At 40.4% G+C, this 103,082-nt stretch overlaps 2 protein-coding genes across 9 annotated transcripts; both read left to right on the forward strand.

The window, feature by feature from the left end:
- Window positions 1-10,728: 10,728 nt before the first annotated feature.
- On the forward strand, window positions 10,729-15,394 carry smim32 (small integral membrane protein 32). 4 transcript variants are annotated; one of them, XM_088392814.1, is made up of 3 exons: window positions 10,798-11,199; window positions 11,260-11,409; window positions 14,129-15,394. In XM_088392814.1, the coding sequence occupies exon 3, from the start codon at window positions 14,153-14,155 to the stop codon at window positions 14,504-14,506; it is 354 nt and encodes a 117-aa protein (XP_088248940.1). In that variant the 5' UTR covers window positions 10,798-11,199; window positions 11,260-11,409; window positions 14,129-14,152; the 3' UTR covers window positions 14,507-15,394. The 4 variants fall into 4 exon arrangements, with proteins under 4 accessions (XP_088248968.1, XP_088248940.1, XP_088248959.1 ...); XM_088392833.1 differs by having other exon boundaries at window positions 10,798-10,995; XM_088392823.1 differs by having other exon boundaries at window positions 10,798-10,964.
- A 4,390-nt stretch (window positions 15,395-19,784) lies between these two features.
- diaph1 (diaphanous related formin 1) lies at window positions 19,785-94,172 on the forward strand. 5 transcript variants are annotated; one of them, XM_088380395.1, is made up of 28 exons: window positions 19,785-19,930; window positions 20,278-20,676; window positions 29,312-29,338; window positions 29,922-30,086; window positions 30,248-30,349; window positions 31,534-31,664; window positions 31,855-31,938; window positions 32,013-32,076; window positions 32,783-32,922; window positions 33,000-33,105; window positions 33,237-33,347; window positions 33,637-33,755; window positions 34,519-34,635; window positions 36,805-36,920; window positions 38,809-38,873; window positions 39,704-39,883; window positions 42,644-43,252; window positions 45,160-45,274; window positions 80,222-80,320; window positions 80,434-80,528; window positions 80,863-80,964; window positions 81,227-81,466; window positions 81,989-82,118; window positions 82,240-82,364; window positions 82,477-82,641; window positions 82,896-83,028; window positions 86,394-86,483; window positions 92,432-94,172. In XM_088380395.1, exons 2-28 carry the CDS (start codon window positions 20,578-20,580, stop codon window positions 92,617-92,619), a joined length of 3,717 nt encoding a protein of 1,238 aa, XP_088236521.1. In that variant the 5' UTR covers window positions 19,785-19,930; window positions 20,278-20,577; the 3' UTR covers window positions 92,620-94,172. The 5 variants fall into 5 exon arrangements, with proteins under 5 accessions (XP_088236521.1, XP_088236539.1, XP_088236557.1 ...); XM_088380413.1 differs by having other exon boundaries at window positions 19,786-19,930; window positions 20,550-20,676; XM_088380403.1 differs by having other exon boundaries at window positions 19,845-20,482; window positions 20,550-20,676.
- Window positions 94,173-103,082: the final 8,910 nt, after the last annotated feature.

Here is a 103,082-nt window from a genome sequence, read left to right on the forward strand (position 1 = left end):
GTATTTGTGTGTGTGTGTGTGTGCGTGCGCGCATGCATGCGTGCGCGCGTGCAGACTGTCTAACTGACATCCTCCTCACTGGTATAATTTGCCCTAGAAGCCCAATACCAGAGCTTTGCCCACCCCCCACCAGCTCAGCAAGGCATTCCCTCCACCTAGTCTCTCTACTCTTCATCCTCCCTCTCATTCTGTTCTCTGTCCATCTCAACCACTCCATATACCTTCCATCTCAGAACAACATGACCTCTGACGAGACAAGGATTCCGAGTATTTGGATGCTTCCTCTGAAGCCTTCCTCTTCCCAGCTGCCTGCCTCGGGAGGGAAGCAGACGTGTGTGCGTGTGTGAGTGTGTGTGTGTGTGTGCGTGCGTGCGTGTGTGTGTGTGTGTGTGTGTGTGTGTGTGTGTGTGTGTGTGTGTGTGTGTGTGTGTGTGTGCGTGCGTGCGTGCGTGCGTGCGTGTGTGCGCGCGTGCATGCGTGTGGGGGTGTGTGGATGTGTGTGGGTGTGTGTGGGTGTGTGGGTGTGTATAGTGTATATGTATTAGAACTGTTCATGGATGGGTGATAATTTGTTCACTTTTACAATTGGGCATGGCAAATTAATAATAGAATAATTATTTCTATTCGTAGATGAGATGGTGTGATGTCATTGGTGTTGAGTCACCGAGGTGGTTTAAAGGCTCCTTGGTGGCTGAAACGGCCAGTGAGGTGTAGCATGGCGACCAAATTTAAAAACGCGCCGAACTAAACCACTGCCGCTGCACAAAAATGACGATGAGCGAGGGAGGGAGGGTGTTTTCTTCCTGAAGATGCATTGCCAGGTCTTCCTTTGTATCACCGTTATTTGCTTGTTTGTGGACCTACAATTTTGTCTGACTCTTCACTCAGTAAAATGCATTCCTTATAAGCTCAGGCTTAAACTTTTCCTGGGCCAGAGAACATGCAGTATTCCATTTAACAGCCTGTAATTATCACCTCTCAATACATCGTCTTACTTGTATCAGCAGTCATGTGAGGCCCTCTACATCAGTAGAGTGAAACTCTTTTCATGAGTAGCCACACATAACGCCACTGTGTTTGACTGATGATGTGGTTTGCTTTGATTTGATTTGTATATTTTGGCAAGTACATAATCATCACTTCTTTCATCTTTGTTTGACATGACTTGTTGAAAATGGAGGCGTGTTGCAGCAATTTTGTTTATCAGAAAATTGACACAGGATAACATTTGATTTGAATACTGCAATGACAGGTTAACCGGAAGTTTGATAACCGTTTGATAAAGCTTTGATTTAGATACAGCAATGACAAGTTAACTAAGTTATAACAGATCTCAACAGTTTAATTTGAATACAACAGTACCAATTGAATAAATTTTGAGAGATTTGGAGTCACAATCTCGTAGGCACCCCGGCCACCGTCCCCAGCACCATGCAGCACTTGCACTTTGGATTATGCTCTGAATCTTTTCTCATCCATATAATTTTCCTCCCATCATTTGGAGTCAAGATGACATCACTTTCGTCAATTAAAATAAGATGATTCCAACCCTCTTTTAATGTTTTCTGGCAATAGATTATTTGGTTATGTGGTTTATTGTCAACACTGCATTTACAATAATGACGTCGTCTTTGATTGTTAACATTCATTTCTTGACTTCCTTGCAATGGAAAAGTGTCATTAAAACAGCAAAGCCAGTGGCGACGTGCCAACATTTTTCTTTATATCTAATACATCAATCACTCCTTTAAGCCATCAGTTTCTCATCATAGCTTCTCGTTAGAGAAAAACACCCCGAAGACCTAATTCCATCAGAACAAAATGGAATTCTCATAAAGCTTTTTCTAACTTACAGTTCAATCAAAGCGTGGTCTTTATCTTTTATAAGTATATATTTTTGGTTGTTAATAGTCAGAGCATGTACGTATGCCAAAATGATTACGCAATACATAACACTGAGACTTTTCAATTTTGCGACTTGAAATGATTGGTGAAATGTCAAAATCTCATATGTGGAGCCGGCCCATCAATGATAAAGTTGGTTAAGAAGGTTCTACCAGGCTGCTGTCGGATGAAAAATAAAAGACCTGTCAACTGTTTACCAATTTTGCTGGAATGAAGGCATGGCTTCTTGATAGATGTAGGGACAGACACAAAAAGCCCTCCAGGCAACTTGCTCCATCCTCGAGGTGTGTAACTAGTGCCGAGATGTTTAAGGCCACTCTTGTACACACACAATATGTACATAGTATACAGAAAAATAAAACTTCTCTCTGTAAATATTAACTGATGTCATCATATTGTCATCACAAAAAAAACACTGAGTGCAAGAACAAGGTTTTATTTCCCAAAAATAATAATCAATATTATTGTAGGCCACTGTAACATTATTAGAACATTAACTGTTCGCTGCATGTAAAAGTTGGAGATTAAGTTAAAACGTTGTTTATGGATCAACGTTTTAAAAGAACAAAAAAAGCCCTAAAGATTCAATATAAATGTACTGAACTTAAAAGTAAATTACAACTGAAATGTACGGAGGCATGGAGGCTGCATACCACTTGTGACACTGACAATCTACCTCTCCCTAATATTCCATAGAGAAAACAACCCAAGTCTTATGCGCAAAACCTTTTAAATATGACTTTTAGATATGAGCTGATCACACCATTTGCGATGGTACTGACCTCATTACTCTTCACAACTTCAGAGCAACAAACAGAGTAGTATGTTTAACATCTGCCACATATTGCGCATATGTGCTAATAAGGCCAGCGTGACAGCCTGCAACACTCAGAACCAATTATAGTTTCCCGGATGACAATGATTTTCAGAAATGTCACAGGGATCATGCAATCGTCGCTCCTGTTGTTTAATTTGTTCAACATCACAGCAAGAGTGTTGTTAAAATAACAAACAACTCGCAGTTGCACATTTTGAATGTTCACATCAAGCCAACTCCTGACATATTAGTGCTAGGTAGTTGGCTCCAACAGTGTATTCAAATGTTTTATTTCTTAATTAAAGTCAAAACATAATGCACCCTTAACACTGTTTTCAAGCTAATCTGCCGGCTGAAATGTGATTATTGTCAAAAATCTCATTAGTTGATTTTGCATGCATGCTGATGGGCAAAGATGCATTTAATCAGGGTATGTAAACAGTTGCAAGGGGGAAAAAACATTTTTAGCCAATACTGTATCTTATCTTACACTTATTCAGCATATCAGCACACATATATACTTTTTTTTTTAAGTTATTGCCATTTAGGTGTTTTGGTCAAACAGTCTCAGGTTTGGAAATAGACCTTTTTAAATGTAGAGCTTGCACTTACTTTCTGTCATGGTCTATGTTAAAATGGTCGAGTTGATGCCCTCTCGTGTTTTATGTGATTGTACATTCCAAAAAGTACGACATACAACATTTTGTTTTGGGAAATATTTCATTTTTAACAAGTTATGCTAGCAATGGAGCTGCTTCAACATGACGCCTTGCCCACACATTATTAACCTGGTGCCATTTTTTTGGGCAGATTGATCTGATAGTTTGATTCTCTGAGAGTAACAAGTGGTTAGCACATCTGTTCCGCATGTGAATCTCGGCTCTGGCCCTCCTGTGTGCTGTTTGATTGTTCTTGTGTGGGTTTTCCCCAGGTGCTTTGACTTCCTCCCACATTCCAAAAGCATATAAGTGAACTGAAGACTCAGAATTTTCCATTGGTGTGAATGGTTGTTTGTCAATATGCATCTTGAGATTGGCTGGCGACCTGTCCAGGGTGTACCTTGCCTCTTGCCCAGAGTCAGCTGGAATAGGCTAGAAATATTCCGTAATAGTACAACAGTGGCTGATGAAGCGAACTACTGGAACATTTTTTTGTATGATCAAATACTGCCTGCCTATTTTGAGTGCCTGTGCAATGATTGGGGCAGCAAGTGGTAGTTGCGTTTATTGCAATAGCACAGCCATTGCTCATAATGTACAGCAACAATGTGCTTCAGTATATTTATGTTGCTACAACATACTTTACCTTTTATGGGGTGTGAGCAACACTTTTCATCTTCCGATTTGCTTTACTTGTGTTGCTTCTGTGTCATTCGTCATCCTCCTTTACGCACTCATTCTGTTGCACTTTTTAGATCTGTAACAGAAGTGTTTTATGTGGAACAAATAATCGGGTAGCAAACAACATAATGCAGTAGTCTGCAGTTCCATCTGATGTTCTCTTCAAACTGCAAAGTTATGAATAACACAAATCCCATAAAAGAATTGTTAACTCTGGTAGAAACAGCAACAAACAGAATATAATTGTTTTGTTCCCTGCCCTGCCCATGAAACATGTCCGCATGGTCACTTGATGCTCGGCAGATTTCCGATTTCAGTTTTGGTGCTGCAGTGTTAAAATGACACATAAGTTCTAAGTGAGCTCATGGCTGCACAAGATGGTTCATGGGGCTTCATCTAGGTTAAGGGAAGTTGGGACGTACCTATTTCATATACTCCTGTTGCGAAAGATCACCCAATTGCTCAAAGGAAAAATCCAATCGTGTTTTACCAGGTAATTGAAAACATTTCCCACTTTTTACTTCATCCATTCATTTTGGAGGAATAATGAAATAACTACTGCCTTGAAAAATGCCCACTTTTAATGACGAATATTGCCACCTTCCCTCAATGTCGTGGTCACGGGACAGACCGATCACACTGCCCACTTAAAATAACTGTAAATACATCGCTAACAATGTTAAAATAACAGGGATCAACCAGCCCCAAAATGTATTTCATTTCTACTTAGGCCCACTTCAATTTCTGAAAACTTCATAAAACAATTCACCTTTCCATGGCTGACTTAAAAGAGCAAGAAATGAGCAGCCTTCGTGTAGCTGAGGTGCCGTTTCTGTCACTTCTGAATGTTTTCGTTGCTAAGTCACCAAGATACGTGACAAAACAAGCCAGGAAACAATATGCATTACACTGCCTGTCTTCTGTGACTTAGACAGGCTTAGAAGAAAAAAAAAAAAAAAAAAAAGGAAGTTGAGCTCCAAAAGTGAGTGGGCCAATTTGTAATAAATCTCATCCCAACGAAGCCTTTAAATCACTGCAGAATCTTTTGGTGGTGTGCGTTTTTGTGCTGACATAATTTACAACGCTTACAAATAGACCTATTATTTAAATGTTCAGCCCACTGGAGTGTCCTTTTAAATGTTGAGAGGTTTTCAAAATGGAGCAATTATTGTCTGGTTGTTGTTTTTTTTATTGATTGTCAGTAGATTGTGTACTAAATCTTGTGGTCAGTGAGTGTGCGCACATTGAATCGATTTTAACTTTACCATATCTATTTGTTTGATGACTATCCCGTCTTTCCATTCAGTGAGTCTGCTACCACATCATCAACATATCGTTGATTTTAGTGAGAAGGTATTTCAGCTCATATTCACAACTCACAAAACATTAAGGATTTTTCGGGTGAGATTTTACTTTCAACCTAAAATGCACTCTGACCTCAACAGGAGACCTTAATTTGACATTTAAACATGTCCAACTGTTTAGTAGGCTACCTTGTACAACTTGTTCTTGAACAAGAGATAGAGCAGCAAAAATTACAATAGGTCTTTGATCTGCAATCAACCACTGAATTTCCTGGTTCAAATAGAATTGGTATTTTAACAGTTTGAGACCATTACTTCACCGAATGAAGCGCCACTGTTACATGAATGTATGTGCACATTAATGTATGAGCATGCAAAGAGGTACATGTGTCCCGACTCCCTCGCTAATACCTTTTCCATAAAAAGTAAAAATAACACCTTCATACAGAAACATTTTCCAGTTTTCTTACTTCTGTGCTTTGCTTTTAACTTAAGATCTTGTTTCTCTGTGTATTAGATCATTTGTTGTTTAATTACGTCTTGCATGGCTGGATTTCTTCAATATGGTTCTTTAGTTGGGCTATCATTGATCCTTCTTTAATTGTGGTTTATTTATTCTTGTTGTTTATTCTTGTCAAGCTCGTGTTGTTCTCTGCATGCTCATTTATAACAGAGAGATGCCACATATGATGAGGCAGCATGGTGCCACAGGACATCCAGACTAATGAAAATGCAAAAAAATAATTTCAGTAAAAGTACAAATGGAACACTATTGTGGGTGCATATTTATTTCTTTGTCATTTCCAGAAAATTACGCTAAGGCCATTCTCTGTTAGCTGTAGTGGATCGACACAGAAAATGTATCGGAATCAATTAAAACTCCACATTCCTCATGAGGCAGCAAATTATTTGCGCTACTTACACAAGGGTAAACTAAATTCCTCACCATATTTTCTGCATGTGTGACTTGTAAATTAAAATATAAAATATAATATTAGCTGAGGGCAGCTCAGTGGTACACTGTTGCCTCACAGTTATGAGGATGCGGGTTCGATTCCACCTCCGGCCCTCCCTGTGTGGAGTTTGCATGTTCTCCCGATGCCCGCGTGGGTTTTCTCCGGGCACTCCGGTTTCCTCCCACATCCCAAAAACATGCTTGGTAGGTTGATTGAGCACTCCAAATTGCCCCTAGGTATAAGTGCGAGTGCGAATGGTTGTTTGTCTCTGTGTGCCCTGCGATTGGCTGGCAACCGGTCCAGGGTGTCCCCCGCCTACTGCCTGATGACTGCTGGGATAGGCTCCAGCACGCCCGCGACCCCTGTGGGGGGCAAGCGGTATAGAAAATGGATGGATGGATGGATGGATGGATGGATGGATGGATGGATGGATGGATGGATGGATGGATGGATGGATGGATGGATGGATGGATGGATGGATGGATGGATGGATGGATGGATGGATGGATGGATGGATGGATGGATGGATGGATGGATGGATGGATGGATGGATGGATGGATATTAGCTGAGTCATCAATCATACTTGTAACCCAATATGAATAAGAAGATATATTGAGCCTGTCTTTTCAAATGATTCTGTTCAGATTACAGACTATTTAGTGTGAAACATTTTGATTGGCCCGATGTCTTGCCCATGTACACTATAATTAGAAATGTGCCTGAGTATCTTGTTCTGTGGTGGTCCTAATCATATGTGTGTGTGGGAGGGGTAAGGCCTGCACCACAGCTCCTAATCAGCTAGTTTTACAGGGGTGCTAATTTTAATGGACGCGGTGGTGAGATAATCAAGTGACTAATTGCACTGTGTGTGAGATGCACCACTGGGGGTGACTGCGAAACTGTATATACACATTTCTTCATTGGTTTCCTAGTTAATCAAGCTGTGTTTTTGAATTAGACCAGCAATATCCAGCAGATAGAGCTGCCGTCATAACTTCTTTCTTTTGTCCAGTATGTAATTTAAAGAGGTTTTTTTTTATTTGTATTTCAAAATTCAGTCATTCATTGTTGTATGGGTGTGGATGGAAACTCTACAGAGTTCATTCAAGGTCATAAATCTTCGCTACGTGGTCGCCAACCTTTGTAGGGATTTTTCTTCTCACCAAGAAATTTTGAATCAAAATTCCCTTGTGACAAACAAAAATCACTACAACCGTTGTCAAACATCTGGCGTACGTTTTGCGAACACTTGTGACCTTTAACGAACCCTGATGAATTCTGACGTAAAAGCAAAATTTGCTTCCTTCGAAAACCCTCACAATTGTTAGCCGCTCAGTGAGAGAGGGGTTTCAGCATACCACAAACTTGAAGCAGAGTCCAAAGAGTTGATCCTAAATCTACTAAACATTGACCCTTTTCGACAACTAAAAGCCACGACACATGACGAAAAACACAGACATGTTATTAAGACACCTACAAATTGTTTTAAAAGCACAAATTTGTATAATAGCTACAGTACAATGCATCACATTTTGCCTCAGCGTGTTTTTGCAGTTTGGGCAAGTACACACACTCTGCTGACTTTCAAGGAACGTTCTTTAACTTGTTTCTTTTTTCAACACTATTAAAGTCAGAAGAATAATTGGAGCTTTCTTGTTCATCTTTATTTTGTTTATCTCCAATTTGAAGCTTGGAGTGTAGTTCATGGTTCAGTTGTCCCCCCCACCACCACCACCACATCCCCTTACTATTTTCTTTGTCATGGATTAAGTGGATTAGGAATCAGAAAGAGAGGGAATGATGGCCAGAGAGGGAATCAAGCACAAGGGAGATAATGAAGAAAACATGGAGGACAGATAAAAGGCAACAAGACTGGAAAACGAAGCATGGTCCCTGACATGTACAATCATGCCCACCCAGTGTCATAGCATGTGTGCGTGTGTGTGCGAGAGAGCGAGAGAAGAGAGAGAGAGAGAGAGAGAGAGAGAGAGAGAGAGAGAGAGAGAGAGAGAGAGAGAGAGAGAGAGAGAGAGAGAGAGAGAGAGAGAGAGAGAGAGAGAGAGAGAGAGAGAGAGAGAGAGAGAGATAGCAGTCTTTAAATTTGTATTTTCTTTTTTACCACAAATTCATTAGAGGCCTTTAATGGAGGCTGCACATCTATGTAGAATTACGATTGACCTTTATTTAATCAAAATTCCATATTGGTGGGAAGTAGTGGTTATTGTTTGATAAGCCTCATAACTAGCTCAATTTGTCGCACACCCACTGGCCACAAAATTAGGTACATATTCACAGTGTGACGAAATCAGTAAGATGATGCTAAAGATACAATCGGGAATTTAAAAAATTGTCTCGGATTATGTTTCAGTGCAGTTTCACCAGTGTCAACGAAAATGATATTAATAATCATATCACTGAATGAAAAGGTCTCGGTGAGTCAATAAAAACGTAACTCTTTGCAGCTCCCCGCAACATGATCCCATCTTCTGTTAAAAATAATTTCATCTTGTGAACACTCCTTGCTAATACTGGCGACACTGATAGCAACTTGAGGGTATTTTCATTAATGTTTAGCTTTTTTTCACAGCTCCCCCTCAATGTATTTTTAGATCAGCCTTGCGGATAGTAGATGCTGATGAGGAGGAGAGTAGCGAGCCTGCAGCCATGCAGGGAATGTGTGTAATAAACCGAAATTACCAGTGCACTCGTCAGATGTGTAAACAAAGCTTTGGGCTGTGATTAAATTTCCCATGTGAAAAGCACACTGTTCCAAAAAAAAAATCTGCCATTTTGTAATTGTGCTGAATATTTGCATGTGGATTTTAAATGGGCTACTAAATGAGATGTCTGTTATTTGTTGTCTATAACCTTTTGTTTGTCTCGAGCATTGCATCTTATTCTGTAACAATCAGCAGATTTTTGTTTCTTTTTTTTTTTGCACCCTACATGTCTGTGGAAAATGTGAGGGTCATTACAGAGTGTCTGCTCACCCTTCTGTTGTGACAGAACAGGTGCAAATGAATATGAAACAGACCACTGGAGCTTTTAAGGTGGGCGCCTTTTATGTTAGAAGCGTCATGGAAGAAGAGTATGCCTGGCTTCTTTGTGTCAATTAGCACTCATGTCAAATCAAATACACAGAAAGAGAGGGACAATATCACAGTATGATGGAACCACAAAATTGCAACACTTAAGAGGCCTTCGGTTTGTGGTTTTAAATTGGACCAGCAAATTATTGCTATTGTCAAGTCCAGTTTTTTTTTCGGCAGTTGAGTAAGATGAAGAGTCCTTTTTTCCCTACAACATTTAGAAACGGTAATTCATGCCTTCATTACATCTCAGATGGATTACTGTAATGCACTTCATTTTGGAGCCAGCCAGTCCTCCCTCAAGTGTCTCCAGTTGATTAATTCGGTGCTGCTCGCCTCCTAACTAGACCTCGTTGGACGGGATAGATAACGTAAATTTTGGCCTCGCTTCACTAGCTCAAAGTACATTTAAGAGTTCATTATAAGGTTGTATTATTTGGGTCTTAAAATATCTTAAAATGCTCTTGCCCCACCTTACCTGTCTAAGCTCATCCACTCCTCTGCCTCGGGTCAGCGCACCAGATGAAGGTACCGAACATTTGGCTCAGCAGGAGACTCCGTTGTTTTAGTGTTTTATGTTATAATTTTTTTAACAGTCTGCTTTTGTAAGTCTATTTTTTAATATAAGTACAGCACTTTGTATGAAGCAATGGTTGGTTTTAAAAGTCCCCAATAAATAAAGTTGAATTGAATTGAGGTTTCCAGCTGCCACTGTGTGAATGGTTGTTGACTATCTTGTATGTGCCCTGCGGCTGACTGGGACCTGTGCATGATGTACCCCAGGGGTGTCCAAACTCGGCCCTGGGTTGCTGTCCTGCCTGTTTTGCACGTCTCCCCACTGCAACAGACCTGATTCAAATGATCATATCGTTATCAAGCTTCTTCACAGCTCGCTCTGGTTTTCAATGCCTGAAATTGATCAGGATCGTTATCAATCTTATTCAGAGCTTGCTCTGATTTGCAATGCCTGAAATGCATGGGCGACTCTGGGGGCGGGGGGGTTACTGAAGAAAGAATGCTGGGAAATAATTTAAGCATATATTTTTGAAGAGTAAATAAAACGCTCGGTGGAGCTATACAGATTTCCGACAGGGCTATCCCTGCTGAAACGCGAGCCACGGCTCTCTCTCTCTTTCTCACCCTGTCAGATTTGTTTTTCAGCTGTTTTTTTTTTTTTTTTTTTTTTTGGGTAAACCGGAATACAAATTCCACAATCACTGGACACGAAACCTTTCAGAATTTAGACTTCCTACTCCGTCTTATCATTCCAGCGAGAGGCATTCCCCTCCATGGCCCCGCCACGAATAGCTCTCTCAGCATCCTCTTGTTACTTTGGAGAGAGAGCACTGGAGAGAGCAAGATTTATGTCTACTTTGTGACTTTACTGTTGCACATCCCTGTCAGGTGACACGCCCCCCTGTGACACAGACATACAGAACAGGGCGAAGACAAGAGCAGTCGACCTGCTCTCCTCATTCTAACCTAAGCGGAGCACTAATTGCATCCACGTCCCCGTAGTTGTGCTGCCGTCACTGGAGGAGCTTGGAGAGAGGCAAGATTGGCGTGTCCTTCCTTCGCGCTCCGTATGTTGCGCGCATAAGCGCATGCTGACTTGTTGTGATGCACGCTACGACGCACAAGAAGCAATGCGCGCGATCGCTCACCGAAGGAGCCTCAAGTCGGTTCAAGATCACTACTACAATTTTTAGTAACCGCGATTTCTACATACTGGTCGGATTCTTTGGTGGATAATTGTTGCTCCTGAACCCGGATCAAAGTCCAGTTTGGTAGGTGTTTCTGCGTTTTTTTCCCTTTTAATCCGACCCAGATACAAATGGACTGTGCAGGGCGCAGCGTGCAAGCAGTCGCACAGCTGCTTCTTCTCAACGTGTCCTCGGCGTGGCTTGTCGGCACCCTACAGAAAATCGACAGGAATGCTGAGCCCGCATTTGTCTTATCCAGTATCACCTGTGACACTCCCAGCAGTGCGCAACCACGTAAGTCTTTCTCGTGACTATGGTCACTATTATTTTCGTTGTCATTTAGGTTTTGGTAAGGTAACATTTCATGAAGACACATAAAAATCTAGGGCAAGGTCCTACTGAAGCAAACCTAACATTTGATTTCAGAGCCATGTGTGAACATTTTTGTACATAATCGTCATGAAGTTAACACTGACCTTGAAAAACACTTTGTTGTTTTATTTAATTTTATTGTAAGATACTTTTAAAATTGTCGTTTTTTTGAGGATGTATTAATTGGTTTAAAGAAAATATATATATATATTATACAACTTTAAAATACTGGGTTTAAAACAACCCAATTTGAGTTAAACGTTGGACCGATTCAGGATGTTGGGTCAATTTGACCCTAGTTCCTGGGTTGTTTTGCCCAAAACAACCCAAAAATTGTGTGTGCGTTTTTTTTTTTTTTTTAAAAACAACTCAAAGTTGGGCCAAATTCACCCAACTTCCTGGGTCTGTCCAATTTCTAATCCGACAGTTTTAAAGGTGTGTTGTGTTTTGCCCAAAACAACCATTTTTTTGTACAAAACATCCCAACTTTTTTTTTTTTTTTTTTGCATAACAACCCAAAGTTAGGTCAAATTGACACAATTTCCTAGGTCGGTCCAATTTTTAACCCAGCAGTTTTAAGTGTACTACAGAACCACTTGAGTGCTCCCTGTCAATCTGGGTTCAAAATTAATGATGTCTTAAAAAACTGAAAACATAACCAACAAATTGGACCAGAAAGGGCGCTAGAATGGGCTTGGAAGGTATCAGAAATCTGTGTTGCTCAATTAAGCCTGTGCATCATTTATTTATTTATTTTGCATCTTGATGTAGTAGTTATTAGCTTATCTGCCTCACAGTTTTGAGGTATTGGCACTGAATCTTGTCTGGATTTTGCATGTTCTCCTAGTGCTTGAGTGGGCTTTGTCAGGGTATACTTAGCCTGGCAATCCATACGCACTAAGAAAGTGGGTTTAAAGACCAAGCCCTTCACGGCAATTCAAAACAAACCAGCCAATCAAATTTGTTAATTAGCTGTGACATATCCTTCATGTGCAATGTCACTCTTGAAAATGTGCTTGATCAGACTACCAACCAGACTCAATCGCTGGGACAACGATAAATTGGAATTTCCAAGCTAGGATATACAGGCTTCCTCCCACATTCCAAAAAAACATGAATACTGTGTTCATTGAAGACTCTAATTTAGATATTATTTAGGTGGTGCTAGGCCTACACCTAGTGGTATGTGAGCTCCCTCTAGTGGTATACAAAGAATCGCTGAATTAAATGTTGAAACTGTGCGTAATACAGTATCGCAATGCTTTCTGAATCAATTACAGCACTGTTTTGTTTAACTTCATTCATTTTTAACCTTTTAGAAATGTTTAATTGGCACCTGGTGAATACATTTAATTGAATCATTATTTAAGTTCAGCTTTTATTTTTAGTCTCTTGAATTGTGGTGCACAATGTTGCAGTGGCTTACATTAATGTTAAATAGACTTGCTAGGAATAAAACCTTCCTTGTGTTTGATGAACACTTGGGCCTAATACACTAATGTATTTTCATGTTGGCCATGAGGATGGTACTTGGATAGCTAGGCAGTATTTTGAGGTGGTTCTTGGTGTAAAAGGTCTTTGTCAACCACTGCTCTAAATGATCCATTATTGTGAATGTGAGCATAAATGGTTCTTTATTTGTACTGCCCTTCCATTAGCAAGTGGTCATATAAGGTGTATCATGCCTCTCAGTTTGCTTTGGATCAAATTCACATGAGCTGTAGCCTAATGAACGCAAGCATTATAGAAAGTCGAGTAGATGGACAATTATAGTAGTTATAGTGAATATAAAATGGGTTGGCTTTAATAACCAAGTATTGTACTTTTTAAAATACCTATTAAACATATCAAAACCGTGAGCAAGATTTGAATATTTCCTCACTTCACTAATCCCTTGAGTCTCTGACCAAAGCCACACCCTTCATGTACATGTACGAGCGCGATCCTCAAACATGACCAATAATGATGGCATGCAATTTTGAGAGAGTATAGTCTTGATAGGGTTCGGTGTGAAGGGTTTAGGGTTCGGCCTTTTGACAAACATTTGCGACCTTGATCGAACCATTCGCTGCCTTCGAAAATACTTGTGATTTTTCGCCCCTCAGTAAGATTGGAGCTTAAAACTGTTGTCAAATGTCTGGCAGACATCTTTGTGACTGTGAACTTGAACAAACCTTGAAGAAAAAATAACATTTACTTACAATCGCCAACAGTAGCGAACCTTTGCCGCTCAGTGGGCTTAAATGTATGTGGGTTGAAGTCAAATGCTTTTGTAATGTACAATGATAAAACTTAGGTGTAAAAATTTAAAAGGTGATAAAACTTAGGTGTCGACAAGAAATGTTACTAATTCTGTACCTGTGACTCCTCTCGGGTCTCTGCTTCTGTATGTCTTATGCCCAGTTGTTTGGAAACAAGGGATTTACTTTTGTTTTTTAAAAACATTCCACAATATGTTTGCTCAAGTGAACAAATGAGTCTCATTGGTCATTATATGCTTTCACGCTATGCTTCTGCAAGTCTTGACCTGGCAGTTTCGAAAAGTTCCAATGACTGGACCAAAACGCATCCTTAAGCAAGCAATAAACTTTACAGAGAATTTCTAAAAAGCACTCTGTGTGTTGTTTCCTCTCACCCCCAGTCAGCCGGTGAGGCCACATAGGACATGCTGAGACAGGTCCTCCTCAATTCCACCAATACGCCACACCTTGACCTGGTGCTCATGGCCCAGTCTTCTACAAGCACCGCCACCTCTGTAAACGTATCTCATGGGGGCTTGGTGAGCGTGGCCGCCCTACTGAGACCAACTGCGAGCCGTGGGGGAGGAGGAGGAGGAGGAGGGCTTCGAGATGGCGAGCTCCACAAACCGGACCTGCTCACCTACATAGTCATGTGCCTCCTGTTGTTCCTGCTGGTGCTGATCATTGTGTTCTTCATTAACTGTCAGCTGCGGAACTCTTTCTTTGCTTCTATGCCGTATGACAGGTCATTGAGAGAGGCCCGGACGTCGTACAAGTAGCCCGGAAGCGTGAGAACTTGGATCTTTATTGGGCCATGGACTCCCTCTTCATTTCATTTCATGTGAACACTGGACTGTGTGGATAAAAATCCAAAATATCAGCACACACAAGATCAGCGAGGGTAATTTTAAGTCAAAAGATGCAATGGTTCTCTCTTTCTGTCATTGAGCAGACGTTGGTATGTAATATTTGAAGAGTGGGCTCACTGCGGGAGTAAACCCAATTATCGATATAATCTCGAATTTCCTACTGGGTAATGTTGCATCTCTGAAAGCTGAAAAGCACTTTGTTTGCAACTTTGCTTTTATCATTTTCTTTTGACACATTTGCCTGTTTTATTCAAGTCTTCTGAGAAGTCAGAAATAACTCTCAACAACATTGTGGGCGACCTTGATGAGCTAGTATTTGTTTTGTTTGTGAATCCACAAATGAAACTGAATATTTTTGTGAGCCTTGATGGTATTTCACACAGAGGTCGGCACATATGTAGATAATTATGCTATACACTAGTTTTCATGCAAAGCCAATTGGGTTAACAGTGACATTTTATATAATCAATTATATTATTATTATATGACTAATCATAATTTCAACAGTTGTGGGTGATGTCAAATTAGTACATCTCGATGAATTCAGGGTACAGTTAACCTCCCCTAATTCGTGAATTTGTAGTCTAAGAAAATTTCTGACTTGCCAGATTTCTAAAATTCAGCATTAATAGTGTTTTAGCATTGCCTTGAACATTCTGTTTTGCAGTATAGAAATGTCTGTCTTGTGCAGTGTTGCGACCAAGTCACATTTTGCCATCCTTCTGTCGATTGTACAATCGTGATGAAATGGCAGACTGCAAAACTACCCCAAGACATAAAGATTTTGAAAACCTCTTAGCAGTAAAGTCTTTGTGTCGTCTGATGAATGAATGCCAGTGTTTTTGTTAGAGAGGTCACTGCTGTGATTTAATACAGCCTCATAGGGCATCTTCTGAAAGCCATCTGGCTGCCGGCTGTACCATTTTTCACTTTTAATTAACCTTTCCCCAATTCGTAGTGTCAATGTCCTGAGGAAGTAAGGCTTTGAGGCTGAAGTACAAGACAACTTGTGCGCAATAAACCAAACTGCTGCGCTGTCAGCTTCATTGCCACCAGACATGCTCAAATCCTCTTCAGACTTGTTGTTGGAAACATCTTTCACATACCATGTCGGATAAACGTGTCTATCGGCATAATCCGGCGCAGACTGGTGTGTGTGTGTTTTTCAGAGGTAAGGCACGTTTGTATTTGACTCTGGGGTTTACAGAAAAACAAGAGTAATGGGCTTGCCGGCTTTCAACATGTATCCATTGTGCATTATCTTAAAGTGAATTTCACCAAAGTGGAATTAAACATGTTGGTTATTTTTCGTGGTGTAGAACTAGAACATTCACTGGACTTTATTGGAAAAGTACAACAAAACACAATACAGCATATGTGACCTCATCTGAGAGCTGGATCTAAAATGACCACCAAACATGATTAGTTTGGAAAACCAGTTGGGTAAAACATCTCAGTCCACCCACAGTACCACACAAACTAAAAAAAACAATTCACTATGTAAATAAACAACATATTGGGCCTATTACTTCTCGCTCCAATTATATTTCACAGTTAGGGTGCCACAAACAATTTTGAAACATCTCAATCGTAAAAATGAGAGAAACCCCCACGTATATTGAAATCAATTGTGCTAGTAGCACCAGTCGGCTGGCTGTTAGCTTATATGGTAACTACATTGCTGTGGTAAACTCTTCTTGTCATTCTCAATGTGGTGAATGTAGTGTGAGACAAACGTTCAACCTAATGATGACATATTTGTGACCATTTGTGAACCTGAACGTTTGTGAGCAGTTGCTCTTTGATTTTGTTGGCCTAATTAGAATTGTTGCCTACGTCATCTATGAACCTTCAAATCGCTTCTTAATTGGATAGCAATACTGTTTCATGTTACAATCACAGAGTCTGTGGCTCGGACAAACTTGATGTTGACCCTGACTACAAATGACAGACTGCGCCATCGTAAATAATGAAAAGAAACATTTATGATTGTTGGGCCTGACCATTTTGCCAACAGATCAGGGGAAAAAAACTCAGGATGAGCTTAGTAGATAACCAAGAATTGGGTTTTTGCTGTCCTTGACGATGACAGCAATGATATATCTGGACCGGCCTTGACAGGCTGTGCAGTCTACTATTTAACCACCTGGTGGAGGCTCAGGTCTTTTTGTTGATTGCCTTGTGTACAAATAGACTTCTGGATAAAACCTGCGCACGAATTCATTTTAGGTGCCAATGTAATAGTTATTATTTGCATTGACCTATACACACTTGCAATTTCAAGACAGCCTTTACCAAGATAAAAAAAAATTCTCACTTTCATTTGACACTGTCAGATTCAGAGACCCCTTTAATATTTTGCTGATTGTCGTGGATGCGATTTACATAATAAGAGCTATTTGTATCCTGGTTACATCATTTATCAAAATGACGCTAAGAGACTAGTATGATGTCCGTCTATACTATTTCAAACAATATTAAATACTGCTACCCCATGAAAATTGAGTACTATAATATTTGGAAATGTTAGTTGATATGATGGACGGTACATCGATTACCTAGAGACAGAATTACAACTACATCGGATAGAAAGAGCGATAGAACCACAGTGGCAAAAAAAGAAACTATGCATGGTGATATATGTAAAGCAAACAAACAAACAAAAAAGCTTTTTTCGAGATTAGTTTAGTCCAATTAAATGTAGTCGCAGTTGCTAAAGAGAAGCGCAATGTGCACTTTATACTGATAATTCATATTACAGGAGCACTTTTAAACACCAAATAATACTTGTGCATACAGTTGTTGAATACGGAATATTGTTCTCCCCGTCACTGTAAATCGCAGGCATTGTTTCAAAAGATACATTCTTGATAGGTTTGTTGCAAATCAATGCTAATTTCAGACCGTTCAAGTGAAATTGGATATTCGACACACCACTACACGTTAGTGTGCTGCACGTAGCACTTGTGCTGGAGCATTTGATGTTAAATTATAACTCATTTGGTATTTATTTAACTAATCTTCAATGGAAACGTTAACTGCAGGGTTTCACGAAAGAAATCGTCCAGGGGGCGTGGTTTTAGCGTTTTGAATTTTGCAAAAGTTAACACTTAAAAGTAGTCAAAATGATTGCTGGTTGCTTTGAGGAGCCAATCGTTTCTCTGTATGTGGTCTGAAATAGTGTTGGCTCGTGAGTGAACGATTCGTTCAAAAGAACAAATTCTTTTTCAGTGAACGAGAGTGAACGAATCACTTCCTGAAGTGATTGGTTCTTTTTTCAGTTCATATGACTTCAACCAGTAGGTGTCGGTAATGGACATTGAAGCTGGTGCCACCTCGCCGTAAAATTAAACGAAGAAGAAAATGACGTAACTTCCCGTTCACGAAGAGTCAGGAATTGCATATCCCGTTCACCAACTAAACGGATCTGTGAGTGAACGAGTCAGTGAGTGATTTACATTTCCAGTTCATCGCGAGAACGGGTCAGTGAGGGAACGAATCCTGACTTTCCCGTTCGTGAACGAGTTAATGGGTGAACTGCCTTCCCGTGCATCAACGATCAGTCAGTGAACGTGTGGGGTCTCCTGGCGTGAACTATGTAAGCCAGAATGTCGATTTAAGATTTGCCAAGGAAAGGAAGAACCACTCACTGAAACACACTTCTTTTATGCACGTTTTCTAACGGCTAACTTTATTGCATGAAGGGATGTGCCATTATGCAACAACGGGGAGATTATGCTTCTCGTTGGGTAATCTTGATTTTATAACACTTATAGTAGTTTTTAAATAACGTGTATGCATATATACGCCTAAATATTGTTATCCAATATATCTACTGCAATTTCACATTAGATTGCTGGTTTGAAATTTACTTTTAATATTATTATATCTATTTTCAAATAAACATTTATGTTAAAACTTGTCTGGTGTTTTATTCCTTGTTTTTATAGTCGCCAATTTAAACATAAAAATCAGACATTTGGTTAACTGCTTTATATGACAATATGTGTAGGTACACCTCGTGGACACTTCAATAGGTACACGACGCTCTCAATGGTACCGTGGCACCATTGAGAGCGTCCTCACCAGTTGCATCGCTGTCTGGGGTGGTAATTGCACTGAACAGAATTTGAAGGCCCTGCAGCGCATAGTGAATACGGCTGGTAAGATTATTGGTGCTTCGCTTCCCTCCCTGAAGGACATTTACACCTCCCATCTCGCCCGCAAGGCAACCTCGATTGCCAGAGATGTGAGTCACCCGGCTCACTCCTTGTTTGACCTTCTGCCCTCTGGGAAGAGGTACAGGAGCCTGCGCTCCCGCACCACCAGACTCGCCAACAGCTTCTTTCTCCAGGCTGTTAGGGCCCTGAACTCGCTACCCCCTTCTGCGTAGCGTGCGGCACTGTTGCGCTATTTTCGGGAATGTCTGCTGTACGCGTTTTTACGCTCCTCTTAATTAATTATTTATTTATTTATTGTTGTGTTATTTATTCATTATTTATTCAGCACGTTTTTGTTATACTTGTTTACTGTTTGTCTGTTGTGAGCCATGTCTTGTCACCGTGGGATAGGGGGGAACGAAATTTCGGTTTCTTTGGCATGTGGAGAAATTGACAATAAAGCTGACTTTGACTTTTGACACAAGGTAAAAAAAAAAAAGCATAAATAAATAAAGGGTTAATTGCACAATAAAAGCACATATAGATATATTCTCGTACCTGGGATTGAACCAAGTTCTTTCCTAGCAAGAGACCATGACACTAAACCGTCAGCTATTTCAACTTGCCAGCATATGCTTGTCTGCACTGTTTTGTACTAGTGATGTGCATTACAGTTCTCTAGTGAACTGAATCACACGAACACTCCATTAGGTACACCCCCATTTTCAAGTGTACCTAATATTAGGCCACTTTATTAGGGAAATATCATGGTCAAAGGTCACAGGTGTCAAGTTCTAGTCCTTGGGGCCGCATTCCAACATGTTTTCCAAGATTCCCTCGTTAAGTGTACCTGTGTGAAAAGTTTTAGCTCCTGCAGAACGTGAAATGTGAACAAAATCTTTTCACGCAGGTGTGTTTAATGAGGGTAACTTGGAAAACATATTGGAACGAATATTCGTTGAACTTTTGAGTGAACCTATCCTAAAGATTCAGTTCACTCAAAATAACTGGAATGCACATCACTAGTCTGAAAGTTGCAAGATTCAATCAAAAGTTCGAGTTCAAGCAGCACAACCAGGAAGCAGTTCAGGTGAAATTGTCTGACGCTGCCTCCGCCCCCCCAAACGCCTCAGGCGGACTGTCAGAAGAAAAGTTCAGGAAGACGACTGGCTCGGTATTCAAAGTTATCTCTTTACAGCTGTCATGCAGGAATTGAAAAATTGATAGTTACAGGCATGAAAAGTCAAGTGGACGCCTCGGTGGTGCCAGGGCAACACTGACGAGGCACTCCCATTGCCAATTTATGGACTTTTTAGTCGGTTATTACACATAGTGTAGCCGGCAAAGGTAGCCTAGCTCACGCTAACGCTAGCTGTGTTCGCTCTGAACTTTGGTGAATTAACTTATTTCCTAACTAACTTGTGTTTACGTTACACTCTGTTGCCGGTGGGACAACTGAAGTGGTGTTCTGTATATATATATATATTTTTCTAAATATGTCGGAATGCTTCTTCTGTGCAGTCCCCGACGACGATCTGCAGTACTTTGAATTTCCCTCCTTCTGGAAGACAGGCAGGCAGGCGGCTTAGCAAGGAGTTCGCTCGGTGATTTTGGCTCGGGACCAGATCATTAGCAACTCTGTGCTAATTGTGGCTAGTTAGCCGATTCGCCAACCCAGGCCCAACGAGATTATTATCATTATTATGACTTGGCCTCTATTATCTAGGTAGTTCGCCAGATCAGTCATTTGCTTTGAGTGAGTGTCTCCACGCTGAGACTATTTTGACTCCCAGTTGAAGGAAAAGGATTAACTCCACAACTATGGATCCATCCACGGGATACGCCGCCTCTGCTCCTGGTCCCAAGAAAGACAAGAAGTCAAAGAAGAGCTACGAGGATGGAGAGGGCAAAAAGAAATTTGTGAGTATTCAATTAGCGTTACTAGCTGGCAAAATACATTTAGTTTGGGCTCATGATTTCGCCGCTCATGTCGCTTGTTGTTTTAAATTCGCGTTTTAAATGAGACTACAAAGCCACCAAGCTGCTGTTTTGAACGTTAACACCAGCTCTGTTTGTACATATTATTATATTTATCATATAGAAGAGGAAGTTTCAAAATAAAAGGAAGTACCTGCCCCCTTCGCACTTTGTACCCAGGGATCCTATACTTTATGAATGTCAGTTTTTGTAAGTTTTGTTTGGAGATGTGTGTGTGTCAAAATATACAAATGCATTATTATAAACTTGAGATAGTTTCATTGTGTTTAATCACTCAATAATCAATGTCACAGTGTGAAATGGACTTATATTGGCAAGGTTAAATCATTTGACTTTTCTTCATTACCTCGGGTGGAGTGAGCATGCATGTCAGTCACCTGAGGTGTCAACATAGAAGCACTAGTGCCTTTACCTGGCAAGGATCACTTGTGTTGTAACTCATAAGTCATATCTAGCAACAGGTGGAAAGTGATAGCACACACACACTGACAATCAGTAACCATAGAGAGGGGACACATGATCGCAAAGTAAACAGTCGTACCAAATATGCATTTTGGACTGAACAACACCACTCATCCTGCTGAAGAGTCACCTTTTATTGTGTCTTTGGTAAATGCTCCATTGTAGGAAGATTTTTTACTCTGTGTTTCCATTACAAAATAAGCTAAAGCTACAGACATCACAGAATGTTTCAGGAATGCCAACATGCGCATATTTTTGATAGAAGTACGAGTAAACATGAGTCATAGACACAAAATCTGTTGTGCCCAAAGCTAACACTGTGTACACCAGTTTGTGTTTGCATGACTATGGTGCCCTCCACAGACTTGAGTAATGTCCTTGATACTGACACACTGATGTTTGAATCTGCTCTGGTAGAATTTTTATTATGCAGCATGCACGCGTGCATACAACCGCACGCACGGACACACACACACGCACACACACACACATTGCACTGTCTTACTTTATGTAAAATTTTAACATTCATAACTGTTCCCATTTCTCTTGAAAGCGACGGCCCTCAATGTCAACTTTCCTCGTTTTCTTTGCAGTCGCCCTGGCAGAAATGAGCAGAGAGGGCTGGTGATTCCACCTTTTGGTAATAGGAGGAATTACAGTTTCAAGTTTCATGATTTTTTATTTATTTTTTATTCAGTTTGACAGTGCAGGCGCGCCATGAATAATATATTATAAGACCGAAGCTGTGGGCCGTATGAAATATGACCGGGGGCCGGATTTGGCCCGCGGGCCGGACTTTGGACATGGCTGACATACATGGTAGATTTTCAAACACTTTGGAAAATTGAGCATATAACATTTAATATATTACTGATATTTCTATTTATTTCCACGACTTAACAATGTCTTAGGGTACCAAATAATATGTTTGGGCAGTTTAAAATCTCATTGAATATTTACATTTGAGATCACAACCACTAGACTGAAAGATGCAAGCCTAGTTATATGCTTTGGGTTTTTAACATACGTCATTAGATGGACCATTGATTGTAATTCAGTAAAATAGCAAGGTCTCATCATCTCTGATATTTGTGAGCTTTTAAAGATTTCACCAGATTTCACGTTCTGCCTTCTGTGTGCAGTCCGACCCCAGTGCGCGCACTGTCGAGCACTTGCTACACTTTACATTTGCCATGTCTTGGCCATTGTGTGCTGGAGCATCGAGCCATAGTACTGTACAAAGTGTGATACTACCGGGCAAAGCAGCCAACAAGTTTCTATATGAAATGTGCATTCAAAAGTACTTCTCAATATGCCTGTGTTGTTTTTTTCCAAACATGGAGCATGTGGTTCAACTCCACAATGATTGCACCCTCTTGTCAAGCATAAAATCTTGCCAGAATGTGCCTTTGTGCAACAGTGCATCCATTTCCTGAGGGACCCACCTCAGCAAAAGCCCAATTTAACATAATGACTCAACAAGTTTCAGTGAGGAGGCCTAGATAAAATGTAAATACTGTACATGTAAGGCTGAACACTTGCAGGAAATGATTGAATATTAATTTTTCCGACAGATTTATGAGTTTCTTCAAACCAAGCTCAAGTACAACATGTACAGTAACATATTTCCATACAATTGAAACATTACTTTAATACTGCTAATCATACTAAAAAGGCAATGTGAGGGAGGCGGTACTTTTTCATGGTTTTGAAAATAGTTTGATAAAGCAAGACCTACTGTGCTTCAGTTTACGTGTCAAAATTGCACTTTACGCCTCATTAAAACGCATTAAATCACATTAAATATCAAAACTTAGACCACAGATTTGAAAGTTTTTTTCACCAAGATCGGAGTCTCCGCTAGGCTGGATGCATACACGTTAATGTGGTGCAATGTGCTTACATCACCTACACTGGGATGTCAGAGGTCGGTGCTACTTAAGCCACACTAGCTATCAATGAGCTTCAGCGAGCTAGATAGTCAGCTTGACACCTGGAGTTGCTTCTAAATCCGTAATGATCACCTCTTTGGTGAAGAATAAGCTACACTTCTGACTGTATGACTGCTTCTGAAGTATTCTCATGAAGGAATGACAAGATTAACTATGTTTACATTCAGTCAATATTCAGATTAAGGTCAGAAGAAGATGGATGGATTTTTGAAAATTAGCAAGGGTGCCCGAACTTTTTGGACCGAAATGATGCGCTACTAACATCTTAACACTATAAGTAGTATCTTTTAACATACTAATTGTAGAATTTCTGCTCCCTCGTCTGACTTTATTAGTTGCAGAATAGGGTGCATAATATGCGTCATCATTAGTGTGACTTATTAGGCTGCTGAGGTTGCAGCAGCATCTAAGGGTGGAATAGATAAATATGGAATGGCCTTTAATGTTTTAATTAGGTCTGCCTTCTTCCTGCATTATATTTTAACAAAGGTGAAAAAGCTGGAAAAAGGGCATTTGCTCTGTTCTGGCCATGTCTACCTTATGTATGTCGTCTTATCTTTAGATGTAAATGTTACACTGAACAAAAGAAGAAAAGTGGTTAGGTGCCAGACTCAAAATGAAAAGTAGTAAAGAAGCTCATTATTTGTCCTTGCACTTTAATTCTTTTTCATTTGTTAAGATTCTAGTTAGTTTTTGTGAGATGTTTGTTTATATTTTGAAGTTATTTAATGTGATTTCTATCAAATTATAAACAGGGATCAGGGTTCTCACAGGACACTCAGACTTGATTTAGAATTCATGAAAAGCCACTGTATTGAAATTAGATGATCTGTCTTTTGTTTTCAACTGAAAGTCGACTACAAAGCTGTGACAAAACGAACCAAAACCCCTGTGGTGATCTCACTTGTGCTGCACTTCAAATATATGCATAGTCCTTCCCTTCCGCCTTAGGGATTTCTTTGTGCTCTAGGGTTGGAAATTATTGCGGTAATACTGGTGTTCTGCTGTGTCTAAAAATAGCATTGATGTCATTTTCAATTCCACGAGAAAAAAACAAACAGAAAAATAAACTGCAGCCCATGATGACCGAATAATATGAATTCATATTTTTGATCGCATATAAATGTGTAGTTGTGTTTTCAACTTCAAGCTGGGAGATAATTCAATAACAATATGAGTCGTGTTGTACACGTGATCGATGCCTTCGACGTAATGTTTGCTATATAAAAAGAAAATTCAAGCGCAAGCCCCGACTGCAGCATTATGTTTTTTAGTCAGCGCGAAGCTGCCTGCCTCCAAACACGAAGCAGCTAAACCAACAAAAAAAATGCAGCAGTTTTTTAAAAAAGTGCCCTTCATTCTCTCATTCCAACTCTTCTTGTACTTTTAATAAACGTAATGTAACCTTGTAACATGCTATCTGCGTGTATCTACTGTGTACACAGTGGTTCCATCCGCATAGTGAGGAATGTTTAGTATTCTGTGCTTATGAATGATGGCAGAGGCCTGTTTGGATTTCTCTAGTGCTTGTTCTGACTGGATGTGAGAGCAGTGTTGCGTAATGAAGGTGCTGTTGACCAATTTGTTTGAGGCATGCGCTCCAAGGAATGCAGTCAAGTATCTTTACTTTGTACTCTGCTTTACCTGGTTTATTCTTTCGATCACTTCCGTAATCTCCTCAGGTAAATATAGTTTAAAGTAGCGGCTTGATGTTTGTCTCTTTGAATGCTTAGTGTTGAGAAAATCCACCACCAAACATTTAGTAATTCTCACTCCCACACTTCTAAACAAAATTCAGTTGAATTGTTTTCATATATCTTAATTAGTTCTTTTTAGGCTAGCATATGCAAATGAGACATTTTAAATGTGTTTTCATTTTGCCAGCATGCGTTTACTGTAAATTTGCTGACAAAACATGTTCAGACTGCATAGTTATATATCCAAATGATTTCGTTTATAGTTACTTTTGAAAACCAGCACACTTGCATCAGAAATGTTTGAAACTGAATCTGCATGTTGTGGAGAGGCGTTAACGACTGTTGGCACAGTAAACAATATTTGTAATATACTGTAATACACATACTTTCTAAAATGTCGCATGGCCACAATGATACAGTCAGAATTCAACTGAGCATGTCTTTGTTAGTCAAGAAAAAACATTACACCCATGCAAACTGTAGCGAATGTTCTCTTATTTATCTATTATATATATATATCTATTAAACCCACAACTTGTTAATGCTACCGGTGTTGAGACTACTTGTGTGCGTTGTGCACACAAGATTACACAGGCGCATGCGATATGACTGTGTTTTGGAAGGCTGTGTCAGGAAGTTGTGCAAAAATAGCAAACAGGATACATTCTTATTCTTCCCCATTATTGAATACTCTTATCGCTCTCCACTTACCCGTCCCTTGTGCAAGGAGGTACTAGCAGGCAGCTAATAAATATGCTTACACTCGTTCTCTAAACTCTGGGGGTCAGAATGCTTGATGTTATGAATGGATAATGTTAAAAACGTAGTGGATAGTTTTAGTACTTGACCTAGCGCAGGTTTGGAACTTTGAGGATCATGCTCCTTAACAGTATTACTTTAATTGAAACGTTTTTTTTTTTTAATGCAAAATGCAGTTATACTTTCTCTGCGACACACAGCATAAGTCCAATACTATCTAACTGAACAGAATTTTAAAATTGCGATAAGAACATTTAAACATGTTTCACTGCACAAAAAGTAATTTTGTAAAGCAAAGTACAAACCAGGGTGTTCAAACTTGTATAAGAATAAGGCTTTTAAAAGGTTAAAGAACGCTGTGATACCATGACACCATGGTTTACCAACAAACTGCACAGAAAACCCTCACTATCCTCTTTGTCGTTTTGTGTTAGTATGTGTGTGTGTTGCTTGTGAAAGTTAGAATCCATTAAGTAAAGTTTGGCAAAACTATTGAATGACTCTATTCAACTGACACGTCATAGATAATGATGAAATAAAAGTTTGCTACAAATTTTTGTTTCATTACGGTCCATGCTCATTTTGGCACCCACTGGTTTACATTCTTTTTTTTTTTTTTTTAAATCTTGTTTTATCTTTTGTTCTTCCCCCCATTCCCCGTTATTCTTGGAAAATGCAAATTGAATGTTCATCAGCAATTTAAAGAGTGAAGAGAAAATCTCCCAGTGCATTTCAATTCAGTTATATGGGCCGGTTCGCTCGTTACCCCTGTGAATAGTGGGGGTCAACTCTCACCTCTGCACGAGTATCACCAACGTTCGAAGGGCTCAAATCAGTCAGGCCCTAATTACCTGTTGATCATCTGTTAATTCCGACCACTGCAACTAGTGATCCAAACCTTTTGATATTTTCTACACTGTTCAACGTGAACTCCCAAATGGGGCATCGCTTGGCTATCAAAAATACTTTTTGCTTTCTTAATATGTACAACTAAATTACTAAAGACTTAATTTATTGCATACAATTATGTATGGTGTATTGTGCATAAACATTCAACTGGATCGACTGAGCCTTACTGATAATGTGTTTGTTGTGTAACCAAGGGAGGTTTTAGGTGAGTTTCAGTCTCCGTTGGCCAGATTACTGCTAATCTGACACTGTTGTTTGTAACAACACTAAGCCTATCTACCACACTCACCCCATTTTAGCCCGTTTATATTTGAAGGGAGGGAAACTAGTTTCAGTTAACATAATTTCCCTTTCTCAGCTCCATGTCTGTCTTGGTGTTTTTGATTGCCACTGAGGAAAATCACATCAACGCATAGACGAACGAACAGACAGACACAGGCAGACACAGGCAGACACAGACAGACACAGACAGACAGACAGGCAGACAGACAGACAGACAGACAGACAAAAAAACTTATTATAAATCTTTATAATCTGGGCTGTGCAGTTTGTTGCTGAGAGTGTGGTGCTGTGTGTTGATCGTATGTCAAATACAGGGACTGTAGTTATCTTCAAGCTTGTGTTGAATTGCTAGGCAAAGCCTATTTTATTCTGACTGAATCACTCGCGAAGGCTGTTGTCACAAGGCCAGTGAGCCTAATGATTTCCACTAAAGTGTCATTTCGACAAAATCCAATAAAGTCTGCAAACATTTGCTCTATTGGGTGTTTGTTTTGCTATATTATTATTTCTTATGTCCTGGTAATTTTAGTAATTTATATTTTATTTCATAACTATGCTCTTATATCTTTAACTATTAACGCTTTTAATTGTTATATTTTTAATTATGCAAAGCACAAGTTTGATGAACTGTGCAATAAAAAGATGCCTTACCTTCCCCGGTTTATGGGTTATGAATCAACATTTTTAAAGAGAGGCACATTAAAAAAATGTTTAACACAAAATAGAAGTGCGCACAGAAGTGTGTCATTTCCTGCTGTTCGGTTTGTTGAGGTGTGGCTGCGTCAAACCGTTTCCCTTTGTGTGATGTAATTCAGCTCGCAGTGTTGCCATGGGAACATGGTAAGCAAACGAAACCCACATGGTTAGCTTGATGGCACAGTGAATCACCACCAGTCCACCACCATCTTATTCTCAGCCACAATGTTATTCTCAGCCTCCATCTCTGTTTAGAGTAGTCACGCCTTCAGAACCAGCTGGCAATCTTGTGTTCCTTAAAGCTTCTCGTATTTATTTTAATTCTTTGCACTTGACTTCATTGCACTGACTAAAAAGTTATAGATATAATGCCCTCCATAATTATTGGCACACCGGGTAAGATGTGTTAAAAGGCTTAAAATTCAATAGTCATTTTGTTTAATTTTGTTTGCAGAAGCATTCTCGAATACTGAACATTATACGTTATACGTGGTTTAGCAGACACAGAACCAAGCTCCTCCCATGGCGTGCTCAGTCCCCAGACGCAACCCCAGTGAAAGTCTGTCAAGTGAGCTAAGAAAGCGATTGCAGAAGAGAGGACCCAGGTCACTAGGTGATTTCAAGATATGTTCAAAAATCCCTCTTTCTATATGCTTCCATTTTGTCAAGCAATAGAAAATTAGGTACTGTTTTGTTGGCAGAAGAATGTTTTTACAAAGTATTAACATCCATTAAATCTTTATTAATAATTATTATTAATATTTAATTATTTCTCTATGACAGACTTCCCCCACCCCAACTGAATAAATGCACTTGAAGTAAAGGTTGAAATTTCCTCTTAAATTATAGTCCGATAGCGTTTAAAAAAAAAAAAAAAACTCCCTGAATTTATTAGAAGCTCCAGAACCTTTCTTAACCAGGTGTGTCAAAAATAATGAAGAACAATGTATTTCCAATGGTATTTCTTTGGCCATTGGATATTTGTTTTATTTTATTTTCTTAAAGTAATTTTTCCTCATTATGTGTGTGTGATTTCCAAATAAACGCAAACCGGATCTTAGTTGACATTAATTTCATGTTATTGTAAGGAAAAATGCTTTATTGGGATATATTGATTTTAATGTTGTATACACATCCGCACACGCACACACTTGTCCATATCGAACACCTCTAAAAGATAATACAGTATACATATATTTTGGTCATGTGGTTTGCAAAGTCAAGCAGTGCTGGTCTACATTTGTATGTAAATTTCTTGATTTAGGGTTTGAGTAAATTTCCACAATCAAATTTACTAATCAATTCAAATTGGGGACATTTGAGGTAAATGTCTGCCTTGAGGGAAACGTTTGTGACGTCAATGAGGCGCAGTCCAGATGAACATTTGTATGTGTAGCCTGACACCCTGTGGACATGATTGGTTATTACGCACACACAAAATGGCCCTAATATTAATTACCATAAGACACTCGGAGATCACTCTTGTGTGCATAATTGCCATTTTTAAGATTCTTTATTGTGATTTCAATGTATTACTTTCTACTTATGACTGTTTTCATTAGATTTAACACTAGTGTAACCCTGTCACAAAGCCTCCACCCTTCAATCACTGAATGACTTAAGATATGAGTGTTTTCTGTATTCTTTCCTCGACAACAATGAATTCTGTCTAATTGAAATTTTCTCCTTCTCTCACTCAATATGCCTCCCTTGTTGTCATGGTTTCCTTCTGACCTGTTTTATCTTTCATATCTCTTTTTATGGTGATTTCCTCCCTTTTGCCCCATTCCTCGTCCTTAGACACTGAAACGCCTGATTCCAGATGAGGTAGGTTTTCTAACTATCTGGCACCGACACCAGTGTGCTTGCGTCATTCATCTTGTCGTCTGTGAATAAACAATCTCATCTTGCCACTGTTTGTTTGCCACAATCTAATCCACAATGTATTAACACGTGTTCATCAACATACCTGTTGTCGAGTGTGCTCATTTTGGGTGTGCATGCTTTTGAACGTGCACTTTAACTACTGGCAAGTTGATACAACTAATTTCCCAGCAGTCAACGATGCATACACTGTGTGCACGCAAGGGAAATTAGTACTTGTGTTTATTAACAATTGCTCTGCACTTGCATGTTCTATCAGCATATTGATTTTATTTGGCAGTTTGACGTGGTCAATGTTATAATCCCTAATCAATTTACTGAAGTTATTGAAATAAGATCATAGTTGACGCACAAAACATCCAGAAAATTATTTTAACAAACTATGTATATTTTTTTAAATTTATATTTACTGACATAAAGTCAGTTGTGACATCATAAAACCACAAGTTGATTAGGGATTGTTTGATGGCAGCTTTTCATTCCCAACTCCCCAATGTAACTTGTGCTATGTTGCCTGCCAATGTAGTTGGAACGCTTCACCAGCATGAGGATGAAGAAGGACAAGGAGAAGCTGAGCCATGTACCAGGTCAGCGTCATTCCGCAGCCGCCAACTATGAAATCCACGCTCCCAGCGCCATGCTGCACGACCACACGGATGAATATGTCCTGGAACTTTTTGAACAGATGCTGGTGAGAAAGCGTGCCTCAATGATAAGTGTACAAAAGCAGCATATGGTGTCATGAACTCTAGTTTGGTTTATCTTTTGTGTCTACTATCTTTTAATGTCTTTTATGCTAAAATGTGACACCACAGTGTCATGTGATTGATCAATCTTGTTTATGTTGTTTAGGTGGACATGAACCTGAATGAGGAGAAGCAGCAGCCTCTCAGGGAAAAAAGCATTGCAATTAAACGTGAAATGGTCTCCCAGTACCTGCACACCTCTAAAGCGGTCAGTAAACAAACAAACAAAAAAAATCAATTTTAAGTCAATTAATTAAATCAGCAGCTCTTGATCATTAAAATTCAATACAACTCTCAAAGTTCATCCTTTTCAATTTTCAACTTTTAAAATTGGCCACACCTAATTTTATTTTAGTGATTTCCCACTATTATGCAAATGATTGTGTTACAGTGAGCATTATTCCTCATTAACAGTAAATAGAGCGCAATATGTTTATCAGAACAAGAACTGGCTTCCACTACTGCACGTCTCCGGTAAAGTAAACATTGTTGGTTAACTAAATAGACTGCCACTGTTAGTTAGAATAAATTGTCATACACATCCCAGAAGTAGTCAATGACAGTCATAGCCGCTGTCGCGCTTCAATGAACCAACAGCAACCAAATAAACATTGCACAAGCTTGTTCATGGATGAGCTGAGCAGACAGCTGCCAAGGCTGTGTGCTCTTTGACTCACAGGTCACACAACACGTCAAGCTCCTCCTCACTCATATTCAAAGTTACTAACAACAGTTTAGAATACGACAATCGCGACCTCATGTGGACAAAAGGCATACTTGCACCTCAAACACATTTTGTATTTCCATTATGTATGTAAAATCCATGCTTATGCATTTAGTCTAGAATTGATGGGATGATCACTATAAAATCAACCCTAAAAGTATTCATTACCTAATAGAAAATGTATACTCTTTAAGAGTATGGGAAACGAACAAGTGAGCGTGGCGATGGTCATAAAGCATTGAAATAAGTTATTCAGTAAATAATAAAAAAATGTCCCGGTACCGTTTCTGAGGTGTTCGTCTGTTGCGGGGAAAGGGGGTTTAGAAGATAACCCCTGCGATGATTGCATGACTGTCAGGCAAAAAAAAAAAAGCTACTAAATTGATGGAATTACAAACTTACACAGATCAATTAAGTACACTATGGAATACATGATTGGTTTAGCCATTGTAGTTGTGTAATACACTCTCTGCTGAGCTATAGAAGGACTTGCAGATCCAAATGATGCTTATGAAATAGCTCGTCTAGTCTTATTAACATCATAAGAAAGAACTTGCATGTCATTTATAGCTATACTTCAAATGACTCCGTTATTTGTGAAAAATGCAAAGTTAGAACATTTGAATACACTGGTCTCACTGTCTCTTTTCTTGCCGTTTGTTCATCAGGGCCAAGACCAGAAGGAAAGCTCCAAGTCAGCCATGATGTATATACAGGAGTTGAGGTCAGACTACCGGGACTCACAGTTGCTGAGTTGTCTGGAATCTCTGCGGGTCTCGCTCAATAATAACCCTGTCAGGTGATGCACCTATCTATACTTTTTGTGTCCGGATGAATTTGGTGTTTTTAACTACAATATAAATAATTGGACAAATTGGTTGGCATGTGGAGAAATTGACAATAAAGCTGACTTTGACTTTTTTTTTTGCCTTTGAAATACACAGCGTATGAAATAAATGTTGCGAATCAAGTGGTATTGTGTCCTGTAGTTGGGTGCAGAATTTTGGAAATGAAGGCCTGGCGCTTCTGTTAAATCTGCTCAGAAGACTGCAAGAGGAGAAGGACGATAACTCGTAAGATTCACAAATCTCAGTGAGTTGCAAGTGTTTATGCAAACGTTGTATGGATTAATATGTCATCCTCCTAGATCGATGGGAGTGAAATCTCAACATGAGATCATACGCTGTCTCAAAGCCTTCATGAACAATAAGGTAAGACTTGTTGTAGTAGGGTTGGCCTTTAAACAAATAGAAGTTTGCCTTGCAATGAAAACATGATGGGATAAATAACGGTTGTTCTCTCAGAGGTGTTGTTTGGCATTTCCTCCACTGGAAGGTGCGATTATTCCAAATATAAAAGCAAAAATGTATTCAACATGTTCTCAAACGTTAAAAAAATATTTGACTTTCATGGTACCATCTTAATAGAAAGACCATATAAAACGAGTCAAAGATTTGATTCCTGTATTGTTTAACAATTATTAGTGTAACATGTTGCACCGTTTGAACATTTACACTGCGCAAATAGGAAGAAAAAACGCACTTAATGCTTGATTCTTTTTGTTCCCACGAGAGGGAGACTGCGTACCAATTGAGAATCACTACATCAATTGAAATATCAATTTGGTTGATTTAATTTTTTTTTTTCTTCACTTGAGCTATACTATTGGTCAATCTGCACATATAGGTGTTTTTTCTTTTCTCCTTCCCTTACAATTATTGACTTGCATAATGTGTCAATAATGCCTTGCTCTCTTGGACAATGCAATGTTAATGGTTGAACAAACATGCCGATTTGGTGAACTCTTGAACAGTGATGATTTTGTGGTTACAGGGATTCCACCCAACACCAGTGATATGCAAATCTATTGATTTCACAACTATTCAGCTATCTCATTTGTTGTCTCCTTCTCTTTAGTACGGTTTAAAATCCATGCTGGAGTCAGACGAGGGCATTCCTCTGCTGGTCAGAGCCATTAATCCCAGTTTGCCTCATATGATGGTGGATGCTGTCAAGCTGCTCTCTGCCATCTCCATATTGGAACACTCTGATAATCTGTAAGAAGTTTGTATAGTACAGTATACGCATATAACCACAGATAGGAGCAAAATGTTTAATGTTTATTTTTCTGCAGTCATGAGCGTGTTCTCGAGGCCATCACAGAGGAGGCAGAGAAACAGGACATTGAGAGATTCCAGCTTCTTTTGGCTGGCATGAACAGTTCCAGCATTGCCCTGAAGGTAGAAAAGTCAGACTTGCTTGATAGATAGCAATACGCCACATCATAATGCATCTGCTACGTTGTGCGTGTGTGTGTTTTTGAAAGGGTTATTGACGCTTCATCTCATTGTGTATTTTTTTTTTCTCCCAGGGTGGATGCATGCAGCTAATCAATGCACTGATCAGTCGAGGAGAGGAGTTGGACTTTAGGATCCATATTCGCTCTGAACTTCTAAGATTAGGACTCAGAGAGTGTCTAAAGGTACAAAAAGTTCTCTTTCTCTCTCTGTCTCTCTCTGTCTCTCTGTCTCTGTCTCTGTCTCTGTCTCTCTCTCTCTCTCTCTGTCTCTCTCTCTCTCTCTCTGTCTCTCTCTCTCTCTCTCTCTCTCTCTCTGTCTCTCTCTCTCTCTCTCTCTCTCTCTCTCTCTCTCTCTCTCTCTCTCTCTCTCTCTCTCGCTCAATGCATTTTAAGCAAAAGTTCAGTTTTGGTAAACACATAATGAAATAAAATAAAATTTTTCATTTGACTTCTTTCACCTCTGCTTTTACAGGAGGTGCGAACAATAGAAAATGAAGAGCTGAAGGTCCAACTGACAGTCTTTGATGAGCAGGCCGAAGACGACTCAGAGGACCTTAAAGCACGCCTCGATGACATCCGCATTGAGATGGAATATCCTTTTAGGTCCAAGTGGCGTCAGGGCCTAGTATTGACTTTGCTAACAAAAGAGAGATTATTTAATGCATGCGATAACTGTACTTGTCCTTACTTTTTCAAACTGACTGTTCTATTCATGGACCAATGCTTATAGGAGTCATACTTGCTATAATTAGTCTAGCATGCTTTTTTACATTTAAATTGAGTCATGACATTTGCCATCCTGCAGGCATGCATTAGTCATGCAGCTGACCTGAAAGCTCACTGCCTCAAAAGTGTTAATCTGAAATCACTTCAATTACTCTTATTCTAGAAAGTATTCTCTTGAATTATTTCAAATGGATACTCTGCTAAAAAATGCAGTCAAATCATGCTTGTGCACGTAAATATTTTTTGTTGATGGCGTTTGCTACAACTTGCAGTTACAGTTTTCAACACCAGGTGTCTCAAATTTTCCCTTTATGATTTTAACATTTTTATTATTGTTACTTATCGGACTGATTATAATCCCTAAATCTGTAATTCAGTTTACAGTGCTGTATTTTTTGTTGCACTCCAGACACAATGAATCACGTGATAAATACAAATTTAACTAAGAAGATGTGTGTGTGTGTGTGTGTGAATGTGTGCGTGTGTGCTTGTGTGTGAGAGAGAGAGAGGCGAGAGACATAGATTGGATGAAAGCTCGAGTTTACTTTTCATAAATTTATTGTGAGTAGATCCATTTGCAGAATGAGCGTCTGACGTGACAATGTAGCCTTAACTGGATTTGTTTTAGTGATGTGAGGGAAGTGTTTGACATTTTGGTCAACACAGTGAAGGACTCCAAAGCTGAAAACAACTTCCTGTCCCTGATGCAGCACCTCCTGCTGATCCGCAATGATTATTTGGCCAGGTAGTGCACACGTATACACACACATTTCACGGTCATGCTCTCCTTATTCATAATAAGGTTCACCCATCTACATATTAAAACTGTAATATTGTCTTTGTGGTCATTTTTTTTTAAGCAAAAAGCCAGCTTTTGAAATTTCAGTTTGAGTACTTACTTCACTGGTTTCTTTTATATCAAACAAATTGTTTTAGGTTCTTTACATGACATGTTTCGGCGGTTTCTTCCGCCTTCATCAGAGTGTGATGAAGGCGGAAGAAACCGCCGAAATATGTCAGGTAAAGAACCTAAAACAATTTGTTTGATATAAAAGAAACCAGTGAAGTGATTAAAAAAAAGGAAAAACAAGATGAACTTAGTACAATTATTACGAAGAAGTGACTCTGATGAAGGCGGAAGAAACCGCCGAAACATGTCAGGTAAAGAATCTAAAACAATTTGTTTGATATAAAAGAAACCAGTGAAGTGATTAAAAAAAGGAAAAACAAGATGAACTTAGTACAATTATTCAGTTTGAGTAGTTTTTTTTTTTTTAAGGACGTGGCATATCAAGAGATCTGATATGAAACGTGGAATAGTGTTGTCGTATTGAGCTGAGTGTGATTGCTGTGAAATAAACAGGAAGATCACGGCAGAAGCAACAGATCATAATCTTTGCACCTGCCAACTACCTGCGGCTACATATTTTTTCTTCCCCTTTGTGCTGTTCCATCTAATACTACTCATGACCAAGTGGTCTTGTTTGCTTTTGTTATTGCTAGCAGACTATGGTGTTTATGTATTTATTTATAATCCATTTTAAATGAATACATGTCCCAAGAGGTTCAAATGTTTATTAGTAGTTTACTTCTAAACTAATTTATGACGCAATTTGTTTTATAAATTAGTTCATGAATTGCACACAAGAATCAGACCACACCCATGCAAGCAAGAACATTCCTTTAAACATTCCTTCCCCCCCCCCCCCCCCCCCCCCCCCCCAAAAAAAAACTATTCGAACTTCATATCCTTCACTGGCTCATCACAAAGAATGTAACAATAATTAAAAAAAAAAAAAAACAACACCAAAGGTTGTAGCGTGAGAAAAATAATTGGAATTTGAAGAGAAAAAAAATAAAAAATTTGGCCGTTATTCTAAGCGTATGAAATTATATTCCAATTCCATTATAATGCCAATGAGCACCTATCAACCCCCAAAATACTAATGCTGTTCTCTCTTTTTCCGAAGCTGTTGCAATAAAAAGGTAGGGCAAAGCAAGATATAATTATTGATTGACACAGCAGATGTAGATGTTTTATTGCTGCATGCATGAGTGAATTACCAACACAAACAATTAAATACTGTGATTGAAATATTGCCTTCCAGGTGGCTCAGTGGAATGTAGCACAGGTGGGCTATATATGCGCCTCAAAAGACGGGGATTCAGGCTTGCGGGTAGCAGCTGCTAGTGTTAGTTTGTGGGAAATATACACTTCTTAATTACATTGATGAAAACAAAGTGCAGGTGGAGTGGAAGTACACTGTCAGGCAGACCCTTGGGGAGGAATGTCGAGACAGATGTCATATTAGTGTGATTCTGATTCTAACTACAGTTTTCAAAAAATGACACTAGGTGTCTCTCTCGCTCCACGCTTAAATCTGTAGTTTTGCAGAAAACACACATACATCCACACTGAAGTATAGCCATGGAGTGGAGAATATGTCTTGCTAAGACCGAGTCAGTAAGAAAGGTAGGCAGACACAATAAATAACATATGGCTGCATGTAATGGGGTCAAGGAATAAGGCACTTCCAAAATGGAGTGTTGAAGTTGAGCTGAGTTGATGAGACGCAGTGCCAGCAAACACACCGTCAAAAAGTATACATAAAGTGAAACTGTTGTATGGTGGCACATTTCAATTCACATTTGAGGACAAAAAACAAACTGACACCTACGTTTCGCAAATGTTTGTACTTGCTCCTTCCAAGTCTGCTCTCAATTTCTATTGTTTGTCTCCATGCAGTAACTAACTAGGCCATACTGGGCTTATGAAAACCATCAATTCCAATAATTGTCATGAGATGTAGCAGAATCATGTCCAATTGCCAGACACTTTTCTACCTTCCCCCCCTTTAGAGTCTTTCCGTTTCTTCTAATCATTGCTTTGTCAATCTGTCATTCTTTCCCTCAGGCCCCAGTACTACAAGTTAATAGACGAGTGTATTGCTCAGATCGTGCTTCACAGGAATGGAGCAGACCCAGACTTTAAGTGCCGCAATATCAGGCTCAACATTGAAACCTTAATTGGTAAGTTGTGAGAAAATGCACCACAAAACCTGCTTCTTCCAAATACATTTCTTGGGATAGTAATTTGATGTTGATGAAATGGACCTAGAACTTCATTGGAATGTGTTGACTGGCATTTATGCGTTTTTCACTTGCACAGTCAGATGTGAAATAACTCAAGGTTTAGAGAAACCTCATCAATCTTGAATTCAAGGCCGATTTGCTCACTCCAACTGTGGTGTCACTGTGTGAACTGTGCAGCAGCTCAGACACACCACACGGTGGCACCAGAGAGAACATTCTGCCACCGCACCGCTTCATGTACACTACAGGGAAAAGTCAGTGTTACACTAAAATATAGTATCACTTGGTGTCTTGCAGTATTACATCTGCGACACACCTGGGTAATTGCAACAAAGTTGTTATTGTTTTTTTTAAACATTTCTTGTAAAATTCTTCTCGCAGATGACATGATCTCTCATGTATTTTTTCTGAAAGAACAACTCCACACTCAATCGCTGGAGCTGACCGATGTACTGCTATATTTATTTTTTACAATACGTGGCACAGAGTTTTCTTTGTGTTTGCGGCAGTGGTATCATTATCACAGTATTGGGAGAAAACACATGCAAGCACAGGGAGACCATGAATGCCTCACATTGGGAATCCAAAGCCTTAGGACTGTGAAGCAGACAGCCCAGCTAATATTACAACTAAAAAAATGGAGTGTCATTATTAGCACTAATTGAGTGTGTGATTGCCGTTTTTCTTAAATTATAATTTATAAATGAAGTATGCAAATATTTTCTGTCATATTGCCTTTGTGACCGTTTCAGGTGGGAAAATAGCACCTTTTAAACATGGCTCCTCAATATGCCGTCGAGGGAGGGAAACTGTCATAGTCAACAAAATAAGTGCAGCAGTGGAGAAGGCGATGTCTCCAGAGTTCAATAGTCCTTTATGAGCAGGTCTCAGTTGTTCACTGGAAGAGGGTCTAATTGCACTGCGTCTAAATGCGTACACACACACACACACACGCATACACACAGAGCCTGTCTGGCCTCCTTTAAGGCTGCCACAGTTATTATCAGTGGAAAGCAGCCCAATTCTGCCCCGCATGCATTATTTAGTGTTTTTCTTTGAACTCTGAAACTCAGCACAGTTTCCCTCCCTACATTCTATCTCCCCCAGTGCTCTCTATTCGAAGTTTGTCCCATTTAGCCTTGCCACCATGACAGAAGAATCCCTCCTCCATTATATATCCAATAACCATGAAAAAAGCGTGACACAAATGCGCAATCTGTTTGTGGGTTGTTAAATTATTGTGATATTCTGACAAAATGTGTTTCCCATTTTGCTCTACCTTACTTGCACCCGATTAACTTGCACAGTTTCGTTTTACCCGGAAGCCATTGTGTCATTGCAGAAACGCTCCCACATTATGCACTCCCCATTCTGCATGCTTCATTTTTTTGTGCATTTATATAATTTTCCTCTCCATTTGAAGTTTTTACAGCGTGTCTGTCATTACTATCGGATTCATCCAGCTGTCTTTGATCCGGCCCCTCTAGGGCATTCATTATTCATATTAATTAGCCCTTTTACGGAACTTGTTCAATAAGTCCTTGAGCACTGAACCACCTGTAGACCCTGCAATTTATTCTTAGATGACCCTGCAATTTATTCTTAGAGGACCCTGCTAGTCACCCAGTGTCCTTCTCACCTCACTCTATAATTTATTTATCTTTTTAGATCAATCATTACTTTGACTCATCCACATTTATGTTGTCAGTTTAGTTTACGGTAAAAAAAAAATCAGTTTTATGAATATTAACTGTATAGTCTCTAAATGACCACATATTTTGTTGGTATTTTGCCTCTCTCACCTCCCCCTTCTGTTTATTTACAGACAACATGGTCGACCAAACCAAAGTGGAAACCAGTGAGGCCAAAGCTATTGAGCTCGAGAAAAAGGTGCAATGCACACGCATCAATTCGCATCGCGTACAAGCAGAAGAAAATAGATTTCCTCCTCACCAATATTGTATAGCAGGATTTAATAACATTCTGTGCGGCTAGTATTGACTGACATCGTCTGACAAATAAGGGGGTGGGGGGGCAGAAGATGATAAAAGGAATGGAGTGTGTGCTCGTGCACGCATGCATGCACGCTTGACAGCAATTAGACACAAAAATACACCTAAAGACTAACATCACACACACCCTCGCATAAGGGGCTAAATGCTTTAATTGCGGTGTGCTGCTACGCTAATGTTTCCGTCCCAGTGACGGGATAATTGCAGAGGGAGCTGAAACTAGCCCTCATTCAGACTGTCACACACTGGATCATATGCATTGTACAAATCCACACACACACAGCACACATTTTTGTCAGTGGCCACCCACACATATTAGCTCTAAGTTGCGTGTATGTGATGGGTAATTGCAGACGGTCTTTGGCAGGAATTAGGCATGAGGCTGTCAGGAAACTGACGGCCGGCCTAAAGGATCTGCTGCCTGCAAATTGAACAGCCTAAGAGTTCTAATATTTTCATGTTTTTCCGTCGGTATTGTATGAACAGTGTCCTAGGAGTTAATATAAACACGGATTCTTCAATGTTTACAATATTAACAATTATATTTATTGGTAAAATTATTCTGGTTGTATCTCTGTATGTTTCTGCTGAAGCCTCCAAAGTCATTATGACAGGACCTGGAACAAACTGCAGCAATCAAAGTGCATTTCTGCCATAACACGAGGCCTAAAGACTGTCCTTATCATTGCCTTTTGTCATGTGCATTAGCTGGATGCAGAGTTGACCGCACGCCACGAGTTGCAAGTGGAAATGAAGAAACTCGAGGGCGACTATGAACAGAAGCTGCAAGAGCTGAGTCAAGAAAAGGAACAGTTGGCGTCTTCCAAGGATGAGCGGGAAAAGGAGAACAAGGGTCTGCAGCTACAGCTAAGCAGTCTGCAGCAGCAGGTACACGAGGGCTCAATGACCTTTGTTATCTTGGAGTGACAGTGATGAAAACGACATTGGTTTGGGATTTTAAAAATATTTATGCCAAAATTTATTTGTCATTTCCTCTCAGTTATGTTTCCTCTCAGTCGTCCTTTGTCATGTCTCGGTTCACTTTTTTTGGTCGAGCTCAGTGGTTCTTAACCTGGGTTCGATCGAACCCTAGGGGTTCGGTGAGTCGGTCTCAGGGGTTCAGCAGAACCTCCACTGCGGAGGTTCGAACACACCTGATTTATCGTGTAAATTCGTGATGACTGGTCTCGCAAAGGCAACAGCAGAAGTCACACTGATTTGCAGGTATGTCATTTGTTGTTGTGAGTTCAGGCATTGTGTTGGTTTTGTTCTTTGAACAAGGTGATGTTCATGCACGGCTCATTTTGTGCACCAGGAAAAAAAAAACACCTATATCTTGAATTTGAGAAAAAAACGTTTTTAATTTTTCACTAAAGAGGGGTTCGGTGAATGCTCATATGAAACTGGTGGGGTTTGGTACCTCCAACAAGGTTAAGAACCACTGCTCTAGCTGAAAGGTGGATTTTAAATTTAGAGTCACAGAAGTCTGGCTGTAAATGCATTACAGTGGAGAGTAACCAACTACGATCAGCAAATCAGTTTGCAAATTAATCATTGTGGCCTGCGTGGCAGCAAATAAGCTACCGTACATTTCTGAAAAGTATCATACAAAGGGAAGATGAGAAAAGATGGAGAAGCCATGCTATAAATTGTAAGATAACCTAAAATTGCTATGGCTAGGTCGCTTAACAGCGCAATAAGTATTCGGGTCATTTAGAATACTTCTTAGATGTCTGACTGGAACGGCGATAAAGCATCCAACTTTGAAGAGCAAACCAGGTAAATTAAGAAGATTATGTTAAATAAGGGACGACTGCGCAGGTTCCAGGAATAGTTTGCCTACGTCAAAATGCTGCAAGTTTCTTATGCCACTGAGGATAGTGGAATAGGTCTTTGCAAGCGGAAGCCAAGTCAATGTTCTCCACTTAAATGACTTTAACCCCTAAATTGTGAAGGCCATGTTTTTGTGAAACCTCTTAAGTCGAGGCTGAAATTCTACAATTCTGTTGCATGTTGCTGATGTTATTTCAAGTGCATTGTGGTTGGGCAAGATAAATAATTAACATTTCTTCCTGTCTTCATTACTCATAAATAATGCTACATTTGTGATTGTAAAAATCGAGATAAAATCAAAAGTAATGCAGAACACTTACTGTGAAGTACATAATTTCAAACAAGGCCCTTTTGAGCTTAAGTATACGTACACCACCAACCAATGGTTAATTTGCAAAAATTGACACATTTTTGTGCTCAGACAGAAATAATGTTGTCGAGCTGTACTATCTGCCAAATGAACGAATGAACCCACCTAAGGAACGAGCGTCCCTGCGGTTTTAAATGATTTACTCAACGATGACAAGTTTCTCTTGAAGAGCGGGGGCCACAGTGAGAGGATGTTGTGAAGAGAGCTAAATCCAGCTAATTACAAGTGATACCCATGGGACAAAAAATACTTTTCAATATCCATCTGATATCCCATTTAATCTTCCATTGTGGTTATGAGAGTTCTACTCACACCAACTATTAGTGCGGCATGACATGTAACTACTGTTGGGCTGCAAAATGGCACTTATTACTGGACAATGTGTGAAAACTTTTTTTTTCTGGCTGTCACTACCCCACTGCTAGACCAGCTGTATTCTGCTGCACTCTGATACCCAATCTGGAATTCACTAACATTGCCAGTGACCCAGAACAATTTGATGCCATGCTTGTGTGTGTCACCACATAATTTTCTTCCAGTGTGTCATGCCTTTGTGAGCCTTTTTATTTGGACTACAAAATGAGTCCAAAATGAGATTTATCCAAGTTTTCAGAGCCAGCAGAATCATCATCATGCCACTCAAAAGCCCAAACACGTGCACATGCTCACAGAGTTGTCCAACACATCAACATCAAACAGGCTTCTCAAACTAAGATGGCTCCCTTTTATTCCTGTTTGAGACACTGCCCACCAAAGATTTCTTCATATTCAGACATCCCTCTGTTTGATGCGACGCCCAACTCTTCATCTGCCGCTTCATTATGGAAGCTTGCCTCAGAGGCTCTTAAAGTCTGTTACTGTCATCTATTCAAAGTCTGATGAAACAACACTCTTCATCAAGCTGCATACATTTTGACATGCCTCACATTCTGACATGTAAATAAACGTAGTATCATGACTTTCAGAAATACACACTTGATTTGTTTTAACCTTCATTTTATCATAACCACACATGACATGCATATGAAATCATCATTGTTTAGAATATGTATTGAGTTTGTTTTTATCAGGTATGTTAGCATATTAGGCAAAAAGGGTTATTATTTATTATCAATTTATATTTGTTTGCCACCACCCCTCCAACTCTTCATACTTTCTTTGAGGATTTAATCCCTAGCGGTTTTCTATGCCTGTCCTCCATTCTCCTCTCATCTCTCTCGACACCCCGTTCTTCCTAGACTTTAATCCCTTTACATGTCAACTCTGTTTCTTTCTTTTGTGCCGCTTAATCTAATCACTATATTGGCATGCCCATCACTTGAACGCAGCAGAATTTGCCAGGAATAAAGATTTAATGGACTATAAAGCAGACAAGTGATTATTAAACATAATAATACATGTCTTAATAATAGTATTCATGATGGAGCATTCTTCCTTTCCTTCAGATTGAATCACTCTCCAAAGATCTAGAAGAGGCGAAGAACAAAGTTGTCACAGTTACAGTTCCTGTGCCAACTCCACCACCTGTGCCTGCCCAGATAGGGGGTATGCCTCCACCACCTCCTGCCCCACCCTTGCCAGGCCATGCAATCATGTCACCACCGCCACCTCCACCTCCTCTACCGGGACAAATCGGCAGGCCTCCTCCTCCGCCTCCTTTACCAGGCATGCCAGGGCCTCCACCACCGCCACCCTTACCAGGCATGCCAGGCCCCCCTCCACCACCACCCTTGCCAGGCATGCCAGGCCCCCCTCCACCACCACCCTTACCAGGCATGCCAGGACCCCCACCACCCCCACCCTTACCAGGCATGCCAGGACCACCAGGGCCGCCACCTCCTCCACCCTTGCCTGGGATGGGACCTCCCCCACCACCTCCGCCACCAGGTGGTCCTGGTATCCCTCCACCACCTCCAGGTCCTGGTATGCCTCCACCTCCACCATTTGGCATGGGAGCCTGGGGAGCCCCTGCACCAGTTCAACTGCCATTTGGCCTTCAGCCTAAGAAGGACTACAAGCCTGAAGTGCAACTGAAGAGAGCCAACTGGAGCAAGGTCATATTTAAGTCATTTATGCAATATTTATACACTACAAGTGTGCTTCCAATTAATAATATAATTCAAGAAGACACTCTCACAGGGCAGTTTTGTAATGTTATTAAAATGAATGTCAAATTTACTAACAACACTATGCTCGTAATAAAAGGGGCAATGCAAGTTAAAAGTTGAACAATCACTGGTTAGATGGTTATTGTCATATTTATTTACTCACGGGAAGCATGTTCAAGTAAATGAATTCAATCCAGACTTAAATTAATTCCATCACAACATTCCAAATTATGATAAAATTATAAAGAAAAATTGAACAATATACTATGTAGAGTAATACAACTGAATTGAGCTACATTCTGCATTCGGGTTTGAATTACTGATTTTTGTTATGGTCAATGCTATCGTGATGATAGTAATTGCTGCTATTGATAGATATGTCTTTCGTGTTGTCAATTTACTGTGTGCATTTTCGCCCTGAAAATCATCTTGCTCACTCTTTTTTTCCAGCCGCCCTCAATTGCACTGGTTCTACCCATACACTCCTTCACCCAGTTATATTTGAATATTTTCATGTCCTCGCAGACAGTCAGCATTCACTTAACAATTGAAGGGTTGCTACTCTCTTCCATCATATAATAGTAGTACTGCCAGAAATTCTAGAGAACAACTCATTTTCACATTTTCCTAAAAAGTCATCCAAAATTGTATTGTACATATGTACGTTTAGGGGTAAAATGAAAATTGCTCACATTGTATGGACATCAGGGTTGTAGAAAAAGATGTACTAGTTACAAATAGAGCTAAGGACTAATTAGTATGTTCCGCACATGTTTTTGGTAGGGCTGATTGACACTACTTTTTCCTCAACTTCTGTTTTTTTTAACCTCATGCAGGTAAAGCATGTACTTTGAAACATTAACATTGAGCATTAACAATGAGCTTGAAGAGTGCACAGCCTTGCATACTTGTTGTATCTATCTCATGACTATACTTCATGCTCTGCACCCCCCTCTCATCTGTGATGGTTAAAACATCAAAATGGCCCTCTGTCTTCCTTTTAGCCTCAAGCTACTGTTTAATGGCTTCAGCAGACTTCATCAATGTTTAGCTTCCCTCTCTCTCCCCCTCGCCGCAGCTTGCTCAGTCTGGCGAGTGTTTGACGAGGATGTCACAGAAATTGCTTTTTAATAAGCCTTCTTCTTGTAACTGCTTCACTGAAAGATAATTAAATCGCAGCTAGAAAGGACCGTATTCTTTTGTAATTTAAATTAACTTTTTTTTATGACTCAACCTGCTTCTTGTGTGCTCTGTTGCTTTTTTGTGAGATCCTTTTGCTCATCCCTGTATTACTTTCTCTCCCCACCATTTGACCTTTTCCATCCTACTACACCCCCTTTCCCTAAGGCTCTGTCCATAATGAAACGCCTGATATCTGCAAATTTACTACCCGTGCTTTCACTCGCGTATTTTCGTTAAAGAGAACACTGAGAAAGCGATGGAACCACATACAAAGTTAATTGTAAATGGTGACCAGAATAGAAAATGAAAAACAGAGGGGGTGGAGGAAAAAAAGTGCAGCCCTCTTTATTTCTTTAGACTTGCAAGTGAAGCTCTGAAGTTAAAGCTGCTTTGTGGTGCAGACAGTGTGCAGATTAGAGAAAATGAGTGCTTGTTTCCTCTCTTCCTCCTCCTTTCAGTCTTCATTCCTCTGTACTTTCAACCCCCACCCCCCTTACTACAATGCCCTTGCCTCCTCTTTGTTATAGCCTCACTGTTTCCAACTCACAACTTGGCAGGTGCTCACATAAAAACTATTGTGGAATGGGTTTCTGAAAAATTAATGTTATTTGCATGTGGTGTCCCATCTGTCTGTCTCATATTAGTGTCTTAACATCGGTTTCTCCTTTTAGATTGGACCCGAAGACCTTACTGAGAACAGCTTTTGGACCAGTGCCAAAGAGGAAAAATATGAAAACAATGAGCTCTTTGCCAAACTCACCTTGGCCTTCTCATCACAGACTAAGAGTGAGTGTGTGTGACTAATTTACATATTTGCTGTCATCATTTATGTGTAATCAGCGACAGCAGTGTTTTTTTCCCTGCTTCTCACTTCTCCCGCATTGTCCTCTCTTTTGTCCTCCCTGACACAATGCGTCCATTTGAATCCTCCTGCTGCTCTTCTTTCATCAGCTACTAAAGGTAAGAATAGTCGGAACCAGGTGCTCATTTCATTTCCAACCTCATTCTCAGCCTATCTCACTATTCTCCTCTGCTTAGAGGACACACAACACACATTTGCATAGGTCTTGAACAGCCTGTCAAAACAATACCCCGCATTAGTTCATATAAAAGTCACACGCAACGTGCCTGCTTATGGGATCATCCTCTCAATGACTTGTGATAGATCAGATACATTTGGAATTCAGGGGAAAGATGGACTCTGGACTGAAGGTGAAATGAGAGATGAGGAGAAGGTCGCTGATGCCCTTCATGCCACCTGCTGTCCTGGCGCAAAGCGCTGACACAGGGCTCCCCACTCACACAAGCACACCTGTCTAATAGCATCACCTTGTCACAGTGTCACTTAGCCTTCTGCTCTAACTACTCCATATTCATATCATAATGAAAACACTATCAGCTCACGGCCACTGCGTGTACGTGATGCTGTTTTTGTTGGCATTCATCTGACCTTCATCTACTATAGACACACACACAGACACACACACATCATGAATAAACAAATGGACACCTGCACACATGGCCAATCGTATCACCTAATGTCAGTTAAAATGTCACAATTGGCAGCTGTCCAAACTACATTCACCTGTACGGCAACTCGTAACGTTCCCCTGTCGCACCTTAATTTGATAATACCGCCCACTCCCATTTCCATGACCCACATAGCACCACTTCCATTTTTATAGGCCAAGACAGCCGCCTATTCCAGATGATGTCTAATAACCTTTTCTGAGAGCTGACTATAAAGACACTGTGCCCTTTTCATAAGCCCCCACCTGCCTGTCTTTGTGCGCGTGTGCACAGTGTTGGCATTCTACGGTCTAAGACAGGGGTGGGCAAACTTTTTGACTGGCGGGCCGAATTTGGTTCTAAATTTTGATCGGGGAGCCGAACCAGGAGCAGATGGATGTAGTGTTTTTGTGAAGTAATAGAAATGACATGTAAAGGTCATTGCATAAAAGGTTTATACTTTTAGTAGGTAGTAAAGCATGGATATTCAAAAAAAGCTTTTTGAAAACAAATGCATTTATTAACAGCATTAAAAAAATATTTCACCAAAAAACTACTATCAATGATTCTCATTAAATACAACACTGTTATTATGAATAATAGTTTACATCACTTCAGCGCCTGCAGGTCAGATTTATGAAATATGTTTATCTAATGAGGCGAAATCACATCAAACGGCAAACATTCCGACCAAATACATCATCTTGAAGAATCAGTGAAAGAATACTTCTAAATAAGGTAATAAAGAAATCAATAGTATTGTTGGTCTCCCTTTTTTGCTAGTGCATCATGGTCTGGAGTAAAATTTGTTGTGGTTATTCTTAGGATAGAGCCGAGGTGTCGGTCCGTTAACCTAGAGCTGTGACGGGCGTTGTTGACGTTCATGTGGCGGAACGTCTGCTCACACACGTAGGTCGAGCCAAATTGTCCTCTCTTTTTTTTTTTTTTTTTAAACACTCGGCACTCGGTGTCCACCTTTCTTTTCCTCGGGCCATGCATTTTAGTGGAAGGATTCCAGGGGAATGTTTGTGGGTGGCATTAACGTAAAACTGTATCTGAAAGATCAGCGCGCGAATTACGAGAATAATGACGTCACAGCCCACACTCGAAATTTGGCACTGATGGAAATAGAGCGCGGAGTGCGCCGGGTCCGTATTACTTAGTACGTACACGCACTTGAGTGTGCACCGAGCTTTCTGACACGGCTTCCGGGAGTAATTGCGCGGGCGGGCGCTTCCCCATCTATTGGGGAAACATACTAATTGCAGGGAAAATGACCCAAAAAAAAGTTAATTAATACAATTTATTCAGGTTTGGCGGGCCGGATTAAACGGCCCCGTGGGCCGGATGTGGCCCGCGGGCTGTAGTTTGCCCATGTCTGGTCTAAGAGGTCAGAAAACTGGAACGTTTGTTGGAACCAAGAATCTTATAATACTTACGGATGGGTTCAGGATGCGTTCAGTCAGTTTGTTGTTTCCCCAGGGAATGTCAATGTCAACAGTGCCACATTTGAATGCTCTTGCAATAGAAGGAGGGGAAAAAAAAGTCTGTTATGAACAGGAGAAATGCGCACAAGCTTTGTATCTGTCCTTTTGCCTTATTACTTTCTGAATTTGTGTGTCTGCCTTTGAAAATGTCTGGAGGTTTTATTGAAGCGATTGTGTAAACATCTTTATGTAGAATGTGCTTTGAGTGCAAATGGATTTCAACCCACACATTTTATTGGTGTACATGTTTGTGTGGCCCTATAAGCAAAGAGCTCCAGTTATGCAGAGTGACCCTTAACCCCCCCATCTATCCTTCTCTTACTTAAATGTACATTCCAAGGTTTAATGCATTCTACCTCGACCTGCTTATTCTCTGTATCCCTCACCTTTGGGAACCCAGCTTCATTCCTCTTGATCCCTTCCTTGGTGCCCTTTCTCCTGCTCTCGCGCTTCCCTTTCCTCATTATGCCGCAAAGGCAGACAGACACTACACCAAGCCATCACTCACCTTTCCCGACCCTTCGTTCTTTCCATCACCAGGCGAACAGCTCACTCTCCCACGCAGACAACATGCATGCTGGGGAATACTGTGCTCGGTGCAGGGTTATGACTTATGGACTTTAAACCTTTTGGAAGGGCAGCGATGGGATGGTGACAGTCATGTCCACCACCTGAAGAGGTCTTGATAGACATACAGTGCTATACCACATAGGATGTACATGTATATGCTCAATGTATTTGGAGTACCAACAAGTATGTTGGAAAAGGGCCAAGAATATATACATTTCTGCTCTGTTAGATCCAAATTATCATACTATTACCAGACACACACACACACACACACACTTGACAAGAGCAAAATGTTGACAACCTCTTAGGTCTGGTTTGCAACACTTAAACTCCTCAGAGGCACAGAGCATCCATTATATGGTGCGTGTGTAATTATTCTCTGAGCATCTAGAGAGAATCCATCATCAAGCACTTCCTAAACGTTGCGCAAGTTATGTGCGGTATTATGTTGGTTTAATTCTTCATTTAAATTCTATTAATATGCCTGATCTCATTAAGATGCCACTGTTGACTTTACACATGCACACACTCTCACAGATCATCTCCCGGTGTTTTCCGCTCATTCAAGGATGGCGCTCAGGCATTATTAGCAATATGTGTTTTGTTCTTTGTCATTAAACTGAGTGAGGTTTGGGGAAATAACAAACGCAAACGACTATGCTCTTCATCGGGTGGTCTCGAACATTCTCAGACATAATTGCAGACTTCATGCAGGTTGCTTCTTTGTACATGTACTTTGTGTGACTTTGGTAAACAATATTTTCCTCTACGCTTTGTGGGTGTTTTGGCCTGTAATCAGACACCTGGTGTGATTCTATGTAATGATAAACAGCCCAGCTCACATTAGTACATGTGGCTGCGAGGTTGGAGTAAACTATTATGTATCGAAAACCTTGAATTAAAATCCCTATGTTTGGGATTTTTGTCGTTTTCTAATTTTCTATTCTACTCTATGTTCCCCGCCTTTTATAATGACAGTTATAGTACCTTTTGAAGTCTGGACCTCAGCCATCACTCTTACCAACAGAACATGCGCAAAAGAAAGTGGTAGAAAAGCAAAACACTGAACAAGACGATGGCTGGGCTGCAGAAATGTTGGTGATTAATTTGACTCGGGAGACAAAAGCAGAGAAAAGGGCCAGGAGCATGTTAGAGATTATTAATCCTCATAATGGGAGGATCATTTTCATATCCCAATTCTCCAGCCTGTACGCTCTTTTCTTTCTCGTTGTCTCTGTCTTAATTACTACATTTCTGTGGTCTGTTGCAGTAAGGTGACCTAATTTTTCTTCACTGGCATAATATCGTAACTCGAACGAGGTTTTATACTATATGGTTTCACGTGCAATGACAGCGTCCTACTGTGTAATGTATAATCCTGTAATATACTGTTCCCCTTTGCAACCCAAATGGGTTTATTACAGAAGAATGCAATGGTTATCGTGGAGGGGGTCCGCATGTTTGTGTGCTTTGTTCAACAGAGTAGGCGGCTCAGCTAAGCCACATTTGCAAAACAATTATAATAAGCCTTTTGATCTCCCCGTGTCCCAAAATAAAAAAAAAAGACCCTCAAATTCCTGGTTTTGTGTTTCGTGTAGCCTACTTGGTTTTCCTTTCAAGTCTGCCTGATTCATTTTTCACATCGAGGCAGTAATTGATAAATAAGGGCCCTTGTCTGATTGCAGGTGCACATGTTTGCCTTTGGCTTATTGGGGGCTTTCGACCAATCAGTTAAGGGGATGAGAGATGCAGCATATTAAAGGTCAAGGCGGTATGGACAATTATAGCCTGGTGGTGTTGATTAGATCATTACAGCATCTTCTTAAAATAATTAGCATTTGTAGACTCTGAACTGTTAGTGGGCTGAAGGGTATTCTTGGTCAAAGAAGATCACTGCTAATTAAAGACGTTAAGCAAACTCCATTCCTTCTTGATGGTCTTTTTAAGTGCAACAAATGCAATGTGCGATTCATACTGAAACATCACCCGGGGAGGGATCTTTGGTCAGTTTGATTGCCAAATAATGTTTTCCATTTGTTTTAGTCCTGACATATTTATGTATTTTAAATAACTGAAATGTCACAAAATGTGCTAATCCCCGGCGTTTAATTTTCCTCAATCTCGATCACGATAGTACCTGGATCAGAAGATAAAGAATTTGCTGGGGGGAGACATGATGGTGTTCGGCAGTCGTCAAGCGTCAAATCATAATGGTCGAGGGGGGCGTGTTCGGTAATTGTCAACAAGCGTGGGATGAAGGGGGGTGGTGGCAGCAGTTGATGGCTGTGTCACGCTCAAAGATAATAGTCGACTGGGGAAGGGGTGTGGCCATCAGGACCTGAATTTGCCACCTCTGCTAAAATGTCATCAGTTATCTTTGACTAAAACTAGACTAAAATAGTCATCGACAATTCTAACTTTAATTGAAATAAGAGTAAAATGCTCAGACTTTTATTTGACTAAAACCTGACTAGACTCAAACGAGTATGAAACTAAAATAAAAGCTTGTGAGACTAAATCAAACCGCCAAAAACAACATTAAGTGGAAGACCTTGTGAATAAATCATGAGGCATTCAGGCTGTAACAGAAGAAAGAAACAGGTTAATTCAAAGGTCACAAATGCAATAGCTGGGAAAATATACTGCACTTGACTTTCTCTGTGATCTTTTTTTGCTCATCCCCTTAGTTTGCATAGCATTTCTTATTCTCTAACACTACCATTGTTGATGTTGAAGCAGTGCTGTGCTCTGAGAATTCACAAATGGTTTAAAAATCTTCCTTGACCTTTTTTTATTCTTTATTGTTATTGTACCTTTATTCTGAACTCTTCCAACACAGGAACAACATATCAACACCCTAAGAAAAAAAAAAAAAAACACAACATCTTCCATTTTGTGTCCTCCCCCATTTAATCATAGTTCGTGCATCCATCGCCTAAAAGTATGAAAGTCAGAGTTTGCTATTCCTTAGCATTGTTCACTCTCCTTAAGCAAAATCAGTCATACCAATTCATTATTGGAATGAAATCATATTTATTTTAGCTGATCCGTTTTGGCATTTCTACTTGGAAATTCATGGGTGCTGGTATCTGCAATGACGACAGTATTTCCAACAACTGGATTTTCAGTTGAAGGTGTTGGGATAGTGATGAAAGGTTTGTGGTTCATCAGGCGCTTTATGGGTTTGTGTACCCATCGAGGTGTTTGTGTGTGCGCTAGTGCTCAAGTTTAAATCCCAAGTATACTGCTTAAGCCCCCTGATCAGTAGTGGTGCATTATTAGATTGGCTTTGCCCGATCTCTAAGCCTCTGTGTATTCTTGGTGTCGCAATTGTGAGCGCTCTCCTGTTCACCATCTCGTTATGATTGAGGAAGAACCACAAAGCGCTGCTCATTCATCAGGCCTTATCAGGTTGAAACACATCTGTGTGCCCACACAGTCACCCGCTCACACGCATGTGCATACACATATAAGCACATACAGATACCCACACGGACAAACAAGCAATTTTTGTCCCAGTCGTTCTCTTGACACCCTCGTTGCATCTCGACTGCTTTACATGCAGTCAAACAAAGTTTGCTCCTGCTGCAGCATCACCGCTTTGTTCCTAATCCCCCTGCTGTTTTTGTTCCTCCTCCTTAGAGATTATGTTTTTGAATTAGAAGAGACTTTCTTCTCTTCACTACTCTTTCTCTTCTACAGTAGACAGCCGGTCAGTCAGCCAACTGGTTTTCAAATCTGCAACATCCATTAGCATTAAATGTATTCCACAACATGACAGTTTAACTGCAGTTAAGAGCGCATGTGTCTATGTATTTTGTAATCTGCATGTATGCGTTACATTGAGGCAATGAGTGCTAAGCACAAAATCTTGTTACCGATGCTAAATATCTGACTTGTTTGCTGTTCTGTGTCTTCAATCGTAATTCTATGAAGGGAAAAAAAAATATGTAGGATGGTCGGATATGAGAGTCTGAAGGAAGAAATCCATACATACCTCCTTCCGCCCACTCCTCTTTCACGTTGCGTTCTTTTGGTCAAAGCAACGTTTTCTTATTCCTCCCACTCTCTTTTTATTATGCATGCTTTTTTCTATGTTTGCTTTGCTGCATCTATGAGGCACTGAGTGTTTGTCAAGGTAGAGGTGTTTTCATTTTGATATTCATGGCGTATCAAAGAAAGCTAAGCCATCGGTATGATTAGAATGCTCGCTCTTCTAGATGATGGCACCGGTCGTATCTCACTTTCTACTCAAAATACCAACAACGCTGTTATCTTCCGGCTGAAGATTATTTAAAATTGCAAATAAAACAACAGTGGCATTGCTGCTCTATTTTAGTGCCATCACCATTTGCCTAGTATCCCAGCACACCCATCCCTGAGAACGGAGGCTTAGAAATAGTGCTGAACGCACATTCAGGATTGCTGAACATGACCTTGTACTTTTATCCGTAAATGCCACATGTATCAGATGCAGGGCGCAGAACCCTCACTCCTTCTTCAAGCCTCACCCCCCACCACCACAACCCACTGACACCCACCTACACCCATGGGGAAGGAGATTTTGGAGTCTTACGTATATGTAGGACATAGCTCCACAGTACCCAAACGTATCAAGGCTGTTTGATACCTGAACTCTTGATAAATACCATCATCTTAAAGATGCAGAGCAATCACTGGCGAGCAACCGCTTAAAACATTGCTAGATTGCAGGCATCTAGAAATTGTCTGCTGCCCTGTTCAATTTTACATGAACAGACACTATATACACATTTATTTAACACAAAAAGTACTGTGTGAGCATTATCAGCAATATGTGAATTGAACTATTATTTAATTTTGGTTGGGTTTTCCTGCAGTCTTGAAGCCAACTGCCAGTCCAAATTTGCTTAAATGGGATATACGTACATATTTTCATGTAGTTCTGTTTACTTAGTGTCATAATATTAGTGTCATATCATTGTATGGTTGAAGACTGTAGGACAAGCACACAATTACACACGCATGCACTCACTCACACACACACACACACACACACACACACACACACACACACACACACAACTTCGATGTCACTGATAACACATAAAAAAATGGAGCTTTAAACAGCAATAACTTTAAAGATAGGGTTGAAAAGCTAGTAGCATTGACCCCCATTTGCTTTCCTTCGTTTCATATGTCTACAGATTTACTCATCTCTCTTCTCTTATCTCTTTGCCTGATAGATAGAGATTCATATGAGGAAAAAAAGATGATCAACAAGGAAGGATTTATATGAGGGGAAAAAAAGATGATCAACAAAGAGGGATTTATCTAGGGTTGTCACGATACCAATTTTTTTAACTTTGATAATGCAAAAATAAAACTGACAAACTTTTTAAAAATATATTTTTGATTCAAAACATTAGGACATGCTTAATCAGAAACATTTTAGACGTAAATACTATACTGGTACTGGTGCAATCCTGTGCAATACTAGATATATCCAATGCAGATTGACTGGTTGGGGCAGTCAATTTGGTGAATAGTAGTTCTCAGCTACTCATTTGAAGTTAGCGACACTAGACTACACAACTTCTCCATATTTTTAGTTCCATATTCATAGCCATTGCAAGATTTTGTTTTACCAGTGACGGCAAATTGCGTTGTAGTTTCTTGTTTTGTAGCCCCTGCAGTGCAAATATGGGTAACCCAATGGCATTTACACGAGGCTATGCTTGCTCCACTTTCTGCCCTTAATCCGCTACATTCTGCTTATGGCATTTTACCATTCCCTGGTGTTCTCCTATGCCGGAGTTCTTGTGTTGTGCATTGAGCCAGTGTTTTACTTGAATGCACACATTTTATGATTGCTATTCTGTTGTGTCTGTGACAGCTCAGTTGGGTGTGTATGTGGCTGGATTTGGAGACGAAGCCTTGTTCTATTACGCGCTATCTGCATATGTCATGTTATGTGAGATGTAGGTTCTGCTTTGCCTAGAAGGCACCTTAATTTTTCACCATTCTGCTACACTACCCTGCCCTGTATGGATGTGTACTTCCACACACTCTTCCTATTCATCGCCCACCCCTGTCATCATCGTACTCCCCCGCTGCAATCACCACCCACCCCTTGCCACACACGTGCATGCATAATCAAAGCAGGGCGCTCTCCAGATTAATACTTCACAAAACTCCCTTCAGACATTCTCATATTTTGCCCAGTTTCAGGTAGCGTCCCTCCCCACGCTCTGCTCCCTACTCACTCCCAGCTTTGAATTTTTAACCTCCCCTCTGAATAAGATATGCGGCTGGCCTCATGGGGAAAGCGAAGGGAATGGAGGAGTGGGCATGTACCGTAATGAAGGAAGGAGGTAGGTGAGGAGGCTGAAGGGAAAAGGTTTTCCCTAAACGCGCTTTCACATCTATCCCCGTAAAACTTCACTCTGTATGTTCAATAATGCATGGCCATTTCTCAGTCATACACCCACCACTCCCTTTTTTTTTTTTAATTTTTTTTACTTATTCTGCCCTTCCTTCATCCTCATTTTATCAGTTCCCCAAGTGCTCATCACTGTAACCTAGCAGATTAAATGCAGGGTGAAACTGAGACTGACGAGGCAGGGTGACGGTAGCGAGGCATTGGGGGACCACTAGTGGAAGACGGACATGCCTAATTTGTCATCCTGGGAAACAAGTTATAAGTTTTGAAACTGTGGGAGTTGGCTTTGGAGTGATAGCAGTTCAGCGGGGCGCGAAAGCTTCACTGATCTTGAAAATTGCAGTTAACTTTAACAGAGCTTTTTTTTTTTTTCGAAATTGTTTTGTTCTTTTTGTTCAGTGTGCTGGACTTTGGAGAATTGCTACTTCTGTGTTTCATTGGGAATACAATGAGACTGCCCATTTCTGAACTTGTGTTGTGTTCAAAGTATTGAAGCTCAAGTAATTGCCTCCTCACTTAGATTAATACCACGTCTATTTGATTTATCGTGTGATTCTTTTTTAAACCTGATTTTTCTTTTCAACCCACTTCTCTTGGCTGAGCTTGCCCCAGGACAAAAGAAGGGTTTTGTTACAAAGATAAATAGCTATACCGAATAGCTATACTTTTTTGAGCTCATTGGTGAGGTTATTGTGCTGCTATATCAATTTCTGATGTTGTTTCTATAAACTTAGCTGAACTTTACTGCTGGGTAGAGCTGCACATGTCAACTTGTTTCGGTCGTGTGACGCGAATATTAAATCCACAAGCTTGCAAAATGAGTCAAATAAACAGATGGATTCGGAAAGTTAATTTACAATGGAGAAAAGGCCCAGTGAGGAGTCAACACAAGAGCCTATGCCCAAGAAGAAGAAAAAAGGTGCATTTCACAGACAATACTAGACAACCCATTTGAAACATGAATTCTATGACCAAAGGTGATTACCACGCACAAAGCCCAATTTGCGACGAGCAGCTCTCCAATGAGTCAATGCCAATTGCTGTCTTCTGATTCTGAAAACTGATTCGTCCACAAATGTAAGTGGCTTGAAAGTGTTACACTTGGTGGCTAACCCACGTTGCAAAGGTTAAAAAGGCATTTAATAATGGTGAGAAAAAAAAAACAGTGGATTCGCATTTATTGTTGTATTAAAAAAAAAAATGACTAGGTAAATCTGCAGATGCTGACTTTGCGGGTTCAGTCTACATAAACCTGCTGCATTCACTTAGTTGTTTGAGCAATGTAATTTGTAAGAAAGTTTGTGTATTTAGTGTAATTTGTTAAATCAAGGAAGATACCTTTGAGAGCTGGCGGATTAAAATGTGTTTTTCTCATTTCGTTTTCTTGCCTGTAGCAGTAGGTCTTAAATTGGCGTACTATTAGAAATAAACACAAATATATGTTGGACGCAACAATTACCGAGTGCCTCTTGTTTGCTACTATTGTTGGACAATACTTATGTAGGGCACTACAGTCAGGCTAGCCAAATGCTTTGCTTTTTGACCTTTCCGTTGGTGCTTGTATGCTTTTATTGTCTAAGAGCTTGACAACGGCACTGAAAAGCATTATTTCCCCCTCTTGTTGTTTGCCACCACTCCACTCAACCCCCGCTCTCCAAATAGGTTATTTAGGTCTTGGTACTTAACTGTACACAGTTAATGGTCAGGCAACATGTGCACGTGCACACACTCTCAGCCAATAGGACTCCTTAGAGATTGGCTGCTTAATACTTCATGGCACTTAAAGGCATCAAGCAGCCCTGTGGTGCTCCAACGAGGCATAACGTGCATGAAAGCCTGTTAATTTTTCCCAACTCATTCCATCTTCCCCTTTGTGATGTCCGCTTGCCTCAGCAAACCAATGCATGCATTAAATTCCAGTCTGTTTTCAACCTACTCTTCTTTAAGTATATTTACTGCTAATACTGATAGTACGAGTAGTTGTACCACTCGACAATATATTTCAGTATTTAGCCGTGTTCATAGTTGCAACAAATTCATCTCACAGTCACATTTCTGGAATCGTTACCTGGTTAGCTGACATTTTAACCAAGGGCGGTTGCTCATCGTTGTCGCGGATTTATCATCACGACGCCGTTGTCACTTTTTAGGAATGATGGTTCTTAAAGTTCTGGTAATCGCCACTGTGTGTTGTGAGTAAGCATCTAGTCCTGCTGAGTTTTCACTTAAAATTTGTCATCTAACGACTGGACTTAATGAGGACTTCTTGACGCTTACTATAAGATTTTGGGGACTCTTCAAAACCTATGATCTAGGAACTTGGGTAGTGTGCGACTAAGAAGGCATTGTTGAAAAAGTGATTTTGTCTCAATTTATTTCTCGAGTGTGCCAGCTTTCATTTTCCAAAATGATGTTAGTGAGGACAGGGGAGAAAATCAGAAACACATGTCCTTATACATGTGCGTGCGCGCGCACACACTCACACAGTCATCTGGGTGAATCCTGGCCTTGTCATGCTCTGTTCTGTAATCCAGTTTAGGAGGATTAATTAGGAATTAAGGAGTGTAATGTTATTGGTACTTGATCCATTCATACACATGCTCTTTTGCGCACACGCATTCTGTGTTTGAGAGTGTGTACATGTGCAAAACTTTATTCACAAAAACGAAAAGCAATTTCCAGGATTTGTCGGACTTTATTGCTTTCTAATTTTTCTTCCCCTCGGTTCCTTTTGTTGTACTTTAATCGGAGCTGTGGAGCTAATCAAAAAAGGATCACACTATTGATTTGCCTCCATACGACTGGGCCCTTCGTTTTCTATTACATTTTGGGGAAATGGTGGAAGTCAACGCACACCAGTTCCAATGAGTGCAGTGGCAGAGGGGGTTATGTTTGCTTTGGTGTAACCTTACCTTGTGCTTGTGGGGCAAAATATAGTATTTCTGGCAACATATCGTATTATCTCTCATGCTACTGTTCAGCATCAGATATCACTATCCACGTGTTGTTTCATGATGACATCTTTTGTAACATTTGCCTGCTTTGCTTCTGAGGTCTCGGTTGGTTTACTTTGAGTAAAATTCAAAGCATGAATCACATTAGATATGTTCACATGGACGCATTTAATCGGATTAAAAGCCTGATCGGAATAAAAATGCTTCATGTACACACCCTATTTGAAATATTCTGCCCCGATCAAGCCCATTCCGATTAAAATTTTAAGGGGTGGTTTATGTCAATTGATTATCTGATCAGCGTGCATAAAAACACTTATTCCAACAGTTTGGAACAAACCGCCTTTATCGCGGCCGTCTGTGACGTCAGTATAAGCATTTCTGTAATTCCAAGTAGCTAGTAGAATCAGCGATCAAAAGATGTAGCGGGTGTAAGTGTTGTCCTCCCGAATGATATATTGCAGCTCAGTTAGGAAGTATTAACTCAATCTAACAGCGTAACGCTAACGTTTAAAGTAGGAATGGACAGAGCGATGTTTTGTTGACACAGAAGTCACTACAGCTTCTTCTTGTGCTGCTATTTCCAGTATATTTGCCATTTGTGCATGTCAGAATGATCTGTGTGACGCATGAACACACAAGTCCTAATCAGATCAATAGTTTTAGTGTCCATGAAGCGTAGCGTGTATCCTGTCATAATTTTCATCCGAATTCTGATCTGATTAATAAAATGGTGTCCGTGTAACTGTAGCCATTGTCTTAAATGCAGACTTTGGTTGACTTTGCTTATCTTGGGTTGCTTTGGTTTGCCCGACAACCTGGAAGTAATGTATTTAGTATAACTTTGCTGAAGTCTGATTGATGTATTCAAGGTAAAACTGTGATTACTGATTGATTTGTATATCAAGGCAATGATAACTGAAATATTTTACAATTTTAAATGTTAAACATGCAGGTACATCATCCATCTCAGTAAAGGAGGAAGAATGATTATTTCTTAAATCAAAGTTTTTAGATTTTATAAACCACGTTGCAAAATGTATTTTTCGATTCCCCCCTACATCTTTTCTTTTTACTGCTGCACTTGCTGCTCCTCATTTCCCCTGGCACTACCGGCAGCCTTTTTTCGAATAGACATGTGCAAGTCACCCCACGTTTTTGTGGAAGACATTTCAGCCCTTATTGAACAGTTTTTTTTCTTTTAATTTCCAAGCGTATTAGTCAGAGCAGATACTTCATTAGTCATTCCAGATCATTAGTATGCCTGCTACACCCAGCGAGAGGAGCGGTAGTCGAGGCATTTTGCAGAGAAAAATCCAAATAAATAAATGCATTAATAAACGACTCGTTGACGACTCCAATTAATTTTGATGATATTAATCGTCGACGTTGTCGTGATTAGTCGACAAATCTTGACAGCCCCAGTACGAAGCAGAACAAAGAGTGGCTTCCTTTTGTCCTTGAGTTAAATCTTTCAAGTCATGTATTTCTTTTCCTTTGCTCCACTTATTTAGCTGCTCATTTATGCTCTACCGTGTCCATACTCGAGTACAAAGGCTTTGAATGGAGATGGATTTACAACAGGGGGGGAAATAAACTTGTTTATGCTCATACGTGAGTTCTCAAGCTGAAATGCTTTTTGTGCACCAGTCTGTCCAGAAGCAGTGAGGTATGTTGATATTTGATATTGTTTCCATTCATGGCTGATTACATTTTCAGTATGTGGCTCATGGAGCACTCAGTGGTTTATAGCAGTGTCCCCCTCTTTCAGTCATCAGGCTTTTAAACACACAAATATACAAGGCTGCCTCTCAACCCTGTCCTCCATTTTCTCATATAATGAGCTACAAAACATTCATTTGAGCAGCAGTGGGTTTCCAATTTTCATTCTGGGTCCACCACCACATTTAGACAATATTATCCATCAATCTACTAGTTGAAGCTCTGTTTATTAGTCTCCTTTTAGTAGCCTGCCTCCAATGTATTTTTTTTAGCTTGCACATTTCCATCTCTGTGCTGCTCCCTATTTCCCTGGCACTATTGGCAGCCTTGTTTTGATGCGCAAGTCACCCCACTTTTCTGTGGAAGACATTTTAGTCCTTATTGAACAGTTTTTTTTCTTTATTTTCTCCGCGTATTCGTCAGGGCAGATACTTTATTAATCATTCAAGATAATTAGGCATGGGTAGTGGCTTGACTTGTGTCTGCAAAAGCCATACTACAATCCATAACGATTCTAATATGCTCAGTTTTGCTCAGTTTTTTTCTTATCACTCTATTTTTTTTTAAATAATGGACGGTAAATGAGAATACGTTCGATATTTGGGTCGTGCCTACATTGAAACTTAAAATCATTCAACTTCTATTATTATAATATAATCAATAGCCACTTAAAAAGGTGCCTGATATGATCACATTGTTGGTTTGTCCCTCTCCATTAATACATCTGGTGATTGGGTTGAATTGATAATTGGTGTGCGTGCGTGTGTGCGTGTGTCTATGTGTCTGTGTGTCTGTGTAGTATAAGGACTGTGAGCCTTTTTTTTATTATTTTTTGTCAACAGAATACTTTGTCTTTTCTCAGTGAACAATATATGATTCTTAGTGCCTACTTTTTACTTTTTGCAAATCTTTTATATGGTTTTCTGAGGTGTATAATTTGGTGCTGCTTTGGAAAAGTGCTGCTTTGCCAGTGATTGCCCTTGCTACGTGAAAGGATAAAATAACAAATTCACGAGTCAGGCTGGATGTATTTCATTAATTTATTAACATGTCAGTATGTCATTATCTCCAGGTGACAGTTTAAAATTCACAATATTGTATTATTTGAAATACATGACGGTATTTGTTGTTGGGGAAAAAGTAAAAAATGAGTGAACAAGGGCATCTCTTCCTCCAGGCAGTTTGGCCTTGAACACTCACCAGCCTGCTGGTGCTGAAACAGAGAACCTTCTGGCCCCCCTCACACACACACACACACACACACACACACACACACACACACACACACACACACACACACACACACACACACACACACACACACACACACACACACACACACACACACACACACTGAAATGCCAGGGGCAAGTGCACAAGCATACACAAAGAAACTTGCATACATGCTTTCATCACGCACACAAAAGTTCTGTAAATCATCCTTCCTATCTGGTACTTTTTATCATCGCATCCCATCTTCTTTTAGTCGTCTCTCCAATCTGGTTCTGCCTCCTACCGACACTTTCTATTCCCATATCTTGCCTCGGAGACAAACTCCGCTTTTTCATACTCTTTCATTCTCTTCATCCTTATCTTGTTTCCTCGCTCCTTCACACATCCAGAAGCTTTAGGTTACTTTGAGGATGGTTCTTGTTCCCTCTCTCCTTTTTCATTTCCTACTCTCTTTATACACACTCATACACACCCTAGTCTTTCTCCTCTCTGCCCCATGTCTCCCTCTCTTTTCAGCTTTGGTTTTAATGCATTATGAAAACGGACTGAGGCTATGAAAGTGAAACAGAACAAGTTTGGCTGTTTAATGTGGCTCCTTTCACTCCTCATGGCTGCCTCTGTGTGCGTGTGTGTGTGAGTGCATGGTCATGTGACAATTTCCATGCTTTCGTAGTGGTTTTAGAGAGTGTGTTGCCACATTTGCAACAGCCTTTTGCTTTGCAATGTGTGAGCGTGTGGTGTATGCCGTTTTTGTCAGTTGGTCTTCGCACATGTTGCGAGACATTGCCACTGTTCAATCTCCCCACATGCATACACTCTGGCCAAGCATTAAACTGCATGAATAATACAATAGACAGGCACGTTGCGTGAAACACATGTTACCCTGAGATGCGTGTTAATGGATAAGTGTTAAGCCATGGGTGAAGGGGAAAGGAAACAGGGAAGGAGTGTCACTTCTCCCTTGCAGCGTACTTTGACCCGCTTACATGTCAACTCAACATGTCTTTTGTGCCTTCTCAGAATGGATTTGGGTGACCTGTGAAGTCTTAACCTGTACAGAATCATCATACTGTGAGGCCCCTTATTAGAGAAGATGGCTGAAAAGATAAATGGGTAGAGCACCCACTCGTAATGCTTGTAATCCTAATTTACATCAATATTAAATTGCACAGCTTCATAGATATCCAACCATGCAGATAGTGGAATATTCAGTGTTGTAAGCAATCTATTCCAGGAGGCTGGTTGAAACCCACTTTGTCCAGATTTCAAAACTATGTATTGGAAATGTAAATAATAAATAAAATAATGAAACTAATAAATAACAATTATAATAATGATAAAATAATAATATTTACCATATCCCATTTTTAAAACTGCCTCGACATCATCGCGGTCATGTTTCTATATAAGATAACGATCTGTACATGTACCTGTTTGGCTACGTAACCCTTCTGACCATGTGACCACATCACAAGAAATACATTGAGAACTAAGTAACTGGCCCCACATGACTGAAATGTGGCTCTTGAAAGCCCAAGTACTGTGCACAAAATGTTAGTAGTGCCGAACTACGTAAGGAATGTACGTTAATCCGTCCATCTATTTCCCAAATTGCTTCTCAATCCCTCGATGAAAAATAAAATAAAGAGAACCAATGTGAATGACACGACAATTTGATCATCGACTCTCCAAACACACCTCGCGGTCACGGGTGCCTCCCGGGGCTACGCCGAACGCCACTTCACAATTAATCAGGCGAGAGGAGCCCTGCCCTGCTTCCCTGCATTGCCCCAAGTGCAGACCCGTAGCCTAGATGGGAATGGCTGCCGATTCGCTCTGCTTCAAGTAGCCACGGCTCACGGCGGTCGCGGATGAGCCTGCCTTCCCGGTTTTTAGTTCAGTTCATACGAAACGACCAGGCGAATCTAAGCATATCACCCCATGCTGGGATAAAAACATTGTGAGACAATATCATTGTGGTCCGTGGTACCGAGACATCTACATACAACACAGCCAGCTCCTTTTACTGCCCGGCACCAGGACGAAAAAGGAGCAGGGTTGGAGCAAGAAAGTTGACTTCGGTAGTGAATTTACTTTTTTGCGGCTGTTGAACTGTCAATCAAGATAGTGTCTAGCAGCCAGCACAGCCCAGTTCACGACGATTCCGGTGACGGACAAAAACCCGCCTTTGCCAGTGCTTAGTGCGTCAGTGTTTTTTAAGTTTTTCGTCGTTCACCTGTAAAACAAGTGTCTGTTGGTGACTGACTGACGGAATGCCCAGCTCTTTTGTAGATTGGCCTGAGCACAAAAACAGCACATGGAAGAGTCAGCAATATGCAAGGCTCATTGTAAGGAATTTATTACTAAATTGATCATTGATGAGAATTTGCGCCATTGGACGGAATGAAGTTTTGATCTATTGCTGTAACCAGCAACGGCATAACTATAAGAAATTGAAGTTGAGCTATGGCAACTTCTTTTGGCAACGGGGATTGTACGCAGTACAAATTCTGGAATAGAACCAGGTGCTCAGAACATGCAGAAAGAGGTTCTTTTTTTCAAAAGGAATCGCCAAATGTTTCCACAGTAGAGGAAAGGGGAAAATGCCCACCCTTAGATCAGATTGGGTAGCCTTAACAAATGAATGGCGATGGAAATGTAACCTTGACTGAGGGAAATAGACTACTAATTAGTAGTTGGGTAAGAATATGTTTGATATGATGAATAATACATTTTTGGAAGAATATCAAGTGTGATCCGGTTACTATGCAGTTGGTCAACAGTTTTACTCACTGTGAATGTAACAAATATTTTCACATCATTAGCCACCCCACTTGCAGGGTAACTGGTGTTTGGTGAAAGCTTTTTGTGAGCTACAAGTTGATAGAACTTGATAGAATGGAAACATTGATGTATGATGCCTTTTGTTGTTTCTTGTTGTTTTTTCCCCACATTCCAAGCCTCCCCCTTCTGGCTTCCTGCCACCTCCACTCTGTCTGATGTCGTGCGCTTCTGGTGGCTGATGTGTACGTGCGTGTGGCTGTGCGCATCAGGGTTTAATTGCGGTGTGCATAGAAACAAGTGTAATTAGCCGGTGCTCCTTCCTTGCTGCCCTGATAACAACCAGCATACCCTCTGTGTCTGCTTTCTCTCTTCTTGGCTTTCATTTATACCCCCTCCCCGCCACCTTCTTTGCCTCTCCGCTCTCTCTCTCGCCATGTGCAGTTGCTACAACGACGAGCCCCACTCCACCATTGTTCCCCGCTGTTCACCAAGAACAAAGGACGAGGCTATTAGCTCCCTGTGAGTGCAGTGGTGGAAATGGAGAGGGATATGGGAAGAAAAGACTGCTGTAAGGGTGGCCTGATGACTCTGAGAGGGGAAGAATGAGTGCAGATGTGAGGGATGGGAAGTGACAAAGTAATGGAGGAAGGAAACAAGAGAGGGGAACATTTAAGCAGAGAGAGAAGAAAGGGTTGAACGGACAAACCAGAATTTAAGAGATTTACTGAGGAGAAAGAAAGAAGTCTTAAGTCTTGAGCTCTGAAGACAAAAGATGGTGTTTACTTGTGCTTTTTCCCCCAATGACATCTATAGTGCTCTTCCTCTGATTGCATGTGAGCTTGCATTGTGCGTACTGTCGGCCTTCTGAATGTTAACTGCTTACAACGCAAAACAGAAAGTGAATTTGGTTTCCTGAGTAGAATGGAGCAAATTACACTTTTATAGCTCTCTGCCACTATGCTTTGCTCCCGCCATTACTCACTGTGCGTGTCTAAAGAGAGGGAGACGAGTGCAGGGAGAGAACAAGTGATTGGAAAGATGTCCTTAGCGAGAAACATGGTGGAGGTGCGGTGGTAAAAGCTGTTTATGAGAAAATGCAGTTGCAGCATTCTAAGTAGAAGGATAACCTCTGTCTTGCTCTGACCTTTTTCCAAAGATGAAGCTCAGGGATGAATGCCGTGAGCATCCCTGGGGATATTTGTCAAGATTCCCATCTGTGTTTGTACTTCATGATGATTACGTCTTCTCATGTACTCGATAGGTAGGTTTATATATAGGATTTCAAGATGCTCTTGATATTTACACGTACTTGATATCAAATGAAAGACAACAAAGGAAGCGTGGATCCCAAACCTTATATATAGTATATCCATAGCTATCTATACATATATCACAGTGTGTCTGTGTGTATTCTAAAATGTCAGTTTTATTTCACAGTGAATGCAAAAGATGTATGTATGTATGTAGTTATTATACATAAAACTCTGAGTAAATGAAATGTTGAAATGTTAGGTATGAGATATTTGACCTTTAGAAGCACTGTGAAGCATGATGGCTCTCAGTTGTATTCACATTCACAGGTGACATACAGCCTTTTCAAGAATTTCCCAGAATTCCCATCATTCTAAAGGTGACTTTAATATGCCGACAAACGCAAAGATAGACTGCATTCTTGTCCACATATGTACAAACAATGGAATATTTAATGATATAAATATTTACGTTTTGAAAATGTTCTTACACAAACTCAGTATGGTCGTTTAACAAAAGGCTGACTGTTGGAATCAACACAAAAGTATAGTCTGCAACCACTGAATGGAATCCTCGTTTTTCCAAATCTTTCAAGGCAAAAAAAAAAAAAGCGTCATGCTTTTTTGAGAGATTAACATTGTGTTGTCAAAGAGAGCAAGCCATTTTAAACACTTAAAATTGGTCAGGAATTTCTAAAAAGTAACAAACCCATGTGGGGACTGACTAATAACATATTTATGAAAAATATGAAGTTCACCAACTTTGGATGAACTTTAACTACAGTCCTTTTCGTGATACTGGGCACACTAAAAAACTCAATCATTGAGATCAAATTTAGTTTGAATGATTGAGTCCAAACTGCAGGCAATGCAAAACCCCAATTCCAGTGAAGTAGGAACGTTGTGTAAAATGTAAATTAAAACGGAATACATGACTTGCAAATTCTTTTCAACTTATATTAAATTGAATATGCTAAACTCGTTTAATGTTCAAACTTTTTTTTTCTTTTAAACATTGACTCATTTGGATTTTAAAACAAAATTCTGACATGCCACAGTATCTTTGTCGTGGTTCTAAAGCAGCCATGGGCAAACTACGGAGCCACATCCGGCCCACGGGGTCCTTTAATCCGGGCCGCCAGACCTGAATAAATTGTATTATGAAACATTTTTATTGTCATTTTCCCTGCAATGACTGTGTTTCCCCAATAGATGGGGAAACGCCCGCCCGCGCATTTACTCCCGGAAGCCGTGTCAGAAAGATCTTTGCACACTCACAAGTGCGTGTACGTACTCAGTAGTACGGACCCGGCGCACTCCGCGCTCTATTTCTATCAATGCCGAATTTTGAGTGTGGGCTGTGATGTCAGCATTCTCGTAATTCGCATGCTGAGCTTTCAGATACAGTTTTACGCTAAAGCCACGCACGCACAAACCTTCCCCTGGAATCTTTCCATTAAAATGAGTGGCCCAAGGAGAAGAAAGGCGGACACTGAGAGCCGACCGAGTGTTTAAAAAAGAGTGGACAATTTGGCTCTACCGACGCGTGTGAGCAGACGTTCAGCCACGTGAACATCAACAAGCCCCGTCACAGATCTAGGTTAACGGACCAACACCTCGGCTCTATCCTACGAATTGCCACAACAAATTTTACTCCAGACTATGATGCACTAGCAAAAAAAAGGGAGACCAACAACACTGTTCCCACTGAAAATGAAGGGGAGTTTCTCTAGTTTGTTGTAAAAAATAAAATAAAATTTTGAAAATAATTTGTACAAAAAGCAGGGATTGAAACTAGCGACCATTCTCATTTTCAAACAATGCAGGATGTTCAAGGACATTGATGTACCACCTGTTTGGGACTAATCTTAACTTTTAAAGGTTTTAAGGCCGACTTTAAGGAAGTGTTTGCCGTTCTGATTTTCAGATATCCGTCACCGTGTTGCCGTTTTGATTCTTTATTACTTTATTTAGATGTATTCTTTCAGTGATTCTTCAAGATGATGTATTTGGTCGGAATGTTTGCCGTTTTGTGTGATTTCGCCTCATTAGATAAACATCTTTCATAAATCTGACCTGCAGCCGCTGAAGAGATGGAAACTGTTATTCAAAATAACAGTGTCGTATTTAATGAGAATCACTGATAGTAGTCTTTGGGTGAAATATTTTGTTTAATGCTGCTAATAAATGTATTTGTTTTTAAAAAGCTTTTTTTCAAATATCCATGCTCTACTACCTACTAAAGGCCAAAACCTTTTATGCAATGACCTTTACATGTCATTTATAATACTTTACACAAACACTACATCCATCTGCTCCTGGTTCGGCCCCCCAGTCAAAATTTAGAATCCAATTCGTCCCGCAAGTCAGAAAGTTTTCCCACCCCTGTTCTAAAGCATTCTCGCAGTCATTGATTGTCACACTACACGAGGTAATGGGGCGCTTGTTCCGCGACTCATAACTCAAAAAAGCTGCCATGACAGTAAACATTTGTGACGTGTCTGTGGCGTCTGAATCTGGCTACATTTGTGTAGTCTGAGCTCTGTTTCATTTTAAAGTTAATTGTCACAAGCAGAAGTTAATGGTCTTGTGTCAGTCAGAAACAATAACACTCTTTAAAGACCCGCTTAATAATAAATTCTCATTTATAGTTTTGAATGATTTTTACTATTAACGTTCACACTTGAGTATCATATTAAAATAGTTCCATTTTATGTGATGCACCATCTGTAACTTCTGCCTTTGAATGTCAATGAGCACCCAGATGACCCTAGGCTAACTTAAAAAAGGAAAAAGAACTAAATTCATTAAAGTTTGATTTCCTCATTAAGGTTGACACTGCTCTTGCCCCCTAACTTAATGCATATCATGGCTAATTAATTAGTAGCTTTTGCCAGGCCTTTTAACACTGTGGTGTGTTTAAACATTTAAGACAAAGGTCATAGGTCACCGTCACCATAGAACTCTTGATGAGATGTGGCTTTTATTTTTTGGCTTTTCACTCGTCAGCAGTCCTTTGTAAACTTTTGGAGTTGTACCGCAATATCATGCACTCGCAATGACATAGCCCTGCAACGATTAATCCTATAACTCGAATAATTCAAACACAAAAGAAAGTTGTTTTAAAATCTCTGCCCTGAAGCTTCGCAGGGGTCGTTTTTCTACTGGGCTAATGCAGCCGTACGGCCCACCCTGAAGAAATATGTTCACATGAGGCAGAAAGTGTTCACATCAGAAAATACCCCAAATTTGGTATCTTTTCTCCCCTTAAATTGCACTTAGTAATATATTTTTTTTTATTCACTGAAAGTTATATCCGGCTAATGCAATAGCACAACTGTAATCATGGACACAAGGTAAAATGTCTAGTAGAGTAGACATCGTCGATGGAAACGGTTCGCTAGTTAACAGCCAGCCGCTAGCCTTAGCGCACAACCAACTTCTTTATTGGCTGACACTCACATCACTCACCAAGCCAGTCCCTGTGTTTTAACTATGCACACACATTCAAGGTCACAGGCAATACAGCCGTAGAACGAAGGGTGGCGACCCCGACTGGATGCACATTTTGTGCTTTAGCAAATGTGTTTTTATCCTCTTACACGATTAGTCGCTGGGATAATTTATAGAATAATCAAATCTAAAAATAGAGTCGATAGCCCTACATTGAAGGTAACTTGGTGACAAAAAGAGATGGTGGTGCTTTTGCATGAAGAGCAGAGTTGAATTTGAGGGATACCTCAGTCAAGGTCGGCTCAAGGGCAACATTTCTCAAAACAGGCACTTCATGCTTTTGGTCCACATGCACAGAGGTTCACAGTACATCCTTATCTGAGGATTCACCTACCTGACCTGAGGCTACTATATTCCCCCCAGGAGGGATCTCAGGATTTTTTTTGTTCTCCCTTGCGGTGTGTTGCATCTGATCAACAGACGTATTGTGTTCCTTCCTCCTGGTGGGCGGTGCCCCCTGTCTCATTCTGTTTCTATTCTGGCCACTTACCAACTTCTCCCTCCCTCAGTTCTCTTCATTTCCTTCCTCTCCCTGAGCTGACATTTGCTGTCAGATAGCCTTATTATTCCCTTCTTCAGATTTCTGATTAAGATTCTCTTGCTTTCTGTCTGTTTAAGTCTGCTGTCTCTCTACTTCTCTCCTGACCCCCTCACTGGCTCTCCCCCATGAAGAACTCCCTCCAATAATGACTCTTCTGCCTTTGACTTTTTGCCGCATTCTGCTCAGCATAATCTAATTCAGTCTGTCCCCCACTGTCTCATCTCCACCTCTTTCATTTCTCAGCATATTTTTGTATTAGTTTGTATTTTCAAAGGTCACTTTTTGCTTTTCATTTCAACTCCCTTCCCTGTCCCTGTTTTTTTTTCTTTCTACAGTCTATTCCAAACATTGTGTATCTTCCGCATTAAACACATTTCTACTTCTATGCCCTCGTGGGTTGGGTGATAGGTAAAAGTTCACTTTTGCTGTTTATTTTAGCAACCCATTTTTTTTCTGTGTGGGGTTTTTCCTTCTCCACAAGTAGCAGAGTTCATCATGCAACTGGACAGTGACGGGAACAATAGAGGCGTTGTCATGGTGATAACAGCATACCCACTACTTGCGCCCCATTTATTTTCTCCACAAGTCTACATCCTGTCATCCTCTTTTTCCCTTTCCCCTTATTGCATCTTTCTTTTCGCTCCCTTTCTTCACCTGCCAGTCAAACCCTTTTCACTTGTTTCTCTGTCTTTGGTCTGTCCGTTTTTTTCCCCCTCTCTTCCTCATAATGTCTTCTTTTGTCTTGCTTTTTCATGCACTCTCACTCCTCTCTCTCTGTCCCCGTGGTCCTCACCTCCTGTCCAGCCGTCGAGGGAGAGACAGAAGGAAAGGAATGCTAATTTTATCACCACAGCAACAGTGTGAGAGGAGACAGATGGGGAAAAAGAGGCAAATGTCACTCGTCAGAGGAAATGAGATGGCCAGTGCACGCTCTGCATGCTCCTCCACAGAAAAAGATCAGGGTGGCAGATGTACTTTACTTTTATTCCACCTTTCAACATTTCCCTTTTGGAGACATGCATATGTATCTCGTATTTAATTCATTTTTGGGGGGTATGATGGATGTGGATTAATTTTTTTATATCCAATACAAAAGCTGTAGTCAGTCTTTTGTTCTTCAAGTCAATCATTTATTGAACCCACACACACACACACGCGCGCACTCATGTCAGGAATGTAATCACGTCCAGAGCCTTGCCAAGGAGAAGAGGAGGGGTAGAGCGGGTGGGAGGTACAAGCAAAGTGGTGAGGAAACTGGCAAGAAAATTTGACATGAGCGCAAGGATAAGGAAGAAAAAAACCGTGTGTGTGTGTTCCCAATTACCACTCCAGCCAGCCCAAAGTCACCTTCGTGGGGAATGTACGCTAGAAATAGCTGCCTTCTTCCTGTGTGTGCTTGCTTGCGTGCGTGTGTGTGTCTGTGTGTAGTTTTAAGTCGTGTCTGATTGCAGTTGCACAAACACTTGCTGATTAAGGCCCACTGATTTCAACCAGGCTCTGATTAGGTGTGTGCGTGCGTTTGTGTCCGTGTATGTGTGCAGGAGTCTGATTCAAGTTTTAGGCCTTTGAGGACCGAAAAGAGCATCTGTTTATGCTGATTATTTATCTTTGGTCCAGATAAAATTGAAAAAATTGACTTGATGTTGTAATTGGCTTTAGATTAATATTTGAAGTAGCAAGGCTCGGATAAGGCACGAGATGATGAGGACGAATGCAGGAGTGTTTCAAAAGCAAGGGTCCTTACAAATGCAAAGCAATGCAAATGTAAGTCCTTGTTAAATGGCCATTTTCCATCTTGATTGGTAATTAAGAACCCATAGGGCTCTGAGCACCACCCGCTTTCCCACACTTTATGGGCAAGGAAATGACGAGAACGGCAGGAGGCAGACAGCACACGAAGGCACCAAGAAATGAAAAAGTGATGTGTCAAAAAGTATTCAACAGAAAGGAGGTTGGATTTAGAAAGGACAGCAAAAGAATGATTGCTTGCGGAGAAGTGAGAAGCCGAGTCTGATGGGTACTAGTTATAGAAAGTGTGGCTTTAGAGCGTGGCTGTGGGGGCGTTAGAATAGACTTATGTGCTATGAGGCCCACTCACATTTTCCATTTCCACTGCTGAATTGATGTCACTCATTTCCATAGCCGCCCATGCATCAGGTGTGTGCGGCTTTCCGAGTCGTAATCTGTTCCATCTTGTTTCTTTACTTTCCATCTGTATAGGATCTTTCGCTCCGTCGCGCCCCATCCCTCACTATCACATCTGACAGACTCAGAGGGAGCGATTTGGTTTGTGTGCTTGTGTGTGTGTGTGTGTGTGCGCGTGTGTGCGTGTGTGTGTGCGCACACGTGTGCATGTGCGTGTGTGTGTGTGTGTGTGTATGTGCGTGTGTGAGTGCGTATGTGTGATGGCATACATGCTAGTATATCCTTGTCTGGCTGCTTGCTCTGTTCCTGCCACTTGCTCGCACTCTCTCGCTTCCTGCCTCCCTTGTCAGTGAGTGGAGAAATAGTGAGTTAAATTTTAATGGTGCTGCCATCTCTCACTAGCTGCTGAACGTGGGCCAATGCAGGCAGACGCACTCAGTGAGCCATGAGAAGAGACAAGACAGTCAGCAGAGCGATAGCCATCTTGACATACCACCACATGCTTGCTCACAAGTGCTAAGCATACACAACAGGTGGAATAAAGAAATTATTAATTTAGTGTAACAGGGAGAATTTGGCGGGAGAGTTTTCCAACAGCATGGCTTCTTAAGAGTAATTCTTGTCACCATTTGGTTCGGGGTTGTGTTCAGATATCAACATTGAGACATAGGGTGCAATAAGAGGTGTGTTCAAAGGTTCTTCGACTGGTGTCAGTGTGTTCTAGCCTCTTTCTCCCAGGATCCTCCATAGCTCCGTCTTCACAGCCATCTTGATGTCATCCCCGTCTGTGACACAGGTCACCATGTTGACCCCTTGAATTGAGAAAGAGGAGGATTTGTGGGATGCTCAGAGTGTTGTGAGCTGTTTTGATGAAGCAGCCATGATGCCCTGTGTCTTGTGTCTACCTGTGCACTAAACGAAGCAAACACCTCAGGATAAACTGGTTGATTATCAGGCCCACTTTGAAGGGGAACTTTGTTTGGGTTTGAAATATATTTTGTAAACCCAGTCCTAGAACCTTTCTAACAATTCTAATATTACATTATCTTGTAGAATACTAATGGTTATTTAAGTGTCAAAGTGTATCATTTAATTCCATCCATCTATTTTTGGTCGCGGGCGTGCAGAGCCTATTCCAGGTTACTACTCCCTGAAATGGTTTTCATTTTTTTTTGTCATGCTGTTGTTTGGGTACAATCATATTTGCTGCCCAACGAGTTCATTCCAGTGTCCAGGAGGAATGTTTGGCGATTCCGGCTGTCTCGAGCATACAGCCATGATTAGCCAGCTCATTACGAAAGCCAAGACCAAGTAAAATAAGAACAGGAAAGGGTCTTTTCTAAACTGTCCCTGTGAAGTTAGAGGAATATTAAATTCATATTTTGGTATTGTTTTAGCGTTAGCATCAATATCCAGGGTGAACGCCATCCTGATGTATCAGGTAATTTCCTCTGAGTGAGAAAGGTACAGGATAGTAGGCCTACTTAGTCATAGCGGTAACCGTACTGCAATAATTCTGAGCACGTGTCATTAAAATCTTGACGCGTTTGATGGAGAGGACATAAAGCACTATTTTTTCTGTGGCTGTGGTACTCCTGACATAAATCACGTAAAAAAGTCTCCCAGTCACAGAGTCCCTGTAGGACTGCATTTTCTCTGACTCTACTAAGTCTAGTTGGCATCGTGTGTATGAATCTGAACTCAGGCATGCGCCAGCACACACACTTCCCTGCGCCAGCCTGTGAGCCATATTGTGTGTTCCTTGATTGTTTTCATTTGCCTACCCGCACATAGCTGTCTGATTGGCAACACGTTCCCCGATGGCTCGCTAAGCACATGGTGGGATTAGGTGTGTACTTGTATTGTGTGCCTTTGTTTGTGTTTTTGTGTGCAGGCGTGTGTATCTTTTTGTCGAGCTCGAACACAGCCGACTCCTGAGAGAGGGCAACAGACAGATGTTCTCGGAGAGGATTTGCATTTATATCTCCCTCTTTAAATATCCGATCCTCTTGTTTAATTTATTTTGGGGTTTGGTGCTTTTTTTTCCCCCACCACTCTTGGGTATGGGGTGAAACTGATTTCATAACCTAGAAACCCTGCGGCACACCTGAACCTCTTTGATGAGAAACACTTTTCCCCAGGGTCCCACATTGAGGTGCAAGTTGTCAGATCAGGGTTATCAGCCCCTCGAGCTACTTAGTTTGGCTATGATCCAGCATTATTGATGTAGTTCAAACACCTGCAGAGCTTTCCCGGTGGCATTTGCAATGACAGAGATTCACCGATGCAAATAAGGCTTCATTGTTCTCTGTGTAATAGCGATTCCAGATTCGGAACACTTTTTTTTATTGGAAGTTGTAAATAAAAGTCACTGTAATGTAGTTCATGGGAAGAACTATTATCCAGAATTGAGTGCGTCTCTACTCAGTGTGTAAATCACATTCATGACAAGCTATCTCCTTTCCACTCATTACTCCTGCTTTATTGACCTCATCTTTTACCTCGCCTCTGAACCTTTTTGCTCCTCAATCTTCCGCACAATAACATCTATCCCTCACAAATGCTCCATTTTATAATACATCATCTTCCTCCTTCCTCTAACACTTTTTTCTTTTAACTTTCCTTCTTCCCAGTGCTTCTCTTTCATTTTACGAGGCTTGATCATATTAGCAATGTTGCCTGGAAGAAAAACATCACGGCGAGCACCAGAAATCAGCCTGATCTGTACGCCTGTGGACACATGCAGTTTCTCCAAGTGTCTGTGTGGTTTTTCCCTCCAAGCAATGGCTGACATTATAAAGGGCAAAATTCCCTCCACCTCTCCAGTCCCTTCGGTGGCTATGGGGCTCGCTCAAGGATTAATTAGACCAAGCAAAACTGGCCCTTGTTGTCATCTTTGCCACATGCACACACGCACACCAACTTGCAAGCATTGGTGTGTCTGTACTCGCTCCCGTGTGTGTTTGCGTGTGAGTGCCAATCCTTCCACCATGCGGTCAAGTCACAATTACTAATCAGGCCTGGAAGCCTTTGCCTGGAGAGACTAAGAAGGAGGGAATGAGAGAAGGAGGTAGCAAACGAGTGAGTGCTTTTCTTTGTCCTCTTCATTGAAGCAGAGATAAAGACGGCTAACGGGATGGATGGCTGGGGACGAGAGCACAGAAAGTCAGGGATTAGCAGAGGATGAGCATGTCCGCCCCATTCGACAACGGGCTTTTAACTGTCCTCCATAGCTCCATAGCATGACACTGTGATGACGTCCACTTTTCGCTGTCCGCCTTTCATCTCGTTTGCTTTACATAAATCCGTACTCCTGGCATCGGAAAAGTGGGCTAATTTTTGTGGCTCTCCCAGTCACTGCTCTCTTTCCCTTGTGGTGATATTTTAAATTTGACAGCTGACAGGCTCGGAACACCTAATCCTTTTTGTTCAGGGCAAAATGATTCTCATGGGGTGGATGACTTCCAGGTCATCTCACGTTTTAATTTCATTTTTCCCTCAGTTTGAAGGTTATCGGTTCTTTCACTGCACACATTTAAACTGGTGTGTAGGTGTAGAATGGAAAGCTTCTGAGTTCTCATTGCCTCTCAGTATAGTCAGAAGTGTAAATGGAAATCTTATTTGGCAACCACATGCTTATACAAACATATTCATGTCACTCCATTCCAGTGCAAATTCAAATATCAATTATCAAAATAAACCACGCTTCAGTTGCTATTCACTCTCCTCCCGCTAGAGGGAGCGCTCTGCTATGAAAGCCCCTGCATCAAGGACGTTGACACTTCAATAATAGAAAACCAAAGTGGCACATAGCCGACCAGGGTGCCACAACATCTCTACTGTGTCCCCGACTTCCCCCCCCCCCCCCCCCCCCCCCCCTCTCAGTGAGTCATTTTGTTAGTCAGTCACCCACTCACATTTGAAGTCAGACAAGGTTAAACTTTGTGTGCCGGCTTTGTGTTTTTGTTTACTCTGCTTGTGGCCTGGCCGCTTGTAAATCACTCAAGGTCACTTCTTCATCATCTTCGTCCTTTAAACGAAGTTTTCTGTATCTGCTGCCCCCTCCCTACTTTATTTTCCTCCTGCTCTTTGATTTGATTTCCTTCCCCTCCCTGCACTCTAGTTCTCCATCCTTCTCCTCTGCTCTCTCTATCTTCCCGCCTTGTAATTAGCTGGTGTAATTGCTGTAGTAAATCTTTTTCTGCTTTCCCAATGAGACTGGCTGATATAGGACTGATTTAATAAGGACACCCTTGCAGCTCACCTCACCCTGTGTGTGTGTGTTATTTGGAATGGGGATTTATGGACTTTTTGTGTGGTTTCAGCAAGTGTGGATTTCGAGTTCAAGGTGGTGTTGTATTGGTACGTCAAATGTAGTTGACCTTATCAGCGATTCAGCCCGCATATCACTTTGTGTGTGCGTGTGTGTATTTGTGTACGCGAGTGTGTGCGTGTGTACGAGTGCGCGTGTGTGTGTTAACGTCGTGTGTCATCAGTAATTCTATAATATCATGTGCGTCATAGCTGAGGACCTTCATGGCCAGAAGAGCAGAGTGAGGTCACAACGGCCCTGAGAGAACAACACACTCACACTATCCAATTCTGTGTCCTCTAATTCTCCATCCCAAACGCTTACGTGGATGCCCTTTCTTGTCTGTCTCCCTTATTTTTTACTTCACCGGCAGCCTTTTACCCTTCTCTTCTCACTCGCATACGTCTTGGATGATGGAAAAGATCGAGAGTGTGGGTAATAAACGTTGTGTCGTGAGGGAGAGGGTTGGCAGACGTGCAGCATCTATTTGCAGTACAATACTGTGTCCAATTGAGGGCACTGTGGCTCCACCAAAAAACTCCAACTCACTCTCTGCGCCTCACTTTTTGTCTCCTGTATTGGCTTTTTTATCAAAGAAATGCACATTTGGTGCTTTGATGAGAGAGACGTCTACAAAAAAAGTCATTTTGCAGCACACCCCAGAGGTGAAAATGCCAATCACTAATTAAAAACATAATTATCAAACCAGTCAATTTAATTGTATTTATAGGTGTGGTTTTTTTTCTAGATAAAAACAAACGCAATTCAGATACATTTTAAATTACACATGGTTATTGTTAAAGATGTATTGTATTATATTGTATTGTATTGTCGTATTAATTAGGAATGAAAACAATTTTACAGTATGAAATCTGGAAATGCTAACATTTCAACTGTATAACAATCAACCACCAGTGAAGCACTACATGATTAATACATATTTTGTAAGAACTCAGGTAATTATACATAGTATTTTTTTATTTCGAACGTGAATCCATACAAACATTAAACAAAAAAAAATCTGAAGTGTTGATACTGTTTTATGACCTTTGGCGAGGTCCAACAAGCCCAGTCTGATCATCAGTGGGTAAAAGCATTCATATTAAACTAAAGTCAAGTACAGCCACCCTTTGACATTAACTAGAAATGAATGTATACCAATTTATTGCGTCAATTTTTATGATATCTCCCAAGTTGTTGTATTTGAAAATTCTGAACTGCAGTTGCGCTTTTCATGCGCCAGGGGAGCGCAAGGGAGCACCGTCTTAGCCCCTCCCATAAGCCGTCCCCCTGCATCCTGGCCCTCCCACATCCTGCCCCCACACCCCCTCCCCTCTGCCCCACCCTGCCATCTGGTCCTTTTCACACAATCACGCGCACGCACGCACACACACACAGTCCAGTCTTTTCTTCCCGTTTCCTTTCAGGGAGAAAAACAGGATGAAGGGTCTCTTTCAGGCTCACAGTTACCGTGGAAACCCCCTTATTCTTCTTCTGTCAAACACGCTTAGATTGCAACATGCACACACATCTATAGAGAGTGACAGCATGTTGGATATTTAAAGTTTAAAGGACCCAAGACTACAGCTGTTCCCCTGTCAGCCATACTTCTGGCCTTTTGTTTACTTTACACAAAGAATTTGGTGCCTTTTTTTCGAGGCGCAAAGTTAACTTAGCACACTCAAAAGCACAAGTTTCCCCTTTTTGTTCCCTTCAAAAAATAGTTGGCAATATATTTGTTTATGTCTTTTTATTTTCCTGAGCAGATTTTTCCAAAGAAGCTCTCATTGCACATGCACGCGCACTCTCTCACACACACACACACACACACATTGAAACTTAAAACCTTCTCCTTCGTCCCAGTTACGACAATCTCCAGGCCTGGAACGCTTTCACGAATGGAGGGGGGGAAAAAAGTTATATAAGTCTTAAAGTTGTGTTTCCCCCCCCCCCATTGTGCCTCCCGGGGGCTCATGGAAAACTTTGCTGTGCGGCATTCAGTAACGTACGTCATCTGAAAGCTTTTAGCTGGTTAAAAATAAACTACTGGCAGAAGTGATGAATTGACGAACAGACCTGGTAGAATAAGAGAAAAAAGGGAAGAGGCCATGAACATTCTTATACTGTTCATCCAACTTTGTCTTAGTATCAATATGCCCACTTTTTTTCCTTTGTTCACACAAAGCCTGGCTACCTTTTTCTCCTTTTAAGGATAGAGGAAGAGAATAGAAAGGGGGGTTAGGGGCACATACTGCTCTGCTGACTAACAGACTCCTCTTTGTGTATGTGTGCACACACACACACACACACACACACACAGACATATTGACAAGAGACCTCTGCATGACTTGGCACCTCGTGATGTTGTACATCTTTCTTTTCCTCATCCATGTCTGCTTTTTTAGTTGTAAGAAAGAAGTAGGAAGCAGAAATGAGGAATGTAGTGTCTTTTTATGGCACACACACGCATGACCATTCACACATTCACTGTCCACCCCACCCCCAAGTGTCCTCCCCATCACTCAATGCCAAGCAGCTGTTAGGCCAATTCAAGGAGACAAGAGGGGAGCGTTTCCTGGAAAAGGTGTCTTTCTGATCAAGTTCATTTACAATATAAATGTATTTCCCTATTTTAACTGTACATTTTAGTCAATTCTGTGCTGGAGTAACTCTGTCTCTCATCAGCCTGTTCCTCTCCTCCCCCACAGTGACTAAGTGCATCATGGCGCAGTGCTCCATAGCCGCCACTAGAGGTGCCATTGGCTTACAAATGGAAGATGGCTGGGCATGTGGAAACCACAGAGCAGCCATTTTACAAATTCTATTACTCCAAACCCCCATTTCATGAATCAGTCGTGATGTCAGCATGTCTCCCTCTCATTTGATTGGCTAGCAAGCAGTGGCACTGTAGTTGATGTAACGCACACGCATACAGGCACATGGTCCCTCATCATTTTTAACATATTGACCTAGTGACATGATGAAAAGGTCCCCTCTCAGATTAACGGGATTGTTTGAGATTATAGGTCACCCAGATTAGATCCTCATATGGGGTGCAGCATCTGTGTGCGTCTTCAAAGTCGATTTATGTGCAAAGTGCCCTTAATAATGAAAAATATTAAACCTGAAACTATATATTTAAAATCTTATTTATCGTATACTATTTAAATTGTGTTTATTATTCTGTTTTTTTCCCCTCTGTGTCTTGTCATGTTTGTCCTTGTGTGATGGCGACTGTACGAGCAAAACCAACAAAATAAGTTCCTTCCTCTCAGCTGTGCGGATGCTTTATATATATCTTTGGCTTTGTGTCTGTGTTTGTCTGTCTTCCTGTTTTGTCATCCAGCTCTCAGTAGGTTTCTGTATATCACTACATTAGTGACATTATGTTGTTGAATATACTAAATTATATTGTACAATATGGAATTGGACATCTATTAATTGTTATATGGCAACACAAACATGATTGTCAAAGTTTGATGACGGGAAAATGTCAGTGGACCCTTACTGAGAAGTCTGTGTCTAACTCTGTGGCCAAAAGACGAGTTTAGAAGCTCATTAGGAGGCCCGGACTGGTGAACTGTGTGGCCTCTCTGAAAACAAAGCAGCATTTGACTAAACTCGTAATGGGCTTGCTTGCATAGATGTGACAGTATGTCTGTATTTGTTGTACATGGAGACTGTTGCTGTATGATTTTAAAAAGCTTGACTGGCAGGAAACAAATATATTTAATAAAGGTCTTTTCAAGGGAGGAACATGTATAGATAGTTTTCACTCAACACATAAAACTTGAATTATAATTGTACATTGTTTCATGTTGTATATATGTAATCAGACACCCAGACAAAAAGATTTGATAAGGCCAAGCAGTTTGGTTTGTAAAATCCATTGACTTCGCCTCACTAAAGTTTTTGCATGCGATGTGGGAAAGTCCAATGTGCTTGCTCATCTTTCATCTTTTTTGTCCGCCCCACGCAAAATGACACATCCTTAGTCACAAATCTGACCTTGTCCAAGCGCGTTAACGCGGACGTGTTTGTCAAGTGTGAGCGTGTCATAAAGCGTACTGTATCTGCAAGCCTATTGCAAAAGTTAACATGCCTCATAGCTAACAAATGTCCGAGCACATTTAGCTGGCCGCAGGGACTTTTTAGCCGACATCATCTCACACCATGGTCTAACACATAAATGTCAGGGTTTTTTTGTGCAGTGAAGTCCTGATGGAAAATGAAAAATTTGGGTGGTGTTTGTATAAAGTGAGTATTGAATGGCTCGGTGAGTTGACTCAAACTAAGTCTACAAATCGAGTTGAACAGTACATTTGTGATAGTTGTGGACAGTGCTGTGAAAAAAATATTTGCCCTATTTCCAATATTTATTTGCATAGTATTTATCACACTTAAATGTTTCAAGTCGCCTTACTAATTTTAGCAGCTCTTAAAGACAACCAAGTAAATAAGAAACGTTTGTAAATGATGGTTTTATTTATCAAGGGGGTCAAATCTATGAGGCCCTGTTTGAAAAAGTAATTACCCCCTGAACCTAGTAATGTTTTTGCCACCGTGTCAACAATAACTGATATTACGGCATGGAAAACTGGTTATGAGTGTTGAGAATTTTTTTAATTAAATCATATTGGAGGGGTTTTGAGTATGAACTACCTTTTTAGTTTCATACCACACTATCTGAATCTGATTTAAATCTGGACTTTGAGTTGGTCATTCCAAAAGATGATTGCTATTATTTCAACTGGAGGTAGACTTGCTTTTGTGTTTCACTTTGTTGTCCTCCTGCATAAACTGAGTCGTTTGAGCTTCAGGGCACAAACTGAAATGTTAGAATGTTGGCCTTCAGGGTTTGGTTGTAGACATTGTTGAAGCTGTCAAACATGACCACAATATTTAACTATTGTCAGGATCTTCTTCACTTTTAACTACTATCATGTACTAAAATGTGGAGAAAAATATTTGCACAGCCGAGCGAGCCCATGAATTCCATCTCACACTTATCTTTTTACAACAAAACGTTTTTGACAGTTCTTCCCCATTTATGGGAGAAGTTTGTGGAAAATTCCTTGCTATTCTGGCATGACAGTGTCCAAATTAAACAAAGGTCCATAAGGTTTCTATGAGTTTTGGTGTGGAAGAACGTAAGACTTTCAACCACGCCAAACACCATAGAGCTGAACTAGTCACAGCAGAGATTAACATCACCTAGCTCAAGATTTGAAGTGAATTGTGGTTCAAACAAAGTCATTTAAATTAATTACTTGTCTTTGTCCTCCTCCCCAGCCAAAAAGGAACTAGAGGGTGCAGACGAAAAGAAGCAGATGCAGAAGAAGAAAGTCAAGGAGCTGAAGGTTATTGATTCAAAGTCCTCTCAAAACCTGTGTGAGTCTAAGTAACACATGCGTGCGTGTCCATACAGTTTCATCCTTGAACATATTCAACGACATTATATTCCTGTACATACAAACTTAACTCTTCTGTGCGTGTACCTGTAGCCATTTTTCTTGGATCATTCCGTCTTCCATATGAGGAAATCAAAAACTGCATCCTGGAAGTTAATGAGAAAGTCCTCACAGAGTCCATGGTTCAGGTACATTTTCCATTCTTATAACCAAAGCAACTTATTGAAATGAAAAAAAAAAAAGAAACAATTGACATACTTGAGGCTGTTGTTCCTTTTCTAGCATGCAATATGCAGTGACAGGACACTTGCACATTTGAATAAGAACTAATGCAGGAAAAGTTGTATTAACACTTCTGCTATTTCCAAATTAACAGTACTTTTAACAAGGTGTAATCAATTCAACAATACTTATTATTGGTATTGTGCCGCTCTCAATTATACTGGACGTTTGGCAAAATATTAAAACAACAAAAACAACAAAAGGTATCAGTTGTGTGGGGTTGTTTGTCTTGCTGTGTAGAACCTGATCAAACAGATGCCCGCACCAGAGCAGCTAAGTGTCCTTGGAGAGATGAAAGATGAATATGACGACTTGGCTGAGGCTGAACAGTTTGGAGTGGTGGTAAGGAGGCCCGCAGCAATATACAGAATAGTGCTTTTTGCTGGGTACTTGTAAATGACAAGGCATATGCATGTGATGCCATATTAGACATAGAATATTATGATATGCTGATAATCAAGTAATACCCTTGTTGATATATTCGTCACAGTAATGTTTCAGCTTACAAAACAGATATTGTTTTGTTTAACTGTGGAAGATGTGTCTAATGCCCGCCCCAAGTCATGCAAGCCCCCACACATCCGTCACCCATATCTTTTCCCAGATGTCTAGTGTGAAGCGGTTGGGACCACGGCTTCAGGCCATCCTGTTCAAGCTACAGTTTGAGGAGCAGTTGAACAATGTTAAACCGGATGTGGTGTCTGTGACGGCAGCCTGTGAGGAGCTCAGGAAAAGTGCCTCCTTCGCCGAGCTGCTGCAGATCATCCTTTTTCTTGGCAATTATATGAATGCAGGCTCCCGCAATGGCAAGGCCTTTGGCTTTTCCATATCATACCTATGCAAGGTAAAAAAAAGAAAAAGAAAAACAAGTGACTATAGTGTACAAAAGGCCAGTTCAACACTAGATTGCTTTTCAATGTGTCCGCCTCTCAAATGTTTTTTTTTTAGAAACCTACTACTGAAAAGATGTGATAATATGAATTGCTGCTTTTTTAAATTTTATTTTTTTAATTGATTCATTTATTTTTTACTCAACTCTTAGTGGGCATCTTTAGCTGGGTGTTATGTCTCTTAAAGTGTTTTACATTCACAGTTCATATGAGTCTTGAAGGCTTTATATGTAAGAGGGATCCAATTTAGAGGGAAGAAAATGCAGCCTAATTCAGTTTAAGAATTCTTTCGAGGTGAAAGCATGCCTACTGCGGTTTAACAAATGGAATCGGGCTCATTCATTATATACTGCATACAAGTTCATTTAAAAATTATTTTCTATTTTACAACTGTGGTAGCACCAGTGACTGGTTAGGATCAATTTATCATTATCAGCTGTATGAATGGACTCTTAACTATATTTTCATCCAATCAGCTACGTGACACAAAAACGGCTGACCTGAAGCAGACACTGCTCCACTTTCTTGCTGATGTGTGCTTGGAGCAGTACCCGCAAGTCATGAGCTTTCCTGACGAGCTCATCCATGTTGAGAAAGCCAGCAGAGGTACACTGGACATCAAAGTGATCTGTGTTGTTCTCCTTTTCCATTCATCGTTTGAAACAAACACAACAAAATGATGAGTCATATGCATTAAAAGAAATTGTCTTTTTTTTTCTCATCATAGTTTCTGCAGAGACTCTTCAGAAAAATGTAGAAATGATGGGTCGTCAGATCAAGAACCTGGAGAAAGACATCGAAACCTTCCCTCCTGCACAAAATGACAAGGACCTATTTGTGGAGAAGATGTCGATATCCTTGTTATCTGTTTGACTGTAATCATTCAGCAGTTGAATCAGTCCTGAAATTGTCATAAAAAGGTATGGGGATGGTTATTATGTTTTCCTTAATTCAGCGTATTTACAATTTTGTAAACGGTGCACGAGAACAGTATGAGAAGCTGGATCTGATGCTTAAAAATATGGAGAAGCAATACAACGACCTGGGAGAATATTTTGTTTTCGACCCGAGAAAAATATCCGTGGAGGAGTTCTTTGGGGATCTCAACAACTTTAAGAACATGTTCCAGGTGTGTTTTTATTCATACAAAGTGCCAATTGTGTTAACTGAACAGAGGAAGTGAGTTTACATAAATTTGAAAGTCTTTTGATTCTGCATCAACTGTGTCTGAAGCTTGTTATTAACCTACCTGTACGTCCTAGATTTGAAGTGTTGTTTCCCAAACCAATCTAAAAATATCTTATTTCAAACAATCAAAGATATTCTATGTCGAAACTATATATATATATATATATATATATGTTTTTCACTGTCCTTCATCAGCAAGCAGTGAAGGATAATCAGAAGAGGAAGGAAGCAGAAGAAAAGATCAAAAGGGCCAAGCTGGCAAGGGAAAAGGCTGAGAGGGAAAAACAGGAGAAACTCAAAAAGAAACAGCTCCTGGACATCAACACAGGTGACTTTAGAAAGAAAAACATACCCTCTTACCTTGTTATTTCTTCTATCCTCCAGTTGGGGGCAGTCAGAGTCCACACTTCACTTCAGCATTCTTGTGTGTGTCCATGTATGTGTGTGTTTGTGTGAGAGTTTGACAAACCGATCACAATTTAAAGACCAGAGATAATCTAATGTGAATGACTTACTTTAAAAAGTATTAATAAAGCTTTTCAGAAAGCAAGTTCAAAGAGGGCACATTATAAGGAAATTGCTTGACCTATTTCTAACTCTTGCAAACAACAAAGCTGCATTCACACAATATGTTTTTTATGACAGAAAAAAATCTAGTGTGCTAAAAATACGTACAGCCATAGTCATCCCTTTGTCCACAGAAAGAATCCCCCTTGGCACATTCATACAGATACTCTTTCTCCCACTCTAATTGTGACCTAGTTTCATTTCATTCTTTCTCCGTGGCTCCACTTGGGCATCTCCAAGGAGTCCATAATTCCTTATACACTAATGCCCATGTCCATCCTTTTTATATAAATGCTGTGAATATCTGTGTGCACATATTTGTTTTATAGACATTGTTCATAAACGGTGTCATCAAAAGTTCTATCGAGCTTCCCCTCACTTTAATATTAATATACATTAATATATTCAAATAATATATTCACATATATTAAAATATATATTAATATATTAAGATTATGTATTTTGTCTACATATAGAATAGCATTTTTGTCATACATCTACATAGGAAGTGTGTGATTTTGTGTGGTCCCCAGTAGCACTGATGAAAAATTGTGACCCTCAACATTTAAAATGCCCTTCCCTGACCTATAGGCTCCACATGTGATGTCATCTGTGCAATAGACATATGAGGCTAGGGTTTTATTGTTTAAAACAAGAGTATTAGCTTGCATTGTGCCTCGATCTAGCATGTGAGTGCAAATAATAGAGCTTGAAAAGTGTGTGTGCGTGCGTGCGTGTGAGTATGAAGGTTGGAGCTCATTTAAATACAGGTGGCATATTTGAATTCCTTGGGTCACCTAACCACCCCCCGCCCCTTGAATTCAACCACACACAAATACACACACCTGCTCTTTGTGCTGTATTTGTTTATAACCCTCATACTGGATGGCTACGACACAATGGTTGCTTTCAGCAATGACACATTCGCATGTTCCCTTTGTCCTTGTTTCCTTCTATTTTTTTTATCCTTCTTGTCTACTATTGTAGTCTTATCTCATGAAATCACTGAATGTTCTTCTTTCACATTCGCTCCCTATCTCTGTCTGCATAGCACCCCTGTTGTTGATTAAACCCTGGAAGGTCAGGTTGTGACTTTGGATTTGTTTTAACAGTCAAATAGTAGTGAAGGCTGTGGATGATGGTTAACCCCCCCCCCCCCCCACACACACACACACACACACACACCACATTTGTGCATGTGTGTGTGTGTGTAGCATATCAGTCCTCTAAATTATATGTACTTAAAGCTGATGAAAATAACTTCAGATCATATGTGCGCGGATCAGTACCAGGGAGAGTCCACAATATCGTCAATGCGCTGACATGGAACTTTCCACATGTTGTGGGAAAAACAGTGGTCTCATCCCAACAATGCAAATAGGTTGTTTCGTATTCCTGCAACTAGGTGTCAGTAGAATCTGCAAAAGCTACTGCATGGGTTTGAAAGGAAGGGGTGTGTGCATCTGTGACCTACACGCCTACTCAAATACTGGTATGGGAACCACCGCTGGGAGTGCTCATGCTCCACGCAAGAGCTTGAGTGGCCAGGATGGGGGAGGGTATGGAGAAGCGGAGATTGGAGCAGCTGCTCTGTTGAGGCTTACACACACACACACACACAGATTTGTTTCTTGATGTAGAGGTTAGAGGGAGAGGTTGAGGCGAGAACAAGATGAAGGCACGGGTGTAAAAGGGACTTTGATGACGAAAATCCCAATCACTCCACAATTTATTGTACTGCGCTATTCAGCTTGTCTCTGATTTTCACCAACTTCTGAATGATCGACAACCAGGGGTCTATTGCTCCATGCAGGATGTTGCCCTCACATTTTGTATGTGCTAGATTGTATTTTTGTCAATAGATTGGCTTCAGACAGTCATCTTTTACAGCTCTCGTGGACTAATGCTATTACTCAGATTAATCTGTATTATGTTCTTAGCGGCCTGCGGCAGGATCTTAAGAACAAGACTTTTCTAGTGCATGTGTGGACATGTAAAAAGCTTCAACTGTGGCCATGACCTTTTATAATCCCTCTTCTTCATGTTAACTGGATGGAACAGTGAATTAAAAGAGTGCATGTTTATTATCATGTACTGGAATAATTAGACCGATTGTTGACCCTTGAGAAAGCAAATAAAAGCCTCCATTCAGTGAAAGAAAGATGTCTTTATCTAAGAGTTTTGCTCAAGGCCAGACAGCGCCTAAACAACTGTGTTTACACTGCTATGCAATGCTTTTGCACTGGTGGTTTAAAGCAACCATGTGATTAGTCTAAGCAGACTTGTGTCGAATCTGCTTCCCTCCAAGGTGGAAAAACATGGCCTACATCACCATGAAGCATCAGTGTAGTTACTGGCCATCAGCACTGGATGGTGTATGTGAGCCATTGAAAGGAAATGTGTGAGGCTTCCTCTGACGTGCCAGGGGAAGCTGCAAGCCATCTGCAGCATGGCTTATGGCAAGATTTGTGTGTGCATGTCTGTGTGTGTGCACGCATGCAACTGTGGGGGTTGGCGGGTAGCGACATAAACCTTTAACCCCACTGCCTTCTTCCTCTCGTCCTATTCAGAAATAATTTAAACCATCTGCCCTCCCTGCAGAGCTGTGCCACTAAATCCTCACGCTGACACACATTTTTACACCGTTGAGGATCCGTCAAAAACACACACTCGCATACAGCCTGATTGAGATTTATTAAAAGATACAAATAAATCTAAATTGCATCTATGATTACTTTTCAGCCAATATCGTAACAAATGTAGGCAACCCTTATTCCTTTCCCAGTGTTTAGAGCTTTGTCAGTGTTAAAAAATATATATATTGAACTTTCTTCTACCAGCAAAATATATTATGAAGCTGCAGTTAGAGCACAGCACACCATCGAGGTCAATGCCTATCTGGGTTAATGTGGCGCATCATACAACATGGCCGCCTGGTGAAAAACAAACGTCCCCCTGCCCACGTGGTTCCCAGATTACTGAAAGGCAGACAGCATAGCAAAACTCCTCAAAATTAGAATGTATTTGTTGTTTGCAAATGGGAAGAATGTGGGAAAAAAAGTGCATGTCCTCATTAGTAATTTTTTCTTGATGCATAGCTCATGTTGGGTTTTGATGTGCTTTCAGAGGGTGATGAAACCGGCATAATGGATGGCCTCTTGGAGGCACTGCAGTCTGGCGCTGCTTTCAGGAGAAAGAGAGGACCCCGGCCAGCAGGTATACTTCTGTGCACATGCAATTTTTTGTTACTTTGTTTCGTGGTTGTCTTTTTTATGTCTATTGCTGTTTTTATAATTTGTTATCTGGGGATTTTTGGTTTTTTTTTAAAAACTATTATAAGCATATTCAGGTTTTTGTGGATGCGCAGCCAATGTTACCTTTTTAAAAGCATTGCTGTCTGCATATAAACGTAATGTGTGAAGCGGCCAAAAAAAGTTTAGTTTTGCGGTGAATTTTTTTTGTATTGTAGCATCTTTTTTGAGATAGCGAATGTTGCTGTAGAAACGACAGAAACAGAATTGCTCAGGCGTACACAAATATTCCGCCATTTTAGATTTGTTCTTGACAGTCAGCAGGAGTGAATGGATAAGATGGTAATTGCTTTAGTTCACGATAGTTGCACCAGCTCAGCAAAACATTGCTATACATATCTTGTCACTACAAGGATCCAGCCTTTCTGGGTCTATAAGCACCAACACAAATGAGAACATTGCCACCATCGATGGAACTCCCGTGCTTTGCTGTATGTTCAATTTTTTACACCGAACTTCACCACAAAGTAATTTTTCACTACCCGAATTGTTAATGTGTACGTGCAGGTCCTGTACCTTGGGTACCTGCATGTTTAGCTCTAAGCAGCATTTCTCTTGAGCTCATAATTTATATTTATGCTTTGAACAATTAATATAGACACATTTTATGACTTTTAGGGTCACATCAATTATTTGCACTGTTGTACTTTATTCTGAAGTTTTCTTCTAGCCATTGTTCAGTCTATAAGCCCAAAGTTAGCAAGCTTTGAAATATGAGTCATTAAGTGCCCATTGTTGAAAATAGCCCAAGTACTTGTGTGTGCGTGCGCGAGCATTCACACACACAATGGTATGAGTCTGTGCAACTCTATCCCACCGTCAATAAAAGCCAGATGTGAAGCGGTGCCTCAGTTGGAGGGTAGACTGCATTCTTTCAGCCTTCTTGATTTTTGTGCTTAGCAAAGAAGAGCAAAATCAAAATGAAATGCACGTTAACATCACAACAGTTGCTGTTGCAAGAGTTTCTTTGTTGTCCACAATGGCAATTGGATAAGTTATTTTACTGAAAAGATAGCAGTCAACCTGACAGAAATGAAAAACATAGGGAGTAGATTGGCTAGCTGTATAGCCAGTCCCCCATAATGTTGTTTTGCTGCCTCACGTCTCACAAGAAAAAGCAGAATATGTGTAATAGACACAGAGCGTGCATAGCTGTGGTGGGAAGAAGAAAAAATTGTCGACGGAGATCGCATTTCGTCTTAAACCCTCCCTAATTTCTCACTTTGACCGTGAAGTTTAACCACTGGTCAGTAATTTCCATGCCTTTATGGGGGCGGTGTTATGTGTTGGCTTTGTCCAGTGAACGTAGCTACTATTTTACAACAACTTGCAAGTACTTCTCATCTTGTTGACTGTGTGGGAGTTGCTGTTTACCATAAAGAGTAGGCTTTTCCTTTTTGGCTTTGGCAGAGTGCGAGTCAGAGTGCTTCGTTTAGCAAACGTGACTCAGGAGGTTCATTTGGTCTTTGGCTCAACTGATATGTATGGGACACCACCGGAACCACAGGCTTACTCCCTCAGTAAACTTAAAAAGCTCCACTGTGTGCTTATGATCATGGAAATATGAGTATAAATATATTGTTTTATTGTGCACCTACAAAATACTTTGCCTCCTGTGCATACCCCTCTGCAACAAACATCCCAGTGTGAGGTTAAAAGACCTAAGTGAGGGCCTATTGAGTGTGTAGCACGCTCATTTTGTCCCAGCACTGAGACTGAATGTGAAGCCATGAGGCTGTGCAAGCTATATAGTCTTCACCTTTGACCTGTACCTCACCTCACTGTGGGTATTTGTGCTGCTTGTATGGAAAGAGTGGGCAGCCTAGGGTACTCCCAGCTGTCTAACCCCCTCCCTCTGCCCACTGCTCAAACACAAGCAGACAAAACACACCCAGCAGATGTCTGCATGCCAACACAAAGAGACACATGTGTGTTGGAATACCAATAGGCGCTCTTTGTCATATTGCACAGAGCAGATACCACTGTATGTTTTTTCCAACTCTTACAGGTCTCTTCGGGTTGTTACTTCACGGTCTGTTAATGTCATGTGAATACCGACCTGCAACTTAATTTAATGCAATATATTAGCTATGTAGAGGAATGCCTCTAATCACTCCTCACCAAGCCATCTGCTCGGTCATGACCCGCATCCAATCAGTGCGGCGACCAGTTGACAAAGCACCAATCGACACAAAGCAGCACAGTCGATGCGGATGGCAACAATGGAGGCACACGCTGCCTCTGCACACCGTCTGGCCCTATAGAAAAGCCATTCTCTTTCATAGACGTTCACACAAGGGAAACAATCGCGTTCATTGGGGAGCGCGTTCATTGATCATCCCATTGTTAAAGCAGGCGTGACATCAGACACACTTTTAACACCCACCAACACAATCAGCGAATATACAGTGTTTATACAGTTGACACACACCTGTTCAGGGTTTTTTTTTTTTATATCAAAGGGAAGTCACGTAAAAAAAAATCTTGGCATGGTCAGTTATTTACATTTTTAACATTTTCTGTCTTTTCTCTCATTATTTCAATTTTCCTTCTCTGTAAAACAAACGTAAGCGCGTCGTGCCTCATTAATAACAGTTTCACATGTTTGTATGAGACAAAATATCCAATGAAAGTCTGTTTATTTCTAACTTTGAACTCAATCGAAAAACTGAAATGATGTGAATACATAGATATGCACACCATCTTTGACTGAGAATATTTAGGATTGATTAATCAATCGCATTCAAACTTTGGCAAAATAGTAGCCGGCATACACCTGCCACCATTCAAAGTGCCTCTGATTAACGTGAAATACATTTCAATTATTCTAGCATGCGTTTACTATTTTTTTCCCTATTTTTCACAATTTGTTGCATGCCAACACTGACAGGAACATATGTCGAACAGTTCATAATTCCATCCACCACCCGGGAAAAATAGCACCCCAAATTTATTTGCAACATTTTAGTAGGCTGCCACCACATATTAGTTGTTTATAGTTGTTTATTTTTAATCACCCCCTCTAACATCTCTTAAATAATATACAAATATTTGAGTTGCGGAAGTTTCCTGGCCCCATTAATGGTGGAAAAATCTTTGAAACAATTGATCTTGGTCTACTTTGTTTGAGACAGGACATAAGCCTAGCGTTTGAACAGGGGTGTGTAGACTTTTTAGCCAAGCACATGCATGCACTAGCACTGACCATGTTTGCTGATGTCACTGCTGAAGCTACGTGTTACACAGTGGCGCCAGAGGAGGGGGCTCCAGGTCCCCGCTAAACTAGACATGTGTATGGACAAGACATACTGTGCTCAAATCTGACTCTGGCTTTACCATAGTTGCTGTTCTAGTACAGATGGATGCTTGTTTCCTTTTTTTAGATTTGGTAGTCTGAATATTGCAATATTATCACACCTCATCATCACTTTATAGATATATCTTCTAATCTTTTTCCCCTCGCCATGCGTCTTCCGGACTATAATGTGTTGCAGATGGTCTTTTCCCATTAGACCCCTCCAAGCTACCCTTCAGTGTTTAAACGAACCCGTATAGTGGCCGCACCCACATGTAGACTAATCTTTTGATCTGAGTCTCGACATCCCAGTTCACGCTTACTGCGCAACCGGGCGTCATGCCAAGTCAAAGCATCAGCTACTTTGGTGAGTAAGACATTCTGAGGACATCCTCTGTTTGTAGCACCACTTGTTCAAAGATTTGGGAAATAATGTAGTACTTCATTCGTCCAACTATCCCCCTGAGCCCACAGGAGGCGTCTAGACTGTAGGAGCACAATTATCACGCTGAGTACGCTCAACCTTATTCTCTCATGTAAAATCAGAGCTAACATACTTTAAATTTTCCACTTGATTCTAAATGGTGTTTCATCAGTTCAGTCAATTCATATTGTATCTTCTACCATGTGTCCAACAGTGATTAAGCATCACTCAAACATGGTGTTCTGAACGAGTGGCCTGTTTTGCACAAAAAATACTAACATGTTAATATATAATGTACTACAAAAACCAAATGGCTGTCTGGCAAAATGAATTATATCGTAATAAAGCTTGAACTTGAGCTGTTAATGACTTAAGCAAGTCAACTCTGAAGATGGCTCTCATTCTGAAACTTTCTGCTTTTAGGTGCTTCAGAATGAAATTGCACTTCTAACTTTAAATGCCACCTATCACTCAGGTGCTCCTGCTCAAGTTACTTGCTGTAATAAATGACATTTTGCAAATCTACTCGCATTCTTTCACTTGTCACTCTGCAAGCAGTTTGTCAATATTCTTCCCTTTTCCATACAGCCCTCTCTTCCCGAGTTGTATCCGCATACTCCATGGTGTCCTGTTATCATCATCTTTCTTGTGAGAGATGAAGAGGGGAGCAGAGTTTTGCTCTCCCCCTGGATTTTCTGTCACTGACATGAAACACCACCCACACTGACCCATACGATCTCTATTTTTGGGTCATGCATATATATTTACAGTCTGAAGGAGAGAATGCTTTTTTAAAATGTGCTGCTGTATATATCATTAGTAAAGTGATCTGTAGGGAGAAAAAGAGTGTATGAGGAAATAGACGCAGCTCAGTGATGACATTGTAGATTTCTATTTTGAAACATCTCACAATGCTTCTCTCCTCTTTCCTTCCCAGACTCCATAGTGTCTTTATCGCAGCTTATTCTGGAGACATGATCGGTAACTGGGTTTTGTTATTTAACCACCATAGAGTAAAAATGACAGGTTTGGTTTTGGGGTGACGTCTGTGTTACCGTGTTTCACTTTGCATGTGTGGTTTGCATCGTCACAACACTGACAAGAGTTCCTGTGACAAACTGTGACATAAACAAATATAAACACTCCAATGCAATCTCCCCCTGACCTATTTAATTCAAAATGGCTGCTGCTGTTGCGCCGCTGCCCGAAGAGTGTGTGGGAGAGCAGGTAGGAGAAGAGACGACAGCTTTTCTTCCTCAAGCTCGTTTCTAAACACCTCCCTACCCTCTGTCAGCTCTACAACGACTTAATTCTGTCATCCATGATGGATCCGCACAACTTCTCACTCCTTTAATCCACACATAAAAGTGTGCCACTAAGCTGTCCGGTATGTGTGTCATGGTAATAATGCATGTGCCAGTGTGTTGTCCACGATACTAAAACTCTATCAAAGCAGTTTTACAAGACTAGACAAGATATTAGATAGTGTTCTTTCTATTTCCAATTGGGAATAGGAATAAAAAAAAGACTTATTTTTTCCAAGTTTTAAAAAAATTTACAATTACAGATTATCATCATTCAATTTTAGACTCGGTTAAAAAAAAAAGTCTAAATTTTAAAAATGAGCCTAGAGGTTGACTTAATTTTACTATTTTATCGGTCGTATGATGAGTATAATAAAGCTGTTAGCTTATTAGCTGTTGCAGTCTGTCAACGGATACTGAATCACACAGTTCCTTGCACACATCTGTTGAGAAGAATGAAAAGAATGTTCAAGTGATTTGCCCCAACTTCGCATCAAGTGACAATGCATGATTAGAAACATACAACAAGCAGATTACACTTCTGCATAATATATTAATGAACATAAGAAATTAAGTGCACTCTGATTGTGTCAGTCAAAACTGAAGTAAATGTTAATGTTGTAGCAACACCCTAGCATGTTTGCATGCACGTGTGTGAGTTTGCAGTGATGAAAATTGTTTGTTTCATAATGACAGAAGACAAGGTGAATGTCGTTAAACGACACTTGTGTCATGCCTGCATTGACTTGTTATGACTTCAACTATAGTTCTCACGGCCTGCATGTTTTCTGATGTCACTCGCTCACGTTGTGTTTGCTGCTCTTTTTCAGGCAACCACAGAAGAGCCGGTCATGCGGTGACCAACATCCTGGCCAAAGAACTGTTACAGGAAGACGATCTTTCATCAAGCGTGTCATCCATCAAGATGGGGAAGTTTGATGAGAAGGATGAGCACAAGATAGAAGCGGGGGATTCATTAGAGGAGCTACTGGAAGCTGCGTCTCCTCGCTCCAGTTAGACTATTTGGGCACATTTTTTTGCTTTGTTTTCTTTTATGTGTAATTGTCACATGCATCTAAGCAAGTTTGCCTCTCATTGCTGGAGCCTATATTGATCTAAAATCGAAATTAACCATCATCACACACTTGCTGTAATCGTCCGGGATGATAAATGCCCCTCATTCTGCCAAGTTTGAGTTTTGCCACTTTTGATAACATACACTGTCCCGCACTTGTCTATACGTTTTGTCTGTTTCTTCACCGTAGTTCTTAATCACTTAATTCACAGCTCGATCGTTAAAAGATCGTCTCAGAGGAGGGATTCACTTTTATTTCCCAAATTTTCTCAAACGTCAGGCACATAAGAGCTGCTTCAAATGATTAGTTTTGAATGCGCCATGAATTGTCTATAATAGTTTTTGTAATCTTGACATGATTTTGCTGTATATTGTTTGATGTATTCTACATTGTTGTTTGTAAATGCCGATGATTCCACCGTGTTGCTGGAAAAAGTGCCAATGAGTTGGAGTCCAGTGTCATTTCACTCAGTCACAGCTTGCCCAGTAGCAGCTCTCACAGTTGGTGAATGATTTTGTTCATTTTTTTTTTTCCTTCATGACATCTATAAGGGATGATGCACCTAAAGGAAACTGGCACAGTCGAATGATATAAACATTCCTTTCAATTTGCCCGCTGTGTTATTAAAGAAAGTTCTTGCACAGAGTAAGCAAATTCCAAATGTCTTTGCCTGGGCCACATTAGTTTGGAAACACCCTTTCAAAAAGCAGTTTACAAGCCCGTGTGCTTTTTTGACTGTGTAATGCGAGTCGTCTATTTTGAGTTCCCACTTATGTGTGTTTGTGCATGTTTTCTGTAATTGTGGCGCCCACCACTCTGTCATAAATTCCAGGTCGCCAATGATAGCATGATGAATGAATAGACACCACACCCAGCACTCGGCTACTCACATTGAGACAACGGAAAATATGCAATGTCTGTTATATTCCTATGCAAACAACTACTGTAATGTACTTTTGCCGTTTTCTGATGACTTCCAACTGGACGGACTGATATCAACTTGCTGATTCTAGCTCTCACTCCTCCACAAGTCAAAGCTAGTTTACAATTGGTGACATGGAGGAGTGGAGATGACAAAGGTGGTATTGGTGTTCAGGTAGGTAATCCTTGTTGTGGTCACCTGCTGGGGTTCCTCTTATTTGCACACTTGTAATGATAATGACACACCGGGTCTCACCGAAGAATCCAAACCTGCTCTAACTGGTGTTCAGCTCTACGTCTGTGTGTGTGCAAGATACTGGAATGTGGCTCATTTCATCATTAAAGAGAGGGACATACAATAAAAAGGAAAGCATCACTGGAATGTATGTTTTGTTCTAATTTGAGTCCCCCTTACCTATTTTAAACAGATTTGTTGTTTAATTTTACAGTTGATTATTTTTTTATCTTGTGAATTACATGTGCTTTGCTTTTTTTCCCCAGAGTTTGCTTTATGTATTTACAACGATGCACATTTCTGTTTGCTACACAGAACAATTAAAATGTCTTCAAGTAATTCATGTTTTTTTTGTTGTTTTTAATCCTACTTTGATTTAGGGAACATACATGAACAAACATCTTAAGGTTGCTTATTTAACTTATTGTGAATTCCAACTACCGTATTTTCCGGACTATAAATTGCAGTTTTTTTTCATAGTTTGGTATGACTTATACTCAGAAGCGACATTGATGTGTGAAATTAACACATATCATTCCACATGTTATTTTCACACTAAACCGCAAGGGGGCGCTCTAGGCCTGTAGAACAATTGGAACTGCAACTGACAATGAGTCTGACGTAAGCGTAAAAGAGGATGCCCCGCATCTTCTACTTCCAGGGTTAGCGGAGCTGTTTATAAGTGACACAGAGGATGAATATTTCGTTAGATTTAATGATTTGGAGTGACACAGATGATTCGATAAACTTGTTCGAATGTTATTTATGCTACAGTTATTCGAATAACTCTTAATATGTTACGTCAGGCACGTTCACAGTTTCTCGTTTGTGTTTATGTAATATATACGTTACGTCAGGCACGTTCTTAGTTCCTTGTTTATGTAATGGTAGCATACCGAACCGTTCAACCTGTTGTTGCCCATTCTATTTTTTATTTTAAATTGCCTTTCAAGACGACCTGTCTGTTCTTGTTGTTGGATTTTTTTCTTCTTTATTATGCATTTTATGGCTGGTGCGACTTATAGACCAGAAAATACAGTAAATTCCACTTCATCTGGAGTCTTTTTAGTGAGGCGATCATGTATTGCTCAGTCTCCTCTAGTCTCCGCGAGACATTTTGGGAGTGAAAATGGCAGAAAGTTACTGCACTCTGCAAAGCCATCATTTTATTGCCAGAAGACAGTGGAGGAATGTATAAACAGTGGAAAGTACTTTCACAGATGCATTCCAGGCTCACTGCAGCTCCAAAGATTCCAAATGTTTTTTCTCCAGCATGAACTCTCTTTCACTGCCATGTAATGTTATATGTGTATGTTTCACTTTATGCTAACGTTTCTCTTCACCTTCATTCATCCCATTTACTTGCTTTTTTGTGCTCCCAGTTTGTGGAAGCCCCTTTTAGAAACATGGTCCATTATAAATGTTACTTGAAGTATAGCTGTCTTCTATTTTCTTCAGTGTTTACATATTGCTGTGGTTGCCAAGTGTCCCAATACTTCTGTCCGTATCTGGGGTACAACTCGCGCTCACTCACGCAAGTCAGCCAGTCATTTCCTCCAAGGACTGAGCCAGTCTTCTTCCTGTCTTGGAATATGTCAGCAATTCCACGTTGTGTCACTGAAGCACTGCACCAGAATACCAGCAAAACCATCTGGAGACTCTCCCTGACCTCAATGTCAACTGAGGTAAGAATGCCTCAACAACTTTTGGAAGAGGGAAACTAGTCCGTGTTTTTAGCAAGAATAATTATTTTGAGGGAGGAAAGATGGCTCACTGGTTAGCACACCTGCCTCACAGTTCAGAGGTGCGGGGTTTGATTCCGGCTTTGGCCTTCTGTGTAGGAGTTTGCATGTTCTTCCCCTACCCGCGTTGCTTTCCTCCGGGTGCTCCAGTTTCCTCCCATATTGCAAAATGCAGTGGCCGATTGACCACTCCAAATTGTCAGTAGGTGTGAGTTTGAATGGTTGTTCGTCTCTTATGTGCCCTGTGATGATAAAATGAAATGTACATATATATTTTTATTTTTTACTCTTTTATATTTTTGTTTATTATAAATCTTGGATTTTTTTATATTTCCTTTTTAAGAAAAAAATTCTCAACATCAAAACCTTTAGATTTTTGTTTTTTCCAATGATAAAACAAAGGGTTTTGGTCCTTCAAATATAATTTTTGTATGTTTTTTGTTTTAAGAAAAAAATATAGAACAAAAAATTGAAAGAAAAAGACAAAATATTTTGATATATTTTAAATAGGTTGTATTTTTTTATGAAAAATTGAAAAATTACAAAGAATGAAATAAAATGCAAAGTACACATCTTTAATATTACTTTAAAAAAATTCCCAACATCAAAATCTTTTTATATTTTTGTTTCTTCCAATGAAAAAACAAAGATATTTGGTAATTCAAATATAATTTTTGTATGTTTTTATTTGAAGAAAAAAATTGAATAAAAAACAAAAATCTGAGCAAAAAATACAAAATATCTTTTAAAAACAAACAAAAAATGTGTTTTTTTCTTTTTTCATGAATTTTCATAAAAATAATTAAATCCAAAACATAAAGGAATAAAATACATTTTTATGATTAATTGTATTTCTTCAATTTTTTTACACAAAAAAATAAGAAAAAAATTAAACAAAATCAAAACAAAAAAGTTTTTGGGTCATTTTTATTTATTGTTTAGTATATTTAGTATTTTTAGTAAAAATCTTTCAATGAAAATTATTGAGAAAAATATATAAATAAACAGTTTATATTGTGAGGACACTGTTAAGTGAAAATTCTTCCTACAAAGATCACATGCATTCTTCGTAGAAGCTTTTGTTTTGAATCTGTTTATATTGTATCTCATCAAGTGTCCTGAATATTATGTCTAAAAACAAAGAATGTCATACATACTGTATAACACTTTTTTTTTCTGTAGCAGTGTTTTTGTTGAGAGATGGGTTTTGGATAGTGTACAAATGCTGATTTGTCCTGATGAGAAAATCTGATTAAAAGCAGTGTAATCTGTCTGTAACGTGTTTGCTAAAAGAGGATAGGCCCCTCCTGATTTCCCAGAATGCACCAGTCTGTTGTTGTTGTACTATATTCTGGGTAAATCTGTGTGTATTTGTATGCATGTGTGTGTCTGACCTTATAGTCTGGAAGGGAGGTCTGAACAAAGAAAGATGGGCAGTATTATGTGCCAGACTACACAATGACACGGCCAGTGATAGCAGAGGCAGGTGACCAATGGAGGCGCACAATGATGTTTTTCTCAGCCTCTGATTGGTCGGCCTGAGCAGGCTGTCGGTCTCCAGGTAGCAAAGTGAACCTCTGGAGGAGGAGAAGATGGAGGGAGGGCAGAAGAGGAGACTTGTCCTCAGCTGTCGATGAGTAAAAACAATAAATCCACACATCATTTAAATAATTTGGACCTTAATCCCATCATGTTTTTACTTTCTTTTTCAAATTTGTATTTGTGTGTACATACTTTTTTGCTTTCTTTTTACAAATTATATTTCTGTGTAAATCTTTTTTTTTGTTTTTTTGTAGCAACTGTGATATAAAAGGTTTTGTTTCAGCTTTAACTTGGCTGTATACTCCTGGACTATTCTCTCTCGCCTTTTCTCTTTCAGACAAGTTTGGATGCAAGCCTGCCCTCATTTGTTCATATTGGACACTTTTCAACTTTCCAGCAGGCCCAGGGAAGAACACAGTTCTTTAAAAAGAGGCCTGGATACTGCCAATGGACTTTTATTCTTTATTAAGAGATACATAAGATGTGACTAAATAACTTAATTGGCTTCCAAGACTGAATGTATTCACACACCTGCTCCCTGGTCATCATATCTTAATGGTGTGCCCTTGATCAAATGACATGGCTGCTTGTATGACAACCTATGTGTGTCATGCTATTAGACAATTAATACGGACCACCAAAGTGTCAACTGATCGGCTGTGCTATCACGCTGATAAGTAATGTCTCCATCACAATAGCCATGTTCCAAAAAAATTTCAGATGTTTTTTTTTCTCTATTGCGGTCGCTTGCTACAGTATGTCTTCTTATCACTGGTTTACCATCCAAATGTATCTGTCATGTTCTCTTCATGTCATCAGTCATTTGTACATGTACAATTTACCAACTCTGCTAGCCTGTACACGATTAGAAACACTGACCATTCACAGCCCAAATTCTGTGTACAGTAGAACCTCTGACTTTGAACGTCTCCAGGTTCGAACAAATCGGAGTTCAAACCAAAAATTCGAAACTTTTGAACCCCCGAAACCGAACAAAACACAAGACTCCAAACTGCTTTCCAAGCCGGGTCAAGGCTAGTCAATGACGTCCCCGCATCCCTGAAGCAACGTTCGGTTCGGCTCGACAAGCTAAAGCACGTCTCGAGAGCGGAAAGCGCTGGAGAAGACATGACCCGGAACAAAAATGCTGAAAAGGGTGATGCAACAAGATGTCATCAACAATAGCCCAGTGTCCTCTCGTGGCCGGAAGAAACCTCTACAGTAGCTGCAGCAGCTCTATTTTCTTAGGAAATTAGTTTACTAGAACAGCTCGATATTTTTTGCCTGGGTGGGGTTCATTGTCATTAAAATGTTGCATTTGAACAATGACGTGTAGACTTTTTATACATACCCAATCTATGTGTAACATACTGAATCTTATTGCTTTATTCATCTTTCGGATGTAGAACATTGGGTATCTTTCTTTGCGGTATCACCTACATCCAACCCCCGGGCAAATATCACTGTCTGGCAACCTGACCCACTTCATAACATCATTCTTTTTTTTCAATGTTGAGATCTAGTTTTTGACGTTTGTTTGTGTGTGGGCCATCCCCACTGCCCCTGTCTGTCTGTCTGTCTGTCTGTCTGTCTCTCAGACTGATGGCCTCACTGGGCAGTAAACAGTCAATTGACCTACATCTTGATGAGCCTGCAGCAATCTGATGATATCCACTGGGAGCACCCCTCTTCTGTATTCCCGTGAGGCAAATACACGGAGGGGGTGGGCAAGGGTCATGCAAGATGCTGCATCACAGTGACATTTGGAGACTCAAATTGCTTCGAGCAGACATTTAAAGCTCATAAAGTGCTTCTGCTTGAAGAGACTGATTTTAATTGATAGCAAGGAGGTTCTGTGCTTGGTTTGATTAGGGCTCAATAAGTAATCTGAAGATGTCGCATCTGTAACAACTGTTTTTACTAAGCAGTAAAACATTTATGTATTTTGTCATTAAGAAAATAAAAGCCTTTTTTATGTAGTTTTGAGATTTTACTCTCGAAGATTCTGACCCAAGAGAGTTCCCATTTTCCTCCTGGTGGGAGACAATAAAATGCTGAGGGTAAAGACAGCGGCAATGACATCATTCTTTTGCTCAGTTACCATGGTTACACTTCCATCCAGCTGGGGGGGATGAGATACTTGCACCAGCATTCCTGGATATTTTCCTCCTTTGTCTTATGGTTAAATTGAGGCTTGTTAAACCCCCACAGACCATCCACAGTCATCTTACAGATGTTCCTTTCAATCATGTGATTTCTGTTCACTTTGGCATGCAGAATGGCAAATGTGATGAGAAGAAGGCAGGGCTAATAAACAAGGGCTGCACAGAGGACAGAGGCACAGCTGCACAGTCCAGCCTCGCCTACTTGCGACCCCACTAAGACACAACATTAGGTACACCTTCACATTTGAACTCCTTCAAGACTGAATTCCTTACGAAAATAAGTGACACAGTTCCTGTATGTGTTTAATATGGTCAGTGAGTGCTTTTGGCATAAGGGGTGAATTACTGTGATTGAAATGTCTTCCAGGTCGGAGATGTAAAGATGAAGATAAAAGGTAAAAGAGGCCATGTTGAATTAAAGCACTTTTAGCAGACATGCTTGATGGGTGGGTGGGGGTCTGCCGATGGTAAATAGGGAGTAGCAGAGGCTATTGTGTAGCAGTATTAGAGTAAGCAGCTTATGGCGGCTATGTGGGGCTGCTTAGACAAACAGACAGGAAAGAACGTGCCTACTTCCACTATTTGGATTCCTTTTATTCACTGTTTATTTCACTTTGATGATGCGTTTATTTGTTTCTTTTAATTTTCTATGTGACCTCCTGCTGCTAACTCAGATGCTGATGCGTCGCATACACATCTCCAGAGAGGTGCTGCTGCGGCTGCCACCAAACGAGTTGGGCAGGGGAGGGGGTGCGGATGGTGGTTTCCATGGAAACTGGCAGTCTGCTGTGCCCCGGTGCAGGCATCATCTTTTGTTGAGGGGTTCTGAAGAGCCGCATGAATATTTGACATTCATGGACACAGACACAGTGACACACATGATTGCTGACCTCCTCCTGCATTTCTTGAGTGAAGCGGGAGGAGATGATGAAGGAAGGAGTGGCAGAACTCTACATCTTTTTTTTTTTTTTTTTTTATCAAGGACATAGACATCTTTTATCTGGGTTGTACGACAGTAGTGCAGATGGAGACAGTATGAGAATAGGAGGTGGGAAAAGATCGAAAGTATTATTATATGTGTTTGCAAACTGGAGAAACAGAAATGTGGAGTGGGGGACAAAGGGGAGGGGATGTAAAGAGGTAGACTAAGTTGTCATGAAAAGCTGTAAATCAGGTCACAAGCTTGTTTTCCTTTTCACTCCTCAGAACATTCCACAATATTTTCTAATTGATCATCACACTCACGTGTGTGAGACGTGGAAGACTGAGCTTTTTGAAAAATGTGATGTGATTTACATCTTGTACACTTGTGAGCTGCTCCATGAAACCATAAACGTACCTTCCATGCAATACCAGGGAGAGTTCCATAGTGTAGTGGTTAGTGCTCTGGACTTTCTCCCCAGTGACTTTAGTTCAAAACCCTGTGGGACTGAAAATACTTTATCATGGAAAAATTTGCAACACAGTTGCCCCATAAAACCAGACACTTCTGTAAGGCTAGGGTTGGGGCTAGGCTTAGGGTTTGGGTCTAGGGCTGGAGTTAGGGTTAGGGTTACTATCCATTCGCATCGACAAATACGCTCACATAATTCTCTCCACGGTCTTCACCACTATTTTCAAGCACAAATTCTATTCCCATTTGTGCCTCCATTGGCGGCACCACTAAAGATAACCCTTCAAATGTCACAGATCAAACAGCCAATCAGAACGTGGGGGTGAGGGCGGGTGTGGTACTTTTCACTTTCACTTAAGCTTTTTCCCTAATGAAGTGGCCTGTGATTAGGTACACCTCATGGACACTTCAATAGGTACACTACACGAGGTAAAAAAAAAAAAAGAAAAAAGAAAAAAAAAAAGAATAAATAAATAAGAAAGTGTAGCGAACGATTCGGTGAACGATTCTTTTGAACAAATCTTTTGAGTGAACCGATTCTAAAGATTCAGTTCACTTAAAAGAACTGGAATGCACATCACTAGTACAAAAGAGTACAGACGCATAATGACAATGCTTTTGTTGTAATATAACAGATTTTAATATAGAAGCTTGTGTAACACTTAACAGATTTTTGTTGGTGGTGTGCCTCGAGATGTTTTCCAATGAAAATGTGTGCCGTGAATGAAAAAAGGTTGGGAAACATTGGCCTACTGTATATCTGAGCCACAGAAAAGTGAAGGGGTTAATGCATGCTTACTGGTCCGAAATGTTCATGCGGCAGCTGCACCATTTCCGCGGCAACACCTGTCACCCTGGCACAGAGCTGTCCACATGCTTTTTTCTGCGTCACTGTCTGCTTGGCGCACAAGCACATTTTCATGGCTTGCATGGGGGAATTTTAGGTTTCCATGACAACGGCAGCAGTGAAGAGAAGCTGATGAGATACTTAGCACTGTACTGGGGGTGTAGTGGCTGCAGGGGCTGAATGTGTGTGTGTGTGTGTGTGTCTGTGTGTGTGTGTGTGTGTGTGCGTGCGTGCGTGCGTGCGTGTGTGTGTGTGCGTGATTGCAAGAGGGATTAGGGTTATGTGTGTGTGGGCAGGGTGGGGTAGAGAATGCCAAAAACCTTACTGCACCAGATGGATGGCCTTGATGCCCCAACACAGGGGTCGCCAAGCTTTTGTTGCATCACAGACCCTTCCCACATCAAACAATATTTTCCCTGACTGCATAAAAAAAAATCGAAAAGCATTATTTTATTTCACTCTTTCTATCTCACATTTTACTGAATTTGAGGATAGACTTGCAAAAGGTCTTATTTTTGGTCAAGTATTTCCACACGCTTGTAGCATTCATAAAGCCATATAGAATGCCAATGTCAGAGTCATAACGTTACAAGTCTTGCAATGTTGATGTTTGTTGTATCAAATATCTTGTATGTGTTTCACGTCACGCCAATGCCTTGGTCCCAGAATACCTAAATCTAGCAAGTCTAATTGTCATTCTCATCCACAAGCAGCGCCTCCAGACTGGTTGTTGGGGACTATTGAATCAGCATTGACTTGCTGGAGAACAAAGAATATTTGTGTTGTTGATTTTTCACACTACCAATAGATCACGCGACTTTGTGCACACAATGTGACTTAGTATGCCATTACACCTTCAGTCATCCCTCTTTTGCTTCCTTGCTAGCTCTTTGCATGTCTCTCCCTCGTCTTTCCTGTCTCTCAGTTGCTCTCCCCTTGTCAGCTTTCCAAACTCCCATCTGTAAAATAAAACAGCGCGAGGACTCTTGGCAGAGGTGATGAGGCCAGACGATGACTGCAGTAAGAAAGACCAGAGTGGGGCCTTTTCACATGTAGAGGGGAAAAGAGCTTTGAAAGGGAGCATTGTGCTCTTTGCTCCGATTCAATCCAGTCTGTAGCCAGTGCGTCACTTTAAATCAGGCTAGTGTTAGCCATAGCAACATTCAGGCTCCAGTGCTCCAGTTTAATTGGTGCCAAAGACAAATTAGTAGAATAGTGTGTGAGAAAGATGCTAAATTTGGTAATAATGACTAAACCAAGGATGTGAGGAGACTGCGGAATGTCCCAAGTCATGCCATGTGATACTTTCGGACAGGAGTTGTTTTAACAAAATGATGCTTCTTATCTTTTTAAATTTTATTGTAATGAAACATTATTCATAATAAGTGATCACTGTTTCTTTAAAGGAGTAACTGATGTCATGCAGGATTTTAATCTATTTTTGGAGATGGCTCAGTGAGATAGGATAAAATTGGTTCTTCCTGTTAATTTTTTATGAAGTACATCCATCCAAAGAAAGGGAGTGCATCCTTTATCTTCTTACTTGCAGTCAATGGTGGC

The sequence above is a fragment of the Syngnathus floridae genome, chromosome 1, assembly GCF_059516105.1.
Source record: "Syngnathus floridae isolate MCC-2025c chromosome 1, RoL_Sflo_1.0, whole genome shotgun sequence".
Taxonomy (NCBI): Eukaryota; Metazoa; Chordata; class Actinopteri; order Syngnathiformes; family Syngnathidae; genus Syngnathus; species Syngnathus floridae.

Coding starts and splice junctions, on each gene's coding strand:
- smim32 (XM_088392842.1), top strand. CDS start 14,153: ATGCTGAGACAGGTCCTCCTCAATTCCACCAATACGCCACACCTTGAC.
- diaph1 (XM_088380395.1), top strand. CDS start 20,578: ATGGATCCATCCACGGGATACGCCGCCTCTGCTCCTGGTCCCAAGAAA. Junction 33,756..34,518: donor GACATCCGCATTGAGATGGA/ATATCCTTTTAG, acceptor GATTTGTTTTAG/TGATGTGAGGGAAGTGTTTG. Junction 81,467..81,988: donor CCATATCATACCTATGCAAG/GTAAAAAAAAGA, acceptor TCATCCAATCAG/CTACGTGACACAAAAACGGC.